We start from the raw sequence: 144,179 nt of genomic DNA on the forward strand, positions 1-144,179 counted from the left end.
TCATCCAGTGAGAAATTAATATATCTTTGAGAACTAAAGAAAATAAAAGAATTTAAGCCTCCTCTGCAAAATGAAGTTTCGTTGATCCTTACATGTGTTTGATCACTAGATCTTCGTATCTCTTCATAAAAAAGAGCATATTAATCATCCAGTGAAAAGTTATATTAATTATTAATTATTCAGTAGAAATTAATATATCTGTGAAAACCAAAGAACATAAAAGAATTAAAGCCCACTCTGTAAAAGGAAGTTTGTTGATGCTTACATGTGTTCGATCACTAGATCTTCGTATCTCTTCATAAAAAAAGAGCATAATAATCATTCAGTGACAAATTAATATATCTGTGACAACCAAAGAACATAAAAAAATTTAATCCTACTCTGTAAAACGAAGTTTGTTGATGCTTACATGTGTTTGCTCACTAGATCTTCATATCTCTTCATAAAAAAAGAGAATAATAATCATCCAGTGACAAATTAGTATATCTGTGACAACTAAAGAACATAATAGAATTTAATACTACTATGTAAAACGAAGTTTAATGGTGCTTAAATGTGTTTGATCACTAGATCTTCGTATCTCTTCATAAAAAAGAGCATATTAATCATCCAGTGATAAATTAATATATCTGTGACAACCAAAGAACATAAAAGAATTTAAGCCCACTCTGTAAAATGAAGTTCGTTGATGCTGACATGTGTTTGATCACTAGATCTTCGTGTCTCTTCATTAAAAAGAGTATATTAATCATCCAGTGAGAAATTAATATATCTTTGACAACTAAAGAACATAAAAGAATTTAATCCTACTCTGTAAAACGAAGTTTGTTGATGCTTACATGTGTTTGCTCTCTAGATCTTCGTATTAATTCATAAAAAAGAGCATATTAATCATCCAGTGTGAAACTAATATATCTGTGACAACCAAAGAACATAAAAAAATTTAATCCTACTCTATAAAACGAAGTTTGTTGATACTTACATGTGTTTGCTCACTAGATCTTCGTATCTCTTCATAAAAAAGAGCATATTAATCATCCAGTGATAAATTAATATATCTGTGACAACCAAAGAACATAAAAGAATTTAAGCCTAATCTGTGAAATTACGTTCGTTGATGCTGACATGTGTTTGATCACTAGATCTTCGTATCTCTTCATAAAAAAATAGTATATTAATCATCCAGTGGGAAGTTAATATATCTGTGACTACTAAAGAACATACAAAATTTAATCCTACTCTATAAAACGAAGTTTGTTGATACTTACATGTGTTTGCTCACTAGATCTTCGTATCTCTTCATAAAAAAGAGCATATTAATCATCCAGTGATAAATTAATATATCTGTGACAACCAAAGAACATAAAAGAATTTAAGCCTACTCTGTGAAATGAAGTTCGTTGATCCTTACATGTGTTTGATCACTAGATCTTCGTGTCTCTTCATTAAAAAGAGCATATTAATCATCCAGTGAGAAATTAATATATCTTTGAGAACTAAAGAAAATAAAAGAATATAAGCCTCCTCTGTAAAATGAAGTTCGTTGATCCTTACATGTGTTTGATCACTAGATCTTCGTGTCTCTTCATTAAAAAGAGCATATTAATCATCCAGTGAGAAAATGATATATCTGTGACAACTAAAGAGCATAAAGTAATTTAAACCTACTCTGTACAATGAAGTTTCTTGATACTTACATTTTTTATCACTAGATCTTCGTATCTCTTCATAAAAAAGAGCATATTAATCATCCAGTGAAAAGTTATATTAATTATTAATTATTCAGTAGAAATTAATATATCTGTGAAAACCAAAGAACATAAAAGAATTAAAGCCCACTCTGTAAAAGGAAGTTTGTTGATGCTTACATGTGTTCGATCACTAGATCTTCGTATCTCTTCATAAAAAAAGAGCATAATAATCATTCAGTGACAAATTAATATATCTGTGACAACCAAAGAAAATAAAAAAATTTAATCCTACTCTGTAAAACGAAGTTTGTTGATGCTTACATGTGTTTGCTCACTAGATCTTCATATCTCTTCATAAAAAAAGAGCATAATAATCATCCAGTGACAAATTAATATATCTGTGACAACTAAAGAACATAAAAGAATTTAATCCTACTCTGTAAAACGAAGTTTAATGGTGCTTACATATGTTTGATCACTAGATCTTCGTGTCTCTTCATTAAAAAGAGTATATTAATCATCCAGTGAGAAATTAATATATCTTTGAGAAGTAAAGAAAATAAAAGAATTTAAGCCTCCTCTGCAAAATGAAGTTCGATGATCCTTACATGTGTTGGATCACTAGATCTTCGTGTCTCTTCATTAAAAAGAGAATATTAATCATCCAGTGAGGAATTAATATATCTTTGAGAACTAAAGAAAATAAAAGAATTTAAGCCTCCTCTGTAAAATGAAATTCGATGATCCTTACATGTGTTTGATCACTAGATCTTCGTATCTCTTCATTAAAAAGAGCATATTAATCATCCAGTGAGAAATTAATATATCTTTGAGAACTAAAGAAAATAAAGTAATTTAAGCCTACTCTGTACAATGAAGTTTCGTTGATACTTACATGTGTTTGATCACTAGATCTTCGTATCTCTTCATAAAAAAGAGCATATTAATCATCCAGTGAAAAGTTATATTAATTATTAATTATTCAGTAGAAATTAATATATCTGTGAAAACCAAAGAACATAAAAGATTTAAAGCCCACTCTGTAAAAGGAAGTTTGTTGATGCTTACATGTGTTCGATCACTAGATCTTCGTATCTCTTCATAAAAAAAAAAGAGTATAGTAATCATTCAGTGACAAATTAATATATCTTTGACAACCAAAGAACATAAAAAAATTTAATCCTACTCTGTAAAACGAAGTTTGTTGATGCTTACATGTGTTTGCTCGCTAGATCTTCATATCTCTTCATAAAAAAAGAGCATAATAATCATCCAGTGACAAATTAATATATCTGTGACAACTAAAGAACATAAAAGAATTTAATCCTACTCTGTAAAACGAAGTTTAATGGTGCTTACATGTGTTTGATCACTAGATCTTCGTATCTCTTCATAAAAAAGAGCATATTAATCATCCAGTGAGAAATTAATATATCTGTGACAACCAAAGAACATAAAAGAATTTAAACCCACTCTGTAAAATGAAGTTCGTTGATGCTAACATGTGTTTGATCACTAGAGCTTCGTATCTGTTCATAAAAAAAGAGTATATTAATCATCCAGTGGGAAATTAATATATCTGTGACAACTAAAGAACATAAAAGAATTTAATCCTACTCTGTAAAACGAAGTTTGTTGTTGCTTACATGTGTTTGCTCTCTAGATCTTCGTATTAATTCATAAAAAAGAGCATATTAATCATCCAGTGGGAAACTAATATATCTGTGACTACTAAAGAACATACAAAATTTAATCCTACTCTATAAAACGAAGTTTGTTGATACTTACATGTGTTTGCTCACTAGATCTTCGTATCTCTTCATAAAAAAGAGCATATTAATCATCCAGTGATAAATTAATATATCTGTGACAACCAAAGAACATAAAAGAATTTAAGCCTACTCTGTGAAATGACGTTCGTTGATGCTGACATGTGTTTGATCACTAGATCTTCGTATCTCTTCATAAAAAAATAGTATGTTAATCATCTAGTGGGAAGTTAATATATCTGTGAGAACTAAAGAACATAAAAGAATTTAAGCCCACTCTTTAAAATGAAGTTCATTGATGCTGACATGTGTTTGATCACTAGATCTTCGTATCTATTCAAAAAAAAGAGTATATTAATCATCGAGTGGGAAATTAATATAACTGTGACAACTAAAGAACATAAAAGAATTTAATCCTACTGTGTAAAACGAAGTTCGTTGATGCTTATATGTGTTTGCTCACTAGATCTTCGTATCTCTTCATAAAAAAGAGCATATTAATCATCCAGTGATAAATTAATATATCTGTGACAACCAAAGAACATAAAAGAATTGAAGCCTACTCTGTAAAATGAAGTTCGTTGATGCTGACATGTGTTTGATCACTAGAGCTTCGTATCTATTCAAAAAAAAGAGTATATTAATCATCGAGTGGGAAATTAATATAACTGTGACAACTAAAGAACATAAAAGAAATTTAATCCTACTCTGTAAAACGAAGTTTGTTGATGCTTATATTTGTTATATCACTACATCTTCGTGTCTCTTCATAAAAAAAGAATATATTAATCATCCAGCGGGAAATTAATATATGTTTGACAACCAAAGAACATAAAAGAATTTAGGCCCACTCTGTAAAATGAAGTTCGTTGATGCTGACATGTGTTTGATCACTAGATCTTCTTATCTCTCCCTAAAAAAATAGTATATTAATCATCCAGTGGGAAATTAATATATCTGTGACAACCAAAGAACATAAAAGAATTTAAGCCAAATCTGTAGAATGAAGTTCGTTGATGCTTACATGTTTTTGCTCACTAGATCTTTTTATCTCTTCATGAAAAAGAGCATATTAATCATCCAGTGAGAAATTAATATATCTGTGATAACCAAAGAACATAAGGGAATTTAATCCTACTCTTTAAAACGAAGTTTGTTGATGCTTACATGTGTTTGCTCACTAGATCTTCGTATCTCTTCATAAAAAAAGAGTATATTAATCATCCAGTGGGAAATAATATATAATATACATAGATATAATATACACAAATATACACAGATATAATATACACATATAATATACACAGATAATATATCTGTGACAACTAAAGAACATATAAGAATTTAAGCCTACTCTGTAAAATAAAGTTTGTTGATGCTTACATGTGTTCGTATCTCTTCATAAAAAAGAGCATATTAATCATCCAGTGAGAAATTAATATATCTGTGACAACCAAAGAACGTAAAAGAATTTAAGCCTACTCTGTAAAATGACGTTCGTTGATGCTGACATGTGTTTGATCACTAGATCTTCGTACCCCTTCATAAAAATAGAGTATATTAATCATCCAGTGGGAAATTATTATATCTGTGAAAACCAAAGAACATAAAAGAATTTAATCCTACTCTGTAAAACGAAGTTTGTTGATGCTTACATGTGTTTGCTCACTAGGTCTTCGTATCTCTTCATAAAAAAGAGTATATGAATCATCCAGTGGGAAAGTAATATATCTGTGACAACCAGAGAACATAAAAGAATTTAATCCTACTGAGTAAAACGAAGTTCGTTGATGGTTATATGTGTTTGCTCACTAGATCTTCGTATCTCTTCATAAAAAAGAGCATATTAATCATCCAGTGGTAAATTAATATATCTGTGACAACCAAAGAACATAAAAGAATTGAAGCCTACTCTGTAAAATGAAGTTCGTTGATGCTGACATGTGTTTGATCACTAGAGCTTCGTATCTGTTCATAAAAAAGAGTATATTAATCATCCAGTGGGAAATTAATATATCTGTGACAACTAAAGAACATAAAAGAATTTAATCCTACTCTGTAAAACGAAGTTTGTTGATGCTTACATGTGTTTGCTCACTAGATCTTCGTATCTCTTCATAAAAAAGAGCATATTAATCATCCAGTGAGAAATTATTATATCTCTGACAACCAAAGAACATAAAAGAATTTAATCCTAGTCTGTTAAACAAAGTTTGTTGATGTTTACATGTGTTTGCTCACTAGATCTTCGTTTTTTTTTCATAAAAAAAGAGTATATGAATCATCCAGTGGGAAAGTAATATATCTGTGACAACTAAAGGACATAAAAGAATTTAATCCTACTCTGTAAAACGAAATTTGTTGATGCTTACATGTTTTTGCTCACTAGATCTTTTTATCTCTTCATGAAAAAGAGCATATTAATCATCCAGTGAGAAATTAATATATCTGTGATAACCAAAGAACATAAGGGAATTTAATCCTACTCTTTAAAACGAAGTTTGTTGATGCTTACATGTGTTTGCTCACTAGATCTTCGTATCTCTTCATAAAAAAAGAGTATATTAATCATCCAGTGGGAAATAATATATAATATACATAGATATAATATACACAGATATACACAGATATAATATACACATATAATATACACAGATAATATATCTGTGACAACTAAAGAACATATAAGAATTTAAGCCTACTCTGTAAAATAAAGTTTGTTGATGCTTACATGTGTTCGTATCTCTTCATAAAAAAGAGCATATTAATCATCCAGTGAGAAATTAATATATCTGTGACAACCAAAGAACGTAAAAGAATTTAAGCCTACTCTGTAAAATGACGTTTGTTGATGCTGACATGTGTTTGATCACTAGATCTTCGTACCCCTTCATAAAAATAGAGTATATTAATCATCCAGTGGGAAATTATTATATCTGTGAAAACCAAAGAACATAAAAGAATTTAATCCTACTCTGTAAAACGAAGTTTGTTGATGCTTACATGTGTTTGCTCACTAGGTCTTCGTATCTCTTCATAAAAAAGAGTATATGAATCATCCAGTGGGAAAGTAATATATCTGTGACAACCAGAGAACATAAAAGAATTTAGACCCACTCTGTAAAATGAAGTTCGTTGATGCTGACATGTGTTTGATCACTAGATCTTCTTATCTCTTCCTAAAAAAGGTCTCGGTTCCAGAGGCTCATTCTCGGTTCGGTTCTAGAGATTCCAGAAAGGTCTCGGTTGTCCAGAGGCTCATTACCTTCTTGCTAACGTACTTATGGACTCAGAGAGAAACAAGTCGCCTCTCTATATGTGTACTATAGATATTTCAAAAGCGTTCGACAACTTCAACAACACGCAGGCAATGAATGCTCAACTGCTGAGTGGTGTAAGTGCGAACATAGTGAATACATTGAAATTCTGGTACGAAAATTCAATAGTTTCTGCCAAATGGAAAGATAGAACTTCAGATCCCGCCAAAATCAAAAGAGGCGTGAGGCAAGGGGGCGTTCTTAGTCCTTTCATTTTCAAACATGCGATTTCCAAGATTCTGGACCACATCTCGCCCTCCCTTCTACTTCACGGTACCGACCTGTCTTACCTTGCATACGCTGACGACGTCCTTCTGCTCAGTAGATTTAAAGCTGACTTACAAGATAACCTGAGTCGACTCCACAGTGACTTGGGCTCTCTATCAATATAGAGAAGTGCGAGTTTTTAACCTTCAACGCCATCGGTAAAAACAGGCAATCCATCGTTAAGCAAACAACTTCCGCCATTAAACGTGCTTACGGGTCTTTAGTGCCAAATCGCGGACGCTATTCCAGGAAATCTCTAGCCTCAATTTATTTTTCAGTTTGCCAGCCACATGTAACCTACATTGCCGGTGCATCCCATGTCCTGACAGTGACAGACTGTGAAAAAATCCGAAAGTGCTACTATAAGTATGCAAAATTTGTACTGTATATATCCAAGCGATACCGGAATTCTCGACTGGAAAAATATGGACTTACGGAGCCATCCAAGCAATGGTCGACCATTCGGGGCAATTCAGTGTTCAAAGTCAGATTGATGAGACGTCGTTTTTCACCTGCATTTGTTTGAGTTTCGTATCTTTATTTTTATTTTATTTTTTTTAAGTTGATTTCTTTTTTATTTTTTGTTGTGCTCCACTATAAGCTTTTTGTAGATGGTGGGTAATTAAATTATTATTATTATTATTATTATCATTATATCTGTGACAACCAAAGAAAATAAAAGAATTTAATCCTACTCTGTAAAACGAAGTTTGTTGGTGCTTACATGTGTTTTCTCACTAGATCTTCGTATCTCTTCATAAAAAAGAGCATATTAATCATTCAGTGAGAAATCAATATATCTGTGACAACCAAAGAACATAAAAGAATTTAAACCCACTCTGTAAAATGAAGTTCGTTGATGCTAACATGTGTTTGATCACTAGAGCTTCGTATCTGTTCATAAAAAAAGAGTATATTAATCATCCAGTGGGAAATTAATATATCTGTGACAACTAAAGAACATAAAAGAATTTAATCCTACTCTGTAAAACGAAGTTTGTTGATGCTTACATGTGTTTGCTCACTAGATCTTCGTATCTCTTCATAAAAAAGAGCATATTAATCATCCAGTGAGAAATTAATATATATGTGACAACCAAAGAACATAAAAGAATTTAATCCTACTCTGTAAAACGAAGTTAGTTGATGCTGACATGTCTTATATCCTTAGATCTTCCTATCTCTTCATAAAAAAGAGCATATTATTTATCCATTGAGAAATTAATATATCTGTGACAACCAAAGAACATAAAAGAATTTAAGCCCACTCTGTAAAATGAAGTTCGTTGATGCTGGCATGTGTTTGATCATTAATAATTTCCCACTGGATGATTAATATACTCTTTTTTTATGAAGAGATACGAAGATCTAGTGATCAAACACATGTAAGAATCAACAAACTTCGTTTTACAGAGTAGGATTAAATTCTTTTATGTTTTTTAGTTGTCACAGATATATTAACTTCTCACTGGATAATTAATATGCTCTTTTTTTATGAAGAGATATGAAGACCTAGTGAGCAAACACATGTAAGCATCAACAAACTTCAATTTACAGAATAGGATTAAATTCTTTTATGTTCTTTAGTTGTCACAGATATATTAATTTCCCACTGGATGATTAATATGCTCTTTTTTATGAAGAGATATGAAGATCTAGTGATCAAACACATGTAAGCATCAAGGAATCTCATTTTATAGAGTAGTTTTAAATTCTTTTATGTTCTTTATTTGTCACAGATATATTAATTTACCACTGGATGATTAATATGCTCTTTTTTATGAAGAGATACGAAGATCTAGTGATCAAACACATGTTAGCATCAACGAATTTCATTTTACAGAGTGGGTTTAAATTCTTTTATGTTCTTTAGTTGTCACAGATATATTAATTTCTCACTGAATGATTAATATGCTCTTTTTTATGAAGAGATATGAAGATCTAGTGATCAAACACATGAGAGCATCAAGGAATCTCATTTTATAGAGTAGTTTTAAATTCTTTTATGTTCTTTAGTTGTCACAGATATATTAATTTCCCACTGGATGATTAATATACTCTTTTTTTATGAAGAGATACGAAGATCTAGTGATCAAACACATGTTAGCATCAACGAACTTCATTTTACAGAGTGGGTTTAAATTCTTTTATGTTCTTTGGTTGTCACAGATATATCAATTTCCCACTGGATGATTAATATATTCTTCTTTTATGAAGAGATACGAAGATCTAGTGATCAAACACACGTCAGCATCAACGAACTTTGTTTTACAGAGTAGGATTAAATTCTTTTATGTTCTTTAGTTGTTCTTTAGATTAAACACATGTCAGCATCAACGAACGTCATTTTAAAGAGTAAAAGAAGAGTAAAGAGCTCCATTATACCGAAAATGAATAGAAATTAAGTCAAGTAATCGTACAAGCGTTACTCTACCACAAATTAACATCAATAAATAAATTGAATGAAACCCAAAACGAACAGAAATTACAATAAATAACCAAGTCAAACTCAAAAATTGCAAAATTTAATATGATTAGTGCTGAAAACACTCCTTCCCTTCTTAAGACCAGAACATAATTTGAACTTCATTGAAAACAAAATACATTTTAAATGTTTTCACTTTGTAGACTTTAATAAATAAGATAAATTTTTGAAACTGTAAGGAATAAATAACAGATTATGTATATTAAACTAAAAATCCACGGTCATTTGTTTGTTTTTTTTTTCAGTAAAGTGCAAATTATGTTCTGCTCTTGAGAAGGCATAGGGTTTGTCAGCACTATTCATGTTAATTTTTCGTTTTGAGTTTGACTTGTTATTTATTGTTATTTCTGTTCGTTTTGGGTTTCATTTATTTATTGATTGTGTTTTGTTGTAGTTTTACGCTTCGAAGATTATTTGACTTTACTCCTGCTCAGTTTTGGTTTAATGGAGCTTTTTACTTTTCTTTGAAAATTTTTTTTTGTGGAAAAAGTTTTTTTAATTAATGTTTGGGGAAGACAGAAATCTTTGATCCTTGTTGAGTCCGAAAAGGCTAAGGGTATTAAGGTGAAACCTATGGTCATTTCGAGGGGTATGTCATTGAACTCAATAAAAAGAAACTATGCGTATCCAATCTCTCAAGCGGTCCTAACTGCTATGTGTCAGGTACAGCTTAGGAAATTGAGATGACTTTGTCAGGGAATGTTGAGAGGGTTGTTGAGCTAAATTAAGAGATACCATGGCAATTATCCCACCTCTCACGTTTCTTTAAGCTGTGTCACCCCCTGCCAACCCTTAAGGACATCCGAACAAAGCTTCGAGGTTGAGTTTGCTCAAAATGGTCAAAGAGTCCAATAATTATGCCTCTGGGCATAAAACGCCCCCGAGAGCCGTGGGCAAGGGCTATAAATTATAAAAGCTGCCCAGCGTTAATATATGGGTTTTATTTTTGGAAAAGGAGGAATACAAAATCCTGCGTGCGCCTAAGAGGGATAAGTGCATCCTTCTCAGGGAACGCTGAGGGGGAAGTTGAAGTAAATCAAAAGACACTTCGTGTTTCCAAGCTCTCAAGAGGGTGTATCTACAATATCTCAGGAACAGCTAAGAGCATTATGTTGAAACTTTTGAGCATGTTGAGGGGGATATTAAACTAAATGAAAAGAAACTCTATTTATAGGGAATATCTTCAATGTCTCTGGAACTCCTAAGGGGTGACGTTGAAATTTTCAAGGCACACTGAAGGGATACTGAACTAAATCAAAGATATTATCTGCATCCTTGTTGTCTAAAAGGCGCATCTGTAATATTTTTGGAAGGTATAAGGTTATTAAGTTGAAACTTTCAGAGCGAATGGAGAGCGATGTTGAGATAAATCAAAATACACTGTATGCATCCAGGTTTTCAGAATTGCGTATATGCAGTATCTTAAGAATGGCTTGGGATTTTAAGTTTAAACTTTCAGGGTATGCTGAGATCTAAACAAAAAATACTATGTGCATTCAGGTTAAAAGGATAGATTTAAAATATCTCAACAGGTAAGGTAAGGGTGCTAAGTTGGAACTTTCAGAGACTGTTTCAGGAGGGTTTTGAACTAAAGGAAAAGACACCTTATGTATTTAAATAGTCAAAAAGGCACATCTACAATATGCCAGAAACAGGAAGGGTATTAAGTTCAAACTTCTAGGACCTTTGAGGGGGTGTGGCCCTAGATCAAAAGAGTGTGTGTAAATCCGTGTTGTCAAAAGGGCTTATACGCAATATTTCAGGCAAGGCGAAAGCTATTAAATTACATATTCAGGGATATTGTGCTTAATCAAAACATACTATGTCCTCTGAGATTGTCAAAAGGGCTTGTCTTCAGAATAACAAGAACAGCTAAGGGCAATGTGAAGGGCAATGTTGAACTAAATCAAAAGACCATATATGCATCCAGGCTGTTAAACTGGCATACCTGCAATATCTCAGGAACAGCTAAGGGCATAACGTTAGAACTTCCAGTGAATGTTGAGAGGGATGTTGATTTAAATCAAAAGACGCTGCATAATTTGCAGCCCTTTTGCAGGGGCTTTGGTGGGCCATTTTATCCAAAGAAGAATAGTTATTGGACCCTTTGACTATTTTGAGCAAATTGTCTTTAAGGGTTGGAAGGGGGAGACACGGCTAAAAGAGATGTGGGAGGTGGGATGATTCCTGTAGCGTCTTTTGATTTCGCTCAGCATCCCTCTCAACATTTCCTGACAAAGTCACCCGAATATTTTAGATTTTGCCTGACATACAGCAGAAAGGCCCGTTTGATAACCTGGATACCCGGAAGTTTCTTTTTATTTAGCTCAATAGCATGTCATCGATATTCCCGTAGGTTTCACCATAATATCCATAGGCTTATAGGACTCACCGAGGATAAAATATTCTTCTCTTTCCTAATTATAAAACCAATATGTAAACAATAAGCAGCTTGCTTATACAGAGCGTAGGGGTCTTTTCATACCCAAAGGAACAGTTATTGTTTTTTTTTACTATTTTAAAAAATTATCGTCTCATAATTTTGATCGAATGCCCTTGGAGGCAGTCAGAGCAAACGGCTAAAAGGAAATTAAGTAAGGGATCGTCATTGCCTGAAATTCTAAGCAGATCAACCTAAAACGAAAAAAATTTCATTGTTCAATGCACACCAATAATCAATACAACCACATGTTTTCAAGCATATTTTGTCCTTGATAAAATCCCCTTTGTTACCCCGAGGCAAAATGTAAAATCTGCTTGACTTCCTCGTCTAAAAGTCTCTCAAAGCTTCAACTTTGTCCCTTAACTCGTTAATTTATACCTTTAGCCATGTCTGACATACTGCAGATACACCCATTTAAGAACCTGGTAGTGTTATTTGTAGGTAGTGTTACGGGAGTGTCAATTGATTTAATTCAATACGGTCCACAACATTCCCTGAATGATTCATCCGTAAATCCTTAGATGCTTCTGAAATACTGAGGGTTCGCCGTTTTGACAACTTTGATGTACTTAGTGTGTTTCAGTTTAGTTAAACATACTCTGAAGTTTTTACCTTAATACTGAAGTTTTAATTTGGTCGATCCTGAAATATTTCATACACGCGCTTTTTACAGCATGAATGCACAAAGCGTTTTGAATTTTGTTTAACATCAAAGTTAACATGGGTACAAAGTTTCAGATTAATACGCTTATGCGTTCCTGATATCAAACAGTTCGTGATAACGAACTGTAAGTAAAGAACGACCCGGCTCAATTGTAACCGAAGCTCTAAAAACGGAATCGTGATACCAATAGGTACATCAAAACAATGTGATTTTAATGCTGATGTCAAATATATAAGTTTCATCAAGTTTAGTTCTATCCATCAAAAGTTACGCGCCTGAGAAAATTTGCCTGATTTTCGTAAAAAACGGGAAAACACCCCCTAAAAGCTATAGAACCTTAATGAAAATTACACCATCAGATTCAGCGTATCATAGAACCATACTATAGAGGTTCCAAGCTCCAATCTGCAAAAATGTGGAATTTTTTTTTTCGCTAGAAGAAAGATCACGGATGCGTGTTTATTTGTTTTTTTTTTGCGTTTATAAGTGATACAAAGTGTTTAGAAGTGACCAAAAGTGTTATTTATAAACCTTAAGTGCTATTGAGTGATCTAAAATGTTTAAGTGACAGAAAAGGGTTAGAATATTGACCTAAAGCATTATCAAAAACCTAAAGTGCTTATGAGCTAAAGTGTTTAGGAGTAACCTAAAGCGTTATAAAAGACCTAAAGTGCTTATGAAAGATCTAAAGCCTGTATAAGTGACATAAAGGGTTTAGAAGTTTTCTAAAGAGTTTTAAAGAGAGATAGTGAGCGACACAGAGAGAGAGAGAGAGAGAGAGAGAGAGAGAGAGAGAGAGAGAGAGAGAGAGAGAGAGAGAGAGAGAGAGAGAGAGAGAGAGAGAGAGAGAGAGAGAGAGAGAGAGAGAGAGAGAGAGAGAGAGAGAGAGAGAGAGAGAGAGAGAGAGAGAGAGAGAGAGAGAGAGAGAGAGAGAGAGAGAGAGAGAGAGAGAGAGAGAGAGAGAAAGAGAGAGAAGGAGGGAGAGAGAGAGAGAGAGAGAGAGAGAGAGAGAGAGAGAGAGAGAGAGAGGCAGTGAGAGAGAGAGAGAGATAGGAGAGAGAGAGAGAGAGAGGAGAGAGAGAGAGAGAGAGAGAGAGAGAGAGAGAGAGAGAGAGAGAGAGAGAGAGAGAGAGAGAGAGAGAGAGAGAGAGAGAGAGAGAGAGAGAGAGAGAGAGAGAGAGAGAGAGAGAGAGAGAGAGAGAGAGTGAAAGAGAGAGAGATTGTGAGAGAGAGTGAGAAAGACAGAGAGAGAGGATCTGCTCATTTCATACGAAAACAATCATTCAAAACGAAACTAGTTCATATCTCAGCTCTCCGCCAAAACAGGTAATCAGCCTTTTTCATGTCACACGCTTACGAACTACGATCTGAGAAAATAAATATAACGACGTGATAATAACAAAAAGAAAAGAAAAATGATAAACCATCACAGTAAGGCGTATATTGAAAATTGCAAGTAACTGCAGAAGTATGGAAAAGCTTTGGATACTAGGGCTAACGAACTTCATCACGTTTTGAGTTGCGCGGCATAGAGATATTATCAAAGCTTTCGTGGGAGCAAGGGGAAGGTAACAACTTTCAATTCCAGCGAACGCTCAGCTCCATTTTAGAAATTTAATAAAAAAAATTTATTTTTCAAATGAACGTACAGAGTGGCATCAAAACTTGAGAGGAATAAAAATTATTCCGTAAGTGAAGGAAGCTACTGCCCTCTTCCGATTGTTACACCCCCTCTTATTACATTCGAGTTTTATAAGGCTTTATCGGCTTATATTAGTAAGTTTAAGTGTTACTCATCTAATGAATTTTTTTTTATTTCATTACTGTTCGGTTTTAATTTCAAACTAAGCTTTACCCTAAATATTAGGGGGGGGTACCACACCTTCATACCCCACTCTTTACGTTACTGTTTAGCTTTTGCAAAACAATGTATCTAAGGAAAGCTCATTTAGTGAATTATCTGTTTGAAATAGTGTAATTTTCTAAAATAAACTATTATTTCAGCCATAAGGAAATTACTTTCGCAGTACCAATATGATATATTACAATATAAGCTAAAAGTCCTAATTAGCAATGGCTAATAGAAAACATACTTACAAAAACAAAACAAACAAAAAATTAGATCTGAGACATAAGACAGACTTAGATCTGAAATGAAAAAATTAAATAAAGAAAACGGTCCAATGTATTACGTGCTTTACCACATTTTTTATCTCAATAAAAAATTCTATTCCTCCCATTCAATCCTCCGCGGGAAACAAGACTTCAGGAACAGCTAGGGGTAGCAAGTTTAAACTTTCAGGTTATTATTGACGCGAATTAAATTAATATTCGCAAAGCAGTGTTGATATTCCCAGATATTCAAGATAGTATCTAAATATCGTCCGCATACCGCTGATAGTTCGTAATAATTTATTACATTCTGTTATTTTTCTTTGTGTGAAAATTATTTTATTCGCCATGTAAGAGAGGAACGACTCGGCCTAATAGTAACGAAAACTAAAAAAAACGGACTTTGGTAACGCTTAATACATCAAAAGACTCGACTTTTTATGCTGATTCGATTTATAGAAGATTGATGAACTTAAATGTTACCCCATGAAAACCCAAAAAAATTTACCTGGTGTTCGAAAAAGAAAGGGAGACATACTCCTAAGTCAGGCAATCTTACTGAAAATCAGAAACTCCTATTCTTCTTATCAAATAACCCTACTGTAGTTATTTTATGTTTCTACGAACAAAAAAGGAAGAATTTTGCATTTTTTTTTCCAGATGAAAGATCAGGGATGCGTGTTTATTTTTTTTATTTCTTGGTTTTCTCCATGGGTGATTATATCGAACCAATGGTCCTAGAAAATGTAGAGTGAGTTTATTCAAACAGAAACTAAAATTTCTAGTACCGTCCTCATTGACCAAAAAGATTGTTCCACAGGAAGTGGCGTTCCCCCCGTTTTTTGGCACAAAACCACGATTTTGCCCCAGAGAAGATCAAGTTTTTATCGATTGAAGATTCTGAGATCACCAGTCGATTCAAAAATATGAAAAAACTATATAATGATCCTTCCAGCTGCAAAGGAAGTAATGCCGCATGGTAGCACTTTTGTTCCTAATATTTGTATCTTAGTTTGTGATTTGACTAAGTTCATTAGCTAGATAATTCATAAAGTTATGTTTAGTGATGTATAATTCTGAATGAGCTCTTACGAAGGATGAGAGGTGAGTCATTGTACGCGTTAAGGGCGGAGGAAGTGCCTGACAAACCGTATTTCAATGCTCTAAATCTCCTTAGACCTTGGCCTTAGATTCACTTTTGCCGCCAGAGGCACCCAGGGCATCCACGAGACTTAGCCAATATTTTCTGAGTTTGGCAGCTGTGTATATTTCTTCCCAATTGGGTTGAAGAGAAGCATGGATACTGCGCAGATTAGACTGGTATGTTCGTCACAAAGTGCTCCGAGGTCTTCTCCGTCTTCGACTTCCGTTTGGGTGCCATTTTAAAGTGACTTTTGGGATCTGAGTGTCCTGCATTCGGAGAACACGGACAAAGTATTTCCACCTCCGAGCTCTAATGATATTAGTCACCACATGCTTGTTCGCCAGTTTTACGGACTTTTTCATTTGTGATTCTGTCTGACCAATGAATATTTAAAATTCTTCGAAGACAACTGTTCTTGAATGCAAGGATTCTCTTCTCCTGTTGTTGATTCAAACTCCAGGTGTCGGCTGCGTAAAGGCGGATGACGTTGCTGTTCAACAGCCTTAAGTTTAGCTGGGTCGAGTAATTTTTTGAGTTCCATATACGCTTGAAACTATTGAAGGCGGTGTTCGCCTGATCTATTCTGGTTATTATCTCTTTGAATGTTGATCCCGTATTATCCACAATGCTTCCAAGGTGCCTGAATTCCACGACCTTTTCAATTTCCTCATTTACACCTCTGATATGAAGTGGGGAATCAATAATCGCCGTTATTTTGGTTTTGTTCGAATTCATTCTTAGGCTAAGTTAGCTTGCTTTTTCGATAATCCTGTTTAGAAGCTCTTGCAGACGTTGCTTGCACGACTGTAGCCTTGTAATAGGGCCGATTTGTAGCACTAAGATCTTACGTCTAAGATCTTGCATCTTTCAACAAAGATTATTGTTTTTTTCGCTCATCTTTGTTCTAAGATCTCACAGCTCACTGATGTTAGCAAAAAATGTTAGAACGCCACTGTTCTGCTATATAGAACAATGATGAGAGAACTTTGATAATATACTCATCATTGTTTTCAGACCGCTGATCAGAGCAGAATGATGAAAGACGTTTGCATAAAAACAACAAAAGACGTAAGATCTTAGTTCAGAAATTTCACTTTTAAGCGTTTTCTGACAAAAGATGTAAGATCTTAGCACATTGATGAGTGAAAAAACGGGCCTAATGTCATCTGCAAAGTCTAGGTCACCAACTGTGACTTCGGCACAAAGTTTGATACCATCAGTTGCGGACTTGCGGAGAATGAAGTTGATGATTATCACGAAAAGTAACGGAAACAGTACACAGCTTTGTTTGACGCCAGATAGAATTCGACAGTATCGGGTTTGGCCTTCGAGTGTCTTGATGCAGAACTCACTGTCCTCGTAAAGAGCTATGATATTTGCGATGATTTTTGTTGGGATCTCGTAATAAAGGAGGATCTTCCATAAGTTTGCCCCATCTATAGAGTGGAAGGCCTTTTCAAATCTCTACCCCAAGAAAAGTACAAAAATTATGGATTATAATCCTAGTTTTTGAAGCTTCAAACATCCCCATTCCCAATGAATTTTTTGTCTCTCCCCCCTGTCAGAAGATTATATTGGACTGTGAAAATCCTATGTAAAATATCATTTAAACTATGCATTAAAAATACAAGGTAAATGTAAAAATTAAACCACATAAACGGTGAGAAAGGAATATAATTTGTCCATACAAAACTCTGGTTTCCGTTTTCAGAAATATTACCGAGCTGAAAGCCATAAATCGGAGCCTCTTATTCTTCAAAGGTGTACACTACAAAACAATATGAATGTTGTATGCATACACTGAAATAACATTATTTGTTAGGGGACTACAATTCCCCACCCCTGTCCTTGTGATGAAATTAAATAAAAAAGAATCCAGTTTTTTTTCAACTAGAAGTAAGGAGCAACATCAAAACTTAAAACAAGCAGAAATTATTACCTATACGAGGGGGGCTGCCATTTCTTCAATACCTCACTATTTACGCTAAATTTTTGTTAGAACATTTAAAAAGCTTATTATTCTAATTAACGGGCCCATGGGTTTCAAGAGTCGTTCTTAAATAATTGAGACATAAAGTAAAACTTTAGCGCAAAGAGGGAAGTATTGAGGAAAGGACAGCCCCCCTTCATATAAGTAATAATTTCTGTTCGTTTTAAGTTTTGATGTTGCTCCCCAATTTCAGATGAAAATAATTAAATCTTTTTTATTTAATTTCTGGTAGTTTTTAAATAATGCCGGGAAATCCAGCTCCCCTCCAATGAAAATTCCTTCTCCTCTCGGACAATCCTTCCATGGAAAGTTATTCCCACATAAAATACCCTCCTTTTTCCAGGAAAATTCCTCTCAAACGGTTTCACCCTAGCTGAAATTCCCCCTTAAAATTCTTGAAAGTTGCCATTTTCTGTGGATGGTTCAAGGTGAATAAATTTTTCTGAGCACACTTTCATTTGAAAATGACTTTCATTTGAAAAGATTATTTTAAAATCATCCCGGAAATTTCATCCTCCGTGGAAATATTTTCCCGCAAATATCCCCCCCCCGCCCAGTAGAAAGTTGCTTCCGCCAAAAATTCCTTCTGGAGAAATTATCCTGTGAAAGACTTTCCTATTGCAAATTTCTCCCATGAAAAATATCCTCTTTTACGAAAAGGTGCTTAAGACAAATACAACCCGGTAAAAAGTTACCCCTAGACAATTTCCCTTAATATCTCCACATGTAAAACTCAGTCGGCAAAGAGAAAGTAAAACTAATAAAAAGAAATTCGTAAAGGAATTCTGACAAATTCAGGAATTCCTCCCCAATGTTAAATTCCCCCCGGAAAGTTCAACCCCCCCCCCCGAAAACTTCCCTCCCCATGGAATTTTCTCCCCGTGGAAAATACCCCAAGCAGAAAATTCACTTCCCCCCACCGGAAAAATTTAGGCGTACTTCTCAATAACAAATACCATACTTAAACAATGGGCAAAAATTACAAATTAGAGACCTTTCCCCAGGGACTGTGGGAGGGTCATGTTGCCTCCAAAGCCATAATGATTGGGCATTTAAGCTTTGCTGAAATAAACGGTTATCTTATACTAATACTATAGGGGAAGTACTTCCCAATAACAGATACTATACATAAACAATGGGCAAAAATTATAACTTAAAGACCTTTCCCCAGTGACTGTGCGGGGGTTTCATGTTATCTCCAAAGTAACAGTTATTGGGCCTTTCAGCTATGCTGAACAAAATGGTTATCTTGAAATTTCGATCGGACGACTTTGAGGAAAAAAGGGGGATGAAAGGGAGGCTACTTGTCCTCCAATCTGTTTGATCACTCAAAAAGGGCACTAGAAATTTTAATTTTCCGTCCAAATAAGCCCTTTCCCAGTATTCTGGGACTATTTGTTCGATTCGATCACCCCTGGGGAAAATAAACAAACAAACAAATAAACAAAAATAACAAACAAAAATGATCAATCTTTTGGCAAAAAATACAAAATTCAATTTTTTTGCAATTGGCAGCTTGGAACTTCTGCAATAGGGTTCTAGAATCGCTGAATCTGATGATGTGTATTTCATTAAGATCCCTTGAATCTTAGGATATGTTCTTTCCTTTTTTGAAAATCAGGGAAATATTCTTTTCTTTTTTCTTTTCTATTTGTTATTTTCACGTCGTGATAATTATTTACTCAGATTGTAGTTCGTAAGTGTGTGACTTAGAAAAAGGCTAATTACCTGTTTTGGTGGAGAGCGGATATACGACTTAGTTTGGTTTTGAATGAATGTTTTTGTATGAAATGGGCAGACCTTTCCTGAACTTTGAAGAATAAACACCTTTGTTTGAAAATCTTTGCACTTTGTGAATTTAGATAGCGATAAGAGTTTTTTATTGAGACCAGTTGTAGGACTTGGGTTCTAATTATTGGTTGCTGTGGTAAAAGTTGTCACACTTACGTATAACGATTAATGCTGTCGGATCATAAGTGCCATCTTTGTGATTGCCTTTGCACTTAGTAGTTGAGCTGAAAAAAAAAAGAAAAAAATTAATGATAATAATATTATTATTATTTTTTTTTATTAACAAATGGGTCACAAAAACATCAGAGGCAACGCTGTAGCGTTGCCTATAGTAAAGGCCATACGGCTCCAATGTTTTATTATTATTATTTATTATTTATTTTATTTTTTTTCCCCAGAGGCACTTCATATGGAAGGGGTTGTCGTAGGAACTTCAAAGGGGGATCATTCGATTGTAAATTGAGAGTTCTAGTGCCCTTTTTAATAGTCGAAAATAATTGGAGGGCAACTAGCCCCCGCCCCACGCCCACCATTCCCCCAAACCCATCCAATAGAAATTTTGAGATAGCCATTTTGTTCAGCATAGTTGATTTCCAGATAGAAAATATATTTTTGAGGAGGACACTCCCCCACAACCCTCAGGGCAAGGGTTTTAAGTTATGCCCTGGGGGCATATAAGGTTTTTATAGAAGGTGTTGTCGTAGAAACTTCAAAAAATGCTCTTTTGATTGGAAATTCAAAAAGCTAGTGCCCTTTTTAATAGTCGAAAGTGATTGGAGGGCAACTAGCCCCCCCCCCCCCACGCCCATCATTCCCCCAAACACATCCAATCAAAATTTTGAGATAGCCATTTTGTTCAGCGTAATTGATTACCAGAAAGAAAATATATTTTTGAGGAGGACACTCCCACACAACCGTCTGGGCAAGGGTTTTGAATTATTCCCTGGGGGTATATAAGGCTTTTATAGAAGGCGTTGTTGTACAAACTTCAAAACAGGCTCATTCGATTGGAAATCGAGAGATCTAGTGTCTTTTTTAATAGTCGATAATTATTGGAGGGCAACTAGCCCCCCCCACGGCACTCCTTTCCCCAAACAAACCCAATCAAAATTTTGAGAGAGCCATTATGTTCAGCATAGTTGATTTCCAGATAGAAAATTATTTTTGAGGAGGATACTCCCCACACAACCCTCAGGGCAAGGGTTTTAAATTATGCCCTGGGGGCATATAAGGTTTTTATAGAAGGTATAGTCATAGAAACTTCAACACAGGCTCATTCGATTGGAAATTAAAGAGCTAGTGCCCTTTTTAATAGTCCAAAGTAATTGGAGTGTAACGAGCTCCCCTCCCCCCCCACGCCCCTCCTTTCCCCAAACACATCCAATCAAAATTTTCAGATAGCCATTTTGTTCAGCTTAGGTGATTTCCAGCTACAAATTATGTTTTTGAGGAGGACACTCCACCAAAACACTCCAGTCAAGGGTTGTATGCTCGGACCGGTATGTAAATCAGGTTTTTATATCTGGCTTGGCCTTATAAACTTATACACAGGCTCATTTATTTGGAAATTTGAAGAATAGTGCTCTATGATATACTCAAAAGGTATAAAAGTGCAACTCCCCCCCCCACTCCCGTTATTCCCCCAAACACATCCAATCAAAATTTTGAGATAGCCATTTTGTTCAGCATAGTTGATTTCCTAATAGAAAATATGTTTTGAGGAGAATACTCCCCCACAACCCTGAGGGAGGGCAAGGATTTTAAGTTAGGGGCATATAAGGTTTTTATAGAAGGTTTTGTCGTAGAAAATTCAAAACAGGCTCATTCGATTGGAAATTAAAGGGATAGTGCCCTTTTTAATAGTCGAAAATGATTGGAGGGCAACTAGCCCCCCCCCACGCCCATCATTCCCCCAAAAACATTCCAATCAAAATTTTGAAAAAGCCATTTTGTTCAGCGTAGATGATTTCCAGATAGAAAATATATTTTTGAGGAGGACACTCCCCCACAACCCTCAGGGCAAAGGTTTTAAGTTATGCCCTGGGGGCATTTAAGGTTTTTATAGAAGGCATTGTCGTAGAAACTTCAAAACAGGCTCATTCTATTGTAAATTAAAGGGCTAGTGCCCTTTTTAATAGTCGAAAGTGATTGGAGTGTAACTAGCCCCCTTCCCCCCCCCACGCCCATCATTTCCCCAAACTTATCCAAAGAAAATTTTCATATAGCCATTTTGTTCAGCGTAGTTGATTTCCAAATATAAAATATGTTTTTGAAGAGGACACTCCCCCACAACCCTCAGGGCAAGGGTGTTAAGTTATGCCCTGGGGGCATATAAGGTTTTTATAGAAGGCATTGTCGTAGAAACTTCAAAACAGGCTCATTCAATTGGAAATTAAAGGGGTAGTGTCCTTTTTAATAGTAGAAAGTGATTGGAGGGCAACTAGCTCCCCCCACTCCCATCATTTCCCCACACACATCCAATCAAAATTTTGAGATAGCCATTTTGTTAAGCGTAGTTGATTTCCAGATATAAAAGATGTATTTGAGGAGGACACTCCCCCACAACCCGCAGCGCAAGGGTTTTAAGTTATGCCCTGGGGGCATATAAGGTTTTTATAGAAGGCGTTCTCGTAGAAACTTCAAAACAGGCTCATTCGATTGGAAATTAAAGGGCTAGTGCCCTTTTTAATAGTTGAAAGTGATTGGAGTGCAACTACCCCCCCCCCCCCCCCACGCCCATCATTTCCCCAAACACATCCAATCAAAATTTAGAGATAGCCATTTTGTTCAGCGTAGTTGATTTCCAGATAGAAAATATATTTTTGACGAGGACACTCCCCCACAACCCTCAGGGCAAGGCTTTTAAGTTATGCCCTGGGGGCATATAAGGTTTTTATAGAAGGTGTTGTCATTGAAACTTCAAAACAGGCTCATTCGATCGGAAATGTGAAAGGCTAGTACCCTTTTTAATAGTCGAAAGTGATTGGAGGGCAACTAGCCCCCTCCCCCCCCCCACGCAGATCATTTTTCCAAATACATCCAATAAAAATTTTGTTCAGCGTAGTTGATTTCCAGATAGAAAATATGTTTTTGAGGAGGACACTCCCGCACAACCCTCAGGGCAAGGGTTTTAAGTTATGTCCTTGGGGTATATAGGGTTTTTATAGAAGGTGTTGTCGTATAAACTTCAAAACGGGCTCATTTGGAACTAAAAAAGCTAGTGCCCTTTTTAATAGTCAAAAGTGATTGGAGGGAAACTAACCCCCCTTTGACGCCCATCATTTCCCCAAAGACATTCAATCAAAATTTTGAGATAGCCATTTTTTTCAACGTAGTTGATTACCAGATAGAAAATAGGTTTTTGAGGAGGACAATCCCCCACAACCCTTTGGACAAGGGTTTTAAGTTATGCCCTGGGGGTATATAAGGTTTTTATAGAAGGCATTGTTGTAAGAACTTAAAAAAAGGCTTATTCGATTGGAAATTCAAAGGGCTAGTGCCCTTTTTAATAGTCGAAAGTGATTGGAGGTCCACTAGCCCCCCCCCCCCACGCCCAGCATTCCCCCAAACACACCCAATCAAAATTTTGAGATAGCCATTATGTTCAGCGTAGTTGATTTCCAGATAGAAAATTATTTTTGAGGAGGATACTCCCCACACAACCCTCAGGGCAAGGGTTTTAAATTTTGCCCTGGGGGCATATAAGGTTTTTATAGAAGGTATAGTCATAGAAACTTCAACACAGGCTCATTCGATTGGAAATTAAAGCGCTAGTGCCCTTTTTAATTGTCGAAAGTGATTGGAGTGTAATTAGCTCCCCTCCCCCCCCATGCCCATCATTTACCCAAACACATCTAATCAAAATTTTCAGATAGCCATTTTATTCAGCGTAGCTGATTTCCAGATAGAAAATATATTTTTGAGGAGGACACTCCCCCACAACCCTCAGGGCAAGGGTTTCAAGTTATGCCCTGGGGGCAAATAAGGTTTTTATAGAAGGTGTTGTTGTAGAAACTTCAAAACAGGCTCATTCGATTGGAAATTAAAGGGCTAGTACCCTTTTTAATAGTCGAAAATGATTGGAGGGCAACTCCCCCCCCAATCCCATCATTCCCCCAAACCCATCCAATCAAAATTTTGAGATAGCCATTTTGTTCAGCGTAGTTGATGTCCAGATATAAAATATATTTTGAGGAGAATACTCCCCCACAACCCTCAGGGCAAGGGTTTTAAGTTATGTCCTGGGGGTATATAAGGTTTTTATAGAAGGTATTGTCGTAGAAACTTCAAAACAGGCTCATTCGATTGGAAATTAAAGAGCTAGTGCCCTTTTTAATAGTCGAAAATGATTGAAGGGTAACTAGCCCCCCCCACGCCCATCATTCCCCCAAAAACATTCCAATCAAAATTTTGAAATAGCCATTTTGTTCAGCGTAGATGATTTCCAGATAGAAAATATTTTTTTGAGGAGGACACTCCCCCACAAACCTCATGGCAAGTGTTTTAAGTTATGCCCTGGGGGCATATAAGGTTTTTATAGAAGGAATTGTCGTAGAAACTTCAAAACAGGCTCATTCGATTGGAAATTAAAGGGCTAGTGCCCTTTTTAATAGTCGAAAGTGATTGGAGTGTTACTAGCCCCCCCCCCCCACGCCCATCATTTCCCCAAACACATCCAATCAAAATTTTCAGATAGCCATATTGTTCAGCGTAGTTGATTTCCAAATAGAAAATATATTTTTGATGAGGACACTCCCCCACAACCCTCAGGGCAAGGGTCTTAAGTTATGCCTTGGGGGCATATAAGGTTTTTATAGAAGGCGTTGTCTTATAAACTTCAGAACAGGATCAATAGAATTTTAATTAAAGGGATAGTGCCTTTTTAAATATTCTAAAGTTATTGGTGGTAAACTAGCCCCCCCCCCCACGCCCATCATTCCCCCAAACACATTCCAATCAAAGTTTTGAGATAGCTATTTTGTTCAGCGTAGTTGATTTCCAAATAGAAAATATATTTTTGAGGAGGACACTCCCCCACAACCCTCAGAGCAAGGGTTTTAAGTTATACCCTGGGGGCATATAAGGTCTTTATAGAAGGATTTCTCGTAGAAACTTCAAAACAGGCTCATTCGTTTGGAAATTAAAGGGGTAGTGCCCTTTTTAATAGTTGAAAGTGATTAGTGTGCAACTACCCCCCCCCCCCCCACGCTCATCATTTCCCCAAACACACCCAATCAATAATTTGAGATAGCAATTTTGTTCAGCGTAGTTGATTTCAAGATAGAAAATATATTTTGATGAGGACACTCCCCCACAACCCTCAGGGCCAGGCTTTTAAGTTATGCCCTGGGGCATATAAGGTTTTTATATAAGGCGTTGTCGTAAAAACTTCAAAAAATGCTCATTTGATTAGAAATTAAAGGGCTAGTGCCCTTTTTAATAGTCGAAAGTGATTGGAGGGTAACTAGCCCCCCTCCCCCCCCCCCACGCCGATCATTTTCCCAAACACATTCAATAAAAATTTTGTTCAGCGTAGTTGATTTCCCGATAAAAAATATATTTTTGAGGAGGACACTCCCCCACAACCCTCAGGGCAAGGGTTTTAAGTTATGCCCTTGGGGCATATAAGGTTTTTATAGAAGGTGTTGTCGTAGAAACTTCAAAACGGGCTCATTCGATTTGAAATTAAAAGGCTAGTGCCCTTTTTAATAGTCAAAAGTTATTGGAGGGCAACTAGCCCCCCCGCCCATCATTACCCCAAAGACATTCAATCAAAATTTTGAGATAGCCATTTTGTTCAGCGTAGTTGATTACCAGATAGAAAATAGGTTTTTGAGGAGGACAATCCCCCACAACCCTTTGGACAAGGGTTTTAAGTTATGCCCTGGGGGTATATAAGGTTTTTATAGAAGGCATTGTTGTAAGAACTTAAAAAAGGCTCATTCGATTGGAAATTCAAAGGGCTAGTGCCCTTTTTAATAGTCGAAAGTGATTGGAGGGCAACTAGCCCCCCCCCCACGACAATCATTCCCCCAAACACATCCAATCAAAATTTTGAGATAAACAAAATTTTTATTGGATGTATTTGGAGAAATGATCTGCGTGGGGGGGGGGAGGGGGGCTATTTACACTCCAATCACTTTCGACTATTAAAAAGGGCACTAGCCCTTTAATTTCCAATTGAATGAGCCTGTTTTTAAGTGTCTACGACAACGCCTTCTATAAAAACCTTATATGCCCCCAGGGCATAGCTTAAAATCCTTGCCCTGAGGGTTGTGGGGGAGTGTCCTCCTCAAAAATATATTTTCTATCTGGAAATCAACTACGCTGAACAAAATGGCTATCTCAAAATTTTGATTGGAATGTGTTGGGGGACAGGATGGGCGTGGGGGGGCGAGTTGAAGTCAAACCAATTTTTATTACTAAAAATGTCACTAGCCCTTTAATCACAAATGGAATGAGCTTGCTTTGAAGTTTTGCCGAAGACGTTTGCTATAAAAACCTTGTATGCCCCCAGGTCAGAACTTAAAACCCTCGAATGAGCCTGTTTTGAAGTTTCTACGACAATGCCTTCTATAAAAACCTTATATGCCCCCAGGGCATAACTTAAAACATTTGCCCTGAGGGTTGTGGGGGAGTGTCCTCCTCAAAAATATATTTTCTATCTGGAAATCATCTACGCTGAACAAAATGGCTATTTCAAAATTTTGATTGGAATGTTTTTGGGGGAATGATGAGCGGGGGGGGGGCTAGTTACCCTCCAATCATTTTCGACTATTAAAAAGGGCACTAGCTCTTTAATTTCCAATCGAATGAGCCTGTTTTGAAGTTTCTACGACAATGCCTTCTATAAAAACCTTATATGCCCCCAGGGCATAATTTAAAACCCTTGCCCTGAGGGTTGTGGGGGAGTATGTTCCTCAAAATATATTTTCTATTTGGAAATGAACTACGCTGAACAAAATGGCTATGCAAAGCCATTTTGTTCAGCGTAGTTGATTACCAGATAGAAAATAGGTTTTTGAGGAGGACAATCCCCCACAACCCTTTGGACAAGGGTTTTAAGTTATGCCCTGGGGGTATATAAGGTTTTATAGAAGGCGTTGTCGTAAAAACTTCAAAAAAGGCTCATTCGATTGGAAATTCAAAGGGCTAGTGCCCTTTTTAATAGTCGAAAGTGATTGGAGGTCAACTAGCCCCCCCCCCTTCGCCCATCATTCCCCCAAACACATCCAATCAAAATTTTGAGATAGCTTTTATGGGAAGGGGTTTTATTTGGAAGGACACATAGGAAATCTATTATAATTATCCAACTATAAGGTTAAAATACATACTCTTTGATAGATGCAAAATTGCTTTGGCACACAAAATCCTATTAAGGTCAATTGCAAACAGTCGTGATCCTTTTGTGTCAGCAAGTGAAATGGTCTAAACCCCCTTATTGGAGCTATTTTTTCAATCACTTCATTGTTGTCAATCGCTGTCCACAAGTTATGCAAGCTGCCTATTGTTTTTATATAAGGTTTTTATCAAAGAGGTAATCGTATAGACTATGAAAAAAGCCTCATTCGATTTAAATTGAAAGTTCTAGATCTGTTTTTTAAAGTCAAGAATAATCGGACAGTAAGTACCCCCCCCCCCCTCCATGCTATAAAAACTTTAATCTTTTTGCAATCAAAAACGAACAAAAATTAATTAAAAAATATTTTTCCGAAAAATACGTTTTTCAAAGAAAAGTAAAGGCCATTTTAAACTTAAGCTCAGTTGATACGAATACCTGTTAAAATTCAAACTCAAAACAACCACAAATTACTGTTAAATAAAAAATTAAATTCAAAATTAAGAGAAATTAAACAAGCACTCATAGCAAAAAACATGCAACGAGTAATAATAGAAATGAATAAATAGATCTTAAAGAAAGTAATGCTGAAAGTTAATAAGCCAATAAAGCTTGAAACGAAAACAAGTATTTTGCTATTGGAATATAAATGAAACTTAAAACGAACAGAAACTAAATAAACAATCAATGCGAACAAACATACTATATATATTAATGTAAGTGAATAAATAAATCTTAAAACGAGTGAAACTTAAAAAGAATATGCAAATCAAGTTTGAACCGAATAAAAATAACTACAAACAAGAGTTTGGGTATTGCCTCACTGCAGAAGCCTAAAACCTACTGCGTCATTGGCGCTTTACTGAAAACGAATTATACTACAATTCTTTTCTTTTGTACTTAATATCGAAAATAAAAATTAAAATTACAGTAAAATTTTGAACTGATGAGCTTTTAGCAATTAATATCTTTATGCATCAAATATTCAGTTTAATTTGTTTGTTCTTTTCAAAATTGGTCAAGGCAAATATAGTTTCACTTCAACAAAATATGGATACTGCCCCCTTCTTTAACTGTAAAAACCTAAAGCCTTCTGCGTCATTTGTGCTTCACTGAAAACGAATTACTTGTATATTACAAATTTATTATTTTCCAGTTCTTACAGCATTGAAAATGAAAATAAAAATTACGGTGAAAAAAAAATCTTGAACTGATGGATCTTTCAACAATTAATATCATCATATATGTAATATTCAATTTTATTTTGTTTATACTTTCCAAGACTGCCATAGTTTTGCCATTTTTTAACTCTGCCATTTTTTCTAACTAATCGTATTAGTTTGTTATGAAAACATTCTTTGGCTTCTAGGCATTTATATTTCAGCGGAAAACTGCACCTCAAACTTTGTGGAACATGCATTTTCTTGCATGAAACACCAAAATATAATAAAATGTCAAGTTTCGGAGTGTTCCACCACTTGCAAGCAAGTGCCATTGGTATTTTTGAATCCGCATGGTCAATTTAGGGGGTGGAGGGTAGGCTAATTCTCATAGCAGCCCTATTCCGTCGTGGTATGATTCACATTTTCAACAACTGGCGTCCGGACTATCATATAATCTACCAAGCTTACACCTACCCCAAATCAGTATCAATAAATAAATGAAACCCAAAACGAACAAAAATTAAAATAAATATTAGAGTCAAACTCAAAACGAGCATACATTATTATGAGTAGGGTTCAAAACCCCTATACTTTCTAAAAACCAGAATATAATTTGTACTTTACTGAAAAAAGAGATCAAATGAGTTTACCGAAAAAAAATGTGCATTGTCAATTTAATATACATGTGCTGATATTTATTCCAAAAAATCCTAAGTAATTTTTGTTTACTTTAAGTTACAAAAGTGAAAACATTTCAAAGAATTGTTTTCAGTAAAGCGCCAATGACGCAGTAGGTTTTAGGCTTCTGCAGTGAGGCGATACCCAAACTCTAGTTTGTAGTCATTTTTATTCGATTCAAACTTGATTTGCATATTCTTTTTAAGTTTCACTCGTTTTAAGATTTATTTATTTATTTATTTACATTAATATAAATTGTATGTTTGTTCGCATTGATTGTTTATTTAATTTCGGTTCGTGTTAAGATTCATTTATACATTAATAGCAAAACATTTGTTTTCGTTTTAAGCTTGATTTTCATGTTAAATATAATCACTACTCGCTTTAAGATATATTCATTCATTTATATCAGTACTTGTTGTATGTTTTTTGCTATGATTGTTTATTTAATTTCTGTTCGTTTTGGGTTTCATTTATTCTTTAATAGTATATTCTTGCCGTTTAGAATTTGAATTTTAAAATATATTTTTATAAACTGATCTTCAGTTTAAAATGACCTTTACTTTTCTTTTAAAAATTTATTTTTAGGAAAGTTTTTTTAATTAATAACATACAAATATCCATATAATTCTAGCAAAACAAAACTGCATATAATACCAACAATAAATGTCGCACTATATGCAATGTAAAATGCCGCACTAGCAGCTGGGAATTAGTTTGTTTAAAATTTTATTTAAGAAATGGATAAATTTTTGTCAGTTGTGTACAAGAACGAAAAAAGTTCATCTAGAATACAAGAAAGGTCATCAAAAGGATTCCCTTTTTCTTCAGTTACATATTTCTTGAATATTTCTATGGAAACGATATAAAAAAACTTTAATTTAAAAAATATGACTGCATATTTTCTTCTGTTTTCCTTGTAAATTGTAGCCTAAGTAACTTGAAAGTATTCAATAGCTCCATTTAAAATATCGTTAAATCAACAATACATAAATCTTTTCTGTTAGTATATCAAGGAACTATTGCCCTCCCTTAAATTTAAATTACTCCTCCCTTGAGATTTATCATCGTTTTTTTTTTTATTCAATGCTATTATTTCTACACTATGAAATCGCGAAGGATGTATAAAATCTACGATTGCCTTCCAAATTTACCTTACATTTTAAGAAAAATTAATGCAATAGAGTATAAAAGTCAACGTGAAACTTTTTTGAGTTGATTTTTGAAATGTACAAAATGCAAAGGATCAAAAAGTAATTTATTATTTGAGATCTTAATTTTATATATTGCTTAGTTATCTTTATCGTGGCATTCATTGAAACTTGGCATTTTCCAAGCAGTGAAATAAATTTTAGTAATTCTAGAGTCGTAAGTGTTACTAAAAAAATTACCTTCGAATTATCAATCATACAGATGTTTTATTTTATTTTATTTTTTAATGAGAAAGAGATGTATTTAGTAGCTTTAGTCGCATAGATAGCAATTTGGAAAACATGATATGGATTAAGCAGGATTTTCTCAGTAATGTTTCTAATTCTATTGTTTTAGGGGAATATAAATTTCACAGCGGAATAATTGTTACAACAATGAAAGTGTTTTATATTACTTGAAAAAAATTAGAAAATTATAAACCTGAATTTAGGAAAAAGAAATAGGAAATAAAATAGAAAATAAAATACAAAAGCATCACATTAGATAATTAACATACAACCCAGTAATGAACGGATATTAAAAGGTTCAAATTCTATGCTTTCTGCATCCATGTTTGTTTCCAGTGACATAAAAACGCCTAGGAGTAGTAAAGAAAAGAGAGGGAAACTGAACTTTTGGCAATAAAATTTAGCGGCACTTAAGGTTAAGGACAACTTGGGATGACTTAACATAGAAAAGGAGGTGGGTAGGATTACATAGCTCTTCGGGACCAGACGTATCTTCGTTCATCTCATTTTGGTAGTGGGGCCATTAAACGGAAAAAATCACTAGAATCGTGCACTTCTGGCAAAATACACCCAAATTGTTGGAGATGTAGGTTAAAGCACGGGGAGTCCAAGGTCGCGAAGTACGTCGAGCGGATGCTCAAAAGCATCTTCACGAGCACCCGATATGCTAAAAAAAGAGCAAGTTTGCCAGTCTCTCTGCAGACACATCAAAACTTCTGACAATACGTTTTAAGACATGGAGATTCAAATGGTTGCTAAATAAAAACCAAAGGATTTCTCTGAAGAGCGCAATAGAGCGCTAGAAAAGTGCCTAAAGCGCAAAATGGAAGCGCGTATTGAATGGAATAAGAATAACTGTCAAAAACATTGTTTAGAATACTAGAGGTTCGACTATTACAAGAAGTGCGCCGAGTTTGTCTGTCCAAGCGTGTATTTGCATATTCAAAAGCGCGCAAAAAGCGCAAAACTGATGGAACGTTTTGAGAAACTCCAGAGAAAGTGGAGATATAGTATGATATATGGGGAACAAAATGGTGATCGGTATGAAGTTGACCGATTGCTCTATAGGGCCCTATAAAGCACCCAAAGCTCTAAAAAAGCGCAAGTTTACCAGCCTCACTACAAGTAAATGTCTGCTACAGTTTCTGCTACAGGCTAACCATTTTCTTCTATCCCGCTAGACCAAACGAATGGATTCGACATCAAAACTGTGAAGGGTATTGAAAAGGTATTGGACTCGTGATTGCAGCACCGGGAAAGGTAAGGATGACTGAGGAACTCCTAAATGTCAAGACACAGCGAACTGCAGAACATCACGAAATGGGCTGGGCATTTTAGAAGAGGTTTCAGACAAACACTAAAAACCTAGTAAATACCCTAACAGAATTAGGTAATCCTTTCGAAAGTATGTATGACAGTCTCGTTTCCATCGTATCTTGGAGACTGCCCCATTCTTGTGCCATCAGTAGTTACCGCAGTCTGGAAATTGTTGGCAAATCGCAGTATGATACTTTTGCGGAAGAGCGTTTTGTAAAACGTACAAAACCTATTGATTCAGCGATACACCAAAACAAGATGCCAGTATGTTCAACTCCAATCCCATCATCGATACCAAAGTGGAAATCGATCCTTCAGATGGCCAAGTCAGATCCGGACCTGTTTGCCAATCTCTATATTGGCTGCAACACCAAAAGCGCTGATTTGGAAGAGTGTTTTAAACACGAGAACCGGTATTTCCCTCCTTCAATATCTGATAAGGATAATCTGAGATCCGGCACGAAGTCTGATATTGTAACTCTCCTAACAGCTTAATCTTCTGAAGTTTTGACCGTGAAACCTCACGCCGATTCCAACGTTTTTGATGGTGTTGTCCTAGTCCACCTTTTAAAGCCAAAAAGCAAGACGTTTGGTAAATATGTTACAGAAGAAATCTCCCAATACCTTCGTAAGCAGTTCATAAGTGAATACAGCGAGTTGACGTCGTCTTTGACGTTTTTAAGTCCGACAGCTTGAAAACTTCTACACGAGAAAAGCGCGGCAAGGCTGTGTATCAGACAAAGGTTGAAGAAAGAACGCCAATTCCAAAAAACTGGACTAGTTTCCTTCAGTGTTCAGACAATAAGCAGAGCCTATTCAAGTTCATGGCAAAAAAGATATGCGAAACCGATACCAATCATTTGTTTGTCGAGACTTCTGGTGATAGTGCAAGATGTACTATTCCAACTGACTTGGCTGAAATTCATCCTAGCAACCACAAGGGGGGAGATAGCAGGATACTCCTACACTGCCTTCACCAAGCGCGCTACAACATGAAATTAAACACTGTCAGAATAGTTGATTCAGATGTAGTTGTTCTGTTCATAGCAAAGTACTTTCTTATTGGGGTTGATCGACTGTACGTAGCCTACGGCCAAGGGAAAAGTTTTCGTATCTTGCCTGTTCACGACATAGCAATTGCACTTGGAGAAGAAAAGGCACAGTCACGGCTTTTTTCCATGCTCTAAGTGGCTGCAACACTGTGTCCACATTCCTGTAGCCTGGCAAAGGAGGGTTTTGGAAAGCCTGGAAAGCTCACAGTACCATAGCACCGGGCTTCAACCGCATGTCTTCTCATTTTCAAGAGCTCAATGAAAACGACTTAGCACAGATTGAAAAGTTCATTTTACTTGTATATGGCAGATCCAAAACTGTATATTACAGGTGGGAAAAAGTCAGTAAATAAGTTGAGGAAGTATGTGTTCACAAAAAAGATAATCTATGGAATGACTTCTGCCAACCCAAGATGTGCTAAACTGGCACATTCAGTACGTTTATATTCAAGCCCAGGCATGGTCCAGTTCTCATCTTTCCATTATTGCCGAAAAGAAGCCAAACGATAACAGATTGGAAAAGAATAGCAATGAGCTTTAGGCTCCCCAATGGTCAACTCTTCCCCAAGCTTCTGTTGCCGGTCAAGAGCTTATACGATATAGTTGCAAAAAGCAATGTTCTGGGTGCTGCAACTACAAGAGCAGGTCACTTGAGCGCATCGAGTTATGTTCTTGTGACGGGTCCTGCCAAGTGTAATGCATTTTTATGTATTATGTATTTTGATGTCCCTTTTAAGGCTTGTGCTTAACTTAGAATTTCGGTTGTTTAACATGTGATCTGGTATCTCAGCGAAGTGCCGTATTATGTGATAATTATTGCATTATTTTTTTTCTATTTTCAAATAAAAAATAGAATCAAGACAAGTTAGCTAAAGTAGCAAACGGAAATGACTTTTTTGGTAGCGCATCTCTGAAAAATTGCCAAGTAGGTCTCTATGTGTGTTCAAAATCCTTCATCCTCTTCGTGTCATTAAGCGTCGTGGGCTCTGCTGGACGCTCTAAATCGCGCTTCGTATTGCATGTTCGATGTTATTTCGAATTATCGATTGTTTTAAGAAACTAAAATTTTGTAAATTTTTCTGTTTTCACGCTTGAAGTGAGCATTGAGCATGCCAGGACCAAAACCGGGCTTACAGATTCACTTTCTTTTTAAAACCACTCGATTCTCGCTATTTCAAACCCTGTTTCTACCAAATCTGAGCTATCTGTAACAAGCAGATGAGTTTTGCGCTTTTAGCACACTTTTCAGCGATTGCAAAAATTCTGTAAACGATCGCTCGACTTTCTACCTGTGATGATTGTTTTTTTCAATACATTGTACCAAATTACCACTTTTTCCAGAGTTTCTTCAAACTTTCCCTCACTTTTGTGCTTTTTGCGCGCTTTTGAGCGCACAAATTTGCACTTTGACACGCAGACTTGAGCTTGTGCTTGTAATCTTTGGACTTCTAGTACTCTAAACTATGTTTTTGCCTGCTTTGACATTACATGGAATAAAAGCTCCTATTTTGCGCTTTACGAACTTTTTTAGCGCTCTATTTTATACTTTAGAGCGATCATTTACTTTTTATATAGCCAACATTGGAATCGCCATATCTTAAAATGTATATTCAGAGATTCCTATGCTTGTGTAGAAATGCTGGTAAACATGCGCATCTTTTAGCGCGTCGGATGCTCGTAAAGGTGCTTTAGAGTTCCTGCTCGACGTGCTTCACATCATCATTAGATTCCCCGTGCTTTAATCTATATTTCAACCGATTTTTGTGCTTTTTGCCAGAAATGCACGATTCATATGCTTAACGGCCCCACTGTATCTGAGTATTCAAAAGCATGGAAGACTAAAGCAGAATTAGAACAGTCATTTTTTCTTTTAGACTTTTGAAATTCGTGTGTTGAACGTTTGTACTCGTGTAGCCTTTCTCCCAACTTTTGACGGGTTCTTCCAATGCAAAATTTTCCACAGAAACACGGGACTCTACATACGCCGCTACCAATAGTGGAATCAGTTCTACCTTCCCACAATTGAAAGAAATTTTAACCCGTGGGTCATGTTTGAAGGAATTGAATAAAAAAGCAAGTTTTTTTAACTGAAAGTAAGGAGCGACATTAAAATTTAGAACGAACAGAAATGTTTCCGTATATGAAAGGGGCTGTCCCCTCCTCAACGCCTCGCTCTTTACGCTAAAGTTTGACTCTTTCTCACAACTCTATTTTTTAGAGCAATAAAGCACTTTAGCGTAAAGAGGGAAGAATTGAGGAGGGGACAGTCCCATTCATATACGGAATAATTTTTGTTCGTTTTAAGTGTTAATGTCGCTCCTTACTTTAAATTAAAAAAACTTGCTTTTTTTATTCAATTTCTGCACATTTTTGAATTAATGAAGGTATTGATTTTGCCTCACCATACATGAATAACTAAAAATAAATTTGCTTTCTCGAAAGTTGTTTATTTTTATTTACGAACGTTTTTATCAGTAACAAATATAAGTAACTTACGAATTAACTTACGTAACGAAATTCTATATTCGTATGATTTTATTACGTATATTAGGTGGTTCGCCCCCTACTCAATACCTCGCTCTTTACGCTAAAGTTCAAATTTTCTTCAAATTCTTTAAGAATGACTCCTTAATCACAAAGGCCGTTAATTAGAATAAATAGCTCTTATGAAAGTACTAAAAAAAACTTTAGCGTAAAGAGCGAGGTATTTACTAGGGGGCGAACCAAATTATTTACGTTATAATTTCTGTTCGTTTTAAGTTTTGATGTTGCTCCTTACTTTCAGTTGAAAAACTTTTTTTTATTCAATTTCTGATCGTTTTGAAATAATACTGGGAAATCCGGTACCCCCTTGATAGCAATGTTCCTTTCCCCATGAAAACTTCCTCCATGGAAAGATCCTCACACGCACTACACCCACCCCCCCCCCCGCATTACCAGAAAAAAACCCTGAAAACGTCTGTATACTTTCCAATAACCAATAATATATATAAACCACAATTCATATAATTATCCAGTAAGCTTATCGCAGATTATTTCTGGTCTTCGTTCTCGGTGCGAACAAAAAGCTCCTCCCAGTTATTTCTGCATTAGCGGAATGTGGGTTAGTCTGTTTCCGATTGTTTCCAACAAAGTGCATTATTCGTAATAGCGGAACTTTTAATTTCCGTTCGAATAAGGCCTCTCGCGATATTTTAGGACCACTGGGTCGATACCATCACCCCTGGGAAAAAAACAAACAAAAAACCAGATAAACACGCATCCGTGATCTTTGTTCTGGCAAAAAATACAAAATTCCACATTTTTGCAGATAGGAGCTTGAAACCTGTTCTGTAGGGTTCCCTGACACGCTGAATCTGATTGTGTGATTTTCATTAAGGCTCTATGACTTTTAGGGCGTGTTTCCCCTTTTTTTTAGAAAATAAGGCAAATTATTTCAGGCGCATAAGTTTTGATGAGTAGAACTAAACTTGATGAAACTTATATATTTGAAATCAGCATAAAATCTGGTTCTTTGATGTATCTATTGATATCAAAATGTTGTTTTTTAGAGTTTCGGCTATTATTGAGCCGGGTCGCTCCTTACTTACAGTGTGCTACCTCGAACTGTTTGATTGACTCAAAAGTGATAGACTTGTTCAGTCTTTGATTTCCCCCTCCGAGGGATTACTTGTTTATTCGCACGAATAAAAATATTATTCTTGCACTTTCTCCCCAAATTAAGTCTCATAAGAACATTAGTAAAATATATAAAAAGGAATCATTTTCTAAGGTACAGCAATAGTATCGAAGGGGTAAGGTATGAATATGTACCAGAAATGAACACGTTAAAATTGTTGAGATGCTTTCCCAAATCATAGTCAGCGCAGTAGCGCTGCCTAAGTAAAGAGCGATGTGGGAACAATCTATTATTATTTTTTTTTGTTTCTTTAGTTCAGAGTTGTCGTCGAAACTTCGAAAGGTTCGTTAGATTGGAAATTAAAAGGGCAAGGGCCCTTTTTATACCCCCTCCCCCATCCGAATTATTTGTGCAAACACATCAAATCAAAATTTTGAAACAGCCATATTGTTCAGAGTAGTTTAAAAGTCCGGAAATTTATGTCTTTGAGAATGAAACCCCCTCCCCCACAGCCCTTAGGGCAAGGATTGTAATTTATGCCCTGGGGGCAAATAAGGTTCTTATAGAAAGTGCGGTCGTGTAAACATTGGAAGTGGCTCATCGGATTGGAAATTAGAAATTTTACTGTCCTTTTAAAGAGTAAGAGATATCAGTGGGCAGCTGACCCCCCACCCCCTTCCGACTACGTATTTTTCGAAATGCATGTGATAGAAAGTTTGAGATAGCCGTCTGTTCAAAACTGTCCAAGGATCATAGGCAGTGTAAGAGGGGGGGGGGTCTTTGGTTCTTCTCATGGTGATGACTCCATGCCCAAACTCATCCATGAGACCCGAGTACCCCTAAATAAGCCTCAATAGACGAAATGAACCAAGTGAGAGAGATATCTTGACAAAATCCTAATCATCGTAATAAAATATGCAAGACAACACAGGTATAAGAAAAACTAAGATTTTATTATTAAAGAAGAGAACTTTTTAGTTAATAGTTATTTCATTATAAATCAAAAATTCAATAATTATTATTCACAATCAAAGATCAATTCTTGTTCATATAATTGCTAGAAGTAAAATTTACTAGTATTAAAGGAAAGCAAGCATTATAACTAATATATTAAGACTAATATGTTCCTGCTTAAAAGAATCTAATAAAAATATTAAAGAATGGGATATATACCCATTTACTAGGATTTTAACATAATAAAATTAAGAACGAGCAAGGAACACATTAGACTTACATTCTACATGCATACGAAAAGCTTGAGCAAAGCCATAACACCAACTGACTTCTAATGGTCAATCTCACGCTATATAAAAGGATATGTTCTGTCAAACAAACGTATCTAAATTCAATCCTTCTAAGAAAGGGTGTGTATTGCAAAATAAAGAAACTGTGTTAAAATGGGAAAGGGTTACAAAATTAGTTCATCAGAAATATACTCTGAAAGAACATTGGCTTAAGCCGGATTCTACCAAATTCATAGCAACTTGATACTAATTCTAAAATTAGAATGACATTTCTTACAAATCCGACCTTGTAATATAAGCTTGCGTGAAAGTTTTTAAAGATATTATTATGCTGATATCTTCGAATAACTATAGAAAACTATTATAGTCGTCCCACTCAATGGCGCTGGCCTCTACAAGGATAAATCATGAGACAAGGAAACAGAGAAACACAGAATTAAATACATAATTAGTATACAGCAATAGAAAATTAATTGAATTTTAGGCTGCAACGCTATTGAATGAGTAAGTGACCAAGAAAATTGTAAGACTATTAATAGACAGAAGATTATCAGCTGAAGGTAGCTTCTGTTCGCTAGCCTTTAATGATTTAATAGTATTTTATCATTTTCGGTACTGGGTCTATTTTCCACACATCTACGATCGTGCCATATCGTGTCATTAAGGAACGTAGAACCTTTTTTACAACACGATTCCCTTTTCTTTTCTTCAAGGCCATTGAACAGAATAAGGACAACAACCGACTATCATTTTATAATTAAAAGGTTTTAGAAGGTCAAATATTATTTAGAGGTAAATTTTCTTCTCATTAAATTTTTATAGTGGATTTAAATATATATATATATTTTTTATTAATTACTACATACATTATTGTTATATTAATTGGTGCTTAAAAGTTAATAGAAACTCAGTAACTAGGGAAGAATCGCAACATAACAACCATCAAGCTAAAACATACCCAAACCAACTATCATAACTAAATCCATCACCTTCTTTCTAAGTTAAGTACTAATTATGTCTATTCTGTTGGGGCTAAAGGCAAAAGAAAAAGCAAGAAACAGGTCAATTTCAATGAATTAGAATTTTTATCATTTCATCTAGTCACCATTGTGTTCAGTTGACCAATTCACTCGTAAATTGAAATCCAGTTTTCCCGTCTTAAAATATTTTTGGTTCCTCAGTAATATCGGAATTATTTGGCAACAATATCATAAGAAGGAAATTAATTTAAAATACAACATCGATCCATTTTAATAAACATCTGAAAAAATTTAAATTCATATGATTAAAATGAATGAAACACTTAATAGTCCCCTAATTTCAGCCAAAATCTTTATTTTTTTAAATTATTAACACAATACAAAAACCAGGTTTAAAACTTTAATAAAGCAAAATTAGTATCACTTTTATTCCTTGTTGACAAAGAGGATATAAAACTTAGTGCCTATAAGAATTTAATAAATAGCAAGAGTTTAATTTACTATTGAAAGAAACGGATGAGGTTGCTGGAAAATTTAGAAGTGATGAAGGCTAATATGGATAAGCTGAATACAACGGTTATTTTAACCTTCTTAACGAGTAGAATGGATTACCCTCTCTTTCTTTTGTTACAGTCTGTTGTTCTACAACTACTGGATCAGAATCTTTACTATGTATAGAGGAATGAAATTCGGAGTCAATTAAAGGTTCCTGCTGCATAGCAGATAGTTACGTAGCATTATTTTCGGAAGCACAATCTTCCAATTGGGACGATGATCAGAAAGAGAATACGGAGTCTCTTGCTCCGTTCCTGAGTCAGGAGCAGATCCAGGTACTACATTTTCCAACATTAATAGTGGATTTATTCTTTTTGTCCTAAGATTATAGGGTGCCTTTTCACCTGCATCAGGTGTACAGTCATTGCATTCTGACTTGGAATTTTCCATCCTTTTCTCTGAATTAGTGATGAGCTTATCATAAGGCTCCGCGTATTTTGGATTATACTTTAAAAAAGGTTCATGATCCAATTTTTTTAAATGCCTGGCATTGGCAGTTCTTTTATGTCCTTCAGAGTTATTTAATGATCCTAAATAGAAAACAGTCCCAAACAATTGTGACAAAACAACATATGGACCACGAAAAGAGTAATTGGTTGAATTTCTTTATACTGAAGTAATGTTCCGACAGTCTGCGATGTCACCCAGCTCAATAATAGCTTACTTTGATGTCTTATTATAATGATGAGCTTGTTTGGCTCTCTGAATTTTAATTTCATTAGCACACACTTGATGTATTTCGCTTATATTCTGAACTAACCGTGTTACATATGATTCATAGCCGTCGAAGTAACTTACAGTTGTTGGTTTTCCGATTGCCAAATCGGCCAAGGTTCTCCCATTAAACTCATGTGCTATTATAAAGCTAGAAAATTTCTTCACACTATTCAAAGATGCATTCATGCTTAACATAATAAGCGGTAATTTTTGATCCCATTCTACTTGATAAAGATTTGCACATGTGTGTGAAAGAATCTTTTTCAATATCTTTACTTTATGTTCCACAGCGCCGTTGCTTTGTGGGTTATACGGACTGGAATATATCTTTGCAATTTAATTCTTTAAACATTTTTCTGATCTCTGTGGAGTCTAAATTTGACCCATGGTCAGAGAGCACTGCCTCAGGCAGTCCATAATAAGCGAAAATTCTTTCCCATAAGAATTTCATTGTAAATTCGGTATTTAACGAAGGTACACTATGCAAAACAATTAATCCACTGAAAAGATCTACACCTAACAATACGTAGCGATTACCTGCACTTGTTATTGGGAACGGGCCTGCAGCATCAATTCCCCAAGCCAAAAAAGGCATAAATGGTGTAAAATTTTCTCCGAGAGGAGGTTTAATTTTCTTACAATTTGCGCGGTTACATAAATCACAATTAGCGACAAATTCCTTAATAATGGAGGCCATATTTTCAAAAATACAAAACTGTCGGAGTTTCCATAACGTTATTTCGTAGCTGGCATGGCTACCAAGCAATAAATGATCATGAAATAATTTTAAGATGCCTGGAATCATCGCTCTAGGCAAAACTATCTGAATAGATGGTTCTGCAGCTACTTTTTGGTTTAGCCTAGAATAACTATTTGGTGAATAGTCAATTCTATAGAGAACGTCATCTATTAAAACTAACTCTTGAATAATAGGAACGAACCACGAAGAGACTTTATCAAATATATTCTTTTTTTCAATATCCATATCATCAAAATTAAAAATGCGGTAGACACTATGCTCACCGCGGATTGGCCAATCCTTCTGGTTCCCTGGTTCACACCAGAAATGTGGGTTAGTATCCACTTGTGACTCAGCGGCCTTATCATATATGGAGCTCCTCTTTTGAGCACGGTGGTCCTTCGACACATCCGGCTCTTTCACTAAATCAATAACAATTCGTAACTCGGGATCCCGTATTGGTCCGTGGCTAAATTCCTCAGCTTGCAGACATAAGCAATCTATATTAAGATTACTAATAAACACGCCCGCTGCTAAAAATTCTAGTTCGTTATGAACGAGATATAAGGTCTGACTACTGTCTATGATCTCCCGACATGGCCTCGATAAAATATCAGCTATCATTTTAGTCCCAGGAATGTGTCTATACGTATATAAGGGATTATCCATCAGTAACGATACTCGGTACATCTTACTAGAGAGATCCCGGTGTTTACGTAAATACTCTAAATTTTTAGCGTCCACATAAATATTACACCGTCTTCCCCAAATATAATACTGAATCTGAGAGCTTTTTAGAGTTTCAAATAAGCCGTATAATTCCCTAACGATAGAAGACTGCTTGTAAAATGGTTTAGAGAAAACTCTAAAAAAAGAACAAACGACTCCCATCCTTCCGTCATCCTTTTCCTGACAAAGAATAGCCACGACCCCATTTTCAGAAGAGTCAACAAATAACTAAAAATCCTTTTCAGGGTTTGCCATATGAATTACAATTTCACTATCTTTACGAGTTATTTGTCCAACTAAGGACAACCAAGCGATCTCTTGCTCTTCCTTCCATGTCCACGCTTGGGTCTTCTTTAATAATCTTGTCAAAGGAGCTATTAAATCATGATAATTAAGATAAAAGCATTTATAATAGTTGAAAAGTCCTAATTGAGATCTTAATTCAGAAATATGTTCTGGCCTTACTAATTTTTCAATTTCATCTAATTTGGGCAATTGAGGTTTAATTTTGTCACGTGACACTATGAATCCTAATACTGGAATAGATTCTTTAAAAAGTTGTGACTTAGACGCTGACAATTTAATGTTATAAGTTTTTAAACGCGCAAAGAATCTCTGGAGATGAAATAAGTGCTCATTAAGGTTTGAAGGTTTTGTTTTAATAGATAAATCATAAAAAAAATTTAAAATGAAGGAACGATAACTTTCTGGAAATAATTTATCCATGAAGCTAGCGAAAGCTTTTGGCCCAAATACACTTCCCTGTGGTATTCTTGTGTAGCAATGGCTGCGGCCAGTTAAAGGTGATAAAAACGAGAAGAATTTTTGGTACCTTTCATCAATAGAAATTTGGAAAAAACCACTGCGCATGTCAAATTCACTATAGAACGTTTCTTTCGACATATTTTGTAAAATGTCAGAAGTTCGAGGGATTAAGAAGGCTCTCTTTCATGTTATTATTAACTGTACGTAAATCAATTAGAAATCGAGTATTTTCTCTGTTAAGAGCCTCATTTTTACTGACAGAATGTTTCCTTATAAGGAAAACAGGAGAAGGGAGGGAAGATGTCCTTTCCTCTACAATGCTGGATTTTAGCATAGCTTGTATATGTTCTTCTAGCACTAAAGCCATCTTATGGGGAATTCTAAATTGCTTGGGTGGTTTGAAATCTGTTTCAAGTGGTAGGTGTATATCAGGTTGAAAAACCATTAAATCATTTTTACATACATCATACTCATGATGGGTAAACCAACCTTTATGAGCTAAGAGCAATATAATTAACTATTGGAAAACTACTGTTGGTACAGGATAAAGATCAAACTTATAAAGACATTATTCATCATCATACGTAGCAACATAATTGTCCTCAACTGACTTTAAATCATCAGAAGTTTCTAAAAATTCTCCTCACTGTTCTTTGGGCACACGCGAAAAGTATGATATTTCTGTGTGAATTGATAGTTCCAAAGTACCCTCAGAGTCATTAAAAATAAGAAAATGTATTAAATGTCCCTGAACAGTATCTAAATTGTCATGTAAAATTTTTCATAATCTGATTTAAGGCTAATAATTAAGTTATCGCCATTAATAATTGAAATGTTTTCTGCAGTAATCAGCTTACAATCTATACTTTTAAATGTTCCAGGGTCAACTCGTGTGTCACACCTCACTACTACACTCCCGCATGCTAGTGCTTCAATATGACCCGCTTGATTTTTGACCCTGGTTCCAAATTTTTATTTCCTTTCATGAAGGTGCAAGAACGTGTCCAATTCTTGCATAATATTAAACCCTAAGATTACAGCGAAAGGTAAATTATCAACTACCAAAAATCCCAGTAAAGATTAACTGTCATATTTGTACCAGGTAATATCAATGGTAACCTTGCAATGCCCACTACAGGTAATTGATGTCCTGATAGTAATTTAATCACAGTATTTGTAGGTTTTAGAGGTTCTCTATTACGCTGAGGCAAGGAATCAAAGAAGGCTTTCGAAATGAGAGACTTCTCTGAACCACAGTCCAAAAAGGAGTCACATTTCACATTATAAATTAAAACCTTATTAAAAAGCGGAAAAGAGTTCATATTACTATTAGAAAAATTTAAAAAACAAGGTTTATGAAGAGATTCTGAATCATGAAAAGCCAAAATAGACTCTTCCGTACTAATTGGCCCCTTTAGTTTCCCTGTTCTGTGTTTTCAGCCTGAATAGCCTGTCGGCCTTTTTTAACAATTTCACAGTTATAAGTGTGATGATTATCTGTTTTACATATAACACAGAAAACACTTCTTCTCGGTTGTATATCAGGATTATTACTAACGGAAGTTGAAGCATTAGCATTAGTTGTCTGGATTGGAATCGGATTAGCGCCTTGATCCATGAGTACTTTCTTGAGAATTAAACGAGTTATAAAAATTTCCCCGTCTAGAGTAGCCAGATTGATTCGGACCTCGATTACCTCGGTTACTATAAGAAGACCGAAAATTTCTGGAATTTATTTCTCTGAAATTACCCCGGTGGGGGGATCGACATATGAGTCATTATTAGGAGGAATATAGCCCCCACGACCTCTATGAAAGTTGGCCCTATTGTTCAAAAACCGTCCTCTTCTAGGCTCATAACGAGAACCTCGGCTACTTAAATTATCAGAGGGTGTGGACACCGCCGCTGATATGGAGGCCATCCCTGAATAAATTCCGTTAATTTCTTCGTATAATTTCGCCCTTTGAAATACTTTCGCAATATCTGCGCAGAACTCTGGGTCACGAATGAATCTTCTGATATTCTCATGTAATCCTTGTTCAAGGGACTGCTGTTTTAATAAGTTGATACTGGAAGGAGAAATTAGCTTCCCGGAACATTTTTAACTAAAGAAGAATAGCTCTCAAATTCTACATTAATGCGCATAAAAATCTTACGAATGGCTCATTATTTTCTTGACTAACTTGCATAATATGTTGAAATATGTTGGACAGTGAAATTATATAACTAAAAGCCGAGCACAGGGAGTCCTTTAGCCCAGAAAAATCTGTAGAGGTCACATATTTTTGTATATACGAGATCGACGGTTCCTATGACATTAAAGAAGCGTACCTTTCGATCATTACTGATTCTTCTAATCCCATTAATCTACAAACTCTTTGAAAGTTCTTAACCCAACTAGAAATTTTCTGTGGTTTAATCAACCTTTTTACTTTCGAAATTGGGTCAATTGTACTATAAGCTACATGTTGGAATACTGGAGCTGGGGTAGCTCCTGTATTAACATTAGAAGCTTGCCCAAGGGCTGAAACTTCCGGTTTATCATTTTCCCGAGGTAGGGACATTACTTAAGGAGAATTTAATTATAACTTACCAAACTTAAGCAACCAACTAATCCTATTTGAGTGAACTGGAACCGAGGAAAATGCTATCTATTCTCATACTCCACCAACCAACAATTCTTTTATGAGGGTACCAAGTTGAGCAATATCCAATTATTGTTTGACTGTTTCAATTTTATTATTGCGGTTAGTCTTTTTTTTATAAATCTAAAAAAAGCATCAGCGTACAGGCAAGCAGTGAAGGCGAAGAAAAATTAAAGGGATTCAATTAATTATGTTAAATTAATTATTAAAAAATATTACAAAAAGGATTTATGATCAAGATTCTGCTCTCTCAAAATTAAGCGTAGCGTTAAAAAGAGGCGCTTTTAATGCAATAGAATCGCATCGCGTTTTCGCTGCCACCATTTTGTAAGAGGGGGGTCTTCTCATGGTGATGACTCCATGCCCAAACTCAGCCATGAGACCCGAGTACCCCTAAATAAGCCTCAATAGAAGAAATGAACCAAGTGAGAGAGATATCTGACAAAATCCTAATCATCGTAATAAAATATACAAGACAACACAGTTATAAGAAAAGCTAGATTTTATTATTAAAGAATAGAACTTTTTAGTTAGCTATTTCATTATAAATCAAAATTCAATAATTATTATTAACAATCAAACATCAATTATTGTTCATATAATTTCTAGAAGTAAAATTTATTATTATTAAAGAAAAGCAAGCATTATAACTAATATATTAAGACTAATATGTTCCTGCTTAAAAGAATCTAATAATAATATTAAAGAATGGGATATATACCCATTTACTAGGATTTTAACATAATAAAATTAAGAAAGAGCAAGGAACACATTAGACTTACATTCTACATGCATACGAAAAGCTTGAGCAAAGCCATAACACCAACTGACTTCTAATGGTCAATCTCACGCTATATAAAAGGATATGTTCTGTCAAACAAACGTATCTAAATTCAATCCTTCTAAGAAAGGGTGTGTATTGCAAAATAAAGAAACTGTGTTAAAATGGGAAAGGGTTACAAAATTAGTTCATCAGAAATATACTCTGAAAGAACATTGGCTTAAGCCGGATTCTACCAAATTCATAGCAACTTGATATTAAATCTAAAATTAGAAGGACATTTCTTACAGCAGCACAATAGCGGTGCCTTAGTAAAGATTGAAATGGTCTTAATATATTATTTGTTTTATTTGTATTAATCTTTTGGGGGGGGGGGGGGGTTTAGAGAAAAAAATTTCGTATAGAAGGAGTTGTCGAAGAAACTTTAAAAGGGGCTCATTTGATTGGAAATTGAAATCTCTAGTGCTCTATTTAATAGTCGAAAGGGATTGAAGGGTAAGCAGCCCCCTCCCATGCCCATCACTTCACCAAACACTTCCAATAAATATTTTGAGATAACAATTTTCTTCAGCGTAGTTGAAAGGTCTGCCAATTATGTCTTTAAGGATGACATAAGTCCCATAGCCCTCAGGGGAAGTGTTGTCAGTTATGCCCCGGGGTCATATAAGGGTATTATGGAATAGGAGGTGGTATAAACTTCAGAGGCGGCTCATCGGATTTGAAATCAAAAATTCTAGTGCTCTTTTTAGGAGTCAAGGTGATCGGAGAGCAGATAACCCCTCCCCCTACTTATGTAGTATCTTCCCTAAATGCATCCGATAGAAACTTTGAGATATCCATTTTTTTTCACAATATTCTAAAGAGTATATAAATATTTCTTCATTATGATTCCCCCCCTCCAGAGCTCAAGGGCAAGGGTTTTAAGTTATGCCCAGGGGCATATAAGGTTCTTATCTAACCGGTGGTCATGTAAACTTCAAATTTGACTCATTTGATTTGAAATTGGAAGTTATAGTGCATTTTGTAAAATTCAAAAGTGAATGAAGGGCAGCAAACCCCAAACCCTACCCTCCTGTCCCCTAAAACCTATCATTCTCCAAAACACATCCAAGAAAAAATTTAAGCGTTTTCTGTTCCAAAATTGTTCAAAAATTTTGTTCAAGAGTTATTAAGTTACTCTTTTAAAATTTTAAGAGAATAATTAGGGTCCAGTGACTTTGTCTTTGGGTATGCAAGCCTCCCAACAGTCCTCAGGGCAAGGGCCGTAAGTTATGAAATTTGTTCATGCTTACAAATAGTAGGCTATGTTATTGAGAATGGTATGCATGTTTGAGCTTTACTTTCCAGAAAAGACGAAGGGCGTTGAGGCCAGCCTTTAAGAGATATTTGAGGGGAGTGTTGTACTAAATCAAAAATTGTTATGTGTATACTACTACTACTACTACTACTACTACTACTACTACTACTACTACTACTACTAAAAACTCACCACAGCACCAAGCCGCCTGAGGCCAACGCAGCTATGCACGCTCTTCCTCCATCCCAGCCTATTCAAAGCCTCCCTTTTTACACCCTCCCTTAAAGTTCCCATTTGCTTTAAATCTTTCTTTATGACGTCCTCCCACCCAAGACGAGGACGACCTGCCTTCCGTTTGGCCCTAGACGGTTGGCTGAAAAGAACAATCTTCGGCAATCTGTCACCCTTCATCCACACAACGTGCCCTAGCCACCTCAACCTTTCATTCATCATAGCCCTAGAGAGCGGAATTGAACCACATTTTTCGTACAGTCTATTGTTTGAAAGACGGTAGTCAGCCGGATACCCAGAAAGAACCTTAAGTAATTTCTCTGGAAAACATCTAGCTTATCTGCATCCGCTTTTCGAAGCGCCCATGCTTCAGAGCCATATTTGACTACTGTCATCACTGTAGCTTCTAATATTCTAATCTTGGTTTGCAGATTTATCTTCCTATTTTTCCAAACTTTTTTTAACTGTGAAAAAACACCCTGAGCCTTGGCTATTCTACTTTCAACATCTTCACTGCTCCCACTATATTTACTAATAATACTTCCAAGGTAAGTGAAGATGCCCACCTGATCAATCTTTTCATTACCCAACTTCACCTTTTCTTCTTCACTTATTCCTAGCATTAGTGACTTAGTCTACTTAACATAGATTTTTAAACCTATTCTAGCACCCTGAACTGGCAGAAACTCTAAAAGTTCGTTCATTTTACTCGCACTTTCCTCTAGGATACTTAAATCATCAGCGTAATCTAAGCTCAGGAGACTTTTCCCTCCCCATTTGATTCTGTGGTCTCCCATTGCCTTCCCTGTGCTAATTAAGACATAGTCTCTCAAAATAATCCATATAAAGGGGAATAAAACACAACCCCCTGCTTAACTCCTGATTTAATATAAAACCAGCTGCTAACCTCATTTCCTACCTTAACCGCAGCAGTGTTATTCTCGTACATAGCACTAATCAGTTTAATGTATTTGTCTGGTATACCATACAAGGATAAAACCTTTGCTAAAGCTCTTTTATCAACAGAATCAAACGCTTGCTCAAAATCTATAAAACTGAGGACCAAAGGTGTTTGACAACTCAGGCACTTCTCTATTATTAACCGAAGATTGAAAATTTGGTCGACACATCCTCTGCCTTTTCTAAAACCACATTGTTTTTCTCTTAAAACTTTGTCTACGGCATCTCTCAGTCGAAAAAGTATCATTTTACAAAGTAATTTGCTAACTACAGAGACCAGACTAATGCCTGGATAATTACCACACTCACTTTTATCACTTTTTTTTATAAAGTGGCTTAATTAAGGTTTTTCTAAAATCGTCAGGTACTTCCACTTTTTCAAACATTATATTCATAATCTTCAGTAATTTATTTTTAACCTCAGAGCCACCATATTTAAGAAACTCATTTACCACCCTATCAGTATCTGGAGCCTTATTATTTTTTAATGCTTTTAGTACTGTCGCTAATTCTTCCTCACAAAACAAATCTTCCTTCACATCCAAGGTAGAACAAACTTTCAAGTCTCAATAAAATCTCAAGTTTTGTATTCAACTGTTCCTGGAAAGTTTCTCTCAAACTGGAGTCTACCAACATCATAACTGCCGGGAGGTAGTTACCCTTCCGAAATTTGAGCTTTAAATTAACCCTTGACACTACTAGATGGTGATCTTTACTTTTAACATCAATAACACCACTCCTGTATACCTTAGTATCCTGTATTGATCCTGCCAGTCTTTGGTTTACTATAACGTAATTAATAAAGTTTGCTGTCTCACCATCACGTGAATACCATGTTAACTTATGAACCATTTTACGACCAAACACCGTATTGGTTATGACTAGATTGTTATACCTACAAAAGTCTGTATCCATTACTGTTTTCTTTTCCTACACCAAATTTACCTAGGTTAGGATGCCATCTATCTCTATTTCTACTGACCTGGGCATTAAAATCTCCTAGTAACAGCATCATATTTCTACCTGGGACCCTGTCTATTTGCTTATGTAACTGTAAGTAAAATTCATCTTAGTTACTAGTATCTCGATCAGTCGGTTCTACAGGGGCATATACTACTATAACTGATACCCTGAACTTTTAGGCATAAAATGAGCTATTATTTTTCAACTATTAATACCTCCCAAGCTTAAACAAGACTTAGCAGCTTCATTATTCATCATGAGCCCTACTCCCTGTCTATGTACCCCATACTTCCTGGCTGAGTAAACCAATTCTATATCACCTATCACTACTATCACTACTGCTATAACAACCACCACTACTACTGCTACCGCCACTACTACCACACTACTCCATTTAAAATATTGAGGGGAAATTTGAATTCAATCAAAAGACGCTATGTACCTTTACAATGTCAAAAAAGCGTATCTCAAGAATTGGATTGGGTATTGAGTTGGAACTATCAGAGAGTGCTTATAGGGAAAGATCATCTGACCGAAAGCAATTTGCGCATGATACTACTGATACTGCTATCACTCGTTCATTTACTACTTCTATTACTACTACTAATGCTACTACTTCAACTACTATTTCTATTGCAATGAGTTGTAAGGCTAAGAGCATTAAGATGAAAATTTCAAGATATGTATGAACATAAAGGTTATCAAAGGGACATATCAGCAATGTCAAAGTCTTGGCTGATAGTATTAAGTTGAAACTTCCAGGAGTTGATGCGAGGTATGTGCTGCTGACAAAAGGCAATACGTTAATACTACTGCTGCTACTAGTACTACTGCTATTACTATCAATAGTAGTATATATACTACTACTGTGACCACTATTACAACTATTCCTAAGGGTATGGAGGTGAAATTTTAAAAAAATTATGAGGAGAGAAGGTGAACTGAATCTCAACATGCCGTCTGTATGCAGGTTGTAAAACTAACCAAATGCAGGTTTTGAACTAACCAAAGGAAAATTTTGTATCCTTATTCTACTGCTTCTTATCATAATACTCCAACTGCTACTATTATTACTACTTCAACTGCCACTAAGGCTGAGGCTACTTTGACTATTGCTACTATTAAAACTAAGGATAGTGAGGTGAAAATAATTTCTGTTCGTTTTAAGTTTTAATGTCGCTCCTTACTTTCAGTTGAAAAAACTTGTTTTTTTAATTTAATTTCTGATCGTTTTTTAGTTAATGCAGCTTTTATTTTGGCTCACCGTTATTGAATAAGTAAAACAAAATTTGCATATTAATTTTACTTTTCTTGTGATAAATGGCTTTCCAATAAACCAAAACCAATACTATACAGAAATACCAGTACAGAAATTATTCCGCATATGAAAGGGGCTGTCCCCTCCTCAACGCCTCGCTCTTTACGCTAAATTTTTTTATTTTTTAGAAAAATAAAGTTGTGAGAAAGTCAAACTTTAACGTAAAAAGCGAGGCGTTGAGGAGGGGACAGCCCCTTTCATATACGGAATAATTTCTGTTCGTTTTAAGTTTTAACGTCGTTCCTTACTTTCAGTTAAATTTTTTTTTTTTTTTATTTAATTTTTGAACGTTTTTGAATTAATACAGGTTTTGATTTTAGCTCACCGTACATGAATAATTACAACAAAATTTTCATATTAATTTTACTTTTATTAAGTTAAATGGCTTTCTCGAAACTTGTTTAATTTTATTTACGAACGTTTTTATTAGCAATAAATAATACGTAACTTACGAATTAACTTGCGTAACGAACTTCTATATTCATATATTCTTAATACGTATATTAGGGAATTCGCCCCCTAGTCAATACCTTGCTCTTTAGGCTAAATTTCGAATTTGTTCTTTAAAAATGACCCTTAATCACAAAGGCCGTTAATTAGAATAAATAGCTCTTATGAAAGTACTAAAACATCTTTGGCTTAAAGAGGGAGGTATTGACTAGGGGGTGAACCCAATCATATACGTAATATTTTCTGTTCGTTTTAATTTGTGATGTTGCTCCTTACTTTCAGTTGAAAAACTTATTTTTATTTATTTGATTTCTGGTCTTTTTTTAAAGAATGCTGGAAAATCTGGCGCCCCCTTCATAGCAATGTCCCTTCCCCCATGAAAGTTCCTTCATGGAAAGATCCTCCCACATAACCCCCACCCCACCCCCCTCCCCCACTACCAGAAAAAATCCCCCCTGAAAACGTCTTTATACTTCCCAATAACCAATACCATATGTTAACATTTGGTAAAGTTCATAACTTTCAGCTCTCCCCCCGAGGACTTCGGGGAATTAAGTCATCCTTAAATACATAGTTATCATATTTTTGACCATGCTGAACAGAATGGCTATCTCAAAATTTTGATCGGATGACTTTGGGAAACAAATGTGCGTTGGAGGGGGCCTAGTTGCCCTCAATTTTTTTTGGTCACTTAAAAAGGGCACTAAAACTTTTAATTTCCGTTCCAATGAGCCCACCCACGGTATTCTAGGAGCACTGGGTCGATACGATCACTCCTGAAAAAAATACAAAAAAACAAATAAACGCGCATCCGTGATCTTTCTTCTGGCAAAAAAAAAATGCAAAATTCCACATTTTTGTAGATAGGAGCTTGGAACCTCTACAGTAGGGTTTTCTGATACGCTGAATATGATGGTGTGATTTTCATTAAGGTTCTATAACTTTTATGGGGTCTCTCCCCCTTTTTTGAAAATCAGCCAAATTTTCTCAGGCGTGTAACTTTTGATGGGTAGCACTAAACTTGATAAAAGTTATATATTTGAAATCAACATTGATATCTGATTCTTTTGATGTATCTATTGGTACCAAAAACGCGTTTTCTAGAGTTTCGGTTACCATTGATCCGGGTCGCTCCTTACTTACAGTTCGTTACCACGAACTGTTTGATATTTAGGCGGATGTTGAACCAAACAAAAACACACTATGAGTAGGTAGATTTAAAAAAAAGTGACAAGGCCATATCTCAAAAAAACCTTATACTGTCAGGTTAGACCTTTAATTGTACGTTGTGGCGAATTTTTAACTATCCAGAAGGCACTATGTATATACTATTAATACTACCACTACATTTACTGTAACAATTGATGCTAAGGTTATTAAGGTGATACTCTTAGGTAACGTTGAGAGGGAATTTCAACTAAACAAAAAACTCTACGCATGCAGTTTTTTTTAAAAGGACCAAATGAACAATAATATTGGCAATGCCGCTCTAAAATAGGTAGAAATATCATTGATACTTTTAAAGGAACTAATCTGATTCAAGATTAAAAGTTTTAGTGTCATTTGTTAAAGTAAAAAGAGATTGGAGAGCAAGCAGCCCTCCTCCCAAGACCATTCATTTTCCAAACACATGAATCAAAACTTTGAGACACCCATTTTGTTTAGTGGAGTCGAACAGTCTAGCAGCTATGTCTCTTAGGATATTATTTATGTCAACCCCCCACAATTATACAATTGATTCTTTATTCTTTAAAAACCAATCAAAAGGCAAAGTGTGTACTGTTGCTGACAAAAAACTTCAGCAATATATCGGGAACGACTGGGAGCATTAAGTTGAAACTTTCGGGGCTATCATAGGCAGTGCAATCGCAATGCCTCAGTAAAGAACGATGTTGGCAAAATCTATTATTTTTTTTTCTTTGGGCCAGGGAACTTTGTATCGAAGGAGATGTCGTAGAAACTTTGAAAAGGCCCATTCGATTGGAAATTGGAGGGGTTTGTGACTTTTGTAACAGTCGCAAGTGATTGGAAGGCAACTAACACCCCTTTCCACACCCACCTTTTCCCCAAATACATCCAATCAAAATTTTGAGATAGCCATTTTTTTCAGTGTAGTTTATTTCCAAATAGAAAATATGCCTTTGAGGAGGACCCTCCCCCTCAACCCTCAGGGCAAGGGTTTTATGATATGCCTGGGGGGCATGTAAGAACGATGTTGGCAGAGTGTATTATTTATTATTTTTTTCCTTTAGACCAGGGCACTTCGTATCAAAGAAGTTGTCATAGAAACTTCGAAAAGGCCTCATTCAATTGGAAATTGGAGTGGCTTGTGCCCTTTTTTATAGTCGAAAGTGATTGGAAGGCATCTAACACCCTTTCCACGCCCACCATTTCGCGAAACCCATCCAATCAAAATTTTCAGATAGCCATTTTGTTCAGCGTAGTTGATTTCCAGATAGAAATTATGTTTTTGAGGAAGACACTCCCCCTCAGCCCACAGGGCAAGGGTTGTAAATAATGCCCTAGGGTCATATAAGGTTTTATTGAAATCTTTGTCGTAGAAACTTGAAAAAGGGATCATCGATTGGAAATTTAAAGGGATAGTGCCCTTTTTAATAGTCGAAATTGATTTGAGAGCAACCAACACCCCTCTCACGCCCACCTTTTCCCCAAACACATCCAATCACAATTTTTAGTTAACCATTTTATTCAACGTAGTTGAAAGTTTTGGAAATTAGGTCTTTAAGGATGACAACCCCCCCCCCCCACAACACTCAGGGCAAGGGTTGTAAGTTATGCCCTGGGGGCATATAAACTTAAAAAATGGATCCTTCAATAGGATATTGAAAAGGCTAATGCCCTTTTTAATAGTGGAAAGGGATTGAAGGGCAACTAATCCCCCTCTCACGCCCGCCATTTTCCCGAACACATCCAATCAAAATTTTTTTATATCCATTTTCTTCAACGTAGTTGAAAGTTCTGGAAATGAGGTCTTTTAGGATGATAACCCCCTCAGAACCCTCAGTGCAAGGGTTGTAAGTTATGCCCTGAGGGCATATAAGGTTTATATAGAAAGTTGTTGTAGAATTTTCAAAAAGGGCTCATTTGATTGGAAATTGAAATTGCCCTTTTTAATAGTCGAAAGAGAGTGGAGGGTAATTAACCCCCCTCTAACGCCCACTTTTTCCCCAAACACAACCCGTCAAAATCTTCAGATAGCCATTTTGTTCAACGTAGTAGAAAGCTCTGGAAATTAGGTCTTTGAGGATGACAACCCCCCTCCCAGCCCTCAAGGCAAGGGTTTTAAGTTATGCCCTGGGGGCATATAAGATTTTATTGAAAGATTTGTCGTAGAAAATTCAAAAGGGCTCATTTGATTGGAAATTGAAAGGGCTAGTTCTTTTTTTCATAAATGAAACTGATTGAAGAGCGACGAACGCCCCTCTCACGTCCAACATTTCCCCAAACACATCCAATCAAAATTTTGAGAGAGCCATTTTGTTTAACGTAGTTGAAGTTTCTGGAAATTACGTATTAGAAGATTACAACCACCCTAACAGCCCTTAGGGTAAGGGTTGTAATTTATGCCCTGGGGACATATAAGGTGTTTATAGAAACCGTTGTCGTAGAAACTCAAAAAGGGCTCATTTGATTGGAAATCGAATGGCCTAGTGCCCTTTTAATAGTCAAAAGTGAATGGAAGGCTTGATATTTCTATAGTACAGATCAATGTGGGTATAACGTGTTATTATATTTTTGTTGTTGTTGTTTAGACCAGGACACTTCATATCGAAGGAGTTGTCGTGGGAACTTCGAAAAGGGTTCATTCTACTGAAAATAGAAAGGGCTGATGCCCTTTTTATTAGTCGAAAGTGATTGGAGGGCAACTATTTCCCTTCTGACGCCCACCCTCCCATTTGCCCATTATGTTTAAAAATTAAACATTGCCTTAAGATTAAATCAAAATGTACTGTGTTAATGCTAATTCCTAATAATGCATCTCATCAGTATCCCAAGAACGACTGAGGGTATTATGTTCAAACTTTCGGGGCTACTTCTGTTCTTAAAATTTATCCAAATCAAAATAGCGTAAGATGTAGCCTATCCAAGTAAACAGAGTTTTCTATTTCAGGTCAACTAGAGGAGGTATGAAACTAAATTAAACACTACTATTTGTGTCCAGATTTTTAAAATGGTTTATGTTGTTATAGATTGCTGAAAATTTTTCTCCAGCATAAAAATAGCAGGCCAGATCATAAAGTCTTAAAAAAACCAAAAGATTTAAAGTATTATTTTCTTTTTACCTGAAAAGACTATGTCAATATAAAACGAACAGAAATTAATTGAAAAAAAGCTTTTTCCACAAAATAAGTTTTTCAAGGAAAAGTAAAGAACTCCATTAAAGAAAAAATTAGCAAAAATAAAATCAAATAATCTACCAAGTGTGAAACTACCACAAATCAGCATCGATAAATAAATGAAACCCAAAAGGGACAGAAATTACAATAAATAACCGAGTCAAACTAAAAAAAAACAAAGGATTTAAAGTATTATTTTCTTTTTCTCTGAAAAGACTGTGTCAATATAAAACGAACAGAAATTAATTACAAAAACATTTTCCACAAAATAAGTTTCTCAAAGAAAAGTAAAGAACTCCATTAAACAAAAAATGAGTAACAATAAAATCAAATAATCTTCCAAGCGGGAAACTACCACAAATCAGCATTGATAAATACATGAAACCCAAAACGAATAGAAATTACAATAAATAACCGATTCAAACTCAAAACGGGCAGAAATAAACATAAGTTGGGCTCAAAACCCCTTTGCCTTCCCATGGCCAGAACATAATTTGCACTTAACTGAAAAAAATACAAATGAATTTGCATTGTCAGTTTAATTACATATACTGATAATTAGTAATTAAAATGTTAATATTATTTAGTTTATGAAAGTTATAAAAGTAAAAACATTTATATTTTTTACAGTAAGAATCCACCCTCAAACCAGCTGTGGCAAATGTGAGCCACCCCTTTAAAGATAACGGTCCCTGGATTACTGACTATAATAGTAATTAATTAAAAAGCTTTTTCCAAAAGATAAGTTTTTCAAAGAAAAGTAAAGAACTCCCTTAAACAAAAAATGAGAAAAAAAAATCAAATAATCTACCAAGCGTCAAACTACAACAAATCAGCATCGATAAATAAATGAAACCCAAAACGAACAGAAATTACAATAAGTAACCGAGTCAAACTCAAAACGAGCAGAAATTAAAATAAGCGTGGCTCAAAACCCCTATGCCTTACCAATGCTAGAACATAATTCACACTTTAATGTAAAAAATATAAATGTTTTTCTTTTATAGTTTTAATAAATAAAATAATATTAACATTTTAATTACTAAATATTAGTATATGTATATTGAACTGACAATGTTAACTCATTTGTATTTTTTTTTCAGTTAATTTTAAGGCTTGCATTTTTGTTTTTCAAGTTTTAGTTTTATCCTTTCTTTGTTTTTTTTCAAAATTGGTGTTTAAAATGCTGTTTTTTTTTCAAAAATTAGTGTTTTAAATTTTTCTTTCGATATTACATTTTTTTTTCTTCCGGATATGATTTGTTCAGTATGTTTTATTCATCCTAGAATATGTTCATTATTTTTTAGTTTGAATGGGTATGATCAGTCTTTGTGTAAGGGATGCTGACAATTCCAGGCCTAGGGCTGACCATACTTTTAGACTTTCTTCGATTTAAGCCTTTTTCTAAGCTCTAACCCTAGCAAATTTTTATATATAATGCACAATAACTTTTGCAAAAATAATAGCAAAAATAAAAATAAAAAAATAACTTTTGCAAAAAACAAAACTTTAAATGACAATTTTGGAAAAAAAATATAGAAACAAGAGAAGTAAAAATCAGAAACGAGAAATCTGAGTGTTAAAATTATGAAATTACAGAAAAAAAGAAGTTAAAGTTAACAAATAAAAAAACAAAATGTTAAAAAGCTGGTAGATGTTAAACTATAAGCATAACGACTTAAAATAGTTAAAGTTCAACAGTACAATCGGCTTCAAACCCTAGAAGGGTCAGCGCCTTTAAGGCGGAGCCATGTTGACTGTGTAAAATTTTTCCATCACAAAGTTGTAACTGAATAAGGACTAATTGCAAGAAATCTATGCGAGGGGTCTCCGAAATGTCTAAAAAATTCATAAACAGGTAGTTTTCAGGAGATTTCAGGAAGAATCTATGCGGGAGTAGTTAAAAATACAAGTCTGTTAGTTTTGAATCACAAGATTAATACAGTATAACTTACCTCTCTCAGGGGTTACAAAGTCTTAAAGAGAGAATATGCTATGGATGAACGGTTGTCCCGCAATACACGGCTAAAATATACCCCCTGTGTCTCCTATTATCCATTCATAACCCCAGCTACCCCTAAATGTAAAATAACTCCTACGACCACTAAAAATACATACAAAACAAATCACAATTGTCGGGTAGGGAAATACGATATAAATTATTATAAGGGTTTCTACTCACGTTGACATAGTCGGTTATTTGACACTTGAATTAAGAAGCCCTCTCTTCTTCAGCTCTCTCTTTTTATAATGGGCTTTCATTGCAATTAGTTTGTTTGGAAAAAATTTAATGTCTCTGCTATCTTTTTCGTAGTTTTATCTTGGATTGACAATTCTCATCTTTTTTTTTTCAGCAGACAGTGAAAAATTTATTCTTCTCCTTTTGTTCTTCGGAAGTGGGACAATCATAGATGGTAGAGTATTTTTTTTCTACTTCTTTACCGCCCTCCAATGTCTTATCAATATTTACCTTTAAAAACATTTAGCGTTTGTGTCGGAAATGGAATGAGTTAATCGATGTTTTCTGCCATGGGAATGGGGTCTTCAAGAACTTTCTTTGTGGGAGATAAGCAAAAATTTTACTAGGAAATATATAATTGTCCTGAACGTTACTATTTTGTAATATTTTGTACCCCTCTCTGTATGGTAACTGTTGGATCTGCTATGAAATCTTTAACAAATATAAGAAACTTTCAATGTAAAAAGGTAAATATGCTGCATTAGTTTTTATTTGAATTTGAGTTCAAAAATTTGCGGTATAATTTCATTTTGATAAGAAATATTTTTACATAAGGAATATATAAAATACATTTTAAAAGTTTTGCTGAAAACCAATTTTGAATATCTTATCTATACCTTAGTTCCTTGTATACTACCAAAGCCTGCATGGCAGCCAAAAAGAGCCACCAGTTATTCCACATAAAAGTTGCTATCCAGCCAGCGATGTGCGTATAAGCTGCTTTCCAGACATCGTATCTCTTGTATAGCATATGAAAATAATATTCACAGTAAAACAATTCTTTCGTTGAAATGTAAGACTTGAAATTTTTTGTGTACTGTTGTATTGTGGTATACCTTGTCACTGCTGCAAATGTAAAACTGAAATGTTCAAATGTGAGACTTAAAATATTTTTTGTAGTGTTGTGTCATGATTTACCTTGTCACACTTACACTCTCTTGATGTTTCAAAGTTAATTTTGGAATTTTTTCACTGAAATTTAACACTTGGAATATTTTCGTAGCGTTGTGTCTTGTCACCGTTACATTCTGTAGATGTTTCTAACTTCAGTTTGGAATTATTTCCTTGAATGTAAGACTTGGAACATTTTAGTAGTTGTTTACCTCGTCACTGTTACACTCTCTTGATGTTTCAAAGTTTATTTTGGAATTTTTGTCTCGAAATGTAAGACTGGAAACATTTTTGTACTGTTGTCTTTTGACTCAACGTGTAACTGGTATATTCTGTTGATGTTTCAAAGTTCATCTTGGGAATTTTTTTTATTGAAATATAAGACTTGGAATATTTTTCAAGTGGTTTACCATGTAAATGTTACATTTCAATTGATTTTCAAGTTCATTTTGGGATTTGTTCATTGAAATATAAGACTTGGAATATTTTTGTAGTGGATTACCTTGTCACTTTTACATTCTGTTAGGAAGTTTTCTGTCGAAGTTAAGTTTTTCTACTATTAAGTTAGGTTCCTCTAACTTAGGTTATCATGAAAGCTCAACAGTAAAAAATTTTCTCTTCGCAGTATCAACTTTTTTCCTTAATACTAACAAAAATTTACCTAACACTATCAAATTTATCTTAGAAGTAACATTTTTTTCCAGTGATAACACATCAGCAGAATGTATAAGTTTCACGGTAAACAACGATACAAACGGCCGTCGCCGCCGCGCACCGCTGCGTTAAGGACCGCCGTGACGGGCACCACCCCAATGCAGTGGACGACTCGGCGGTGGACCTCTGCGACGGGCATTGCGCCACTGCGGCGGTCGGGCTCGGTGGTGGACCACTGTGGTGGGCGCGGCCATTGCGTTGGTCGGCTCGGCAGCGGCCGGAAAGCTCGGAGGAGCCTGCAAATTTAATAAAATAATGTCTATTCTACGTGATAATGTGACAGCCCTGTGAGAGAAACGATACAATAATGTCTTTTGAAAAGTATTGCTTAGCTTTTGGGAATGCTCATAATTTGATATAAGTTCTGTTAACCTGTCTCAGTTTCTAATATATTCTCTATCACCATGCTAGCAGTATCTTGTGGAATTTTTTTTCATTGAAAAGTAAGACGTGGAAATTTTTGTAGCGTTGTGTCGAGGTTTACCATGAGCACTGTTACATTCTGTTGATGCGTTATCACTGGCAAAAAAAGTGTTACTTCTAAGAAAAATTTGATAGGGTTAGGTAAAAGTTTGTTAGTATTAAGGAAAAAATTGATACTTCGATAAGAAAATTTGTTAGTGTTGAGCGCTCATGATAACCTAAGTTAGAGGAACCTAACTTAAACCCAGAAAAACCTAACTTTGACAGAAAACTTGCAAACAGAATGTAACAGTGACAAGGTAAACTACAGCAAAAATATTCCAAGTGTTACATTTCAATAAAAATCCCGAAATGAACTTGAAACATCAACTGAAATGTAACAGTGACATGGTAAATCACCAGAAAAATATTCCAAGTCTTACATTTCGATGAAAAAAAATCCCGAAATGAACTTCGAAAAATCAACAGAATGTAGCGGTGACATGGTGGGTCACAATACAACAGTACAAAAATACTCCAAGTCTTACATTTCGAGACAAAAATTCCAAAATGAATTTTGAAACATCAAGAGAGTGTAACAGTGACGAGGTAAACCACTACTAAAATATTCCAAGTCTTACATTTCAAGGAAAAAATTCCAAACTGAGGCTTGAAGCCTCTAGAGAATGTAACGGTGACAAGACACAACGATAAGAAAATATTCCAAGTGTTGCATTTGAACGAAAAAATTAAAAAATGAACTTTGGAACATCTACAGAATGTAAAAGTGACATGGTAAACCACTACTAAAATATTCCAAGTCTTACATTTCAGGAAAAATCCAAACTGAACTTTGAAGCATCTACAGAATTTAACGGTGACAAGACACAACGCTACAAAAATATTCGAAGTGTTACATTTCAGTGAAAAAATTCCAAACTAAACTTTGAAACAACGACAGAATGTAGCATTGACATTGTGAACTAGTACAAAAAAATACAAATCTTACACTTCAATGAAAAATAAATTCCATAGTAAAGCTTGAAACATCAAAATAACATAATGGTGACAAGGTAAATCACTACATATTACTACGAAACTATTCCAACTCTTAAACTTCAATGAAAAAATTCCAAAATTAACTTTGAAACATCACGAGAGTGTAACAGTGACAGGGTAAATCATAACGGAACACTAGAACACTATTCCACGTCTTATATTTCACAGAAAAATTGTAAATAAACTTTGAAACATCAGCAGAGTGTAACAGTCAAAAGGAAAATCACCACATAACACTACAAAAATATTCCATGTCACAGGTTTCAGCGAAAATAATTCCAAAATGCACTTTCAAACATCATCAGAGTGTAACAGTGACAGGATAAATCACAACATAACACTACAAAAATATTCCATGTCTTACATTTCAGTGAAGAAAAAATTCCAAAATTAACTTTGAAACTTCAGCAGAGTGTAGCAGTGATAAGGTAAATCGTGACATAACACTACAAAAATATTCCAAGCCTTGTACTTTGATGAAAAAATTTCAAAATCAACTTTGAAACTTCAAGAGAGAAAAAGCAGTTACAAGGTAAATCACTACATAGTAATACTGAAATATTTCAACTCTGACACTTCAATGAAAAAATTCCAAAATGCCCTTTAAAACATCAAGAGAGTGCAACAGTGATAGGATAAATTACGAATAACACTATAATAAAAATTCCAAGTCTTACACTTCGATGAAAAAATTCCAAAATGAACTTTGAAACTTCAACAGAGTGCAGCAGCGACAATTTAAATCATGACATAACACTACAAAAATATTACAAGTCTTACACTTCAATGAAAAATAAATTCCATGGCGAACCTTGAAACAACAAGAGAGTGTGATGGTGATAAGGTGAATCACTACATAACACTAAAAAAATATTCCAAGTCTTACACTTCAGTGAAAAAATTCCAAATGAACTTTAAGACATCATGAGAATGTAACAGTGATAAGGTAAATTACGAAAAAACACTATAAAAATATTCCAACTCTTACGCTTCAATGAAAAAATTCCAAAATGAACTTTGAAACATCAATAGAGTGTAAATGTGACAAGGTAAATCATGATATAACACTACAAAAAATATTCCAAGTCTTACGTTTCTTTGAAAGATCAAGAGAGTGTAAGTGTGACAAGGTAAATCATGACATAACACTACAACAATGTTCCAAGTTTTACATTTGAAGGAAAAATTCCAAATGAATGTTGAAACATCAATTGAATGTAGCAGTGACAAGGTAAACCATAACAAAAATATTCCGAGTCATACACTTCAACGAAAAAATCCTGAAATGAACTTTAAAACATCAGCATAACGTAACAGTGACATGGTGAACCAGAAGACAAGAGTACAAAAATATTCCAAGTCTTACATTTGAAAGAAAATAATTCCAAAATGAACTTTGAAAAATCGACAGAATGTAACACTGTCAAAGTAAACCAGTACAAAAATATTCTAAGTCTTACATTTCAACGAAAAATTCCAAATGAACTCTGAAATATCAAGAGAGTGTAACAGTGACAAGGTAAATCAGTACAAAACTATTCTAGGTCTTACAGTTCAAGGAAAAAGTTCCAATGGCGTATTGTTGTGTGCTTTTGTGTGTGTATGTTTTTGTGTGTGTGTGTGTGTGTTTGTGTGTGTGTGTGTTTTGTCTTGTGTCTGTGTTTTTTTGTGTGTGTGCGTGTCTGTGTTTTTGTGTGTGTGTGTGTGTGTTGTGCTCGTGTGTGTGTATGTGTTTGTGTGGCCATCTTTGTATGTGTGTGTTTTTGTGTGTGTGTTTTCGTGCCTGTTTTTTTGGGGTTTTTTGTTTTTTTTATGTGTTTTTTGTGTTTTTTTGTGTGTGTTTCTTTTTTGTATGTGTGTGTTTTGTGCTCGTGCGTTTTTGTGTGTGTGTGTGTTTGCGTGTTTTTTGACCGTGTGTATGTATTTTTTGCCTGTGTGTGTGTGTTTTTGTGTTTGGGTGTGTTTGCGTGTGTGTTTTTGTGTGTTTTATGTTGTTTGTGTTTGTGCGTTTTTTGGCGTTTTTGTGTATTTTTGTGATTGTGTTTGTTTGTTGGTGTGCGTCTATTTGTGTGTGTGTGTTTGTGTGTTTGTGTGTTTGTGTGTGTGTTTTTGTGTGTGTCTGTGTTTGTGTGTGTGTTTGTGTGTGTGTGTGTGTGTGTTTGTGTGTGTGTGTTTGTGTGTGTGTTTTGTCTTGTGTGTGTGTTTTTTTGTGTGTGTGTGTGTTTGTGTTTTTGTGTGTGTGTGTGTTTTGTGCTCGTGTGTGTGTCTGTGTTTGTGTGGCCATCTTTGTATGTGTGTGTTTTTGTGTGTGTGTTTTCGTGCCTGTGTGTGTGTTTGTGTGTGTTTTTTTTTGTTTGTGTGTTTGTGTGTGTGTGTATGTTTCTTTTTTGTGTGTGTGTGTTTTGTGCTCGTGCGTTTTTGTGTGTGTGTGTGTTTGCGTGTTTTTTGACCGTGTGTATGTATTTTTTGCCTGTGTGTGTGTGTTTTTGTGTGTGTGTGTGTGTGTGTGTGTGTCTCTGTGTATGTTTGTTTGTGTGTTTGTTTGTGTGTGTGTGTGTGTGTGTGTGTTTGTGTGTGTGTGTGTGTGTGTGTGTGTGTGTGTGTGTGTGTGTGTGTGTGTGTGTGTGTGTGTGTGTGTGTGTGTGTGTGTGTGTGTGTGTGTGTGTGTGTGTGTGTGTGTGTGTGTGTGTGTGTGTGTGTGTGTGTGTGTGTGTGTGTGTGTGTGTGTGTGTGTGTGTGTGTGTGTGTGTGTGTGTGTGTGTGTGTGTGTGTGTGTGTGTGTGTATGTGTGTGTATGTATATGTGTATATGTATGTATGTGTGCGTGTGTGTGTGTGTGTGTATGTGTGTGTGTATGTTTGTGTGTGTGTGTGTGTGTGTGTGTGTTTTTGTGTTTGCTTATATGTTTTTGTTTTTTGGTTTTTTTATGTGTTTTTTTTTGTATGTTTTTGTTTGTGTGTGTGTGTGTGTGTGTGTTTGTTTTTTTGATTTATTGTTTATGTTTGTGTTTGTTTTATTTTGTGTTTGTATGTGTGTGTGTGTGTGTGTGTGTGTGTTTGTGTGTGTGGGTGTGTGTGTGGGGGTGTGTGTGTGTGTTTGTGTGTGTGTGTCCGGGTATTTCCTTAAAAAAGTCTTTCAATAATACCTCTCAATATAACAGTTATATTAAATATAAACAGTGACGAGGTAAACCACTACTAAAATATTCCAAGTCTCTCATTTCAAGGAAATAATTCCAAACTGAGGTTTGAAAAATCTATAGCATGTAACGGTGACAAGAACCAACGTTTCGAAAATATTCTTAGTGTTACATTTCAATGGAAAAATTCCAAAATGAACTTTGAAACATAATGAGAGTGTAAGTGTGACAAGGTAAACCATGACATAACACTACAAAAATTATTCCAAGTCTTACATCTGAAGGAAAAAATTCCAAATGAATGATGAAACATCAACTGAATGTAGCAGTGACAAGGTAAACCATTACAAAAATATTCCAAGTCTTATAGTTCATCGAAAAAAATCCTGAAATGAACTTTGAAACACCAGCATAATGTAACAATGACATGGTGAACCAGGAGACAAGAGTACAAAAATATTCCAAGTCTTACATTTGAAGGAAAAAATTCCAAATGAATGTTGAAACATCAACAGAATGTAGCAGTGACAAGACACATTACTACGAATATATTCCAAGTGTTAAATTTCAACAAGAAAATACCGAAATTAACTGTGAAACATTAACAGAACGTAACAGTGACAAAGTAGACCACTACAAAAATATTCAAAGTCTTACACTTCAAGCAAACAATTCCAAAATGAGCTTTGAAACATCGACAGAATGTAAAACTGTCAAGGTAAACCTCGCTGCAACAGTACAAAAATATTTCAAGTCTTACATTTCAGCAAAAAATTACAAAATGAACTTTTTAACATATACAGAACGTAAAAGTTACATGGTAAACCACTACTAAAATATTCCAAGTCTTAAATAACCAAACTGAACTTTGAAACATCTACAGAATGTAACGGTGACATGACACAACACTACGAAAATATTCCAAGTGTTATATTTCAATGAAAAAATTCCAAAATGAACTTTGAAACATCAAGAGAGTGCAAGTGTGACAAGGTAAATCATGACATAAAACTACAAAAAATATTCCAAGTCTTACATTTCAACGAATAAATTCCAAAATGAACATTGAAACATCAAGAGAGTGTAAGTGTGACTACTCTTGTATTATTATAATACAAGAAATGCAGATGATTTTCGGCGACCGCCGTGAAACAACCCGGTCACAGTTCTCTGCTTGGCATGTTTTGCCGAGCTCCTGGAGTCATTTACCAATTGGGGTTGTGCGTGAGTATGACAGAAGTAGTTTCCGTGGAAAATTTAAGGATTTTTGTAATAATATTTATCAATTTGTTTTATTTTTTTTCTAGTAGTGCCATAATGGAATTTTTAGTTGTGTTTCTCGGTTAGCCCGTCGGCTGGGGATAATGTTTTGTTTTTGTTTATTTATATTGAATTATGTGTTGGAAGTTGGAGTTGGCCTAACGAACCGAAAGGTTCCCTGGCGTTTGTTTTTTTATAAATTTTGTGTTACTAATAAACTTTCTCTTAGATGTAACAAGCTTTCCAAAATAGGGACAATTTTTTTTATAATATTAATAAGCCTTCTGCTGATGGTAACAAATTTTTTCAGAATTGTAACAAGTTATTCTTAATACTAGCAAATTTTTTAAAAGTAACCTATTTTTCTTAATAGTAACAAATTCTTCCTAATAGCAACAAGTTTTTTGTTAACGAAAACAATTTTTTCTTAATACTAACAAATGTTTCTTAATAGTAAAATGTTTTCCTTAATACAAACAAAATTTTTTCTTAAAACTAATAAGTTACTTCTTAATAGTAACATTTTTTCTTAATAGCAACACATTTTTTCATAATAGTCACAAATTTTTTCTAATAATAACAAGTTTTCTTTTAATGGTAACAAGTTGTTTCGTAATTGTTACATGTTGTCTTCATGCTAACAAATTTTATTAGAAGTAACAAGTTTCTCCTAATATTAACAAAATTTCTCTTAGAAATAAAAACTTCTTCTTAATAGTAATATATTTTCCTCGTTTTTATTCATAGCAACACGTTTTTTCATAATAGTAACAATTTTTTCTAATACTAACAAGTTTTCTATTAATGAGAACAAGTTGTTTCGTAGTTGTAAGATGTGATCTTAATGCAAAAATCCATATCAAACTGTAGAAATCAGGACCATCCCTAGAAATAAAGACCAACCCGTAGAAATCAAGACCAAACTGATAAAATCAATGTTAACCGCTAAAAATCTTGCTTTTGCAAAGAAAATATGTGAAAAAAGGAAAAATTCAAGCTGGTAAGATTGATGGATATGTGGTAGTAGTCAAAGAACTTCAAAACCTCGTGAAGAGTCAGGAGGATCTTATTAAATTATGGTTATTCATCAAGTCAAAGAAAACATGGCGTTTTCGTCCATAGCTCTCAGAAATAGCTGAACATTGCCTAAATTTAGCTCTAATATCAACCCTGCCTTTCTGGAAATTATTGCTAAGAGGGTGGGGCAGCTACATATTGTCAGGGTGGTGTGAAATATTCATAGTCGTGGCTCAAAAACGCTCTATTTTTGTTACGGGCTCTAGGAACTACCTCAATAGTGCCTAAATATTTACCTCTAATATCAACCCTCCCTCCCTGGAATTGCCTACTAGGACCCATAACTTTTTTCTATTCACGTATATTTTTGTTTTTTTCCATTCATCATGTTTTTAACTGCTGTTTATTTGTCTTAACAATTCCGTAAATTTGTTTTTATTAAAAAAAAATGTATGTATAAAGCCCTGTGTCGTTTTTATGTTTCTTATTGAGGACGAATCTTCATTACCCAAGCGTTTTTAAAATATTTCAAACATCCTGTTGGACCTGATGTCTGGGACTTTGTTCTATTGGATAGATATTGATACTTCGAGTCCCGCCGAGGACAAAGAACTAAAGAAAAAACGTCTTGAAAGAAAGAAAAAAAAGGCTTGAAAGAAAAAAAACAAGTGTAATGTTTCGACGAAAAATAAAATGTCAAAAAGTGTCTTGTGACAGTGATGTGTGCGCTGTCATTACGTAAGATGCGCGCTGTCATTACGTAACACCCACGTGTGTACCGTCATTACATAAGACCCACATTTGCGACGTAGTTACGTAAGACCCAGGTGTGTTCTGTCATTACACAACAATTGCGTAAGGTGTGCACCGTCATTAAGTTATTTCCAATAAATACATGTATGATTACCACCCTGAATAAATATATCAAGTCACACACGACTGCGTCATCGATATTACAATTGGTCATGGAAACAGGGGTGTGACGTTTGAATCTACCCAGCTGGTTGAATAGGGGTACCTGACCATTTAAAATCTATGGGCTGCGCTTGTATTGTAGAGGTGCACGTAATATGGGCTTGAGGGCCTGGTGTTTCCACTTATACACCATCATGTGGCTCATGGGACCTTAAATGCCCCCACTACTATTGGAGCTGATGGATAGGCCCGGGAAAAAAGGAATAACTTTTGCTGGATAGGAAAATTTCTCTAAATACACCTCTAGCAGTCTACTTCAGAATACGGAAAACATAGTCAAAGTCTATGAAGAGAGTGTTCTCATCTATCTTGTTGAGTTCCGACGAAATGGCTGTTCTGTAATTAACTTTTTTTCATATTTAGCTTGCTCTTGTAACTAATGTTTTGTCAACTAATAAGAAGCTATAGTCTAGCTCCATGATATCTTTTGGAGACTGAAAACCTGGAGCTCAATTATTTACTTTAAAGTTGGTCCGACACAGAGCAAGAAGCTTAAAGTACCATTAATGTGATCGTGGAAAAACAAGAAAGGTCAGGGAGTTTGCAAATAAGTGGAAAGGGGATTGTAGTGCAAATTAGTAGAAAAGATGGTTCTAGTGATTTACCATTATCCATACTCAATGAAATTTGGACACCATGGATGCAATAGAAGCTGCTTTATAGGTTTTGGGTACTTGAAATAGCTGCAATTGAAGCTGCTTTATAGGTTTTGGGCACTTGCTGGATACGGAAATCCCCCCAGAATATACTTCTCACACTGTACTTTTCAACGTTTTGTAGTATCTCACCATTAATCAGAGGGTATTAGTCCTTTTTTGTTTAAAAACGGAAAAAGTAGTCAACAACTTCACTCAGTCTGGTTCTTTCATATTAGTATTCTCACGAATGGGAGCGAGCTCACATGAACTGCTAAGTAAGTTTGTGAGTGACTGTGTTGCAGCTAGTCTCTCCATCAAAGTAATTCATTGGCAGATGGATTTAATATCTGGAAATTGGTGAAACCGCTGGTAAAGATAATAATTTTGTGCTTTGTCTCTGTGGATCGTTAATATATTGTTATTCAAGACCACCTTCGACTTTGTTTGTTTTCTTTTCATATTCTTCATCTGTTATACAGACGCTCTGTTTCTGTTTGCTGTTCTTTTTTTATGACAAATAGAAACAGAAAAGGGTTAGACAAAACGGAAACAGAGATAAAAAAAACAGTGCAGAGGCTTAGTCCTGTCCCTGTTTATATGGACATGGAATTTGTCCTGAGGAGTAAAACAGGGGCAATAGGAGAACACACAACTAAATGCATCTAAAGCATCTAAGATGTAAATATTAGCAAAATGGAAAATCAGCAAAATGTTTTAAAGGTTCATTGAATTCAAGGTGTCAGAATATGTTTAAAAATTGAATGTTAAGAAGACTCTGTGGTTAGGAATAGGTATAAGTGGACTTGAAGAGGTGAATTTCAATAAAAAAGAAGATATAGCAAGTGGTAAGCCTAATTTACGAATTTATTAGTATTATTATTATTATTATTATTATTATTATTAAAGACAGTGGATTCAGTGAAAATGTTAAAAGTGGAATTTCCGATGTCCAGGGTGTTCTTTCACAGTTGAAAAAAGTTCGAAAGAATAGGAAGATAAGTCTGCAGACAACGATTAGCATACTAGAAGCTAAAGTTATATAGTGATGAAGAATCTAAAGTAGAAGCTAAAGTGATAAAGTGATATGATGTCAGTGTATGGGTTTGAAGCGTGGTTGCTCTGAAAAACGGAGATGGATTTGATTGATGTTTTCCAGAGAAAGTGCTTACGGATTGCTTTAGGCACCCGACTACCTAACCGTATCTCAAAAAGTAAGTTGTACCAATATATGGTGAAAACTCGTTTTCTAGGTCTATAATAAGAAATAGGAAGAAATGGCTGGGATACAATACGGGGATGGGAGACATATTGCCAGAGATTAAGCTTGTCAGCCCACCATCTAGGGCCAAATAAAAAGGAAGTTGAGCCTGAATGGGGTTGGAGGATGTAATAAGGAATGATTTAATGGAAATGGGAATTTCTTGCGAAGGTATAAAGAGGGAGATACTAAATAGATTGGGATGGAGGAGGATGATGCGTAGCTGTGTTGGTCTCAAGTGGCTTAGTGCTGCAGTGAGTCGTTAGATGTAGTAGTACACCAATGGGAGAATGTGACGACAGCCGGTTAGTCATGTCCGCCAGTGATGGTGGTCAAGTAAGCCATTAGTAGGTGAAAATGTTCTAACAATAATTGTTCCGTTTCCGAAATGTTTAAAGGGCTTGAACGGTTTGAGATATGTTGAACTTGATGAGCATATCGCTCGCTGGATAGCTTTGTTTTCTTTTGGTCGAGTTTTCTCTTGCCATCGTTCTCAGTGAAAATAATTATGGATGCCTCTACGGCTCGTAAAGAGGGAGAAGGAGGAGGGTACTTAAACATTTCTCTCATGACTCACGCTTTTTATGGATACAGCTGCCACTACTGTTACTATTACTAACAACTCACCACAGCATCTAGCCGTCTGAGGCCAAAACAGTTACGCACGCTCTTTCTCCATCCCATTCTATCCAAAGTCTCTTTTTTACACCCTCCCAGGAAGTTTCACTTTCCTTTAAATGTTTCTTTATGACTTCCTTCCACCTTCAACGAGGACGACCTGCTTTCTGTTTAGCCCTAGACAGTTATCCGAAAAGGACAATCTTGGGCAATCTGTCATCCTTCTTCCACAGAACGTGCCCTAGCCATCTCAACTTTTTTTTCATTTTAGCCCTAGAAAGTGGGATTGAACCACTTTTTTTCGTAAATCCTACTGTCTGAAATACGATCAGTCAGCCGGCTACCGAACACAATTCGTAGGCAATTATCAAAAGGATCCATGTAAAGGGGGGTAGAACACAACCCAGTTTAACTCCTGACTAGCCTCATTTCCTACCTTACCCGCAGCAGTGTTATTCTTGTACATATTACTAATCACTCCAATGTATTTGTCTAGTATACCATACAAAGATAAGACCTTTGCTAAAGCTCTTCTGCCAACAGAATCTAACGCTTCCTCATAATCTCTACAACTGAGGATCAAAGCTGTTTGACAACTCAGGCACTTCTCAATTATTAAGTTAAGAGTGAAAACTTGGTCGACACGTCCTCTTCCTTTTCTAAAACCGCAATGTTCTTCTCTGAAGACCTTGTCTACAGTATCTCTCATTCTAAAAAGTATCATATTACTAAGTAATTTACTTCTTACAGGGACCAGAATAATTCCTCGATAATCACCACACTCACTCCCCTTTTTCAAAAATCATATTCTTAATCTTCAGTAACTTATTAGACTTCCGAGCCACTATATTAAAAAAACTCATTTACACATCATCAGCACCTAGAGCCTTATTATTTTCTTTTAGTACTGTCACTAATTCTTTTTCACAAAACAAATCTTTCTTCACATCCAAGGTATCAAAAACTTTTTCATCAGAGCCAGAGCCACCTCAGCCACAACCTCAGAGCCATCATATCTAAGAAACTCATTTACCACCCTATCAGCACCTGGAGCCTTATTATTTTTAATCCTTTTTGTACTGTCGCTAATTCTTCCTCACAAAACAAATCGTCCTTCACATCCAAGGTATCACAAACTTTTTCAGTTTCCTTTATATCTTTTCCTGTAACTTAACCTCGATTTAGCACATTCTCAAAATGTTCCGCCAATCTCTCTTTAACTCGTTCCTTATCACTAATTGGGGCCCCGTTCCTTTCCTTAACTGGGACATGTCCAGATGGACTACCCCCTCTCAATTTATTCATATTCCCGTACAGTATTTTACTGTTATGCCGACTAGCTGCATCTTTCAGGTTCTCGGCAGTTTCATCCATGGCCTCCATTTCACAACTCCTTAGTTCATATTTTATTGCTTTGTCCAGTTTCTTTACATTCCTTTTGTTTTCATATGATCTATCATTCAGATTATTCTCCTACCTTCCCCTTCTCCTCTATATTAAACATAATGCATTTTCACTAATATTCCTAGCTGCAGTTCTAACTTTCCTCTCTAAGACATAATTAGCAACTTCATAAATTATTTTGCTAAGATTATTCCAACCTTCTTCCACATTGTCAAATTTTAAACTTTTGAGATTAATGTTCAACTGCTCCTGGAAAGTTTCTCCCTAATGTTCATCCTGGAATCTACCATCATCATTGCTTCCAGGGAAGTAGTTAGCCTTCCGAAATTTCCATTTTAATTTAACACTAGATACTACTAGATGCTGATCTTTACTTTTATCATCAATAGCAGCACTCTTATGAAACCCTAATATCTAGTATTGATCCTTGCAGTCTTCGGCTTACTATAACATAATCAATAAGAATTGCTGTCTTACCATCACGTAAGACAGAATACCTTGTTAACTTATGGGCCACCATTGTATGACCAAACACCCTATTGGTTGTAACTAGATTTTTATACCTAAAAAATTACAAAAGTCTGAATCACTATTAAACTGAAATTTATAATTCGCTTTTAAAATAACAAAAATTTTCATTGAGGCTAGATTTTATGATATACTGACTGGGCATCCATCTAGGGATGAATTGTAATAACGAGTTAAAAAAAAAAACAGTTTAAACCCTCTTCGTCACAGAAAACCATTTGGTATAACAACGTAAACCCATCCATTCTTATTTTTTCCTGTATAAAAACGTATTGTTTTTAAATTCATCACTAATGTTATATCATGAATACCATAGTGTACATTGAGTTAAAGCAATTTTATAATCAGAGTTTTGATCTAACGTGATCGGTTTATTTGTATAGGACTGTTCGATTTCACTTTTGTTACCACTAATAATAATCGAAACTATTCATTAAAATGTATTTGTCTTAATAAAATTCAAACTCTAAGATAGTTTTTGCAAATAGTATTATAGTCATTTTTATTAATAATTTCATTTTTGAATAATGAATCGAGCAGGTCCATAGCTTTACTTATCACTTCATCAGATGTATTTCCAGCAGCTCCACTACCTAGAAATCTATATAATTTTTCAATCATATCATTTGCATTCATGAAAATCCCAGTTCCTTGCTGAGGATGTATAGCATCAAAATTATCTTAATAGTTTTTAACCATCTTCTGTAGATATTTAAGAACTGATACTTTTTCTAATTCACTATATTTCACCCTTTTCATCTTTCCTCCATATCTCTTATAAAGTGTTCCTGATTTATCAATAGCCTCTTTTCAATATTGATAAATTTCTAAATAAAAAGTAGGCATTCCAAAATAAAATCCCTTAGCATCATAGTCCTTTCTGATTTCTTTTAGAAGTTCTTTATCTATCTTTGAATTGACACTAGCAATGAAATTTGGTTCATTCGGGGGTAAACTAGCTTTACTTGAGTGAGCTTGATTGCATGCTTGAAAACTTGCTGCGTTGATTAAACGTTAACCCAGTCGTTGAAATCGCCTCTTTTAATTAGTGTCAATTACATTTAATTTATCAGTAATCATATTTGTATTTTTATCTTCTGCTTCGACGATTGGAGCATCCAGCTTTTAAGTCTAGTCACGGCATCCAGCTTGCTCTAAGGAATGTTCTTGAACTTTATTTCTTTGTAGTTTTCCACTTTTAACTATAGTTGCTAATAATTTATTCAACTTTATATGATCCATTTATAGAACTAAAGTTTGTATTGCTTTAGAGAGTTCTTTTTCGTAAAAAACACCAATAATCAGTTCACCAGTTCTATCCGACAGTTCATACGTTATAGGGGTTGTATATTTCGCTGATGCTATTTGAAACACTTCATTTGTGTAAATTGGTAGGTAACCCTTATCAAAAACATCCTTAATTTTATTAATTCTAACCAAATCATCAACATTGAATTTACTTATGGATGGTGTTTGAACTTCGACATCAGGAGATAAATTAGTGTATATATTGCATACAATAAATCTTCATTCATTACTGATTTTAATTATAAAACAAATTCAAATTGTTAAGCATATTTATAAACACTAAGAGATTTTCACGTTCTCAAGAAAGTCTCAAGAATAGTAAATAGCTAGCAATATAATTCCTCAGGCTTGACTATTTTTAATATTTGGAATTTTATTTGATAAAATCAGCTCCTAATAAATGCCTGACATTGAAGAAGTGATTAAAAGTTGTTTACAGCGAAAATTTAAAATCTTCAAGATGAAAAATAAACTGTTGCGTTACCCAATACATGAATTACGTGCAGCAGTGAAACTATTTGACTTAAATTTGGTGGTAGAAAATGTCAACTATTCAATAAAATTAATAGTCATCTTAATAATAAAATATTTCTTGAAGATAATCTGATTGAGTTAGAGCGTAAGACAAACTTTTGAGATGATAAGAAACCCTACAGATTTAATATTGTTCCAAATTTAAAAACAGGGATAGAAAACGAAATAATAAAAAATAATAAAACCATTTTAGATTTACAAAATCAATTTAACACTATAAGAAATGAAGATATTATTGAACTTAGAAATTTTTTTCAACCAAAACAGATTTTAACTGCTGGAAATTATAATAAAGTCAAGAATAAAGTAAAAGGTTATTTCGATAAACAAGTGGAGGTTACTAAGAAAGTGAATGAGGATATTCAAAAACTCATTGGAGATTTAAGAGTTAAAACAGTGCTAAACAGATAAAAAATGGACATTTTAAATTTATTCATAAATAAGAAAAAACAAAAGAAGTTCCAGATATCCCAGAATATATGTTTAAAGAAGAAAAACACGGTAATAGTTCGAGTATTCAATGGGTCAGAGAAAATGCCCTTACAATTAATATTTCAATGAATGGAAATGCAGCTGTTTTTGGCCACTTTTTGACTCTGTTATTAAAGATTAAAAAAAAAATGAATGATAGAGATAGTTAAAGATGTCAATTTACAACACATGAAATATTTTATTCTCTGAAGGATAATAAAGAACTCGAATCTATCCATTATCATAGCTATTGCTGGAATTTTAATAAAAATAGTAATATCGTACAAAGCCATCTAAATAATAATCACAGGAATATACATACATTAATCATAGAGAATATACCCAAATCTTAATTAAAATTTGAAAGAGTCGATGAAATCGATTATTGTATGACAAGATTACCAAATTATTTGGAAGGTACTTATAAAGAATTGCCTGAATTTGTGAAAAATAAAAAATCTTGCATTAATTTAAAAAATAATGATAATAAATACTTTCTTTGGTCATCACTCGTTTATCTTCATCGAGCTAAAAATGATGTAGACAGACTATCAAACTATCAAAAACATGAAAATAAATTTAACTTTAAAGGGATTACTAATTTTCCTATTGATATTCAAGACATTTATAAATTTGAAAACAAATATGATATTAAAATTTGTTTATTTGAAATAAGCAAAAATAAAGTAGTTAGAGCTAATATTCCTAAAACTAAGATCAACGGAAAAATTACTACACATGAGATTAATTTACTCTAGTTTAATAATCATTATGTTTTAATTAAAGATATGAGTAGATTACTTGCATATCAAATAATGAAAAATTAGCATAAAATTCGCCTCTGTAAATTCTGTGGAAGACACAGACACAGAACAAGAAAAAATTGAAAAATGTAATAAAAAAGAAAATTAAAATGTAGCTAAACAAATGAAAGTACCTTATTGTATTATAGCTGATTTTGAACCGCAAAATGAAGAATTGAATCAAAAGAAAGGTTAAAAAACAAATGAAATTACAGAGTAAAAACCATTTGCTTGTGGATTCCAAGTATGTTATTCTTTTGTCACGACAAAAAATAAATGTTAAAAATACTTTGGTGAAGATGCTAGTGGGCTTGTTGCAACTATTATAACAGAAGTGGGTAAAGAAACAGCCGATGAGTATGGAAACAGACAGAGAGATCATGGTTACACACAAGAACAATTAAGAGAAAAATGGAATAATACAACTAATAAAAGCTGTCTAATTGTGAAAAAGAAATAGTTTATAATAATTTCCATTTAGATCACGATCATATGAATGGTAATTATTTTCATTTGTTAATAAACCCATTGAACATTGGAAAAAAAGATAGAATTCCTAAACATATCACTATTGTAATGTATAATCTCTCAAAATATGACTCTTATTTATTTCTTAGAGAATTATTACGTAATAATGGTATTTTGATTTAGCAGAGATTTTTAAGTCGTTTTATGAAACAATAACTGTTCATGAAACCCAATACAAAATGCGCTTCCTAGATTCATTCCGTTTTACGGCTTCATCGTTAGCCTTCTGAAAAATATAGCTAGATGCGAATTTAAAATAAATTGCCATTGTTTAAGAAATAACTTTAAGTATATTTCTGATGTATTTCAAAATACTGAAGAATGAAAAAATATAATACAGAAAAGTATTTATCCCTATCAATATATTGATAGCTATAAAAAAATAAATGATACAATATTAACTTCAATAGACAAGTTATATTCTAGATAAACAGGGGAAAATATTTCTGAAAAAGAATATATAAGAGCAAAATCTATTTGGAAAATATTTAAATGTAAAACAATATTAGATTACATTTATGTAAATTAAAATATACCTAAAAAGTTTTACCTAAGAAAATTTTAGAAATGTATATTTAAATAGTTATAAATAAGATTCACTGCACTTCTTCTCAGCACCAGGACGAACATGGGAAGCTTTTCTCAAACACTCTAATGCTGAAATTCCTTTATTTTCTGACGAACACGTTCATAGAAAAACATTTACAGAAAATTTTAGACATTTATAGAAAGAGGAATAAGAGGCAGTGTATCTCAATATATAAAAAGATATACTAAGCCTAATAATATATATATGAGAAACTTTGATAAAACCAAACCTTCAAATTATTTAATGTATTTAGTTTCTAATAACTTATACGGTTGGGCAATATCTGAAAATTTGCCTGAAAAAGATTTTATATTTATTAATATACCCGACTGTTTAAAAGAAAACAACACCTCAGACTATTACCAACAAAAAGATTACATTCAATCTGAAATGAATTTGAATATGTAGGAGCCATTTACGAGGTCAATTTAGAATATCCAAGAGAATCACAAAATTTACATAAGGATTCGCCACTAGATTTGCAACTTTAAATAGTAAAATAACTTATGTTGTGCATTATAAGAACTTAGAATTCTATTTAAAACATGGCTTACTATTAAAAAAGGATGTGAATTACTAGCATTTACTGTGTCATCCAATTTAAGAAAGATTTTTTTAACTCATGAATAATGCTTGTTTTGGGAAAATCATGGAAAATGTTAGAAAAAGAGCAAGTATTGAAATAATCAATAGTGATGAACAAAGACAGAAAATAACTAAAAAAGATAACTTTAAATCGGAAATCATTTTTGACGAGAATTTCTCGGTAGCCAGAATCGCCAAGTAAAAAATAAATCTAGATGCATCTATTAATATGAAATTTGCTGTATTAGAGTTACCTAAGTTACTGATGTATGAATTTCATTATGAATACATGAAACCAAAATACAGGGAAAACATTGACTTATGTTCTATGGATATGGATAACTTTATTTATTATATCTGAACTGAGGATTTTTGTGAAGACATTAAAGCTGATCTCCAAGAAAAATTCGATACTTCAGATAATAAAAAAGACAATTTTATTACTTCCCTGCAGTCAATAAAAAAGTGATAGATATGACGAAGAATGAATTATCTGGAACAGTAATGTCTGAATTTCTAGCTTTAAGATCAAACGTATACGCTTAGTTACAAGAGGGTGACGATAAAACCAAAGCAAAGAAAACATTTAAAAGTATCTAAACGAATATCTTTAAATATAAAATAACATTAAAAATTACAAAGAAGTATTTTTCGGAAAGGTGGAAAGCTTGTAAAAAATCTCTTTATACTTTAAGAGCAAACGAACACAGACTATTCTTAGAAAAACCAAATAAAAAAAACGTGGTCACGTGGTTACTATATATTTACCATTATCACGATAATTTGGATTTTGTCAAATATTTAATTGTGTTTTCAGAGCCGTTACACATCAAATTATATTAAAATGAAACGATTTTTCCAATATTATTACAAAATCTAGAGCTGAAAATTTTAAAGTAGATATATGCACTTATAATGGATGTTACCAGTATTACATCCCAGTTTACCCATAGTGACTCAATTTGAAGCTTAATTAACGAAGAAGGCGGAACAAGTAAAAGCCGGGTTTATCCCACACCTGACACCACTTATGTCGTAATCCGCATAGAGAAACACAAGTTTAATTAACTCTACGGTACAACATATAAAAATTCACATCTATTCACCTGTAACGCATGTAACTAAACAACGCCATCAATGGAGCCACCACCCAGGCTTACATCTAGTTTCAGAGTTCAAGGTTATTCATTAAACTTAGAGAATTTATAATAAGTTGACAATTGAGTTTAGATAAAATCCCCATATTCATCCCCCTTAGGCACACGGGTACTCTATTTCAGTTTCACCACATATCCTGCAAACGCTTCGCTTCCTCGGCAGGAACACGAATCCAGCTCGCTCTTAATTCGATGGTAAATGTCGGGCCAAAGGAAAAAAGGGAGCAAAATCTTCGCTGATGCGTTACGGCCTCGATGAACCATTTTTGGGGAAGTTCAAGGCGAATAATGAGATTGCAGGATTAGCCGACTACGGTAGTTCTCTGGTACGATAAGTTGGATATGTGTAGAACTATCCTTCCGTTTGGTATGCCGATATAAAAGACCGTCACGAAGCTGAAAATGGTCTTACTTTTTATCTGTCTGGTTAGTGACTTGTAAGTTGAAACAACGGGCGAGTTCCTACAATCTTATTGCTTATTAAAATTTATCTATAATGATGTGGATCAATAAGAAATAATTACTGTATACAAGGCAGTATGGTAGTGGAATTAGTAGTTTCTTTAAAAATATCGCCAATTCTCAATTATTCAATAAAAAAAACAAAATATAAAAGTAAATATATACGTCCATAAAAAATATAAAATATGAAGTTTCTTCCATGTATAACACTATGATTAAACCTCAAATGGAATTACTAAAAATAGAGCGATCGAATACGGAGAAGATTGAATAAATTACAATCAAAGTTATTTAAATGATGTCACATCTCTAAAAGATATAGCTTCAAATAACAAGAGATATTTCAATAGACATCTTGAATAAAAGAGGAAAGGCTTACCGGATACAATGATTTTGGGGAAGGGACTTAAAAACTACATCCCCGGTGATGCTATTGTTGACTCCCTCAGTTACAATCGAAGATCCACCTCCACTGTTTAGGAATCTTTTAATATTTGTTTAATAATATTCTCCGTATATAAATGGAAGTGAATTAAGCTGTTGCTTCTTATTGGGAAATATTTGAAAAGCCTTTTTTTGATGGTTCTACAACCAAATACGAATATACAGAAATTAGAGAAAACAGTGCCAATGTATCTCAAGCATTACATTATAATTTCATTTTAAAAGATGTGAAATCTTGGATTCTTCCTAGTGATAGTTGCCTTTATGCAAAAGGGAAAATAACACGATTGGATGGAACAAATTTACGTAATGATGATGAAGCTACTTTAACGAACGATGGATTTAATATGTTCAGAACCGCTGAATATATCGCTGGGTATTGTATTGAAAATATTGATTCTGTAGCTACTAAATATAAAAAAAAACAAGTTTTTTTTAACTGAAAATAAGGAGCGACATTAAAACCTGAAACGAATAGAAATTATTCCGTATATGAAAGGAGCTGCCCCCTTCTCAACGCCTCGCTCTTTACGCTAAAGTTTTTTTATTGTTTTAAAAAATTAAAATGTGAGACAGAGTCAAACTTTAGCGTAAAGAGCGAGGCATTGAGGAGGGGACAGCCCCTTTCATATACGGAATAATTTATGTTCGTTTTAAGTTATATGTCGCTCCCTACTTTCAGTTAAAAAAAATGTTTTTTTTAGTTAATTTCTGAACGTTTTCGAATTAATGCAGCTTTGATTTTCGCTCACCATACATGAATAATTAAAACGAAATTCGCAAATTAATTTTCCTTTTTTTGGCTAATTGGCTTTCTCGAAATTTTGTTCTGACGTAACTTACGAATTAACTTGTGTAACGAATTTCTATATTCGTATTTTTTTATTACGTATATTAGGGAGTCCGCTCCCTAGTCAATACCTTGCTCTTTACGCTAGAGTTTGAATTTTGTTCGAATCACAAGCCCCTGAATCACAAAGGCCGGTTAATTAGAAAAGATAGCTCTTTTGAAAGTACTAAAAAACTTTAGCGTAAAGAGCGAGATATTGACTAGGGGGCGAACCCTCTCATACACGTAATAATATCTGTTTGTTTTCAGTTTTAATGTTGCTCCTTATTTTCAGTTGAAAAAAAATTGTTTTTTTATTAATTTCTGTTCGTTTTTTAAATAATGCTGGTAAATCTGGCGCCCCCTTCATGGAAATGTTCCTTCCCCCAAGGAAATATCCTCCATGGAAAGATCCTCCCCCGTAACCCCTACAGCGACCCCGACCCCCCACTAGAAAAAAAAATCCTCCTGAAAACACCTGTATACTTCCCAATAACCCAAACTATATGTAAACAATGGGCAAAGTTTATAACTTACAGCCCTTCCCCCGGGAACTGTGGGAGATTAAGTCATCCTCAAAGACATATTAATTAGTTTTCGACTATGCTGAACAAAATGGCTATCTCAAAATTTTGATTGGGTGACTTCGGGAAAAAAATGAGCATGGGAGGGGGCCAAGTTGCCCTCCAATTTTTTTGGTCACTTAAAAAGGGCACTAGAAATTTTATTTTCAGTTCGAATGAGTCCTTTCATGATATTCTAGGACTATTGGATCGATACAATCACCCCTGAAAACAAAACAAAAAAAATAAAAAAATAAAAAAAAAATAAACACGCATCCGTGATCTTTCTTCTCTAGGGTTCTCTGAGTAGGGTTCTCTGATACGCTGAATCTGATGGTGTGATTTTGATTAGAGTTCTATGACTTTTAGGGGTTGTTTCCTCCTTTTTTCGAAAATAAGGCAATTTTTTTCTGTTGTTTAGCTTTTGATGGGTGCGACTAAACTTGATGAAACTTATATTTGAAATCACCACTAAAATCTGATTCCTTTTATGTATCTATTGGTATCAAAATTCTGTTTTATAGAGTTTTGGTTACTATTGAGCCGGGTCGCTCCTTACTTACAGTTCGTTACCACGAAGTGTTTGATAACGGCCACTATTAAAAATGTATTAGGATTTACAGATGACTATACTCGAAGCGCAGCTACTAATACATTTTGGTATAAAGATAAAACCAAATTCACTGATTCCTTCAAAGCAGAAAACAAGTTTGAAAGCACTTTTACACCTGTTGCAGCCGGTGGTGGAACCATTACAACAAAACAAAATAACTGTTTCAGTAATGGTTTATTTAAAAGATTGAATAAAACAAAAGTAAGTCACGCGGTTAGTACATATGCACCATTATCACAATTATTTGGAATTTGTCAAGATATTACTAGTGTGTTGAGAGGCGCTACATATCAAACTATATTAAAAAGAAACGATTTTTCCAATATGATTCTAAAATCTGGAGCTCAAAATATAAAAGTGGATAAAATGTATTTATGCTGGATGTCACTAATATTACATTCTAGTTACCCATAGCAACTCAAATAGAAGCTGGATTAACTAGGAAGGGCATAACCTGCAACCCTTACTCTAAGGCCAGTGGAGGGGGGGGGGTGTCCTCCTCACAGACATAATTTCCTAACCTTTCAATTGCGTCGAACAAAATGACTATCTCAAAATTTTGATTGGATGTGTTTTTGGAAATAATGAGTGTGGGAGGGGGGGGGTAGCTGCCCTAAAATCTCCTTCGACTATCAAAAAGAGCACTAGCCCCTCAATTTCCAAACGAATTAGCTCTTTTGAAGTTTCTACAACAACAAATGGCCATCTCAACATTTCTATCAGATGCATTTTGGGAAAATACGAGGCGTGGGGGGATATCCACCCGCCGATAACTCTAAATCTTAAAAAGGGTACTAGAACTTCTCATTACCAATCCAATGAGCCCCCTACGTAGTTTTATACTATAACCCTTTTTATATATATACCTTATAAGCCCCCAGGGCATAACTTACAACCCTTGTCATTAGGGCTGTGGGAGGGGATTGTCATCCTAAATGGCATAATTTCTGGACCTTTCAACTACGTTGAACAAAATGGCTATTTAAAAATTTTGATTGGATGTGTTTGAAAAATAGTGGGCGTGGGAGGGGGGTAGTTGCCGTCCAATCTATTTTAACTATTAACAAGGGCTCTAGCCAATTTCCAATCGAATTAGCTCTTGTTCGAAGCTTCTACGACAACAAATGGCCATCTCGAAATCTGATTAAAATTCTGATTAACAGCCCAATGAGCTCGCTTTAAAGTTGATACGATCACCCCTTCTATATAGGCCTTATATACCTACAGGGCATAAACTACAACCCTTGCTCTTAGGGCTGCAGGGGGGTTGTTATCCTCAAGTACATAATTTCCGGTCCTTTCAACTATACGTTGAACAAAATGGCTGTCTCAAAGTGTGGATTCAATGTATTTGGGAAAATGGTTAGCGTGGGGTTAGTTGCCCTCCAATCACTTTCGACTATTAAAAAGGGCACTAGCCGTTTCAATTCCCAATCGCATGATCCCTTTTCGTAATTTCTATGACAACTCCTTCGAAACGAAGTGCCTTGGTGTAAAACCAAAAGAAATTAAATAAAGTAAAATAAATTTGTAATACATTGTGCTCAGATCACTCTTTACTTAGGCAGCGTTATTGCTCTGCCTACGATCCTCTGTAAAAAAAATTACTTCAAGCCTATCATTGATTTCTGTAAGAAATATTTGCTGCGTAGGGTGTGGTTAAAATTCTTGACCCTCTGCAGAAATGGGGGCTGGCTCAGCTTGAGATAGTACTGGTGGAAGTCTTCAGAGCTTTACTGAAGTAAGGCATTTGTCAAGTTTCGGTGTACTGATTTGAGTTCTTCAATAAGAAGCTACAAATACTTATGATACCTAAACGGTCTTTGTGCTTATGCATCCTTACAATATAATCTTGCTAGCTAATAATGAAGAAACTTATTAGGACCGTTAAAGATAAACGATAGTTGTTAATTAATCAACCCTGATTGATTATATATATTAATTAAATAAAAAAAACAAGTTTTTTTTAACTGTAAGTAAGGAGCGACATTAAAACTTAAAAAGAACAGAAATTATTACGTATATGAAAGGGGCTGTCCCCTCCTGAACACCTCGCTCTTTATGCTAAAGTTTTTTGTTGTTTTAAAAAACAAAGTTGCGTGACAGAGTCAAACTTTAGCGTAAAGAGCGAGGCGTTGAGGAGGGGACAACTCCTTTCATATACGGAATAATTTCTGTTCATTTTAAGGTTTAATGTCGCTCCTTACTTTCAGTTAAAAAAAACTTGTTTTTTTTATTTAATTTCTGAACGTTTTTGAATTAATGCAGCTTTGATTTTGGCTCACCGTACATGAATATTTAGAATGAAATTTGCATTTTAATTTTATTGTTTTGGCTAAATGGCTTTCTCGAAATTTTTTTATGACGTAACTCGCGAATTAACTTACATAACGAACCTCTATATGCGTATGTATTTATTGCGTATATTAGGGAGTTTACCCCTAGTCAATACCTCGCTCTTTACGCTAAAGTTCGAATTTTGTTCGAATCAAAAACCCTTGAATCACAAAGGCCGGTTAATTAGAATAAATAGCTCTTTTGAAAGTACTAAACAAGACTTTAGCGTAAAGGGCGAGGTATTGACTAGTTGGCAAACCCCTTCATATACGTAATAATTTCTGTTTGTTTTAAGTTTTAATGTTGCTCCTTACTTTCAGTTGAAAAAACTTGTTTCTTTATTTAATTTCTGATAGTTTTTTAAATAATACTGGAAAATCCGGCGCCCCCTTCATAAAAATGTCCCTTCCCCCACCGACACATCCTCCATGGAAAGATCCTGCCCTGAACCCTCCCCCCACCAGAAAAAAAACCTTCTGAAATGTCTGTATACTTCCCATTTACCAATATTATATGTAAATTAATTAAAAAAAAAACTTTCCAAAAAATAAGTTTTACAAAGAAAAGTAAAGGCCATATTAAACTTAAGCTCAGGAGATACAAATACCTGTTAAAATTACAACTCAAAACGACCAGAAATTACTACTAAAGAATAAATGAAATCCAAAACGAACAGAAATTAAATAAACAATCATAGCAAAAACCATACAACAAGTAATAATATAAATGAATAAATAGATCTTAAAGCGAGTAATGCTTAGATTGAATATGAAAATCAAGCTTAGAACGAAAAAAAATATTTTGCTATTAAAGTATAAATGAAACTTAAAACGAACAGAAATTAAATAACAATCGATACGAACAAACATACAATATATATTAATGTAAATAAATAAATAAATCTTAAAACGAGTGAAGCTTAAATTGAATATGCAAATCAAGTTTGAATCGAATAAAAATAACCACAAACAAGAGTTTGGGTATGGCATCACTGCAGAAGCCTAAAACCTACTGCGTCATTGGCGCTTTACTGAAAACAATTCTTTCATTAATTAAGATTTTAGGGAACAAATATCAGTATATGTATATTAAATTGACAATGCACATTTTTTTTTCAGAAAACTCATTTGAATTTGTTTTTTCAGTAAAGTACAAATTATATTCTGGCTTTTAGAAAGCATAGGGATTTAGAACCCTACTCATATTAATTTATGCTCTTTTGAGTTTGACTCTAATATTTATTTTAATTTTTGTCCGTTTTGGGTTTCATTCATTTATTGATACTGATTTGGGGTAGTTGTATGCTTGGTAGATTATATGATAGTCCGGACGCCATGTGTTGATAGTGTGAATCATACCACGACGGAATGGGGCTGCTACAAGAAATAGCCTACCCTCCACCCCCTAAATTGACCATGTGGATTCAAAAATACCAATGGCACTTGCTTGCTAGTGGTGGAACACTCCGAAACTTGACATTTTATTATATTTTGGAGTTTCAGGCAAGAAAATGCATGTTCCACAAAGTTTGAGGTGCAGTTTTCCGCTCAAATAGAAATGCTTAGAAGCCATAGAAAGTTTTCATAACAAACTAACACGATTAGTGACAAAAAATGGCAGAGTTAAAAAAAATTGCAAAACTATATGAGTCTTGAACCGTCTTGGCAAGTATGAATAAAGTAAAATTAAATGTTAAATATGTAATTATATTAATTGTTGAAAGATCCATCAGTTAAAGATTTTTTTTTTTCACTGTAATTTTATTTTCATTTTCAATGCTGTAAGAACTGTATAATAATAAATTTGTAATATACGAGTAATTTATTTTCAGTGAAGCACAAATGACGCAGAAGGTTTTACAGTTATTAATTAAAAAAAAACTTTCCGAAAAATAAGTTTTTCAAATAAATTTAATGGCATTTTTAAAATTAACATCAAGATATAAAAATACATGTTAAAATTCAAACTCAAAACGACCAGAAATTACTATTAAAGAATAAATGAAACCCAAAACGAACAGAAATTAAATAAGCAATCATAGCAAAAAAAATACAACGAGTAATAATATAAATGAATAAATAGATCTTAAAGCGAGTAATGCTTAGATTGAATATGAAAATCAAGCTTAAAACGAAAACAAATATTTTCCTATTAAAGTATAAACGAAACTTAAAATGAACAGAAATTAAATAAACAATCAATGCGAACAAGCATACAGTATATATCAATGTAAATGAATAAATACATCTTAAAACGAGTGAAACTTAAATTGAATATGCAAATCAAGTTTGAATCGAATAAAAATAGCTACAAACAAGAGTTTGGGTATCATCTCACTGCAGAAGCCTAAAACCTACTGCGTCATTGGCGCTTTACTGAAATCAATTCTTTGAAATATTTTCACTTTTGTAACTTTAAGAAATCAAAAATTAATTAAGATTTAAGGGAACAAATATCATAAAATGTATATTAAATTGACAATGCACATTTTTTTTCAGTAAACTCATTTGAATTTTTTTTTCAGAAAAGTCCAAATTATAATCTGGCTTTTAGAATGTATAGGGGTTTTGAACCCTACTCACATTAATTTATGCTCGTTTCGAGTGTGACTCTAATATTTATTTTAATTTTTGTTCGTTTTGGGTTTCATTTATTTATTGATAATGATTTGGGGTAGTTGTATGCTTGGTAGATTATATGATAGTCCGGACGCCAGGTGTTGAAAATGTGAACCATACCACGACGGAATTGGGCTGCTACTAGAATTAGCCTACCCTCCACCCCCTAAATTGACCATGCGGATTCAAAAATACCAATGGCACTTGCTTGTGAGTGGTGGAACACTCCGAAACTTGACATTTTATTATATTTTGGTGTTTCATGCAAGAAAATGCATGTTCCACACAATTTGAGGTGCAGTTTTCCGCCGAAATATAAATGCCTAGAAGCCATAGAATGTTTTCATAACAAACTAATACGATTAGTTAGAAAAAATGGCAGAGTTAAAAAACTGGCAAAACTATGGCAGTCTTGGAAAGTAAAAACAAAATCAAATTGAATATTAGATATATAATGATATTAATTGTTGACAGATCCATCAGTTCAAATTTTTTTTTTCACTGTAATTTTTATTTTCATTTTCAATGCTGTAAGAACTGGAAAAGAATAAATTTGTAATATACGAGTAATTCGTTTTCAGTGAAGCACCAATGACGTAGAAGGCTTTAGGTTTTTATGGTTAAAGAAGGGGGCAGTATCCAAATTTTGCTTGTAGTGAAACTATATTTGTCTTGACCAATCTTGAAAAGAACTAATAAATTAAACTGAATTTTTGATGCAGAATGATATTAATTGCTAAAAGCTCATCAGTTCAATATTTTAATGTAATTTAAAATTTATTTTCAATAATAAGTACAAAAGAACACATTTGTAATATAATTTATTTTTAGCAATGCACCACTTATGTTACAAGACTCAGGCTCCTGCAGAGAAGTAGTACACAAAATATTGTTTGTACTTATTCTTATTTAAGACGAACTTGAGCTGCATATTCAATTTATATTCCACTATTTTCATGTTGTATTTACTAGATTAATTTAATATATATTTCATATTTATTCGTATTGATTGTTTATTTAATTTCTTGTCGTTTTATGTTTCATTTATAATTTAATGGCAAAATATTTGTTTTCATTTTAAGCTTGATTTTCATATTCAATCTAAGCATTACTCGCGTTAAGATCTATCTATTCATTTATATTATTACTTGTTGTATGTTTTTTGCTATGATTGCTTATTTAATTTCTGTTCGTTTTGGGTTTCATTTATTCTTTAATAGTAGTTTCTGGTCGTTTTGAGTTTGAATTTTAACAGGTATTCGTATATACTGAGCTTAAGTTTAAAATGGCCTTTACTTTTCTTTGTAAAACTTATTTTTTGGAAAGTTTTTTTTTTAATTAATTTACATATAATATTGGTAAATGGGAAGTATACAGACATTTCAGAAGGTTTTTTTTCTGGTGGGGGGAGGGTTCAGGGCAGGATCTTTCCATGGAGGATGTTTCTGTGGGGGAAGGGACATTTTTATGAAGGGGGCGCCGGATTTTCCAGTATTATTTAAAAAACTATCAGAAATTAAATAAAGAAACAAGTTAATTAATATTTTAAGAAAAAATATTTTTTTTCGTTTTAAGCTTGATTTTCTTATTCAATCTAAGCATTACTCGCTTTAAGATCTATTTATTCATCTATATTATTACTTATTGTATGTTTTTTTTGCTATGATTGTTTATTAAATATATGCCAGGGCTTGGTTTCATTTACTTTTTAACTGTAATTTTCTGGTCATTTTTATTTGAAACATTTAAAGGTACATTTATCTGCTAAGCATGTATTTAAAATGGCATTTACTTTTATTTTAAAAAAAAACTATCTAATCAGCTGTTTTTTATTAATAGTTGTTCGTTTTTGATTGCAAAAAGTTTCAAGTTTTTATGGAATGGGGGGGGGGTTTGCGTAATGTCCGATTATTCTTGACTTTAAAAATCGTATCTAGAACTTTCGATTTAAATCAAATGAAGCTTTTTTAAAAGTCTATACTATTACCTCTTTGATAAAAACCTTATATATGAACAATAGACAGCTTGCATAACTTGTGGACAGCGATTGACAACAATGAATGGATTGAAAAAATAGCTCCAATAAGGGGGTTTAGACCATTTCACTTTCTGACACAAAGGGATCACGACTGTTTGGAATTGACCTTAATAGGAATTTGTGTGCAAAAGCAATTTTGCATCTATTACAGAGTATGTATTTTAACCTTATAATTGCATAATTATAATAGATTTCCTATGTATTCTTCCCATACAAAACCCCTTCACATTAGTTATAAACCCCCCTTAATTAGTTATGCCCCAGGGCATAACTTACAACGCCTACCCCTGGACCCTGGGGGGCTGTGTCGACACCGGAGTTTTTTGTTATCAGAACTATTAAACATTTTAACTAAATGCCTATCTCAAAATGTTTATCTAATGCAGTTAGGGCGTGGAGGAGGGAGAGGGAATAGTTGCCCTTCAACCTCTTTTGACTCTTAAAAAGTGAACAAGAACTTTCAATTTTCAATCAAATGAGTCCTCTCTAAAGTTTATACGAGCATCCCTTCCATAAGAAATAATATGAAGGATTCGGAGAATCCTTAAATTACAACCCTTGCCGTGAGGGCGTTGCGGGAGTTGTAATCCTCAAATACCTAATTTTCAGAACTTAAAACTACATTTAATAAAATTGCTGTCTGAAAATTTTGATTGGGTGTGTTTGGGGAAAAGGTAGGCGTGAGAGGGGGGTTAGTTGCCCTCAAATCACTTTCGACTATTACAAAGGGCACTAGCCCTCGGAATTTCCAATCGAATGAGCCTTTTTTGAAGTTTCTATGACACCGCCTTATATAAAAACCTTATATGCCCCTAGGGCATAACTTAAAACCCTTGCCCTGAGGGTTGTGGGGGATTTTCCTCCTCAAAAATATTTTGTATCTGGAAATCAACTAAGCTGAACAAAATGGCTATCTCAAAATTTTGATTGGATGTGTTTGGGGGAATTATGGTCGTGGGGGGGCTATTTGAACTCCAATCACTTTCGACTTTAAAAAGGGCACTAGCCCTTTGAATTTACAATTGAATGTGCCTGTTTTGAAGTTTCTACGACAACGCCTTCTATCAAAGCCTTATATGGCCCCAGGGCATAATTTAAAACTCTTGCCCTGAGGGTTGTGGGGGAGTGTCCTCCTCAAAAACATATTTTCTATCTGGAAATAAACTACACTGAACAAAATGGCTATCTCAAAAGTTTGATAAGATGTGTTTGGGGAAATGATGGGCGTGGGGGGCTAGTTGCCCTCCAATCACTTTCGACTTTTAAAAAGGGCACTAGCCCTTTAATTTCCAATCGAATGAGCATGTTTCGAAGTTTCTACGACAACGCCTTCTATAAAACCTTATATGCCCTCAGGGCATAACTTAAAACCCTTGCCCTGAGGGTTGTGGGGGAGTATCCTCCTCAAAAATTTTGAGTTTAGCCATTTTGTTCAGCATAGTTGATTTCCAGATAGAAAATATATTTTTGAGGAGGATACTCCCTCACAACCCTCAGGGCAAGGGTTTTAAGTTATGCCTTGGGTGCATATCAGGTTTTTATAGAAGGCGTTGTCGTAGAAACTTCAAAAAAGGCTCATTCGATTGGAAATTCAAAGAAATAGTGCCCGTTTTAATAGTCAAAAGTGATTGGAGGGCAACTAGCCCCCCCCCCCCCGCCTACGTCCATCATTCCCCTAAACACATCCATTCATTATTTTGAAATAGCCATTTTGTTCAGTGTAGTTGATCTCCAGATAGAATATATGTTTTGAGGAAGACACTCCCCCACAATCCTCAGGGCAAGTGTTTTAAGTTATGCCCTGGGGGCATATAAGGTTTTTATAGAAGGCGTTGTCGTAGAAACTTCGAAACGGGCACATTCAATTGGAAATTCAAATTGCTAGTGCCTTTTTTAATAGTCGAAAGTGATTGGAGGGCAACTAGCCCCCCCCCCGCAAGCCCATCATTCCCCCAAACCCATCCAATCAATATTTTGATATAGTCATTTTGTTCAGCGTAGTTGATTTCCACATAGAAAATATGTTTTTGAGGAGGACACTCCTCCAGAACCTTCAGGTCAAGGGTTTTAAGTTATGCCCTGGGGGCATATAAGGTTTTTATAGAAGGTGTTGTCGTAGAAACTTCAAAAAAGGCTCATTCGGTTGGAAATTCAAAGGAATAGTGCCCTTTTTAATAGTCAAAGTTGACTGGAGGTTAACTAGTCCCCCCTACGCCCCTCAGTCCCCCAAACACATCCACTCAACATTTTGAGATAGCCTTTTTTGTTCAGTGTAGTTGATTTCCAGATTGAAAATACATTTTTGAGGAGGACACTCCCCCACAACCCTCAGGGCAAGGGGTTTAAGTTATGCCCTGGGGGCATATAAGGTTTTTATAGAAGGCGTTGTCGTAGAAACTTCAAAACAGGCTCATTCGATTGGAAATTAACGGGTTAGTGCCCTTTTTAATAGTCGAAAGTGATTGGAGGGTAACTAGCCCCCCCCCCCCATGCCCATCATTTCCCCAAACACATCCAATCAATCTTTTGAGATAGCCATTTTGTTCAGTATAGTTGATTTCCAGATAGAAAATATGTTTTTAAGGAGGACACTCCCCCACAACCCTCAGGGCAAGAGTTTTAAGTTATGCCCTGGGGGCATAACTTAACTTCACATAACTTCAAAAAAGGCTCAGTCGATTGGAAATTCAAAGGAATAGTGCCCTTTTTAATAGTCAAAAGTGATTGGAGGGCAACTAGCCCCCCCCCCCCTCTGTCCATCATTCCCCTAAACACATCCATTCAAAATTTTGAGATAGCCATTTTGTTCAGTGTAGTTGATATCCAGATATAAAATATGTTTTGAGGAGGACACTTCCCCACAATCCTCAGGGCAAGAGTCTTAAGTTATGCCCTGGGGGCATATAAGGTTTTTATAGAGGGTGTTGTCGTAGAAACTTCAAAATGGTTATCTCAAAATTTTGATTGGATGTGTTTGGGGGAATGATGAGCGTGGGGGGGGGTTAGTTGCCCTACAATCATTTTAGACTATTTAAAAGGGCACTAGCCCTTTAATTTCCAATCAAATGAGCCTATTTTGAAGTTTCTATGACAGCGCCTTCTATAAAAACCTTATATGCCCCCAGGGTATAACTTAAAACCCTTGCCCTGAAGGTTGTGGGGGAGTATCCTTCTCAAAAATATATTTTCTATCTTGAAATCAACTACGGTGAACAAAATGGCTATCTCAAAATTTTTATTGGATGTGTTAGGGAAAATGATGGGCGTGGGGGGGGGGCTAGTTACACTCCAGTCACTTTCGACTATTAAAAAGGGCACTAGGTCTTTAATTTCCAATCGAATGAGCCTGTTTTGAAGTTTCTACGACAACGCCTTCTATAAAAACCTTATATACCCCCAGCGTATAACTTAAAACCCTTGCCCTGAAGGTTGTGGGGGAGTATCCTTCTCAAAAATATATTTTCTATCTGGAAATCAACTCCGCTGAACAAAATGGCTATCTCAAAATTTTGATTGGATGTGTTAGGGGAAATGATGGGCGTGGGGGGGGGGCTAGTTACACTCCAATGACTTTCAACTATTGAATGGGGTCCTAGCCTTTCAAATTTCCAATCGATAGATCCTGTTTTGAAGTTTCTTCCACAAAGCCTTCTATAAAAAACCTTATAGGCACCCAAGGCATAACTTAAAACCCTTGCCCTGAGGGTTGCGGAGGAGTGTCCTCCTGAAAAACATATTTTCTATTTGGAAATCAACTACGCGGAAAAAAATGGCTATCTCCAAATTTTGATTGGATGTGTTTGGGGGAATGATGGGCGGTGGGGGGGGGGGGTCTTGTTGCCCTCCAATCATTTTCGACTATTATAAATGGCACTAGCTTTTTGAATTTCCAATCGAATGAGCCTTTTTTGAAGTTTCTACGACAACGCTTTCTATAAAAACCTTATATGGCCCCAGGGTATAACTTAAAACCCCTGCCCTGAGGGTTGTGGGGGAGTGTCCTCGTCAAAAATATATTTTTTATCTGGAAATCATCTACGCTGAACAAAATGGCTATCTCAAATTTTGATTGGATGTGTTTAGGGGAATGATGGGCGTGAGGGGGGGGGGGCGAGTTGCCCTCCAATTATTTTCGAATTTTAAAAAGGGCACTAGAACTCTCGATTTACAATCGAATGAGCCCCCTTTGATATTTCTACGACGACCTCTTCCGTATGAAGTGCCTCTGGGAAAAAAAATTAATAATAATAAAACATTGGAGCCGTTTGGCCTTTACTATAGGCAACGCTACAGCGCTGCCTCTGAAAGAAGGGGGCAGTATCCAAATTTTGTTTGTAGTGAAACTATATTTGTCTTCACTAATCTTGAAAACAACTAATAAATTAAACTGAATATTTTATGCATAATGATATTAATTGCTAAAAGCTCATCAGTTCAAAATTTTACTGTAATTTTAATATTTATTTTCAATATTAAGTACAAAAGAAAACATTTGTAATATAATTCGTTTTCAGCAAAGCGCCAATGACGCAGTAGGATTTAGGCTTCTGCAGTGAGGCGATACCCTAACTCTTGTTTGTAGTTATTTTTATTCGATTCAAACTTGATTTGCATATTCAATTTAAATTTCACTCGTTTTAAGATTTATTTATTCATTTACATTAATATATATTGTATGTTTGTTCGCATTGTTTGTTATTTAATTTCTGTTCGTTTTAAGTTTCATTTATACTTTAATAGCAAAATATTTGTTTCCGTTTTAAGCTTGATTTTCTTATTCAATCTAAGCATTACTCGCTTTAAGATCTATTTATTCATCTATATTATTACTTATTGTATGTTTTTTTTGCTATGATTGTTAATTTAATTTCTGTTCGTTTGGGTTTCATTTATTCTTTAATAGTAATTTCTGGTCGTTTTGAGTTCGATTTTAACAGGTATTTGTATCTCTTGATCTTAAGTTTAAAAATGCCCTTACTTTTATCTGAAAAATTTATTTTTCGGAAAGTTTTTTTTTTAATAATTTCTGTTCGTTTTTGATTGCAAAAAGTTTCAAGTATTTATGGCATGGGGGGGGGGGGCTTACAGTCTGATTATTCTTGACTTTAAAAAATGGATTTAGAACTTTCAATTTAAATCGAATGAGGCTTTTTTTCAAAGTCTATACGTACCTCTTTGATAAAAACCTTATATATGAAGAATCGACAGCTTGCATAACTTGTGGACAGCGATTGACAACAATGAATGGATTGAAAAAATAGCTCCAATAAGGGGGTTTAGACCATTTCCCTTGCTGACATGGTCATGGGCATAACTTACAACCCTTGCCCTGAGGGCTGTGGGGGAGTGTCCTCCTCAAAAATATTTTTTTTATCTGGAAATAAACTATGCTGAGCAAATGGGCTATCTCAAAATTTTGATGTGATGTATTTGGGGAAATAATGGGATTGGGGGGGGGGCGGGCCCCGAGTTACACTCCGATCATTTTCATTGATTAAAAAGGACCCTCACTCTGTAATTTCCCATCGAATGAGTCTGTTTTGAAGTTTCTACGACAACGCCTTCTATAAAAACCTTATATACCCCCAGGGCATAACTTAAAACCCTTGCCCTGAGGGTTGTGGAGGAGTATCCTCCTCAAAAATATATTTTCTGTCTGGAAATCAACTATGCTGAACAAAATGGTTATCTCAAAATTTAGATTGGATGTGTTTGGGGGAATAATGGGCGTGGGGGGGGGGCTAGTTGCCCTCCAAACATTTTCGACAATTAAAAAGGGCACTAGAACTCTCGATTTCCAATCCAATGAGCCCCCTTTGAAGCATCTACGACGACCCTTTCCATATGAAGTGCCTCTGGAAAAAAAAATTTAATAATAATAAAACATTGGAGCCGTATGGCCTTTACTACAGGCAACGCTACAGCGTTGCCTCTGACAATGGGGAAAGTTCATAACTTGCAGCCCTTCCCCTGGGAACTGTGGGGGATTAAGTCATCCTTAAAGACATATTTGTTAGATTTTCGACAATGCTGAACATAATGGCTATCTTAAAATTTTGATTGGGTTACTTCGGAAAAAATGAGCGTTGGAGGGGGCCAAGTTGCCCTCCAATTTTTTTGGTCACTTAAAAAGGGCACTAGAACTTTTAATTTCCGTTCAGATGAGCCCTCTCAAGAGATTCTAGGACTACTGGATCGATACGATCACCCCTGGGAAAAAAAAACAAAAAAAAAAAAAGTAAACCAGCATCCATAATCTTTCTTTTGGAAAAAAATACAAAATTCCACATTTTTGCAGATAGGAGATTGAAACTTCTATAGTAGGGTTCTCTAATACGCTGAACCTGATGGTGTGATTTTCATTAAAGTTCCATGACTCTTAAGGGATGTTTCCCCCTTTTCTCGAAAATAAGGCAAATATTCTCAGGCGCGTAACTTATGGGTAAGACTAAACTTAATGAAGCTTATATATTTGAAATAAGCATAAAAATCTGATTCTATTGATGTATCTATTGGTATAAAAATTACGATTTTTAGAGTTTTGGTTACTATGGAGCCGGGTCGCTCCTTACTTACAGTTCGTTACCACGAACTGTTTGATTAGACTTAAAAATTCAACACTTATTGTAGAATGAATAATCCAAATACAATATGATATACATCAGTGTTAATGCCGTGAGTCATCAACTTGCAATTAATCACAGATAGCAAATAAATAACAACAGATTTGTACAGATTCTTTCTGTCGTTGTGGCAAAAAAAAAGAGTTGTATCAGGTTATATTACCAAGCCTCTTGGTCAGCTGTGAAACCTAAATTAATGCTGCTATGTGGACATTTTAATTTGTAAGAAATGGTTTGAGTTTATTATTGATTTTTCCAAGGGAAGATTTGCGTCGTGAGGTAAAGCTGAAATTCTTGACCCACTTCAGAAACAGGGACTAGGTCAGCTTAAGAGAGCACAGGTGGATGTGTGCCCAGCTGTACTAAAGTATCAGGTTTCAGTTTACTGACTTGAACTCTTCTCTAGGAATCTACAAATACTTTATAATCATTAAAATAGCTTACATGAAAGTTTCTTTAGTTTATACATCCTACCGATATAATCATGCTAGTTAATAATGAATTAATTTACTATGATTGTTAAGGATAAACAATGGTCATTAATCAATCAATGCTAATCAATCTCTAGATGTTAATTAGATTAAAAAAAACTTATTAATTGTTTTTTTTAGAAATATCCTTTTATGAATAATTTCTTAATGTACAATATCAACTATACAAGTTGCTTTTGATACAGTTCCTCGCCAGGCATATTTCTCCAAAAATATTCACTCTCTTTAACCCTTCCCCCATCTTGTAAATTTTCAGTAATGCCACCAGATAATAATTACATTTAAAAAGTTTGTAATTATTTTTTTTGAAATGTCCTTATATGAATAATCTCTTAATGCAAAATATCAGCTATACAATTTGCTTCTGACACAATTTCTCACCAGGCATATTTATGCAAAATATCCATTCTATTTATACCTTCCCCGTCTTGTATATCTTCAGTAAGGCCTTTCTCAGTGACCGTATTACTTATCAAATATACACCAAGATTAAAAAAGTTTCTTTAAAAAAAAAAATTCACCGCCTAAATTTACTAGAGAATCTCATCCTAGGGTATGTCAATGCTGGGCAGAGTTAGAAATATATATCATATATATTCTAAATTTATTTGTTATTTATAATTAGTTTTAACTCTAAATGTTTCTTTAATCGAGGTGAAATGAGTTATTGCGGACAGGAAACACTAATTGATGGCTTGAATACTTTTCTTGATTATTATTACTGGAAAAAGTCTGAACAGCTCCAGCTAAGTTAGTTAAATATAATATTGGCAGCAATACTATTAATCTGGAAAGTTGGATACCGATGTGAGGCTTTGAATTTTGTTTGAAGGTACATTAGTCATTATTGTTATAATGCTTGCTTAGTTTCCACTTTTTTCAGCCTTGATAGTTTGATAGCAGGTTTTCTTTTTTAGGCAAGATTGAAAGCAATAGTGAAAGCTTGCAGGTCTCTCCCTTGCTCAAGAGTGATACTCAGAAAGAGAATAGAAATTTGGTTTACTACAGCAAAATAGACCAGAGTAAAGATAACAAATACAATATCAAACATTTAGAAAGATCGAAGGAGACGGACAATAGTCAAGCAAATGAAAAAGCTGGACGAAAGTTTAATATTCACTTTCATGGCTGTAAAGGTTTTTTTTCAATGACAACAGAGAAAAACTGTCCTCATGGAACAAGTACGACAACAGAGGAACCTGTTATGACTGAATTCACAATTGCAATAACAACAACTGAAACAATCATGCCCACCGTTGCAACCACCCAAAGTCTCACAACAACTGATGCTGCAATTACAACTTCTGCAACTGAATCACATGTGTCAAGCATTACCACTACAGCAAGCATGACAACTTCACATCCTATTTTTATTCCAAATCCTACAATTGCAGCACCAATCTTCGAAATGAACACGTCAAACATTGAAGTAGATTCGAATAATATTGCTCCAAATTTTCCCATTATTGCTCCAGCAATTACTGTATCAGCAGCTCAAATAGACTCGCCAGAAATTGAATATGTACCAAATCTAATTTTTCCACTACCAATAACTGTTGATTCTATAAACATAGCATCAAATCCTGAAATAGAAACATTGAACATAGGAACCACAATAAACTTAGCTCAACAGCTTCCACTGAACATTGTTCCAATAACCGCAATATCAGCAATTGCAATTGACCCTCAAGACGATTCATCAACATTAAGTGTAGTTACTTCATTGCCTATAAATAATCATCCAATATTTGCTGCGTCAACAGCTGAAACAGACACGGAAAATATAGAGACAAGTTTAAACTTGCTAACCCCAGTTTCTCCAGAGATTGATCCTGTAATTGCATCAATAGGAGCTGAAAAAGAAACATGGAGCTGAGAAAAAGGAGCTGAGAAGGAGCTGAAAAAGGAGCTGAGAAAGCACAGTAGATGCAATGGGTGAGATTACTTCAATTCCTGTAAATAGTAATCCTATAATTGCGGCATCAGTAGAAGATATAGACTTGCTGGAAATTGTATCACCACCAAATTCAATCACTTCAGAGCCTGTAATTGTTGATTCTATAATTACTACACCTGATACAGACAATCCAACCTTGGGAACTGCAATAAATGAAATAGTGCCTGGTACTGCTATTGTTGGCTCTATAATTACAGGACCTGGAACTGTAACGGACACTTCAAACGTAGGATCTATGTTTGACGTGTCTCCTCCTAGTCCTATAAATATCAATTCTATAATGACAATACCCTTTTCTGAAGCAGACTCGCCAGAAGCTGTACAAGTATCAAATTTAATTGCTCCAGAGGCTGTAACTATTGGTTCCACATTCACAGGATCTGAAATAGAAACGTCAATTATAGGAGCTGCAATAAATGAAGTAGTTCCAAGCACTGCAAATGTTGATTCTATAATTACAGTGGCAGAAGCTCAATTAGACACTTTACACACGGAAAATACACTAAACTTCCTTTCTTCAACTCCTGTAAATATTGCTCTTGCAGCCACTACACCAGAGGCTGAAATAAACCCGCCCCAAGTTGGATCAATGTCAGACGTTTTTGCTCCAGAGCCTGTAACTATTGATTCCTTGAATATAGAATCGGAAATAGGAATGCCAATCATAGAAACCGCAATAAATATAGCTCCTCCTAGTACTGCCTATATTGATTCTGTTATTACAGCAGCTGCGTCTGAAATGGACATATCAAATTTTGAAACAACATTGAACATGTTTCCACAAATTGCTGTAAATAATAATCCCTTAAGTCCTCTAACAGCTTCCGAAATGGAGGCATCAAGCAGTGCTACAGAATCAAAAGTTTTTATTCCAGTTCCTATGCCAATTGAATCTCTAATAACAGCCCCAATGCAAATTAACCCTTCATCTGATATCGCTACCATATCAACTATGATTCCTCCGCCTCTTGTAGCTATTGATCCTGCACTTGATGCACCAACATTTGCTGTAGTCCCATCAAATAATGTTGCCAAATCAACTACAGTTTATCCAAATCCTACAGCAGCTAATCCTGTACTTAGAGACCTAACAAGTGGGATAGCAACATCTGAAATCGTAACCTCATCAAATCTTGAGGCTACAGTTCCAATTATTTTTCATCCAATTTCAATTGCATCAACAGCTGAAGTGGCCCTATCGGATATTGCAACTACATCAAACACCGCTGCTCCAATTCTTATAGCAATATATCCTATGATTACGTTGTCAGAAGCTGGAGCTGATGTGGACACATCAAGCGAATCTAGAAATGACATTAACATATATATTCAAATGAACCCAAGTAATGTATTGCCAACATTGGAGGATGATTATCCCCAGATCGCACCCACTGTGACAGAAATACCTAATTACTACTATCAGCTTAATCTACCAGGTTACAATCATGGTTATTATAATCATTTTTCAGGCTCTCCTTACCTTTCAAACAGTGGATATTTGCATTGGTTCAAAAAGTATAAGAAAGAATTTCCAAAGAGGTACACACAACGTCAAGGGTCTCACACCTTTTATGGAACGAAAGGAAAAAATTACCATACATGGAGGCCAAAAGGAATGGTTTTCTGACCCATACTTTACCACATCTGTGGTAAAACTTTCATTTGGCCTGGTAGAAGTAGAAACTGTCGTGACCCGTGGCAAAAAACTAGCAAAATATTTTAAATTCAAGCGTTTAATACAATGAGACTGATAAAAATTCACCTATCAAACACTAATCTTATGCATAAGTGGAACTGACTTTTAGAGAATATGTCAGTGATTTATCCAGGGTAAATGATTCTAGGCCAAATGTGGCACTCTGCGGTTTAGAATAGGGTTTAGTAAAAATGGCCTTGTCCTTTCATTCTTAAAACAATGTGATAAAGTACAGCAGCAATGTGACAAAAAAGCTTTTTGCTTTGTTCTGTTTTTAAATATTCTTGTGTAAGATATTTCATTTTTATAGTATTAGAAAAACTTACACTTTAGCTTAAAGGGTGGGGGATTGATTGGGTAACTGTTTTTATATATGGGGTAATTTTCGTTTTTTTTTTTAAATTTTCAATTTGAACAATAACTTCAAAAAATTTGTTTTTCTACTTAGTTTCCTTTTGTTTTACTATCATATTCAAGATAAGCTAAAAATAAAGAGGTAAACTAAGTTAAGGCTCAGGTCACAAAGGGCCAATTACTTGTCACTCCAGCAAAATTAATTAGGGCGGAGGGGAAGTAATATTTGGTTTCACCGAACTTACATACATTCTGTCAGCTGTCAGATATCATCAGCCCTAATTACGTCTTTTAGCTTAACACTTGACTTTTGAAATATCCCAATTCGATAATTAATCCTAGTAGGAAATTTGCCATCTTGTAGAAGACACCATCTTGTGTTCAAAGCCCTTTCATATTTTTGGCAAACTAGGGAATTGGTTATTCCTGTTTGGGATAAATAATTCTAAAACTTACCAGTACTTGAATTAGCACACAGTATTCCAGATCTAATAAATTGTAAAAGATGTTTAGTTAGTGAGGGGTTAAAGTTTGGATTTACTTCCTTTGTTTCTATGCATCCTACTTTGCTATGCCAGTTTACTCCATCCTCTCATAGCTCTGCCTTGTTATTGTCACTTTTCAGCAGCTTTAAGAGATGGGAGTGAAAGGTTGCGCTCCTTGCTTTGTTTGTGATAACTCATACTAATCTGTCTCCGTTGAATACTAGCTTGTTTAATGCTACATAGAATTCTAAGTCACCTGTTTGCCTGCTCTTAATATTCTTAATATGCAATAATGGGAAAATTTGGAACAATATTATTCGACTCTACTTCAATGTTTGACGTGTCCATTTCGAAGATTGGTGCTGCAATTGTAGGATTTGGAATAATAATAGGATGTGAAGTTGTCATGCTTGCTGTGGTGGTAATGCTTGACACATGTGATTCAGTTGCAGAAGTTGTAATTGCAGCATCAGATGTTGTGAGACTTTGGTTGGTTGCAACGGTGAGCAGGATTGTTTCAGTTGTTGTTATTGCAGTTGTGAATGCAGTCGTAACAGGTTCCTCTGTTGTCGTTCTTGTTCCATGAGGACAGTTTTTCTCTGTTGTCATTGAAGAAAAACCTTTACAGCAATGAAAGTGAATATTAAACTTTCGTCCAGCTTTTTCATTTTCTTGACTATTGTCCATCTCCTTGGATCTTTCTATATGTTTGATATTGTATTTGTTATCTTTACTCTGGTCTATTTTGCTGTAATAAACCAAATTTCTATTCTCTTTCTGAGTATCAGTCTTGAGCAAGGGAGAGACCTGCAAGCTTTCACTATTGCTTTCAATCTTGCCTAAAAAAGAAAACCTGCTATCAAACTATCAAGGCTGAAAAAAGTGGAAACTAAGCAAGCATTATAACAATAATGACTAATGTACCTTCAAACAAAATTCAAAGCCTCACATCGGTATCCAACTTTCCAGATTAATACTATTGCTGCCAATATTATATTTAACTAACTTAGCTGGAGCTGTTCAGACTTGTTCCAGTAATAATAATTAAGAAAAGTATTCAAGCCATCAATTAGTGTTTCCTATCCGCAATAACTTGTAAAAATGTGGGATACATCATAACCTGACTAAATTGTAAAGATAGAAAAGCATGACTTTTGCGTAATGATAAGAGTAACGAAGTATTAATTTTCTTTGTGTAAGGAAACAAACAACATTAGCTAGATTTTGAACAAGTGTAGCCTTGATCTAACAAGGACCATAAAATACAAATACAAATAGCGGACTGCCGTTTCAAACTCGAGGGGTCAACGACAATAAGATATTGCACGATTTGAATCACATGACCAAAAACAGGGTTTTTAATAGAGAAAGCGGATACTAACTTTTTGAACAAAGAACTATTATTAGGATGACATCAAACTGGTCTCTGACCAATGACAGGAAAGAAGAACAAAATAGAGAGAACTTAAAATAGGGATTGAGGAATGAAAACAGGGTAGTCTTTTTTTGGAAATCGAACAAAGAGTAAATGTTTACTTTGTAATAACGATAAGCCACCACTGTCTGTCTGAAATTCTCCTTGGGGATAAAAGTTTGAAGATAAAGGTTAAAATAAGAAGAAAAACCCTCTAAAAGGCTTTCTGTCACTTGAACATAATTTTAATACGTATATAAGAGAAATTGATGATTTTGGGACTAATAGTTTCATTAGTATTTCCACCTAAGCAAGGCTTGAGCCATTTGGACAAAACAGCATTTTGAAGGTTAGAATAAGCCAAATTAAATTTCTTCCCAGAAATTTAAGCTTTGAATAACTGAGAGTTTAAGGAGGAAAGAAAACCTCAACCAAGAAGAGAAAGCTAAGAGAGCCATTTGGGCTTCCCCTTTTCAGCCTAGAGTCCCTTGAGACTTAGCTTGACTTTAAAGGACCTAATATTCGGAAATTAGAATTATCAGACAATAAAATTACTTTACCCCCCCCCCCTTTGTGCAATCTTCAGACGTTTATACGAAGAGGAACACACCGTTCCCCTTTTAATCACTCTTTCATTTCGTTAATTCCGTACTGCATGTCTATACAAAGGTAACCTCAATGTTTATACAAGCAGGTTAGGGGAAAAAGGGGAACAATATTACCAGCTTAAAAATTTTTAAGCCTTTATGTCCAGATATTTTCAATTAAGTTTCCCTGCTAAAATTAAAGCTTAATAAAGGGCAAAGGAATACACAACCCTTTCAAGAAATAATAAAAGAATCTCTTGGTTTGGGTTAATGAAGGTTGAATTAAAGCAAGTACGGTTATTCTTAGCTTAGCTCAAAAATAGCTTGAACTAAAGGATTTTTATAACCCAGAACTCAAGCCTTGACTAGCTGTTCAAGTGTAACCTTTTTAAGTAGAAACAAACGTTAGCCTAAGATTAACTTAATCTTTTCTTTTCGGTAAACATTGGTGGAGAACAAGTAGATCATTAGACCTTAGACCTTGAAGAGGTTTGGAAGTATTCAGCATAAATTGAATTAGAATATTTTTCCTTTTATCTTATTTTATAAATAAAATAAGTTGTCACTGAATTCTGCGTACCGATTCTTACCTAACGCCTCAGTTTATATTACGCTACCAAATTTATTAGCCCTGTTAAGTAGGGGCAACCTTACAACTAGTGGCAGCAGTACTCAAGTTCGGTGCAACTTTCGTTTAAGTGGGGGAGGATTAATTAAATTCATAAAATTTGGTAAAATTTAGTCCTCTGTTCCTCACAAGAAGGTGTGTGTTCAGTTTTCCAAACCTATCCAGGACAGAAAACTTTGGAAAAGTGTTCATTAAAGGAAATTTTAACCTAAGGGGGAAGCTCAGACAGACTTTTATCTTTTATCTTCTAAAGATTCATTCTTTCTTCTCCTTTTCTTTCTCTTTGCTACAAGTTCTGGTGTCCGAAGCGTCTATAATTTAGAAAAAAAGGGCATAGGTTAATCATCCTCAAGAGTGTGTAATTACAATATTAGCCTTGAGGGTTAATTTAAATCGAGATATTGAGCTAATTCTTACGCAATTTATAAACTAGCTCATTTTAGTAGTTTAAAACAATTTAAAGGTTAAAAACGTTTCCCGCATTAAGACTTTATAAGGATAGAACAATCATGAGTTCAAATAAAAACAAAATCAAAGAGTTAGAAATTGCACTAAAACAAGCGCTGTCTAGAATAAATGCTCTAGAAGGGCAATATAGAGATACCACAGTCACAAGTAGGCTTCAAAGCCTATTTGTGGAGCAAGCGCCTCCCATCTCGTTACAGACATATCCAAATGAAATCCATTCATGGATTACCACCCTTAAAAAAATACAGAGGAGTTTAGAAAAAAATGACAGTGCTAGGATTAATCACGCTATTTCTTATACAGGGGTAGAAATACAAAGATTCGCAACGAGCTTAGACATTCCTAAAAAGAAAGATATGTCAATACCAAATAGGGATAATTATTCCAGGTATAAATTTAGTAAAAAAGAAAAAACTCTCGCATAAAATGCTGGACTTGCGGGGGTCCATATAGACAATCGGAATGTGAAAAACCTCCAACTTGTATCCGCTGTGGTGAAACAGGCTAGTGGGAACAGAAACAGGCTAGTGGGAACAGAAACAGGCTAGTGTTAACAGAAACATGCTAGTGGAAACACAAACAGGCTAGTGGGAACAGAAACAGGATAGTGGGAACAGAAACTGGCTAGTGGGAACACAAACAGGCTAGTGGGAACACAAAAAGGATAGTGGGAACAGAAACAGGAGTCACTAGCACGGACAAGACTAGGACTATGAAGGTCACTAGCACGGAAAGACTAGGACTATGAAACAGGAGTCACTAGCACGGACAAGACTAGGACTATGAAGGTCACTAGCACGGAAAGACTAGGAATATGAAACAGGAGTAACTAGCACGGACAAGACTAGGACTATGAAGGTCACTAGCACGGAAAGACTAGGACTATGAAACAGGAGTCACTAGCACGGATGATTGAGAGGAGTTTCGTTCTAAATATGAATGAATATCTAATCTCGTTCAAGAGGTATTTGTCAGCCGACAAATATGTATAAAAAAGAAAAAAGAAAAAAAAGAGTCATTCAATAAAGTTCATAAGAAAATTATTATTATAGAAGACCCTATCTAGCGTTACCGGAATTATATAAAAAGGTCTTTTTGTTACACCAGTTGAAAACTTATAAACGAAGGTTAGTAAATATAAGACAACTTAAAAGATAAACAAGGAAGTAACAATAAGTTCAATTCAAATAAAAAGCTTAGTAAAGAAAATAGAAATAGTAATCCTTTCTATTCTTCAACCAGAAAATAAAAGTTTCCCATTCATTGTCACAGATCCAGCAGACATGCTTAGGACAATTTTCGAAATTGAAAATTCACTACCAATAGGCTATAGGATATCGGTTAATTACAGACGTTACGGCTTACTGGAACTTTATAAATCGACTAGCTGCAATGTAGCGACACAACAATTGAAATTTTTGGTTATTTGTGATTTTTCTATATCAAATAAACAAGATGGGTTCAGAATGTTCGAAATGTTCAAAATTCCGTTTCCAGTGTCAAACACTTCGTATTTCTTTCAAATAGAAAATGAGTTCAAATTTTTTGGGTTAAGTAAAGATCAAACGAGATATTTTTTAGAAAATGACAATATAAAAAAAAGATATAATTTAAAGAGTATACCACTATTTTGCAACCACCAATTTATTATTAGCAACACACAAATGAACTCTTGCAGTTTAGCAAACTATACGTAAAATAATGTATTAATTAATAGAGAGTGTCAAACCAAAATTATAAAGGAAAATAAAATCTTAATCAAAAGAATTGGAAGGGAAAAGTATATAATCACATCTCCTTTCAAAGAAGAAATAAGAATACATTTCGAATGTAAAACAGAGAAAAACAGTAAATTCACATATATAAAAGGCAGCTGAATAGTGAAATTGCCAGAAGAATGTTCTCTAACTGCAGAAAGGTTAAAGATGAACAGTATGTATAGGGGACAGATTACTAAAGAATTGGCACCTTTACATTTATCGATAATTAGCCTAGAAGAAAACCTCTACATAGCGGGTATACAAAACGAATGGCGCAAAGAATTTGAAGATTTAATCTATATATATTTCCAGAAAAACACCAAGACGCAGATTGGAATAGCTGAGATAATAAAAATGCACATTTCCTTAAAGAACGAAAAAAAAGCAAAACGACTAGCTATTGGACAATTTTTTTCAATACCCTTAATCTATTTCTAACTTTATTAGGACCAGTCTCTATTGGAATTATATTTAAAACATTGAGAAAACTATGGTTAGACTATAGGAAACAAAAGTCTCAAGGATTCCACGTAAATGTAGAGCAGAAGGAGATTGAACTAAATTGATTCTTAGCAAGTTATAGTTTCATTAAGAAAAAATAACTGTACTAAGAATTTTAAGTGTGGGAGGTTGTAAAAATGTGGGATACATCATAACCTGACTAAATTGTAAAGATAGCAAAGTATGACTTTTGCGTAATGATAAGAGTAACGAAGTTTTAATTTTCTATGTGTAAGGAAACAAACAACATTAGCTAGATTTTGAACAAGTGTACCCTTGATCTAACAAGGACCATAAAATGCAAATACAAATAGCGGACTGCCGTTTCAAACTCGAGGGGTCAACGACAATAAGATATTGCGCAATTTGAATCACAAGACCAAAAACAGGGTTTTTAATAGAGAAAGCGGATACTAACTTTTCGAACAAAGAACTATTATTAGGATGACATCAAACTGGTCTCTGATCAATGACAGGAAAGAAGAACAAAATAGAGAGAACTTAAAATAGGGATTGAGGAACAAAAGCAGGGTAGTCTTTTTTTGGAAATCGAACAAAGATTAAGTGTTTAATTTGTAATAACGATAATCTACCGCTCTCTGTCTCAAATTCTCCTTGGTGATAAAATTATGAAGATAAAGGTTAAAATAAGAAGAAAAAACCTCAAAAAGGCTTTCTGTCTCTTGAAAATAATTTTAATACGTATATATGAGAAATTGATGATTTTGGAACTTATAGTTTCATTAGCATTTCCGCCTAGACAAGACTTGAGCCATTTGGACAAAACAGCATTTTTTTAAGGTTAGAATAAGCCAAATTTAATTTCTTCTCAGAAATTTAAGCTTTGAATAACTGAGAGTTTAAGGAGGAAAGAAAACCTCAACCAAGAAGAGAAAGCTAAGAGAGCCATTTGGGCTTCCCCTTTTCAGCCTAGAGTCCCTTGAGACTTAGCTTGACTTTATAAAGACCTTATATTCGAAAATTGGAATTATTGGACAATAACATTACTTAAACCCCCTCCCCCTTTTGTGCAATCTTCAGACGTTTATACGAAGTGGAACACACCGTTCCTCTTGTAATCACGCTTTCATTTCGTTAATCCCGTACTGCATGTTTATACAAAGGTAACCTGAATGTTTATACAAGCAGTTTAGGGGAACAAGGGGAACAATATTAACAGCTTAAGAATTTCTAAACCGTTATGTCCAGATATTTTCAATTAGGTTTCCCTGCAAAAATTAAGACTTAATAAAGGTCAAAGGAATACACAAACCTTTCAAGAAGTAGTAAAAGAATCTCTTGGTTTGGGTTAATGAAGGTTGAATTAACACAACTACGGTTATTCTTAGCTTAGCTCAAAAATAGTTTGAACTACAAGATTTTTATAACCCAGAACTCAAGCATCGATTAGCTGTTCAAGTGTAACCTTTTTAAGTAGAAACAATCGTTAGCCTAAGATTAACTTAATCTTTTCTTTTCGGTAAACATTGGTGGAGAACAAGTAGATCATTAGACCTTAGATTTAGAAGAGGTTTGAAAGTATTCAACATAAATAGAATTAGAATATTTTTCTTTTATCTTCTTTTGTAAATAAAATCAGTTGTCACTGAATTCTGAGTACTGATTCTTACCTAACGCCTCAGTTTGTATCACGCTACCAAATTTATTAGCCCTGTTAGTAGGGGCAACCTTACAAACTCATTTCATCTCGATAAAAGAAACATTTAGAGTTAAAACTAATTATAAATAAGAAATAAATTTAAAATATATATGATATATATTTCAAACTCTGCCCAGCATTGACATACCCTAGGATGAGATTCTCTAGCAAATTTAGGCGGTGAATTTTTTTTTTTAAAGAAACTTTTTTAATCTTGGTGTATATTTGCCCAATACAGAGCAGTATACCTCAGGAATCCATCCCTCGAAACAATCCTTCGCCCCAAGTACTTACGCGTGTCCAGTCAGTCCAACCCCCACAATCACCTTAATCAATTCGGACCATCCCCAATTAACCCCCCCCCCTCACTAATATTCCTCCCAAAAATCCACTTCCTTTTGACTCCGTTCTTCTCCGTGCGTCCAAGAAGTTACCGACCGGTTCTGGACTCCACCCGTTATTTCCCGAAACAAACCCAACCCCTTCCCTCTCAGACACTCCCCACCGTACTTCCCTCCCTCTACATCATCTTGCCCCCCCACCCCCCATAAAAAGAACACTCCCAATTTGACTTATTCTCAGGTCACTAGGAAACCTTTCTCTCTTCCCTTGCACTTTATCCCTCCTGGCTACCCTACCAGTATGACACTGGCTTAAGAGTAAGCTGGCAGAACGATCCACAGGTAACACCTCCAAGCAGAGTTTCTAAAACTTCAAATACTAAGACGAATTCCACCGTAGTTCCATCCCAACTTAATAATATTCTCATAATTTGTCCTCTGTCCTCCTTTTCTCTCAATCCCGGTCCAGTCCCGCCTTTTAATAACGCCTCAAAACCACTTCCTTACCCACAGCATCCTTCTCATAAGCTTCAACCCCAAATAACTCCATACCAAATTGAAAAAAAAAATCCCAATATCCAAATCGGTTTAAATTTCCAGCTTTCCTACTTACCAATGCTGAAAGCCTGAATTTTGATAAAATTACCAAACTCGAGGGTATCTCTGAAATTCATAAAAATTAATATTATTGCTGTGACAGAGGTTCAGTCCCAGAACCCAGATTTCCTCAAAATCAGCAATTATACTCAGTTTATAAGACTTCACCCTCCCGATCACCCTGCCCGAGCCTACTATAAAAATAAAATTAAATACTTGCGCCATGATAAACCAAAGAACTGGAACTCTGATATTAAAAAACTTACCGGCAAGAGTTAATAACAACTAAATTTTAATATAAATGAACCTCCAAAGACCACAGCTAATGACCTCAATAAGTTTCTGGCTTCTATTGTCCTAAGTCTCCCACCACTATCTTAAACATTTCAAGATATTCCTGACCCTTTTTCAGTCCCACATATTTCTCTATTTGATGTTGTAAAAAAAAAATTGAAAAACTAAAACGATCAAGCATTTGCCCTTTAGATATTCCTGTTCCCCTGATTGAAGCTTTCAGTGATTACCTCTCAAAACCCCCATCCACCCTGTTTAATGAAATTACTGGAAACAAGGAAACAAGGAACTCAATATTGGAAACAAGGCTTTATTATCCCAATCAAAAAAAAATGGGAAACCTGGCTTTGATGGCATTCGTCCTATTACCCTCACCTCAATTTTTTCAAAATTTTATGAAAGTTTTCTCGCAGACTGGCTGAAGATGAAAGTCCCCCCCCCCCTCATTGATCTTAGACAGTTTCATAATCTCAAATCCATGTCAACCTTAAATCCCCTCCCCTTTAAAAACCTTAAAAACTTTAAAAACCTTAAAGTTTCCTTAAATCCCCTCCCCTTTTTCCTGCTCCTATTCCTCCTGAAACCTCTGTCACATCTCTTAAACTCCTTGGTATTACAATTTTTTCCAATTTGAAATGGGATGCCCATATAAATAATATCCTACGACAAGCAAACTCCTCGCTTTCCCTCCTTAAACTTTTAAATAAATTTATTTACCCCCAATCACATTTACTACAAGTACACATTTCTTTTATGCGTCCCATATTAGAGTATGTTTGTCTTGTGTGGCACCCTGGCCTCTCAAATGAAGCAACACAAAAAATTGAAAATGTCCAAAAGAGAGGTCTAAGAATTATTTTTAAAGAGGGAAAGATACCATATTTGCATTTTTTAAATATTTCAAAACTACAGAGCCTTGGGAGACGAAGAAATAATTTGTGCCTCTATTTTGCAAAAAATACCATAACAAACTCTCGTACGGAAAGTATTTTCCCCAAAAGTCACTCCTCATCCAGATTACGGCCGCCTCGTGCTGTTTCTGAGCCCATCCCTGTTTTGTCCCCCATTCACTGCGTTACTTCCAGATACGAAAGAACTTTTGTCCCCTTTATTACAGAAAAAATGAATAAAATGTCCCAATAGTTTCTTTTTTTTCCCCTCTTTGTTGTTTATTAGATGATGGTGCTGCCCAGGTTCTTGCACAAATTTGCTTGTCCCCCCTTTTCTTTCAGTTCCCCCTTTAATTTTTATATATTTTATTTTTCGTTCTTTTTTGGGGGGTTTATTTATTTATTTTGTCCCCTCCCCCCTTCTTGACCAGTTTTTATTTTTTTAACTCTTTTATTGACTTACTGTAGTTGGATTATTGACATTTTCTTAGTGTCCCTTTTAATTTATACGCATTTATGTCTCGCTCTTTTTTTGTGTATATTCGCTTATTCACCCCTTCCTTTTTTATGTCCGTTCTAAATTTTTTTCTAATTCGTATTTGTGTAAGTTTAGTTTGACCAGTTTTTTATATTTTTAACATTTTAATTGACTTTTTACAGTTTTAATTATTGACTGTTAAATGACTGTTCATTATGATTTTTCTATTTCGTTGTTGTTTTTTGCATTTTTGCCAGTTTTAGTGCAACCATTTATATTGTCGACTCCGAAGTCCAAATTGAGCCCTTTGTGGGCTTGTGATAGTGATCTTTTTGAAATAAATATCTTATCTTATCAAGGAACAAACTGGAGGTACATATTTATCTGTGACAAAACATACCATGGTTACATTTTTAACACGTTCTGTTGATTTTGTTTAGACCCTTTCCATTTGGCCCTTCTTAGCAAGCACTCTAGGATTAGGTAATACAGTTGGGACACCTGTTTCGTCCGTGTTCAGAGTATAGTCCAGAAGGATTTGGTATTTTGTATAGACTAAGGCAAGATTATCGAATAATCTCTCTACAACCACTTCGTTAAAACTACTTGCTATAGCTTGACTTGTTGCCTCAGAGGATCTGATAGATATTTCACGTTCCCGCTTTAGGAATTTATTCATCCAGTTTATCGAGGCCTGGGCCTTGATTTCCCAAGATGAAAAAATAAAGAGCATAAAGAGCATGGAAAGAGCATAGAAAAGGCATTGAGCGGTATGTTCACTTTATTCGTAGGTCAGAAATGTGGACTGCTCTATAATTACCTCAATAGCAAAGCCGTAGTCTTTATTGTTGGGTTAAACACAGATGCAATGTATGGGATGCTATAAACTGCCTTTGTGTCTCTATTTTGCGCTTGTTTCTTCCCTCCTGGAGTTAATTTGACAAAGTGGGGTTGTTTCGGATACTTTTAAAAATTCGTTCGAACCAACCAGACTAAGGCGTTCGAATCAACCCTTTAATGATCATTTCTATAAATCCCTTCTAGAAAAACGATAGTTAAGGTGAGTTTAACTTCTGACTAGCTGTAGTTTGTGACATGATAAGTCTAAGTACCAGCCAAAACTCAACCATGTACTCACGTAAAAAACACAGGTACAAAAACTTTTGCATGTTAGTGGAAATATAAAAGTATATTTAAAAATGGTTCAAAGGAAATATCTTTGAAACGCATGTTCGGAAACATTTGAAACTTTTGCGTAAAGTCGGCCACTTGTCAATACTTAATTCTGATTTTTGGTAGAATTTTTCGTGTAAAACTCGATTTTATAGTGGCAATGTCCAAACCAACCCGTGTCCAGAAAAACCTCGAGGTCCCCTACGTACTGGCTACCATGATGAAACACATGGAACTAATTGGAATGAATTTCCGCCATTCATTCAACTTCTTTTAAATACCAGTATTGATTCTAGCAAAAAATATACCCCCTTTTCCCTTCTCCATAGATTTGAAGCTAAATTAATATTTGAATGCATTTTTTTCCAACCCAAAAAACGATTATTTTTTTCGGAAGATGAGTGGGTTTCTGGTCTACTAATTGTAGTTTTTATCAGTCATCAAATCTGTATCAATGAACAAAAGAAGGCCTAAAACGGTCAGCTCCACACTACAATTAGAAAATGTAATACATTAAAATTTTTCCAAACGATTTACTTTATGTCATCCAAGATGGATCTTCAAAATTTCTCTTATCGTGCGCCCTACTTTGCATTAGCCTTCTTTTAAATACCAGTATTGATTTTAGCAAAAAATATACCCCCTTTTCCCTTCTCCATAAATTTGAAGCTAAATCAATATTTGAATGCATTTTTTTCAAGCCCAAAAAAGATCATTTTTTTTTGGAAGATGAGTGGGTTTCTGGTCTACTAATTGTAGTTTTTATCAGTCATCAAATCTGTATCAATGAACAAAAGAAGGCCCAAAACAGTCAGCTCCACACTACAATTAGAAAATGTAAGACATTAAAATTTTTCCAAACGATTTACTTTATGTCATCCAAGATGGATCTTCAAAATTTCTCTTATCGTGCGCTCTTACTTTGCATTGGCCGAACTTTAAATAAAAAATCTATTTTTGTTACATGAATTAAAAACTTGTAGAAGACGCTTAGTGAATATTAGACAGCTCGAAAGAATAAAAATCCCAAACCTCTTTTTGTAGTGAATCCTGAAATAGCGAGACTAAAGAAGATACTAGAGGACAACCATTCAATTTCTGTAACGGACGAAACTGAGGGGAACCGAACTTATGATACGATAGGAAAGGAAGCCCCTCACAACATTTGGAAGTGTACTTTAGAAAGAAAATTGATAAGTCCAGGAAATGAAAGTAATTTAGAGGATTTAAACTGTACTATAATGCGAGCAATGAATACTTCCAGTGCTCAAGATTTTTCTTCAGATGTCAGTCTAGAAAATAACCAATGTGAAAACGTCGACAGGAATAATAACGTTAATGTAAGTGTAAATTGGGAAGCCAATACCTCATCACCATATAATATTCCGAATTACATAAAAAAAACAGTACTCGTGAAAGGCAAACTAATATAAAAACAGTAAATTATAAAAATAATTGCTTAAGGGATTTCCTCTACGGCAGGGTGAAAAACTTTTAATCGTTCAGATCCTTACCTTTTTCTAAAGGCATTTCATCAAGTGGCTTTTCTAAACCGGTACTTTCTGGAACTTTACAAAATCCTTTAAAATCTACTACCTGCACAGAATCAGGCTTGGGTTTCTTCCGATTGATATTATTGTGAAAGTGCAATAGTTCTCTCATCGTAATACCCGCGAGCACCAAAATCAGACCTCTACAATTATTTGGGTAATGTTCACAATCAGAAATGTGACATATTCTGAGTTTATCGGCCTCCACTAAACTCACTGTATAGTGGGTGTGTAAAATAACTTCTCCTTCATTCGAAAAAAAATTAAACACTTAAAACTAGCCATTTCTTTTCTCAACTGATTACCAGTAACTGATAGAATTGAAAATAAGTCACAACATTTTAATCGGTTGGTCCTCTGAAAGTTGATAAACTCCTTGAAAATCAAAGTCCACTACCTGCAAAATATTATGACTAGTTTTGTTCTGTCCAGGCTAGTGTGAAAATTTAAAAGTATTTTTTATTTCGTAGTAAAATCTTCTTAGTGGAAGAACTCCACCATATCCAAATCAATATTAAACACGTTTGAAAGTATATTTTCCACTAGGAAGTCGGTCGGACCAGGAATGTCAGCGTAAAGGCTGAGAAACTGCGTGTGGGTATAGCCACGACGCCTGAACATGAAATAGAGTAGTGCATGAAAGCCACAGGTCCTAGTAGTTAAATCATTTACTCTCCTCCGATTTTGAATAATAGTTTTCCCACTGCTTACAATAAAGTTGTTGATGTGTTGTTGTAGAGTTTATATGATAGGCCAAGAAGATCCAATAAAAATTCTATTTTCTTCGCTGTTTCAGCCAATGACCTGTCTTCAAACTTGACAGACAACTATTAACAATGATTAGGATAATGTTAAAACTTGGAATTTTTCAATGAAGTCCGATGGTATAAAATAGGATTTATATTGAAACATGTATAAATCCAAACAAAATACGCCTATTATTTGATTTGTGTTCATGATGCCAGGTCTAGTAGGACACTGCCGTCGGGGGTGATTTCCCAGTAGGTTTCAAATTGACTCAGTGATATTAATGTAATACTTTCAGTCAAAGCATCGGCAAATGTGCACTCTAAACGTACATTCCCTATTCGTACTATGCTCATATTTTGAGTGCCAGACAAGTCCAAAACAACTACACCTTGATTTTTTGAAAACATTGAATTGGTTATTCCATTTTCAAATAGTTGTGAGTTATGATCTAGGCATTGCATAGTCAATTCATACAGAATTCGGTAGGATTTTTTATCAAATGATAAATTGTACAAGGGTATTCCATTCACTTTGCACACAAGGCTAGATAATTCAAAAAATTAAAATTATGGGGGATACAGTCCAGGATCCAACGGCACTAGCACTCTTCAGAAAATCCAAAGCAAGTTTTGAGGGGATTTCTCCATTGATAAATGATGAGTATGGTATAACTGCGAGAGCCAGTGGCAATGTGACGTACGTTGATTAATGACTGTATGGGGGACAAGAAGTTTGATATTGTTACCATTGGTTCTCAGTTTTTCCACTTCCAATGCAACACAGCTTATGACCTGTTGTTTTCGAACATTAAGAATTGCTGAAGTGATAATGACATTTGCATCAGGTACTGCAGCAAGTGTTTTTCTCAAAATGAAATTGGATGGAGCTAGTTGTAACCTTATGTCAACCTTGACATTGGGAGGCAGCCATTGAGATATATTAAATATCTCATGATTTAGTTTTCCATCTAAATATTACTCCTGGGTCACTGCAGCAGTTAACTCAATGTCAGTATCAACATTTGGTCTATATTCATAGCTCAGTGCCTGTCCCCTCAACTCCTTATATGACTTTGGAGTCATCATTATAAATTGTATGTACCTTGCATAGTTGGATAAATTATTGCTAGTGCTCACCAATATTCCATTAATGAATACATTAATTTGTTTGAATAAGTTTTGTTGGATACAGTTGTCATAGGAAAGGCCATTGCTAGCAATGGGAGTTCTATTGTCTGACTTTTTCTTCACCAGAACATTTGAATCAATAAATGATAAATTAATTGGAAAATTCCTGAAAGTGTATATTATCCGACAGGGGTTGTTGAGGATGAAATTGTTCATAGTAACCATACTTGACACTGACATCAACATTTTTAGCATTGAATAGATTCAATGAGGAGCTGATTGATGGATGTGATTCTTTGTGCGGTAAATATCATCCTCTCTTAATATCTTAAGAGAAGAAATCCTTCTTTGATCTAACAATCTTTTTCTTCTTGTTCTTGTTATTGCTCTTCTTCCTTTTTTCGTCAAAGTCGTTGTTGATGTCTTTCGCTTCCCACCTGGGTAGAGACCGATGAGTGAATGATGACCACGCACCCTTTATAATCGCTTCCCATTCTGCTGAGATTTTAATTGCTCACCAACGTTTCTTGCTGAAGAGCTAATATTTTCTTTAACACTCTCGTTGAAATTTTTACAAAACCCCCAGTCCTATAGTGTTGAGGCAGCAAAATTTGAGGCAGCAGGTAAAAATTTCTAAGCTCTCAATAAAAATTGAAACCAATGACACTTGTGCAATTATTGCTTGCTCTTCATGGCACAAATATATGCTGCCACCGGGTCTGAGCCTGTTAATTTATTTTGTGGTCATCATGTCCCAAAAATCGACTATCATCGGGTCTTATGATGTTTCATAATTAGGCCTTCGATCTTCATTACATAATAATGTATTGTCATCGAGTTCGATCTCATACCCCAAATTTGAAACCAATTGGACCTCAGAAAGTAGACTACATTAGCCCTTAGCTGTGTGTAAAAAGTGAAAATAGTAAAAATATTGCTTTTGTTTCATGATCTTTAATGCACAAAAATATGCTGTCATCGAAAATGAGATCATGTCTCAAATTGGAAATCAGTCAGACGACATAAAGTAAAGACGACATAAAGTCAGTCAGGCGACGAACAGTCAAACTAATGAAACTTGTGCATTTATTTCTTAGTCTTCATTGCAAAAAATTGTGTTGTCATCAAGTCTGAAAACAAGTATCAAATTTTAAGTCGGTAAGACGACAGAATGCGTGCTGACTTAGTCCTACACTCTAATGAAAAAATAAAACTGGTCAAAATTTTGCATTTATGTGTGATCTTAAATACACACAAGGTTTTTGTCACTAAGTATGAGCTTATGTCTCAAAATTGAAGTCAGTCAGACGACAAAAGGTAAGCCAATTCAATTTTGAGATCTGACGAAAAGTTTGAAGTCATGAATCTTTCTGATTTTTATTAAGATCTTAATTCACAATAATGCTTTTCCATCCAGTTAAAACTTATGTTTCAAATTGGAACTTAGTCAGACGGCTGTAAGTGGATCAAATTGGCCCTGAGCTAAAAAAAAACAGAAAACAAGATGACATACCTTTAAAGTTATTGCTAAATTCCATCTCGATGGCATTCATAATAGTAAGACTTAACAATATGAAGTTAGTATTATTCTACCAACTTTTTTAGAGGCTAAAAATGCATTATAAATAAAAGCTCTCCTTTGTGCAATTATCTTGAACAAATTCTGAGTATATGTCACATAAGCTGTAAAAAAACGTGTTTAATGTTATGCCATGATTTCCTCAATTTAGTTTTCGATCGATGGTTTATACGTGGCTTTATGAATTTAAAACGGTACTTTTTCTTTACCAGCACCTGGCTATAAAATACAATATTGGTGGAAATTTTATCCTTATATGACAAGTTGTAACAGATCAGCAAAAATACTTTAAAACTAAAGTGAATGCCCTCAATTTGATGGAATGCTTTGTTTTCATCCGTAAGAATTACTAATGTATGAGATTTTCTTTGAAAAATTCAGATTTAACGTCCTATCATGCCGGAATTAGACAGGCCTCGTGCGAGCAGAGATATTAGAATGCATTGAGGGATTTCTAAAGACAGTTGCAATACGTTCCAGATTTAGGATATCTAATTAAAAAGGAACAGAAAGCTGAGACAGAAAATTAATTTGATTGGAGATCAACAGCCAAAGAAAACAGAATAACACTGGTTATTTTGGATAGACAGTATGTTTAGTAGGACGCAGAGGCGGACTGAGAGTGAAAATCTAAGGGGGTATTTGGGTTAAGTGGCCCTACCTATGGTCCTCCTTATAGAAGGAATTTGTTTTTTTTTGCGTTTAATCAGAAAGGATCTTTAATAATGAGTATAAATTTCACTCCACATTATTTGCGCCGCAAGGCAGAAATATGCTGCAAGAAATATGCGTCAGAAATAAGCTGTTTGTTATCTAAAAATGTTTCTATCAGGCTGGTTGTTATTTGTTCAATTACTAACCTGATTACTTCGACACAAATCGCTCTTCCAGATCTTCTGGTTCATGCCGGTTTCTACCGGCATGAAATTTTTCTTGGCAACATGACACGCTGGTAGGTCTGATATAATTTCAAGATCAAATGTAGTGGTATCTAGAGGGCCCTGGATCTTTGACACGAACTTGGAGGCGTTCGTGTCACTCTTTAACGCTTTCGTGGGAAAAGCTTCAGCGTATGTCGGAAACTTAAATTCAGGCAGACGATAGAAAGTGGTTTAAATAATATCTAAGTTCACAATAAAATTTGAAACCAATGATGCTTGTGCGTTTATTGCGTGCTCTTCATGGCGCAAATATATGCTGCCATCGGGCCTGAGCTTGTTAGTTTATTTTGTGGTCATCATGTCACAAAAATCGACTACCATCGGCTCTTATGACCCGATCAATAAAGGTAGGCCCTACCTATGGTCTTCCTTATAGAAGGAGTTTTTTCTCCTTTAATCAGAAAACACCTTTAATAATGAGTGGAAATTGCACTCTATATTATTTGCTCCGCAAGGCAAATTAGTACTACCCGCTAAGTAAGAAGTAGCCTTACAGTAAGAAGAGGACATATACCCCTAACTATTTTTTGTTTTAAATCTCCCTGACTCTTGTTTGGACTCGGTATTGCTCAACTTTTTCAATAAAAGGAGAGTGGCATAGTATTGTCAGCTGTATAAAACTTTCAGCTTTCGTCCTGCATCATGAAAGTTCGGACCGAAGAATTTTCAGAGTGTTTTTCCTCTTCAGAAGGATGTTTAATTTCACTGAAAGCTTTCCTACTTTCCGTCAGAACACAAAATATATATTTTGATCAGATACAAAACAAAATAACTAGACTAAAAGATGAAAACACTACTGCAGTAACAAAAGCGATGTTAAAGCTGATGAGCAGAGATTGAGCCTTAATAGCAGCCCATAAACGTATATTATGCAGCTGCTGCAAAAACCACAGGAAGTTGAATCTTGCACATCAGCCCTTCCAGATTCAGCTCCAATTTCAGGTTCATCCTCATATTCTACACCAAACTAATCCCGACTATTTTTAAGACCTGTTATTATAATACTTTCGTCGTAAACTGAGGCAAAGCTTTTCACCTTTGACCTCAGATTGTCATGAAACACCTTCAATATCTCTACAAAGTTTTGAAGGACCGACTCTGGCTTTTCACCTCGACATACAAGGCTGAGCGTGGTGGGCTGCAAGAATTATGCGTCGGAAATAAGCTGTTTGTTATCTGAAAATGTTTCTTTCAGGCTGGCTGTTATTTGTTCAATTACTAACCTGATTACTTTGACTCGAATCGCTGTTCCAGATCTTCAGGTCAAAAATATTTTGATGTTTCTACCGGCATGAACTTTTTCTTGGCAACATGACAAGCTGGTAGGTCTGATCTAATTTAATGGTCACATGAAATGGTATCAAGAAGGACCTGGATCTTTTACACGATATTGGGGGCGTTTTCTTCAACGCTTTCGTGGGAAATGCTCTCTAGATTCTTTCTTGTTTTATCAACTATGCTCCAGGCCGTCAAAAAGTCCAATTCTTTGGTCTGGAAAAAGCTTAAATAGGTTCTATGATTTCAAATACAGTATAAATAAGTGAGCGGTTAGGATCGGTTTGTACTCCGTAAGCTTACTCAGCAGAGAGCGGGCTTCAAATGCAGTTTTGAGTCGAAATAACTGCTGTTTTCTACTGAGGACCAAACATGCACTGCATCTAAATACATGCAATCGTCACAGGAAAACATCCAAAAAAGCGACTTATTTTTTGACCACCAAGAAGTTTAAAAAATTTTCTGTAACCTTTTCAACTTTGACTGTCCTTCTTTTTTGTTCTCTACTTGTTGTCGCCGCAGACCTATTCGTTTTTATGACATGAAATTCTGTTCGTGGTACCGAGGAGATTCCTTGTCTCTGTTGCAGTGAAAAATCAACGACGCAAAGGTTTATAAAGGGACTGTAGAAACAGATATAGACCGAATCTGGAATTTGGTATTTAGTGTCAGAAAAAAGTCCGTTAAATTTGCCCCTCTTGTTAGGAGCCCTGTCAAACGATTCCCCAACTATCTTTTCCTACTTAAGTCCATGCTCTTCGATATTGACTTGTAAAACTTCGTTCATACCCTTGATGCTAGAAATTTATAAGGGCCGTTCAAGAATTTATTTGTCTTTCACATATCTCAATGCGATAGAAGCCTGGTTCACAACCCAAGCATCCTGAGTTGTGTCTATTTGGATGATGTACCTTTTTTCACCAATTTATTCCGCTATGACTCTCCACATGTTTTTAAAAATGCTCTTTATCACTATCTGGATCATTGTCTTAGAAAGAAAAGTGACGGTTGAGCCAAGACCATTATCTGCGTCTCTGGATTTCACGCATACATCCATGTTCGATTTCCTTTTTCTACTATCCTCTATTGCTTTTTCCATATGTTCCTTAAGAGGGACGTTGCATTTTAAGAGCAAAAGAATGACCTTTAGAAAGTTTCCGTTATTTATTCCCATATTTGTTAGAAGATTAAGTCTCTTCTGGTCGCCGTGTGCTCTAAGAGGTAATACTTGTCTCCCCAACAGCTTCGCGACCTCAAAAGCGCGATTCAGTACTTGAATGTTTTTTCAAGATCTTTTCTTTCCGTTTACTGGCCAAAGCGCCATTTACGTACCATCCAGTGTCTTGACAGTTTTCAGCTTTAGCAGCAGCATTATGACCTTTTGACTTTCCATTTGCCTGGACTTTCTCATGGGAATGCCAAAGATTGGCGAACCTGGAAACAAACTGCATTTTTCCGTCTGAAAAAGCAATGCATATGCTGGTAAAGAATTGATTTTATTGTCATTTCTCTAGTTAAGACTAACCCAGGATCGTAAGACGGAACCAGTAGTAAGTTTTTGTTAGTAAAGCGAAGCTAAGTCATAGCTCGGCTTTTCTATTTAAGGTGGCGTCGGCTGGAACGAATATGACCTCATGAGTTTAATTTCTGAGCTACTGTAGAATTTGGCAGCAAAGAAAAGAAAATGACACGCCTACTGGAAGAAGTGGCTCATCATCAGGTAGCTTCGCGTCTGGGTCACCGCTTTCAAATTGGCTCAAATACGATATAAACTCCTCCACTACTGGCTCCAATGGTCCGGAAGACGTCACAGTACTTGAAGATTTAGGCTCACCCTCTGTTCAAACTGAGTCAATGCCGTATGCATCTTCGATGTGGTTCCACGAAATGGAATATAAGCATAAGAACACCCAGGCACACAAGTAGCCAAGGTGGGGTGAAGTTCTCAAGATTTCTGTAAGACTTCGCAGGCATTGAAGAAAGGACGCTGAATATTGATTCAAATTCACTGTTCGACAATCCGCCTACAAAACCAGGTTTTATAAAGGTTCAACGATTGGATAGAATCTTTCCATAATCCAAGGACTGTGAAAAAAATTTGATCCGACCATTGACCTTTGGTTTTCCGAAAACAAAACTTGTAATAATCGCCGAAGAAAAAAACTGCCTTTTAGGTTTCGTTTGGCCAGGTCTAATATCCCGAGACTTGAAAGAAACGCCATAAGAACAGGAAAGTTGTCTGAGGCAACCATAACTCATAGAGTCGACTTAAGTGGTCGACTTAGGTGGGGCTCTGACCGAGCTTCGGTCGCCTAAGCACCTAATTTAATCAATAATCGTGCCAATAGAAACGGTGTAATAGATGCGATCTCAATAGACTGGCAGGCGTTTTGATGTCAATATCTGTCCCTAAGTAATCAACAATGACAGTCATGCAAAAAACTTAAAATCTAAGACTGATTTAGAAAAAACTTCGAATCCTAGCCCACAATTTGAAAATACTGGCAAAAAGTTTTACTGAGGTTAGTTATCCATATAAATAAAAAACTTATGTGTTGGATCTTTTCCAGCATCGGAAAGTTCTTTTCTACGCTTCAGTCTCAGTTTTTCAACGCTTCCCTGAACTCCATTTTCTCACAAGTTTAAAACTGATGTACGTAATAAACAAAAGGTTACGCTTTTACTGAGCTAAAATCCCTTTACTTATGAAAATTTGAAAAATTTATCAGTTAACATTTTCCAACAGAACACCTTGACGCTCCAGTATGTACTGACCCTCCTACTGGCTTGTAACGGAATCGGCGACACAATACCACACAAAAATCCAACCCTGGGTCAAGTGACAACCACAAAGTTATATTTATCAGATTTCAGTCCAAGAACGAGCCTATTTGACACCAGAATCCGTCCCTTCCTTAGGGCGGGAGGCTGGTATCTACGCAAAATCTGTACGTAGTCCTATAATAAAATAGCCGAAAAATAGTCAAGTTGGATTTTTTGTTGATCATTATGTCGACGGTAATTTTGCACGTAGAAAAAAATCAACCACCTGACGTGAGTGACCCAAAATTGACCGGTCCAGGGGAGAATGCCCTCCGGCCCGGTCAATTTTGGTAGGAGGCACAGAAATTGCAGCAGTAGTTTTTTTCCCTATCAAAAGACATATAAGCTGCTATTTTAGCTTTTTAATTTATAACGAGAAGGTATCCGTTTCATCCAGTTCATAGATACATTTTTGGTGAAACTGTTTCTTCGTAGTGTTCAATACCACAGATTATCAGCTTATTTCGTCTCATAAATACCATGGGAAAAAGTATGCTTGAATTACATAGGCCATTTTTGTGCGACGTTTTTCCGCTAAATGTGGCTGTTATCAGCTGTTACGGACAAAATAATATTAACGAAAAAAAGAACTAAAAGGAAGACATTTAATAAACTTACTTGAAGCATGGTGGCCCTTCTTATATTTTTGCTTTCCAACTATGATAGTAGTGGCACCGGTGTATAGGCTACACTGGATATGGAATTTAGCGTTGGACGACCGATATATAAATTTACGCATGTCTTATTTCATTAAGAAAAATTAAAATAAAATAATATAGAAACTGAAATTATATAGCGTCGAATATCCTTTTGTTCATACAAAAGAGTTTCGTATCCCATTTTTAATTGTATTCTGCAACACTACAGCTGGATACATACGTTAGCCTGTTTGTCTGCAAATGAAGATAGGTTAAGAATCAATTTCTTTCTCTATCCCCCCAATAACTTCCTTCTACATTTATTTACAGGATCACGGAAAGTTAAGAACTTTGGAATAAGAATGATTTTAAGGCTTCGGTCGAGGTTCCCCCCAGCCAACCTACATGAAGCGAAACTTTACTGACCCAAGTCCTTAATTACTGATGTGCAATTATTTATGATCTTATCAGCTCTCAAACAAATTGACATAGTAAAACAGACTGTGGTAATGTATTGAATGTGAAGATTGGCTTGTGCTTATAGTTTTACCACCAAAAAATTACCCCTACAGAAAATTACCCCTCCCCCTTATCTTCCACCAGAAAATTCCCCCAAGTCCCTCTGGATAATTCTGGATGTTATTTAGAGGGGAATGGAAAGCTCTCCTCAACTGCTTAAATCAGAGGCAATGCTATAGCGTTGTCTTAAAACAGCCCTTGGGTTCAATGTATTATCAATCAGTCATTCTATCAATTTATTAATTCTAAAACAAAAGAATTACTAACCTAAAGCAGATACTAAGCCCAATAAGAGTTGTAACCTAGGTTATATTTCTAGCCGATTTATGTTCCATCCTGTGTTATTCTAGCCGACTATGTTCCTTCCTGTGTTATTTGCTTGCCTTATGTTCCTTGGTACCTTTCCAGAGCATGTACTTATGGATTTGGGTGGATTATGTTCCCTCCCTTGCTATTCTAGGACCTTATGTTCCTTTCTATGCTATTACAAGGGATTATGTTCCCTCCCATGCTATTTTAAGGGCTTATGTTCCCTTCCATGCTATTCTATGTACCCTCCCATGTTATTCTAAGGGCTTATGTTCCCTCCCATGCTATTTTTAGGGCTTATGTTCCCTCCCAAGCTATTCTAGGAGCTTATGTTCCTTCCTATGCTATTACAAGGATTATGTTCCCTCCCATGCTATTCTAGGAGCTTATGTTCCTTCCTATGCTATTACAAGGGCTTATGTTCCCTCCCATGCTATTCTAAGGGCTTATGTTCCCTTCCATGCTATTTTATGTTCCCTCCCCTACACGTCTAGGATATTACTTTCATTTTTTGGATAGTTCATGGAGTATGTTAACCCACATTATTTTCTTAGATATTATGTTACCGTCATATGAAGTATATATAAAATCACATGATCCATTTGGAGCAGATGTTAATTTCAGTTCTAATAAAAGGGTTTATGTTCCCTCACATGATATTTTAAGGGATTATGTTCCCTCCCATGCTATTCTAGGAGCTTGTGCAGTCAGAATTTGTAAATGTATATAAATTTTTTTTCCGTATTTTCAAAAATAAGGCAAATTTTCTCAAGCGCGTAACTTTTGATGAGTAAAACTTAAATTTGTTTCTAAACTATTCTATAATAATCCTATTTCATTTTCTTTCATTACCATTAACCAAATTAGCAGTATATAAAAGAGTGGTTATAACACAGAAGTAGCAAATAGCTTATCATGCTTTTCTATAGATTTATAAACCTTACCGGTAATTTCTCTTTTAATCAAGATGTTTTCTAATGCAAAAACCCATTATTTCATTAAATAAGCTCTATATAAACAAATCACTATTTCACAGTTGATGGTTGAACAAACGTTCTTAAACTGGGATGTGTTTTGCACTTAGCTTTGTGCGTATTTAATCCTTTATCAAAATAAGCCATCGGAAAGGTTGAATATGAATCCGACCGGTATAATTTGAATGTTAATCGCTCGTTACAAAGTGGGTTTCAAATAACCGGATGTTTTTATCTTAGATGAAGAGAGATATTAACACAGGAAAAAAGATTCTTAATAATTTAAAATGTGACAACGCAATGATATCAAAAACATTATTTGGACGAAACCGTTTTGGACTTTTCGGCGAAACAGTTAGAGACATTTTAAAAGATGATTTTAGAATGTGTTTTTTCGAAGTTCATTTTGAATTTCTGTCGTGATTTGCTAGATTTTGTATTGTACTTGTGTTTTCTGTTATTCTCTACAGGGTCACTTGGAATGTATGTTTTTTTTCCTTTGTCTATTTTTAATTCTTTCATGTTATTGCAATATATGTACTCTTTTAGTAACGAGTTTTTTTGCATTAACTTATCATAATTACATTTTGACAATTTTTCAAAGTTCATTTTGAATTTCTTCCATGAAATGCAATAATTGGAATATTTCATTAGTGTCTTGTCGTGGTTTACCTTGTCACAGCTACATTCTCATGATTTTTCAAATTTAATCTCGAATTTCTGTCGTGAAATGCAAGAGTTGGAATATTTCAGTAGTGACTTGTTTTGCTTTACCTTGTCACAGTTACATTCTCTTGATTTTTCGAAGTTCATTTTGAATTTCTGTCGTGAAATGCAAAATTTGTAAAATTGAGGTCTTAGTCCACCAGCCTGAATGGTGGAAATCCACTAGCTCAGTATTGGGGTCTTAGTCCACCAGCCCGAATGGTGGAAATCCACTAGCTCAGTATTGGGGTCTTAGTCCACCAGCCTGAATGATGGAAATCCACTAGCTCAGTATTGGGATCTTAGTCCACCAGCCTGAATGGTGGAAATCCACTAGCTCAGTATTGGGGTCTTAGTCCACCAGCCTGAATGGTGGAAATCCACAGCTTTACCTTGTCACAGTTACATTCTCTTGATTTTTCGAAGTTCATTTTGAATTTCTGTCGTGAAATGTAAGAGTTGGAATATTTCAGTAGTTTTTTGTTGTGCTTTACCTTGTCACAGTTACTTTCTGTTGATTTTCATAGTTCATTTTGAATTTTTTTCATTGAAATGCAAGAGTTGGAATATTTCAGTAGTGTTTCGTTGTGCTTTACCTTGTCACAGCTACATTCTCTTTATTTTTCAAAGTTCATTTTGAATTTCTTCCATGAAATGCAAGAATTGGAATATTTCAGTAGTGTCTTATCGTGGTTTACCTTGTCAAGCTACATTCTCATGAGTTTTCAAAGTTCATTTTGAATTTCTGTCGTGAAATGCAAGAGTTGGAATATTTCAGTAGTGACTTGTTGTGCTTTACCTTGTCACAGTTACATTCTCTTGATTTTTTGAAGTTCATTTTGAATTTCTGTCGTAAATGCAAGAGTTGGAATATTTTAGTAGTGCTTTGTTGTGCATTACCTTGTCACAGTTACATTCTGTTGATTTTCATAGTTCATTTTGAATTTCTTTCATTGAAATGCAAAAGTTGGAATAATTCAGTAGTGTTTTGTTGTACTTTACCTTGTCACAGTTACATTCTCTTAATTTTTCAAAGTTCATTTTGAATTTCTTTCGCGAAATGCAAGAATTGGAATATTTCAGTAGTGCCTTGTCGTGGTTTACCTTGTCACAGCTACATTCTCATTATTTTTCAAAGTTCATTTTGGATTTCTTTCGTTGAAATGCAAGAGTTGGAATATTTTAGTAGTGACTTATTGTGCTTTACCTTGTCACAGTTACATTCTCTTAATTTTTAGAAGTTCATTTTGAATTTCTGTCGTAAAATGCAAGAGTTGGAATATTTCAGTAGTGTTTTGTTGTGCTTTACCTTGTCACAGTTACATTCTGTTGATTTTCATAGTTCATTTTGAATTTCTTTCGTGAAATGCAAGAATTAGAATATTTCAGTAATGTCATGTCGTGGTTTACCTTGTCACAGCTACATTCTCATGATTTTTCAAAGTTCATTTTGAATTTCGGTCGTGAAATGCAAGAGTTGGATTATTTCAGTAGTGACTTGTTGTGCTTTACCTTCTCACAAATAAATTTTCATTATTTTTTGAAGTTCATTTTGCTTTTCTGTCGTGAAATGCAAGAGTTGGAGTATTTCCGTAGTGTTTTGTTGTTGTCTACCGTGTCACAGTTACATTTTGTTGATTTTCATATTTCATTTTGTATTTAATTCATTGAAAAGCAAGAGTTGGAATATTTCAGTAGTGTTTTGATGTGCTTTACCTTGTCACAGTTACATTCTCTTAATTTTTCAAAGTTCATTTTGAATTTCTTTCGTGAAATGCAAGAATTGGAATATTTCAGTAGTGTCTTCTCGTGGTTTACCTTGTCACAACTACATTCTCATGATTTTTCAAAGTTCATTTTGAATTTCTGTCGTGAAATGCAAGAGTTGGAATATTTCAGTAGTGACTTGTTGTGCTTTACCTTGTCACAGTTACATTGTCTTGATTTTTCAAAGTTCATTTTGAATTTCTTTCGTGAAATCCAATAGTTGGAATATTTCAGTAGTGCTTTGTTGTGCTTTACCTTGTCAAAGTTACATACTGTTGATTTTAATAGTTCATTTTGAATTTATTTCATTGAAATGCAAGTGTTGGACTAATTCAGTAGTGTTTTGTTGTGCTCTACCTTGTCACAGTTACATTTTCTTAATTTTTAAAAGTTCATTTTGAATTTCTTTCTTGAAATGCAAGAATTGGAATATTTCAGTAGTGTATTGTCGTGGTTTACCTTGTCGTGGCTACATTCTCATGATTTTTTAAAGTTTATTTTGGATTTCTTTCTTTGAAATGCAAGAGTTGGAATATTTCAGTAGTGACTTGTTGTACTTTACCTTGTCACAGTTACATTCTCTTGATTTTTCGAAGTTCATTTTGAATTTCTGTCGTGAAATGCAAGAGTTGGAATATTTCAGTAGTGTTTTGTTGTGCTTTACCTTGTCACAGTTACATTCTGTTGATTTTCATAGTTCATTTCGAATTTCTTTCATTGAAATGCAACAGTTGGAATATTTCAGTAGTGTTTTGTTGTGTTTTACCTTGTCACAGTTACATTCTCTTAATTTTTCAAAGATCATTTTGAATTTCTTTCGTAAAATGCAAGAATTGGAATATTTCAGTTGTGTCTTATCGTGGTTTACCTTGTCACAGCTACATTCTCATGATTTTTCAAAATTCATTTTGAATTTCTGTCGTGAAATGCAAGAGTTGGAATATTTCAGTAGTGACTTGTTGAGCTTTACCTCGTCACAGTTACATTCTCTTGATTTTTCGAAGTTAATTTTGAATTTCTGTCGTGAAATGTAAGAGTTAGAATATTTCAGTAGTGTTTTGTTGTGCTTTACCTTGTCACAGTTACATTCTGTTGATTTTAATAGTTCATTTTGAATTTTTTTCATTGAAATGCAAGAGTTGGAATATTTCAGTAGTGTTTTGTTATGCTTTACCTTGTCACAGTTACATTCTCTTAATTTTTCAAAGTTCATTTTGAATTTCTTACGTGAAATGCAAGAATTGGAATATTTCAGTAGTGTCTTGCTGTGGTTTACCTTGTCAAAGCTACACTCTCATGATTTGTAAAAGTTTATTTTTGATTTCTGTCTTAACATGCTAGAATTTGAATATTTAAGTAATGTCTTATACTGCCTGACGGTTTCATAGTTAAAGTTTCTGGACTTTTCGAATTTTATTTTGATTTTCCTTAGAAAAATGCAAGAATCCGACAATTTCAGTAGTGATTTGTTTTGCCTTAATTATTTGCTGGTTCAGTATATTGATTTTCATAGGTCAGGTCGAATATATTTAAATTAAATTCAAGACATTGAATATTTCAGTAGTGTTTTGTTGTGCTTTTCCTTGTCACAGTTACATTCTCTTAATTTTTAAAAGTTCATTTTGTATTTCTTTCGCGAAATGCAAGAATTGGAATATTTCAGTAGTGTCTATTCGTGGTTTACCTTGTCACAGCTACATTCTCATGATTTTTCAAAGTTCATTTTGGATTTCTTTCGTTGAAATGCAAGAGTTGGAATATTTCAGTAGTGATTTGTTGTGCTTTACATTGTCACAGCTACATTCTTCTGATTTGTTGAATTTCATTTTTAATTTCTGTCATGAAATGCGAGAGTTGGAATATTTCAGTAGTGTTTTGTTGTGCTTTACATTTTCACATTTACATTCTGTTTATTTTAATAGTTTATTTTGAATTTCTTTCATTGAAATGCAAGAGTTGGAATATTTCAGTAGTGTTTTGTTGTGCTTTACCTTGTCACAGCTACATTAGCCTGATTATTCAAAGTCCACTTTGAATTTTCTATATAAAATGCCATAATTTGAATATTTCAATAGTGTAGTGTTTTCGTTTACCGTGTCACACATACATTATCTTCCTTTTTCAAATTTCATTTTTAATTTATGTTGTTAAATGCACGATTTGTAATAATTAAGTAGTGACTTGTTTATATATACATTGTCACAGTTAAATTCTCTTGATTTTTCAAAGTTCATTTTGAATTTCTGTCGTGAAATGCAAGAGTTGGAATATTTCAGTAGTGTTTTGTTGTGCTTTACCTTGTCACAGTTATATTCTGTTGATTTTCATAGTTCATTTTGAATTTCTTTCATTGAAATGAAAGAGTTGGAATATTTCACTAGTGTTTTGTTGTGCTTTTCCTAGTCACAGTTACATTCTCTTAAATTTTCAAAGTTCATTTTGAATTTCTTTCGTGAAATGCAAGAATTGGAATATTTCAGTAGTGTATTGTCGTAGTTGACCTTGTCATGGCTACATTCTCATGATTTTTTATAGTCCAATTTGGATATTTTTTGTTGAAAATGAATGAGTTGGAATATTTCAGTAGTGACTTGTTGTACTTTACCTAGTCACAGTTACATTCTCTTGATTTTTCTAAGCTCATTTTGAATTTATTTCGTGAAATGCAACAGTTGGAATATTTCAGTAGTGTTTTGTTGTGCTTTACCTTGTCACAGCTACATTCTCATGATTTTTCAAAGTTCATTTTAAATTTCTGTCATGAAATGCAAGAGTTGGAATATTTCAGTAGTGACTTGTTGTGCTTTACCTTGTCACAGTTACATTCTCTTGATTTTTCGAAGTTCATTTCGAATTTCTGTCGTGAAATGCAAGAGTTAGAATATTTCAGTAGTGTTTTGTTGTGCTTTACCTTGTCACATTTACTTTCTGTTGATTTTACTTGTTAATTTTTTATTTATTTAATTGAAATGAAAGAGTTTTAATATTTCAGTAGTGTATGGTTGAGTTTTACCTTGTCACATTTACATTCTCTTGATTTTTCAAAGTTCATTTTGAATTTCTTTCGTGAAATGCAAGAATTGGAATATTTCAGTAGTGTCTTGTCGTGGTTTACCTTGTCACAGCTACATTCTCATGATTTTTCAAAGTTCATCTTAAATTTCTGTCGTGAAATGCAAGAGTTGGAATATTTCAGTAGTGACTTGTTGTGCTTTACCTTGTCACAATTACCTTCTCTTGATTTTTCGAAGTTCATTTTGAATTTCTATCGTGAAATGCAAGAGTTGGAATATTTCAGTTAGTGGTTTGTTGTGCTTTAACTTGTCACAGTTACATTCTGTTGATTTTAATAGTTCATTTTGAATTTCTTTCATTAAAATGCAAGAGCAGGAATATTTCAGTAGTGTTTTGTTGTGCTTTACCTTGTCACAGTTACATTCTCTTAATTTTTCAAAGTTCATTTTGAATTTCTTTCGTGAAATGCACGAATTGGAATATTTCAGTAGTGGGTTGTCGTGGTTTTACTATGTCAAAGCTACATTCTCATGATTTTTCAAAGTTCATTTTGGATTACTTTCGTTGAAATGTAAGAGTTGGAATATTTCAGTAGTGACTTGTTGTGCTTTACCTTGTCACAGTTACATTCTCTTCATTTTTAGAAGTTAATTTTTAATTTCTTTCGTGAAATGCAAGAGTTGGAATATTTCAGTAGAGTTTAGTTGTGCTTTACCTTGTCACAGTTACATTCTGTTGATTTTCATAGTTCATTTTGAATTTCTTTCATTGAAATGCAAGAGTTGGAATATTTCAATAGTGTTTTGTTGTGCTTTACCTTGTCACAGTTACATTCTCTTAATTTTTCAAAGTTCATTTTGAATTTCTTTCTTGAAATGCAAGAATTGGAATATTTCAGTAGTGTCTTGTCGTGGTTTACCTTGTCACAGCTACATTCTCATGATTTTTCAAAGTTCATTTTGAATTTCTTTCGCGAAATGCAAGAGTTGGAATATTTCAGTAGTGACTTGTTGTGCTTTACCTTGTCACAGTTACATTCTCTTGATTTTCCGAAGTTCATTTTGAATTTCTGTCGTGAAATGCAAGAGTTGGAATACTTCAGTAGTGTTTTGTTGTGCTTTACTTTGTCACAGTTACATTCTATGGATTTTTATAGTTCATTTTGAATTTTTTCTCATTGAAATGCAAGAGTTGGAATATTTCAGTAGTGTTTTGTTGTGCTTTACTTTGTCACAGTTACATTCTCTTAATTTTTCTAAGTTCATTTTGAATTTCTTTCATGAAATGCAAGAATTGTAATACCGTTCCTTCAACTAAAAGTAAGTAGCAACATCAAAACATGAGCCATGGATACAAAATAGAGATACTTTATTCAAGAAATTATGAAAATATTGCAATTATGAAGCAAACTATTTCTTGAATTCCCCATTTGGAAGCACAATACAGGAATTTGATTCAAGAAATTATGGAAAAAAAATGTAAGTAAATAAGTAACAAACTCTATGCTTTTTCTGCATCAATTGTCGGATCTGTTGAATAAAATATGCAAAGTCGACATAGCTTTATTTAATTTTTTTAAGGTTAATTTAGACGAGGTTACGTGCGCGCACGTAACCTCGTCTAAATTAACCTTAAAAAATTGAAAATTGAATTGAAGTTATCAAGTATTTTAGGCAATAGGTTGCATCAAGACTGGGCTGGGTAATTGTAGACAGAGAAAAATCAAGACCAGATAGTCCAAGTAATTGAGAGGCAAATGTTTCAATGGCTGAGGCACGGGTAAATGGCAGGAGTATGAATGACTCTCTTATTGGACACATACTTGTCAGGTTAGTTTTTGGAAAGGCATACCTGCCTAGAGTCTTAGGCATGCTGATGAAGAATTTAAAAAAGAGGCAAACAAGGCAGACCCGCCTATGGTCTTAAGAAGGTTGACCAAGAATTTAAAATTGACATAGGACCATAAATTTGCTTGAAATAAAAGGCAAAACAATCGTTTAAAACCATTTTTATCTTTCAAATAGTACCTATTCGTTGCCTAAGCTTAGCCCCACATTCTGAAAAAAATTTGAATTTTTCACACACTTTTTGAAATTTTTGGGTTACTTGCCCGAGACTCTGGGTGGGTGAGCGCCCCCGAATATTGTCCCAAATTCCTCTCTCAATTTAGCACTTGTTCATGGATGCCCAGCGTCTCCAGTCACTTTCCCAATAGTATCTATTCATTGTCTTCTTATAATTTCTGATCCAATGAGAAACACCCAAAGTTTCTACAACCATAATATGAATTTGAAGATGAGGAAGGCGAGGCCCCCTCTCCTATACGGAATAAATTCTGCTCATTTTGAGGTTTATGGATAATCTTTACTTTCATAATAATATTGCATGCCAGAAATATTTAAGAAATCAAATGGGATTACATATTAGTTTATACCTCCCCACTTGCCCCTTCCTTAAAACTGATTCTGTATTAACCTGAAGGCTGAACCGGAAGAAGAAACTTTTTTTAAACGCTATAGTCGGTAATAACTCATTCGGTACCAACTGGTTGAAAAGCAGGCTAAATCTACAAAGAGGCACAACAATTTTTGATTTCCAGGGCAATGGAGGGCCTTTAAAGTACTTTCGTCAATCCTTTCCATAAATTCCTTATATCTTAGCAATTAGCAGCTTGTAAAGCTTACAGCCTTAGACCAGGGGGCTGAACGGGTGTTTGTCAAACCCATAGGCATGGTTTGTGACCTTTAAACTATTTTTAACAAAATGGTTATCTCAAAATTCTGATCGGATGTGCTTTAGGTTTAGGTTAGTATGTATCCAGCTGTAGTGTTGCAGAGTACAATTAAAAATAGGAAACGAAACTCTTTCGTATGAACAAAAGGATATTCGACACTATATAATTTCAGTTTCCATATTATTTTATTTTAATTTTTTTAATGAAATAAGACATGTGTAAATTTATATATCGGTCGTCCAACGCTAAATTCCATATCCAGTGTAGCCTATACACCGGTGCCACTGGTATCAGAGTCGGAAAGCAAAATATAAGAAGGGCCACCATGCTTCAAGTAAGTTTATTAGCTGTCTTCCTTTTAAATCCTTTTTTCGTTAATATTATTTTGTCCGTAACAGCTGATAACAGCCGCATTAAGCGGAAAAACGTCGCACAAAAATGGCCAATGTAATTCAGGCATACTTTTTTCCAATGGTATTTACGAGACGAAATAAGCTCATAATCTGTGGCATTGAACATTACGAAGAAACAGTTTCACCAAAAATCTATCTATCAGCTGGATGAAACGGATACGTTCTCGGTATAAAGTAAAAATCTAAAATATCAGCTTATATGTCTTTTGATAGGAAAAAAACTACTGCTGCAACTTTTGTACCTCCTACCAGAGGTGGACCGGGCCGGGAGGCAATTGTCCCCTGGATCGGTCAATTTTGGGTCACTCACGGCAGGTGGTTGATTTTTTTCTACGTGCAAAATTACCGTCGACATAATGTTCAACATAAAATCCAGCTTGACAATTTTTCGGCTCTTTTATTATAGGCCTACATACATATTTTGCGTAGATACCAGCATCCCGCCCTAAGGAAGGGACGGATGCTGGTGTCAAACAGGTTCGTTCCTGGACTGAAATCTAATAAATATAACTTTGAGGTTGTCACTTGACTCAGGGTTGGATTTTTGTGTGTTATTGTGTCGCCGATTCCGTTACAAGCTAGTAGGAGAGTCAGTACCAGTGTTTCCATTCTAGGGATTTCCCCCCTAAAATGGGGATTTTTTAGGTCTTTTAGGGGTGAACTTTTTCATTTAGGCATTTGGGGATTCTTAGGGATTTTTACAAGTCTTCAGGATTTTTTAAGGAATTTTTAGGGTTTCGGCCCTAGAAAATCCTCTTCCGACCGAAAAAAGGAAAAATGGGGAGGAAGTAGTTTTCCGTCCCATTTTTCCAGAAATTCTGGACGCGTTATAAAGGGAGTTAAGGATCTTTTGCGTAGTCGAATCGGAAGCGCGTTATGGCGTTATGTTTAAATGCTTGCCTATTCTGGATAGAGCCTTCTAAGAGATTCTAATCCGACGACGACAACAACTTAATTGACCTAGAAGTCAAGAGAAGAGGGGTTGAAATTCTTTAAAAAAAGACATTGAGTGGTATTTTCACTGTTTTATAATAATATATATATATATAATTAGCATAATTATTTTTACAATTATCATAATTAATTGAATCATTTTATCTTAGCAATTAACAAAGAAATTAAAAAAAAAATGCACCTGAAAAAATTAGTACTTTCATCAGCCTTGTGCAAAAATTTAACTGCAGCCTCAAACAACTTGATTTTGCAACCTTGACAAAATGAACCTGCTGAGATTTTGATAATAATGTATTGAATATCTTTAAATTTGAATTTTGGTAAAAGCCAGTCTCCATTTGGCAGATTATGAAAATCTTAACTGCCAATCTGCAAATTTTATTTCAATGGAGACTTCTTTTCTGGAGACTTCCGAAATTCTTTTAACACTACTAATCATTTGAAGAAAACCTGGTAATGGTGCAGACTAGAGACCCCTGCAGTCAAAGGTGCAGAGGTACTGTTCAATTTAACCAAGACTTGCAGTAAGAAATTAATTGTTTATATCCTGCTTCTACTTGTCAGCCCTCTGCACCTTTAGAGCCCTGTTAGAGCCCAATAGACCGAATAATATATAGTAATAAATAAGATGTTTTTATCAGGAGTCCCTTTTATGCACCTTTACTGAAAACCTGGTTAGCCTCCCTACCTCTGCTTCTTGATCATTGAACTGCCATCAATAGCGCCCACTAATGACACAAAAAATTGTAAAAAAGTTTGGGGTACCAGGTGATCTGTCACCTTTTACTAGCAATTTCAAACATTCTGTTCTTTCCATAAGATCATGACTTTCTTGTCAATAAAGAATATTTTTCATTTACAAGATGATTAGTTTAAGGTGATTGAAAGCCAGTTGATACTCATTGATAGCCCCCTGCCTGCTGTACTATATACCTGTAAAGTTGCCATATGAAACTAGGTTATATTACTTTGCTTAAAAAAATTAACTTCAGAGAAGACAGAATGGAACAGCTACTGTATGTAAAAAGCTACCAAAAATTTCAGTCTCTTTTGTTCCTTAGAGGTTCTTTTTTTATAGATGTTCCCACAGCGCCAAAGGGATACAGGCCTGTTTTGTTGTATATAGCTATTTTTATAGGGAGACAGCCTTGCTTGTTTAGCCTGCCTGCCTGCCAAGTGAAAGGCTGACATACTATGGAATGTTGACATAGCATAGTTTTTTTGTCATTGGAAATAAACTTAGCTTAATTTAACAGGGTGGCCCATAATCATAAGTCACCATAAATTGAAAAAACGGTTATGTTTGTATCGGAAATAATTCATAACATGATCTGCACTATTACCATTATGTTGGAAACACATTTCAATATGTTTCTCCCACTCTTGATGAACATAAATGAGCAAACAAATGATCTACTAAAAAAATAGGCATATGTTCTTTTTATGGTTACTTTTTTCATTCCTACTCAAATTTTACTCAAAGGACAGTAAAAGGAGTATGATTTGCTATGGAGCAAGGGGGATTGCTCTTCTAGGATATGGTGGTCAAAATAAACAAAATATAAAATTTATATGGCTGTATTAGCGTATTCAGTTGTAGTAGGGTCACATTGCTAATCACACCAAGTTAACAGCGCATAAAAGATATGTTTTATTTAGTTTCCAAGATTGTATCCCTGACGCCTGATATTTTTCAGATTAGTATGTGAGATAGCGTTAGTGAAGAATTCAACTCTAGTGTTTTACCCTCCTCAAATTATATAACTCCTCCAAAGAAAAAACAGAAGAAAGGTGAACCTACACAAAATTCTACCACTCAGATTCAGTACTCCCAAAAGTTTGTTAACTCATGGATGAGTGATCCGCAATTGAAGGGATGGTTAAAAAAAGAACTCATATCTTGGATATTGTGGAGTATGCAGTACTGATCTCAAGCTAGGAAAAAGCGGAAAATCAGAGCTTATAAAGCACTCCAACACAAAGAAGCATAAGTCAAACATTGAAGCAGAAGGGTCCACTTCAAATACTCTTGATAACTTTTTGCAAGGGGGATTCACTGACCAGACAAAGCTTCTTGAGGCCAGAATCTGCACTTTTCTAGTTGAAAATGACTTGGCTATTTCTAAGGTCAAGCCTTTTGTAGCCTTTTTAAAAAAATTGCTCAGTCACTACGGCTTGGTTTTCTCCAACCCTTTGTTCGAAGGTATGGGAAAGTATCATGGGATGGAAACAAAATTGAGCAAGAGTGGAGGAAGCAAAGTCTTACCAATGTTCAAAATATTGAAAATATGGATGCGATTACCTACTGGCGTGTTTTTTTTTCGAATAAAAACTCCACCTGGATCGAGGTATACGCAAATCTAAAATTAGCAGTAAAATTTTTGTTTACTCTTCCTTTCTCCAACGTTGTCGTCGAAACGTTTTTTAGTGCAGTAAAAATCATAAGGACAGACAGACGGAACTTGCTTAAAACGGAAACATTACGTGGAATTCTGAAAACAAAATACGGTATTAAGCGGGCCCAAGAAAGTGCCACGTGTATTCGTGGAGACGAGCAGCTACTGCTGCACATGAAAAGAGTCAAGGCTTCAGCTACCATCGGAAAAAAGGATGAAGGTGTTGAATCTGATTCTGACTAGAAATAGATTTTTATTTATTTTAATTTTTTAATCAATATAACTGGATTCTGAGGCAACTAATGGATTGTTCACATTGGTGTGATAACCAGTGTGACCTTACAGCCCAAATTACCAAAAATAACCATATAAAATAAATATTGATTTGTTTTGACCACCATGTCCACGTGCTGACTCAACAAATTAAGCACTTAAATTGGTCATCCGTAACAGAAAATAGAATTCAAATCTAGTTCACTTACTCGTCTTACTGCACCCTATACGCCTTATGATGCCTTGTTGCACCTTACTACACGAATGTGAACAATTCCTAAGTATTGTTTTATTTTTTACCTTTGCTGTATTGCTCAAAGTACATCTCAAGCAACTTACTGTCCTTAAAGTTCATATTTTCGTAATATTTTGACAGATCTGTTGACTGATATCTTTTTCTTTTTTTTTGAAAATGTTTATTAACATAAACACAAGTCAATTCGAAAACAAGTAAAAGCAAAAATAATGCTTGAAAAAGCGACCATTTGAATATCATACATGTAAATCCATCCAATGGGGGTGTTTCAAAAGTAGTAATAAAGAAGAAAAAAATAATGACAAAGAAAAATAAATAAATAACATGTCTTCATATGGTCCGGAATCTGGCACCGGAATCTATCAATTAAAACCGAACTTAACTAGTCGATAATTAAGAAGCATTGTTTTGAACGTCAAAGGAACATATTTTGGTACAAGTAAATGGTTCTAAGTTGCAAAATAAGTCGTCTTGAAGAAATGCTATTAAAAGTCGTCATAACGAGGCTTTACTAGTGATTTGGAAAGAAGTCAGAAAATGGGGGAACCTGTTGGGATTTTGGTATTGAAAGTGGGGGATTTCTAGGGATTTTCCACCAGTCGTTTAGGGATTTCAAAAAATATGAAGTGAAAATACTGGTCAGTACATACTGAAGCGTCAAGGTGTTCTGTGGGAAACTGTTAACTGATAAATTTTTCCCATTTTCCTAAGTAAAGGGATTTTAGCTCAGTAAAAGCGTAACCTTTGTTCATTGCGTTCATCAGTTTTAAACTTGTGAGAAGATGGACGAGGTGACTGATAAAAAGTTCAAGGAGGCGTGGAAAAACTGAGACTGAAGCCTAGAAAAGAACTTTCCCATGCTAGAAAAGATCCAAAAAAGAAGTTTTTTTTATTTATATGGATAACTAACCTCAGTAAAACTTTTTGCCACTTATTTCAAGTTGTTGGCTAGGATTCAGTTTTTTTCTAAATCGGTCTTAGATTTTAAGTTTTTTTTTTTGCATGACTGTCATTGTTGATTACTTAGGGACAGATCTTGACATCCAAACGCCTGCCAGTTTATTGACGCCGCGACTATTATACCGTTTCTATTGGCACGATTATTGATTAAATTCGGTGCTTAGGCGACCACAGTTCGGACAGAGCCCCACCTAAGTCGACCACTTAAATCAACTCAATGAGTTATGGTTGCCTCGGACAACTTTCATATTTTTATGGCGTTTCTTTCCAGTCTCAGGAGAAATCAGGCCAAACGACACCTAAAAGGCAGTTTTTTTCTTCGGCCATTATTACAAGTTTTGTTTTCAGAAAAGCAAAGGTCAATGGTCGGATCAAATTTTTTTCACAGACCTTGGATTATGGAAATGTCCTATCCAATCGTTGAACCCTTATAAAACCTGGTTTTGTAGGCGGATTGTCGAACAGTGAATATGAATCAATATTCAGCGTCCTGGCTTCAATGCCTGCGTTGTTTTACAGAAATCTTGAGAACTTCACCCCACCTTGGCTACTTGTGTGCCTGGGTGCTCTTATGCTTATATTCCATTTCGTGGAACCACATCGAAGATGCATACGACATTGACTCAGTTTGAACAGAGGGTGAGCCTAAATCTTCAAGTACTGTGACGTCTTCCGGACCATTGGAGCCAGTAGTGGAGGAGTTTATATCGTATTTGAGCCAATTTGAAAGCGGTGACCCAGACGTGAAGCTAGCTGATGATAAACCACTTCTGCCAGTAAGTGTGTCCTTTTCTTTTCTTTGCCGCCAAATTCTACATTAGCTCAGGAATTAAACTCATGAGGTTACATTCGTTCCAGGCGACGCCACCTTAAATAGAAAAGACGAGCTATGACTTAGCTTCGATTTACTACCAAAAAATTACTACTGGTTCCTTCTTACGATCCTGGGTTACTGTTGAAACTAGAGAAATGAAAGTAAAATCAATTCTTCGCCAGCATATGCATTGCTTTTTCCGACGGAAAATTGCGGTTGGTCTCCAGGTTCACCAATCTTTGGCATTCCCATGAGAAAGTCCAGGAAAATGAAAAGTCAGAAGGTCATAATGCTGCGGCTAAAGCTGAAAACTGAACTGTCAAGACACTGGGTGAAACGTAAATGGTGCTTTGGCCAGTAAACGGAAAGAAAAGATCTTGAAAAAACATTCAAGTACTGAATCGTGCTTTTGAGGTCGCGAAGCTGTTGGGGAGACAAGTATTACCTCTTAGAGCACACGGCGACCAGGAGAGACTTAAGCTTCTAACAAAGCTGGTAATAAATAACGGAAACTTTCTAAAGGTCATTCTTTTGCTCTCAAAATGCGACGTCTCTCTTAAGGAACATATTGAAATTGCAATACAGGATAGCAGAAAAAGGAAATCGAATATGGATGTGAGCGTGAAATCCAGGGGCACAGATAAGGGTATTGGCTCACTCGTCAGTTTTCTTTCTAAGACAATGATCCAGAAAGTGATAAAGCGCATTTTGAAAAACATGTGGAGAGTCATAGCGAAAAAAATTGGTGAAAAAAGGTATTTCATCCAAATCGACACATTTCAGGATGCTTGGGTTGTGGAACAGGCTTCTATCGCATTTAGATATGTGAAAGACAAAGAAATTTACGAACCGCCCTTCTAAATTTCTAGCCGCAAGGGTATGAACGAACTTTTACAAGTCAATATTGAAGAGCGTGGACTTAAGTAGGAAAAGATAGCTGGGGAATCGTTTGACGGGGCTCCTAACATGAGGGGCAAATTTAACGGACTTTTTTCTGACACTAAATACCAAATTCCAGATTCGGTCTATATCTGTTGCTACAGCCCCGTTCTAAACCTTTGCGTCGTTGATTGTTGCACTGCAACAGAGACAAGAAATGTCCTCGGTACCACGAACAGAATTTCATGTCACAAAAACGAATAGGCCTGCGGCGACAACAAGTAGAGAACAAAAAAGTAGGACAGTCAAAGTTGAAAAGGTTACAGAAAATTTGTTAAACTTGTTGGTGGTCAAAAGAGAAGTCGCTGTTTTGGATGTTTTCCTGTGACGAATGCATGTATTTAAATGCAGTGCATGTTTGATCCTCAGTAGAAAACAGCAGTTCTTTCGACTAAAAACTGCATTTGAAGCCCACTCTCTGCTATGTAGGCTCAGGTTTCGACCTGAAGATCTGGAACAGCGATCCGAGTCAAAGTAATCAGGTTAGTAATTGAAAAAATAACAACCAGCCTGAATGAAACATTTTCAGATAACAAACAGCTTATTTCCGACACATATTTCTTGCAGCCCACCACGCTTAGCCTTGTATGTCGAGGTGGAATTCCAGAGTCGGTCCTTCAAAACGTTGTAGAGATGACGAAGGTGATTCATGACAATCTGAGGTCAAAGCTGAAAAGCTTTGCCTCAGTTTACGACGAAATTATTATCACAGGACGTAAAAATGGCCGGGATTAGTTTAGTGTAGAATATGAGGATGAACCTGAAATTGGAGCTGAATTTGGAAGGGCTGACGTGCAGGATTCAACTTCCTGCGGTTTGTGCAGCAGCTGCATAATTTACGTGTATCGGCTGCTATTAAGGTTCAATCTCTGCTCATCAGCTTTAACATCGCTTTTGTTACTGAAGTAGTGTTTTTTTTCTTTTAGTCCAGTTATTTTGTTTTGTATCTGATCAAAATATATATTTTGTGTTCTGATGGAAAGTCGGAAAGCTTTCATTGGTGTTAAACATCCTTCTGAAGAGGAAAAAAACTCTGAAAATTCTTCGGCCCGAATTTTCATGATGCAGAACGAAAGCTGAAAGTTCTATACAGCTGAAAATACCATGCCAATATCCCTTTATGTGAAAACCTGAGCAGCACCGAGTCCAAACAAGAGTCAGGGAGATTTAATACAAAAAATTGTTAGTGGTTTAGTGGTTGTTAGAGTCCAAATAAGAGTCAGGGAGATTAAACACAAAAAAATAGTTAGTGGTATCTGTCCTCTTTCTACTGTAAGGCTATTTCTTACTTAGCGGGTAGTACTAATTTGCCTTGCGGCGCAAATAATGTGGAGTGCAATTTCCACTCATTATTAAAGATCCTTTCTGATTAAACGCGAAAAAAAACTCCTTCTATAAGGAGGACCATAGGTAGGGCCGCTTAACACAAATACCCCCTTAGCTTTTGACTCTCAGTCCGCCTCTGCCTTCTACTAAATATACTGGCTATCCAAAATAACCGGTGTTATTTTGTTTTCTTTGGCTGATGCTCTCCAATCAAATTAATTTTCTATCTCAGCTTTCTGTTCCTTTTTAATTAGATATCCCAAATCTGGAACGTATTGCAACTGTGTATAGATATCCCACAATGCATTCTAATATATCTGCACGCACGAGGCCTGTCTAATTCCGGCATGATAGGACGTTAAATCTGAATTTTTTAAAGAAAATCTTATGCATTAGTATTTCTTACGGATGAAAACAAAGCAGTCCATCAAATTGAGGGCATTCAATTTAGTTTTAAAGTATTGTTGCTGCTCTGTTACAACTTGTAATATTATTTGCAAGATAAGGATAAAATTTCTACCAATATTATATTTTATAGCCAGGTGCTGGTAAAGAAAAAGTACCGCTTTACATTCATAAAACTACGTATAAACCATCGATCGAAAACTAAATTGAGGAAATCAAGGCATAACATTAAACATATTTTTTACAGCTTGTGTGACATATACTCCGAATTTGTTCAAGATAATTGCATAAAGGAGAGCTTTTATTTATAAAGCATTTTTAGCCTTTAAAAAAGTTAGTACAATCCAACTAACTTCACATTGTTAAGTCTTACTTTTATGAATGCCATAAAGATGGAATTTAGCCATAACTTTAAAGGTATGTCTTCTTGTTTTCTTTTCTTTTTTTTTCTTTTTGAGCTCAGAGCCAATTTGACCCACTTACAGCCGTCTGACTAAATTCCAATTTGAAACATGAGCTTGAACTGGATGGAAAAGCATTATTGTGGAATGAAGATCTTACCATAAATCAGAAAGATTTATGACTTCAAATTTTTCGTCAGATCTCAAAACTGAATTGGCTTACTTTCTGTCGTCTTAGTGACAAAAAACTTGTGTGTATTTAAGATCACACAAAAATGCAAAGTTTTCACTAGTTTTATTTTTTCATTAGACCGTAGGACTAAGTCAGCACGCGTTCTGTCGTCTTAATGACTTAAAATTTGAGAGTTATTTTCAGACTTGATGACAACACAATTTCGTGCAATGAAGACTAACAATGAAGCACAAGCTCCATTAGTTGTAATTGTTCGTCGTCTGACTGACTTAAATTCGTCTTTACTTTATGTCCTCTGACTGATTTCAAATTTTAGACATGGTCTCATTCTTGATGACAGGATATTTTTGTGCATTAAAGATCATAAAACAAAAGCAAGATTTTTACTAGTTTCACTTTTTAAACATAGCTTAGGGCTAATGTAGTCTACTTTCTGGGGTCCGATTGACTTCAAATTTGGGGCATGAATTCGAACTCGATGACAATATATTATTGTATAATTAAGATCAAATGCCTAAGATCAAATGCTATTGAGTATTTTTGATATTACTTAACCCACTTTCTATCGTCAGCCTGACTTTAAGTTTGAGACATAAGCTGAAGCTTGACAGCAACATATTTTCCTGCAATTAAGATCACAAAGTAAATTCACAATTTTAGGCAGTCTTTCTTTTATTTTTGCCTCGATTTGATTTCACTTGAGGTCCAAGTGTCACTGTTTTCCTGATTGGAAGATATTTCTTACTCAAGTGTCTTCTGTTGGCCTGCTACTGGCATCGATTTAGCGATTTCCACCATGAAAACATGCGGCCGTTAAGAGCTGTCATATTATCTGGAAGAAGTTTTTTGTTGTAATTTTCTGTTCTTGCAAAATAAATGAGATTGTTTTTTTTTTATTTATTGATGCTTCAGAAAGAATAAATGGAAAGTGAATCCTGAGAGCTAGATATTAGACTGTAGACCAAGGAAACTGAACAACGCTTTTGATTGAAATCCAATAAGAGAACGGGAAACGCAGCAAACAAGATGGAAACCCAGTAAACTTCTTAAATTCCAACGTGTTGTTTTGTCAAAAAATTGAAAATTCCATTTGGGTTTGGGAATCCAATTTATTCGTTTTTCAACAAATCTGGAATTCAATAATGATCATGGAATTCCAAAATGTTCTCCAATATTCAATTCAGCTATTGAAATTGGAATTTTGTTGTTGAAAAACATTACAAACAATTTTGTTGAATCTCAAAAAATTTTTTTTTACAGTGTTGGGCTTTTGGGCTAGCAGAACTTTAAAAAGTGATGTTTAATGGCACTCATTTCTACGGCATATCCCGGGAAGGCAGATTTTAAACTTGTTACTCATCTCTAGCTGCTTTTTATCAATTTTACCATCCAAAAGTGCCATATAGCACTAAAAACGGCACTTTTGGTACCACTTCTTAAGTGGAAGAGTTTGGAAGCATGAAACTGTACCATTGCAATAATTATAGTCCAAAGCCCTTAACTGGAGGCTTATAAGATCCCCTCATATATGCTCCCCATCCAGACCCTCTTAGTAAGTTTCATATTTCAAAAGTAAAAGATTATTGCGAAAGCAAATTAACTAAAACTAAAAACTTTTCAACTAAACATCTACCAAAAATTAAGCTGGATTCATCAACAGTTTTGAATTGAACCTTCGAACTTCAAATGAAGCCTGTGTGCTAGTTCTAACAGCGGTAATTGAGGGGAAGGGACGTCATTGCCCCCTTAGTTTTTGCTCTTGCCTAGGTTTTGAAATCACCTTTTCTTGGTCATTTCATTGGAAAAAGCACTTGTTGTACAAGTAAACCAACTAATTATGTTTCCCTATGCTTTTATGATTATAAAAAAATAGCGCTTTACTGAAAACACAAAAGTCAAGTATAAATTAAGGATTATTAACTTAATAGTCAAAAGTGAATATGCAGCTCGACAAAACTAAACGAATCTATAAGGCTTTTTATAGTGTTACACCAGTTTTGACATTAGTAACATCCAGTATACAATTAAAATTACCTTAGAAACATAGGCATAAAACTAAATATTTTATAATAACCGAGAAGTAATTGAACAGCATACAGAAATATTGGACTGATTTATCAAGCAGCATTTTGCTCTCATCAGCTATAATAATAATAGTGGGTAATATAAAGTCTTAAATTGTGAGAAATATACTTTCGTATCACTTGAAATGAAGATCAAATATGACATAATATGAACTCTGGAAATCCGATTATTTCTCCCTATACAAGAATGAATTTCAAGCTATGATACAAATTCCAAAGCTAGTCTATAGTCCTAATACCATCAAGATGGCCTTTCTTCGAACTTGTGTACAAACTAATCATGACATGTCCTTTTAAGAACCAAAATGAGAGCCAGTCATTGAACTGAGCCATTGTGCAGAAGGAATACCAAATTAAACGTAAAAAATAAAGGAAATCCTAAAAGGGATTGTTGTTTTATCTTAAAAGGGATTGATCCTAAAAGGGATTGATACTATTTTGATTCTGTAAAAAGTGTCCTTAATGGGTTTGCTTTTACTGTACCAAAACTACTATATTATTTTGTGTTTTCAGTAAAGTGCTAGTTTTCTATAATCATATTAGCATAGGGAAACATAATTAGTTGGTTTATTTGTACTAATTATATTAATGTATATTAAATAGGCTGTGAAGTAATAATTTTTGTCCGTTTTAAGTTTTACCTTCACTCTTTACTTCCCTCGGAAAAACTCTGTTTTTTTTAAATTAATATATTTTAAACATGAAATTGTCCAGTTTGTTAGATCGGTGTAAAATATCCGACAGATATGCCATGAGAATTTTAATAGCTACTCTAGAAGCACTAAATCTAACCCTCTTGAGTACAAAGTTTCGAAAAATTCATTGCACCCTAGAAGGCAAATTTTTTGAGAACAACATACTGAGAAAATTTGATAAAGTAAATATTCCTCAAAAAGAGTCCCTGGTTGTCCATTGGGACGGCAAACTTTACCGGGTGTTTTAAATAATGAATAATGTGCCTAATGCAATTTCATTAGGCTATTAAATAAAAAAAAGTTTTTTTAACTAAAAGTAAGGAGCGACATTAAAACTTAAAACGAACAGAAATTATCCCGTATATGAAAGGGGATGTCCCCTCCTCAACGCCTCGCTCTTTACGCTAAAGTTTTTTATTGTTCTAAAAATAGAGTTGTGAGAAAGAGTCAAACTTTAGCGTAAAAAGCGAGGCGTTGAGGAGGGGATAGCCCCTTTCATATAGGAAATAATTTCTGTTCGTTTTAAGTTTTAATATTGCTCCTTACTTTCAGTTAAAAAAAACTTGTTTTTTATTTAATTTCTGAACGTTTTTTATTAATGCAGGTTTTGATTTTGGCTCACCGTACATGAATAACTAAAACTAAATTTGCATAATAATTTTAAATTTTTTTGGCAAAATGGCTTTCTCGAAATTTTGATCAGACGATTTTAAGGAAAAAGCGGCAGAGGGGGGCCTAGTTGCCCTCTAATTTTTTTGGTTTCTTAAAAAGGGCACTAGAACTTTTAATTTTATTTACGAACGATTTTCTTAGTAATAAATCTACGTAACTTACGTATTAAATTACGTAACGAACTTCAATATTCGTATATTTTTACTACGTATATTAGGGTGTTCGCCCCCTCATCAATACCTCGCTCTTTACCCTAAAGTTCAAATTTTGTTCCAATTCTTTAAAAATGACCCCTTAATCACATAGGCCGTTTAATTAGAATAAAAAGCTCTTATGAAAGTACTAAAAAAACTTTAGCGTAAAGAGCGAGGTATTGACAAGGAGGCAAACCCCTTCATATACATAAAAATTTCTTTTCGCTAAAAGTTTTGATGTTACTCCTTACTTTCAGTTGAAAAAACTTGTTTTTTTAATTTAATTCCTGATCGTTTTTTAAATAATGATGGGAAATCCGGCGCTTCCATCATAGCAATTTCCCTTCCCCCATGTCAAGATCCTTCCACGTAACCCCCAACCCCCCCCCCCCTTCCACTACCAGAAAAATCTCCCCTGAAATCGTCTGTACACTTCCCAATAACCAATACTATGTGTAAACATTGAGCAAAGTTACTAACTTGCAGCCCTTCCCCTGGAGAATTTGGGGGATTAAGTCATCCCCAAGGACATAGTTATTATATTTTTAGACCATGTTAAACAAAATGGCTATCTTAGAGTTTTGATCGGGTGACTTTGGGGAAAAGGCTGCCCTCCAATCTTTTTGGTCAGTTATAAAGGGTACAAGAAATTTTAATTTCCGTTCAAATGAGCCCTCTCACGATATTCTAGGATCACTGGGACGATACGATCACCCCAGGGGAAAAAAAACAAACAAACAAATTAACACGCAGCCGTGATCTTTCTTCTTGCAAAAATTACAAAATTCCACATTTTTGCAGATAGGAGCTTGAAACCTCTACAGTAGGGTGCTCTGATACGCTGAATCTTGTGATGTGATTTTCATTAAGATTGTGTGAATTCTAGGGGGTGTTTCCCCCTTTTTAGAAAATAAGGCAAATTTTCTCAGGTTCGTAACTTTTGATGAGTAGGACTAAACGTAATAAAACAATCAAACTCTAAGAAATTGAATTCTGATACCAATAGATACATCAAAAGAATCAGACTGTTTTGCTGATTTTAAATATATAAGTTTCATCGAGTTTAGT

At 34.9% G+C, this 144,179-nt stretch overlaps 4 protein-coding genes and 1 pseudogene across 8 annotated transcripts in view; 2 read left to right on the forward strand and 3 right to left on the reverse strand.

Annotated features, from left to right (window-relative positions):
- Positions 1–4,189: 4,189 nt before the first annotated feature.
- On the reverse strand, positions 4,190–114,630 carry LOC148953487 (uncharacterized). 4 transcript variants are annotated; one of them, XM_089087709.1, is made up of 4 exons: positions 114,371–114,630; positions 98,611–99,478; positions 19,830–19,897; positions 4,190–4,373 (listed from the first exon to the last, which is right to left on the reverse strand). In XM_089087709.1, exons 1-2 carry the CDS (start codon positions 114,408–114,410, stop codon positions 98,919–98,921), a joined length of 600 nt encoding a protein of 199 aa, XP_088943835.1. In that variant the 5' UTR covers positions 114,411–114,630; the 3' UTR covers positions 4,190–4,373; positions 19,830–19,897; positions 98,611–98,918. The 4 variants fall into 4 exon arrangements, with proteins under 4 accessions (XP_088943835.1, XP_088943836.1, XP_088943837.1 ...); XM_089087710.1 differs by lacking the exon at positions 4,190–4,373 and adding an exon at positions 96,395–96,484 and having other exon boundaries at positions 19,880–19,897; XM_089087711.1 differs by lacking the exons at positions 4,190–4,373; positions 19,830–19,897 and adding an exon at positions 69,716–69,932.
- LOC148953488 (uncharacterized) lies at positions 16,211–16,627 on the reverse strand. Its single transcript, XM_089087981.1, has one exon. It carries the CDS (start codon positions 16,625–16,627, stop codon positions 16,211–16,213), a length of 417 nt encoding a protein of 138 aa, XP_088944107.1.
- Positions 43,116–44,573, reverse strand: LOC148953489 (uncharacterized; annotated as a pseudogene).
- LOC148953490 (uncharacterized) lies at positions 77,369–97,731 on the forward strand. Its single transcript, XM_089087982.1, has 3 exons — positions 77,369–77,444; positions 95,065–96,018; positions 96,062–97,731. Exons 1-3 carry the CDS (start codon positions 77,369–77,371, stop codon positions 97,729–97,731), a joined length of 2,700 nt encoding a protein of 899 aa, XP_088944108.1.
- A 24,457-nt stretch (positions 114,631–139,087) lies between the features above and the next one.
- The window catches only part of LOC148953491 (uncharacterized), a 25,978-nt gene continuing 20,886 nt past the window's right edge, over positions 139,088–144,179 (forward strand). For both annotated transcript variants that reach the window (XR_016141717.1, XM_089088565.1), the window contains exon 1: positions 139,088–139,289. Coding sequence is in view for 1 of the 2 variants with exons in the window: in XM_089088565.1 (XP_088944691.1) it covers positions 139,250–139,289 (40 nt within the window). In the remaining variant the exon portion in view is untranslated. The remainder of the gene's footprint in view (positions 139,290–144,179) is intronic.

This window comes from Artemia sp. Qi Xiang Cuo, chromosome 4 (assembly GCF_049724085.1).
Source record: "Artemia sp. Qi Xiang Cuo chromosome 4, ASM4972408v1, whole genome shotgun sequence".
Taxonomy (NCBI): Eukaryota; Metazoa; Arthropoda; class Branchiopoda; order Anostraca; family Artemiidae; genus Artemia; species Artemia sp. Qi Xiang Cuo.

Excerpts from the sequence above, each read along its gene's own strand:
- LOC148953490 (XM_089087982.1), top strand. The coding sequence starts at position 77,369 with ATGCGTTACGGCCTCGATGAACCATTTTTGGGGAAGTTCAAGGCGAAT. Across the intron at positions 77,445-95,064 it reads TGCAGGATTAGCCGACTACG|GCAAGATTGAAAGCAATAGT; the intron begins GTAGTTCTCTGG and ends TTTCTTTTTTAG. Across the intron at positions 96,019-96,061 it reads AGCTGAAAAAGAAACATGGA|AAAGCACAGTAGATGCAATG; the intron begins GCTGAGAAAAAG and ends AAAGGAGCTGAG.
- LOC148953488 (XM_089087981.1), bottom strand. The coding sequence starts at position 16,627 with ATGAATTCGAACAAAACCAAAATAACGGCGATTATTGATTCCCCACTT.
- LOC148953487 (XM_089087709.1), bottom strand. The coding sequence starts at position 114,410 with ATGAATGCCATCGAGATGGAATTTAGCAATAACTTTAAAG. Across the intron at positions 99,479-114,370 it reads ATTTAGCAATAACTTTAAAG|GCAAGATTGAAAGCAATAGT; the intron begins GTATGTCATCTT and ends TTTCTTTTTTAG.